The sequence below is a fragment of the Nomascus leucogenys genome, chromosome 7b (genome assembly GCF_006542625.1).
Source record: "Nomascus leucogenys isolate Asia chromosome 7b, Asia_NLE_v1, whole genome shotgun sequence".
In the NCBI taxonomy this organism is placed as follows: Eukaryota; Metazoa; Chordata; class Mammalia; order Primates; family Hylobatidae; genus Nomascus; species Nomascus leucogenys.
In genome coordinates this window covers 97,521,944-97,666,122 of record NC_044387.1, presented here as the reverse complement: position 1 = coordinate 97,666,122, position 144,179 = coordinate 97,521,944, and the positions used below count along the sequence as shown (strand labels likewise).

Below are 144,179 nucleotides of genomic sequence, written 5' to 3'. Positions count from 1 at the left end.
TAATGATAAAATAAGGTTGACAATAAGCCATTAATAGAAGTATAAGCAAATTATCATGAAGGTATATCTGAGGACAGATCATTTTGGTTGGAGAACATATGGGAAGACCTAGAAAGCAGAATTTGAATGGGGCCTTAAAGGAAGGGTAGGACTTCAACAGTTTGAGTATCAGGTTTGAGTAAAGTCTAAGGACAGGTTAGGCAAGGAGAGACTGGTTATACTGGTGGGTAGAGTCAGGAGAAAAGAAGATGGAGCAACAAGCCTTGAAAAAGGGACAGCATCCAACTCTCTGGGGGGACTGTGTAATGTTTTTGCATTTTTTCTTCCTTGGAATCATGGAAGTTTTTTGTATGTTTTTTTACAAGAAAGTTTTACAATCTAAGTACTTTGTACTGAAGAAGTGGCTTTGGTGCTGGAAAAAAATAGCACTTAAATAATTTCTACCCTTCAAAACTGAGAGTTGTCATTGTCTCAAATTCTGGACAAAGGTGGTTTTGTTTTTTCTTGATTGCTCTAATAAGGAGGAAGAATACACACTAGCACTGTAGATTCACTGCATTGTTCAATGCCAACTTGCATGCAAGGTAGGTAGAATGGTGGTATCAATGGGACAATAAGAATCCAGAACATTTTCTCTCTGTCCAATGTAATCTATGACTCTAGAAAATGAAAAATACTTGTCTTGGGGCAAAGAAGCACAACTTCCCATTCTGAGCAGCTGCTCAGACCTTTGAGACTTATTCAAGCGGGCATCCCAATAACGTTGCACGGCAAGTCTCTAGTCTCTTCCTTGCACAGAAAAACAAACCCAGCTACATATGCACATAATTTCCAGAAATACAGTCTGAAGAACTTAGCCTTCATTTCTTGAAAGGCCTTAGTAAATGTCAGTGATCTAAAAAGTACACTCCAATGCCACATCAAGGACCATGCTTGCTAGAAACAGCTCATTTACAATTTGAGGAAAAGAGTCAGAAATGAAATGTAGGAATATAGCTTTTTAGACATCTTAGCAGTTGATTCTTGATAGGATTGATGTTTAAAAGTTCTAGCATTAATGATATTTACAATAGCACAATATGAAAGCATCAAGGTCACTTCCCAAATGTTCTTTCACTATGTTGCTTTCCAGAAGGGTAAATATGACAGTGTCTAGAAGCTGCCTAACAGTGGTTTTATCATAAATTCTGAATGATAAATGACTTTCAGACAGTCCTAAGCATCCCACAATGGGCTCTAATAATACTGAGAGAAAATTTTATGATGAATACAAATCACCCCTAAAGCCCGTAATACATCATGCTGAGTAATATCACAATAAGAATGGGAAAGAAAATGAAACTTTAAATAGGCATATGCTTTTACGTACTTTGACTTGAATTTGTATTCTTTCCACCCACTCCCTCAATCTAACAATAAATATTACTCTGGAAAATAAGAAAACACCTTAAACATTTCTTGGAAAATTTGATTTGTAAAAAAACAACACAAAATCTGTACTATAAGAGATTAACATTATAATTTTTTCTTATTGGTTAAATGGAGAATAATGATAATGTTTTACACATGCTCCCTTTTGAAAAGAGTTTTACATGTATTCTCATTTGAACTTTATAATAACTTTAAGTAATAGACATTCCCATTTTATAGACAAAGGAATCAGTATATTTAAATGACACTTTGGCTAGCTCACAGGTTAATGAATGATAAAACTAGGAGTAGGAACTTGAGTCTCTTAAAAATTGAATATTAGTCTTACCAACTACCTAAGTTCAACATAAAATAATTTTGGGACCACTGTTATAGTAAATATTGCTGTGTGAAAAGTGATCCCTTAACTTGGAGGTGTTTTGTTTGATGTTGCTCAGGAGTGTTAAATAATTTGTGGCTTTTATTTCTTAAGCATCACTATCCCTAATGTCATTTTTCCCCTCTGCGTTCATCTGAGCCAAATATAGTACTTATTAATATATCTGACCTGAGTTTATGATAAATTTCCTAATAAAACTCAAACACCAAACCCAATCCATTCCTTTGGAGGCAAGATAAACTCTGTGATTCCATCTCTAAAAAAATCTGCTTAATTTGCTTTTGTATTCAAAATAAAACAATCTTGATTAAGAAACTGCCATTCTGTGATTAGTTAAGCCCACATAGAATAACAACAGAAGAAAAGTGGTGATTCCAAAGGGAAGAGAAAACAGAATCACCTTGCTTCTCAAGTAAGTGAGCTCAGTGCTTTCTGTGCAAATTTTACTTTCTGTGCAAATGACAAGAAAGATAAAGGTTTAAATGTTTGTGAAGTTTATAAAATAGTTGTTTTTTTCACTTAATGGCAGTTTGGTACCTTTTTAAAAAGCTGCTTGGAAAGAATGTAGATCACCTGTTTGGATTGAAAACATTCCCTCTAACTAATGGTACTACGCAGTGAATTATAATATTGTCTTCTCAGTATGCTCTATGGCCAGAATGGTATGCACACACACATTACTCTGTATCAATTATTTTTTAAATTCAGGTGACCTGCTTATAACTGATAGATGGGAAAAAGTACAATTAAATGTAAGATACTTAATTTGGTCTTATGCAATAGCTTACATTTGTGTTCCATGTGAAAGTTTTTCAAGTGTTTTCCCAGATTTGATTCTTTTGATCCTAACAACACCTTGGGAGGTAGGTAGAATCACTATTTGTAATTCACATTTTGCTGATAACAAATGAGGTTTGTAAAGGCTGAATGGCTTGCCCACCAAGCTCCTAAAAGTAGGCAGAAGGAAAACTAGAATCAAGACCTGCTTTATCCAGTGGCTTCTCTATTTTTTATTTTTTGAAGAGTCTGGCTCTGTCACCCAGGATGGAGTGCAGTGGTGCGATCTTGGCTCACTGCCTCCGAGGCAGTGAGCCTCCTTGACCTCTGCCTCCTGGGTTCCAGCAATTCTCCCACCTCAGCCTCTGGAGTAGCTGGGATTACAGGCATTTGGCACCATGCCTGGCTTATTTTTCTGTATTTTTAGTAGAGATGGGGTTTCGCCTTGATGGCCAGGCAGGCCTTGAACTCCTGACCTCAAGTGATCCACCCGCCTTAGCCTCCCAAAGTGCTGGGATTACAGAGGTCAGCCACCATGCTCAGCCTCCAGTGCTTATTCTGTCAATCTGCAAATGCAGGAAGAGCAACAGGACAGTACAAAAGAGGAATCTTGTAAGTTCAGGTATTTGGCCAGAATAGGCCTGAGCGTATTTAAAAATCCAGGTTATTAGAAGAACCCAAGGTGTTTCAGGAAAGAAAATATGTGGCAGAAAAAAAAGTAGAGGGAAAAAAGCATTAGTTCAGGATTTGAATAGTATGCAATTAACCGGTGGTATGCTTTAAAATCTCCCTTTAGCCTTTATTTGTGTAGCATACAATGACCAGACCAAGCCATTTTTCTATTTTCTTATTTTTCCTCTAGCATTCTCTGGAACTAATTAATAGATATCTTCTGTCAGTTCTTCTCAAGTTCAGCAGGTTATTTGAAGCATTAACCCTCACAGGCTTTGAGAAAGAAAAGAAACAGTCTGCAAGACATAATTGCAAATATGTGAAATTATGCCAATGAAAGGTAATATGTAGAAATGAAATAGCTGAGCTAGGACTATTGGGAGACACTCTGGTTTTTTTAAAGAAGTTGTTAACTTTTGTATTTTCAGTTTTAAAATAACCTGACTGATTCCTCAAAGCCTAGCTTTGAGTAAAATGACGATATAGAGAACATGGAGACAGTGAAGATGTAATAATACCTGCACTGCTGCCTAGAGGATTGTGAATTTTGCTCTACTTTTTGTTTTGTGATCATTTACAAGCTAGTGATGAAAGGAGATTTTACATGGCTCTAAAGTTGATTCTTGTTGAGTATAAGTTTGAATCCACAAACCCCCATATACTAAAAAATGCTGTTTACTTGAGGACAAATTAGTCTCCGAGCCCCCTTCTAACTGCCTAATGGGGAATTCAATCTCTGTCACTGTGAATGCCCTTCTAGTTTAGGGTCCTCCACGTTCTTTGGGCAGGGGGAGACTCACCCAGAGCAGCCTAGATGGGGACAGTCCTTCTATGACCAGCCCACCTATATGCCTTACATGTGTTCATGTTCAGACCCACGTATCCTCTGAGGTTCAGCTTTGTTGCTCCTGTGCCCCTCACAGCCTGGGACAAAGCTGAGACCCTCTAACTGGAGTCCAGTCCACCGAGCTCACACTGCAGCAGTTTCCTTCTAGAGCACTGTGCTCAAAGGCCCTGGTCTCCCTGCCTTCTGCTCTAGTACAGACTCCTAGAGGAGTTCAGGATTCTTGAAAACAAAGGTCACGAGAAAGGGTTCACCACAAACCACACTTCCTCCCCGCCTTCCTTCTGCACAAAGCTTCCCTCGTGCACAGGGGCACAAAGGCCTTGCTACATGCTTGGTCAAGTCAGAGAGAAGCAAGAGGAAAGCAACAATTCAAATCCATATAGCTATAAATTATGCAGCCAGAATAATTTTCATCTCTTAGCCCTCTAAAAAAGCAGATATGAGGTCACCAAAAATGCAAGATCTGGCCATTTCTTTCCCAATATTCCCTTTCTTCATTTTTACAGCTTTAAAAAGGAAATGATCTCTGAAGGCGTTAAGCCTCATCCATTCGCTGGTGTGAATATTCTAGTCAGATGAACATCCTTCTTAATTACCAAATTAGAGATATTTGATTGGGGTAGGTGGAAGGAGGAGAGATGGGATGGAGGTCAGGGCTAAAGGGGGCAACCCACAGGCAGAATGGGAGAATGGGGAAGCATGGGCTAGCAGAGGACAAACAGGAGGGCTGCAAATAGTGGTGGTTTGGAAGGTGGTAAACCTTTGATTTCCCCAACTCACGGCCTCTGTCTTAATCCATACCACCCTAGCCCGGCTTTGTGTTTCCCCGCATCTTTCCTATAAGTGGGGCTCCTGCAGAACTTCTCTGTTCCTCTGATCTCCTAACCTGTGGCTGTCATCTATGGCAGCAGTACTGCCATACTGTTTTTTTGTTTGTTTGTTTGTTTTTGTTTTTGAGGCGGAGTCTTGCTCTGTTGCCCAGGCCAGAGTGCAGTGGCTCCATCTTGGCTCACTGCAACCTCTGCCTGCCATGTTCCAGCAATTCTCCTTCCTCAGCCTCCAGAGTAGCTGGGATTACAGGTGCGTGCCACCATGCCCAGCTAATTTTTTGTATTTTTAGTAGAGCTAGGGATTCACCAGACTGGTCTCGAACTCCTGACCTTGTGATCCGCCTGCCTCAGCCTCCCAAAGTGCTGGGATTACAGGAGTGAGCCACCATGCCCAGCCCATATTTTTCTTATCCAGAGTACAAACGGCTTCTAGATTGTAATGTTTTTGTTATAGTGATAAATATTTAATGCCTGAACATACAGTCTGTGGCATCAATAGATTATAATGACCTGGAAAATAGTCTTATTTTTTTTTTTTTTGAGACAGAGTCTCGCTCTGTCTCCAGGCTACAGTGCAGTGGCACAATCTCAGCTCACTGCAACATCTGCCTCCTGGGATCAAGCGATTCTCCTGCCTCAGCCTCCAAGTAGATGCCATTACAGGCATGCATCACCATGCCCTGCTAATTTTTTGTATTTTTTTAGTAGAGGCGGGGTTTCTCCATGTTGCCAGGCTGGTCCTGAAGTCCTGACCTCAGGTGATCCACTCACCTCGGACTCCCAAAGTGCTGGGATTACAGGCGTGAGCTACTGCGCCTGGCCATGGCCTGGAAAAGATTTGTGTGTTTTCTCAGCTTCTTAAATTACTTTGTTTGGGAATCACTGCACAAGCATACAGTGCATTGTGCTACCTCCTTAACTACCTGAATTCCTTTTTCAGGAGCTTTGCCTACCAACTCAATCCTTTAAAGCAGTTTCTAATTCAGTAAGTGACACTCTCACTTACCCAGTATTTCAAGCCTTAACCTGGAGTTTCTGCTTACTCCTTCTTAACTGACTCCATGAAAATTCTAAGCTGTTTCACCCCCCTCTTCCCTTGAATTCATCTGTCTTTTCTGCCTTTGTTTCAGCAGAGGCCACCAACATTTCCTGTCTGTGATGACTGTCGTAGCTTCCCTCTTTCCCTATTCTTGCTTCCTTCCAGTGTCCCTTCCTCATTGAGGGCAGATTTACCTTACTAAAATGTATATTGGATCAAGGGATTTCTCTTTTCAAAACTTTTCAGTGGCATCTCATTGGCCATAGGGTAAAGCCTTCCCTCCATTAAATATTTTCACAGCCCTCAATGGCGTCCTGATTATTCTCCAACCACACCACTTACTGCTGTCTTGAAAGTCTTTGTTGAGCTGTCATTTCTTCCCCACCAGATTGTGGAGCCACGTCTGCTTTATCGCTCACAGCACCTTCGGCACTAAGAACAGTGAACAGCAGAGGCTCACTCAACATTTGTAGAAACGGATGAATAAATGAATTCACTTTAAAATACATTTCTGAGCATCACATATTAAGCAATTAAGATAATAAGGCCGGCCGTGGTGGCTCATGCCTGTAATCCCAGCACTTTGGGAGGTCGAGGCAGGCGGATCACGAGATCAAGAGATTGAGACCATCCTGGCCAACATGGTGAAACCCCGTCTCTACTAAAAATACAAAAATTAGCCGGGCGTCGTGGCATGCTCGTGTAGTCCAAGCTACTCAGGAGGCTGAGGCAGGAGAATCGCTTGAACCCAGGAGATGGAGGCTGCAGTGAGCCGAGACTGCGCCACTGCATTCCAGCTTGGGCGACAGAGCAAGACTCTGTCTCAAAAAAAAAAAAAAAAAAAAAAGGTAACAAAAACTAGTACTGTGTAAGTAGAATGGACTAGGACTAGTTTAAACTATCAAAGTTGAATTTTGATATGAGGTATGAGTTTGGCATGAGTTGTGAGTTATTTGACATGAGCTATGAGCTATGAGTTTCGATATGAATTAAGAATGCTGACGTTTGAACCAGATGATCTGGTTTCAGATGTTGGCATATCCCTTAGGAAAGTTATTCAACCTCTGTGGTCTTCAGGTTCCTCATCTGGACAATGGCAATAATAAAATAGTTACTTCATAGGGTTATTGTTAGGATAAAAGAAGTAAACATATTAAAATCTTTATAATTATACATAAGTGCAATATAAGTGTTAATGATTATTAACATCCAAATAAGACAGCTCTTAATGTTCAAAGGTAGTGAGGGATAGCCACAAGTTTTTATCTCCCTATTGTATACCATGTGTTTATGTGCAATATTTAAATATAATTTGTTCAATTAAGCGTAGAAGAATAAATGGAAAGAAACAGCAGTTTTAAAAGCAGCTGTAGACTCATGCATGGTTTGGGGATAATCACAATAGTAGCACTCTGTAATGTCCTCATTAGTGTTGGTCAAGATGGTGACAATGGACCCCGGGATATAATTATATTTGCTGCCTACATTTAAATTGACATGAAATGCAAGACAGCAAGCAGGTAGCTATTAACCCCTCTTGCTCAGTGAGGTAGGTATCTGATAATGAGTGACAGGAAGGTATTTTAGAGAAAAAAAATGTTTCTAAGCAAATCTAGTCTTCCAGATACAAACAGCCTAGAAGATAGCTTTTTCTCTTGGAGCTAAGTCTATATCTAAAACCTCTTCTTGTTCCAGGAGCAATAGAGTCATAGGTTTTCACAAAGGTCCTTGTTAGAAATTCAATCATAGGAGGTGTCAACAAGATAATTAGATCTCACGTTTTAACATTAGAAGAAGAAAAGAAAACAAGAACTTTGTCCTAAAGTAATGTGGCAAAAGTAAAGCAGGGTACTGGTTTTGTTTTGAGTTCAATACAAAACATTTAATGGAACTAATGAACTAGCACTAATGACATTTTGAAGTCCCACTGGATAAAACTTATTCTAATTTGCTGTTAATATACAAATCACAAAAAAAGTTACTCAATATACAAATAACACATGTTTTACAAGTGGATCTTGAGTTATAGAATAAAAGCAATACCCATGCCTTAAAACTATCAACTCTTGGATCATATTTAGTTCTTCAGGAGGATGTTAGTATAATGTTTTCTCCATTTCAATTTTACCACAGCTTCAAAATTTAGTATGAGAATGAAGGTGAAAATAAAAAGTGTATTAAAATATTGGGCAACTCCTTCTTATTTCCTTAGAATTATCTCTTCTCAAATTGCTTGGCTTTCCAAATCTAGGCAGGCACCAATTGTATTTGACTTTTCCCTTTGCAGCCTGTCTTATATCTTATTGTTTTTGTTACTATAGTAGTTACGTTAGTGTAGGCTCTTATCATTGCCTCATGTCTGGATTATAGATGCTCCTTGAGTTATAATGGGATTATGTCAGGATAAACCCACAGTAAGTCGAAAATACCATAAGTCTAAGACGCATTTAATACCCTGATAAGCCCATGGAAGAGTCAAGCTACATAAGTTGGGAACCATCTGTACTGCAAATACTCCTGTTTTCTCCCATTCCAATCCATATAGCACACACTGCTCGTGAACCAATCTTCACAAAACACATCTCTACTAAAACTCTACAGAGTTAGATCTAGTTCCTTAAATGATTGGATCCCATCCCAACACCTTAGTTTCATATTCAAGATCCCATATCAATTGACCCTTCACTGTACAATCTGATGTCTCACTGTCCTCAAACTATGGGCTCCATAATTTGAGGTGAGTTTTCCTTCCATCCTCTGCATATAGGCCAGGGGAAATCCCATCTCCACACTTTTGCTTCAGGAGCCTCCTCTGCCTAAAACAACTACCTTACCCGTCCAGAGCTTATATTTCCCTAAGGTCTCACTAGTATCCTTACTGTTGTGTGAAGATTATCTGAAAATTCTAGCTCATACCAATGTCTTCTTTTTCTGAATCCTGACAGCATTTCTGGTAACACATTATATCAATGTTAAATAATTCTTTCCACTGGTTTCTAATTTTTTCATTAAATTAAGATCTTCTATAATACAATATTTGGGTAATCCCTCATAGGCTGTATTTAGACAGTGAAAATGAAAATGATTAGTTCAGGCCAGGCGCAGTGGCTCACGCCTGTAATCCCAGCACTTTGTGAGGCCGAGGTGGGTAGATTACCTGAGGTCAGAAGTTTGAGACCAGCCTGGCCAATATGGTGAAACCCCATCTCTACTAAAAATACAAAAACAAATTAGCTGGGCGTGGTGGCACATGCCTGTGATCTCAGCTACCTGGGAGGCTGAGGCAGGAGAATCGCTTGAACTTGGGAGGCAGAGGTTGCGGTGAGCCAAGATAGCCCCACTGCACTCCAGCCTGGGCAACAGAGCAAGACTTTGTCTCAAAAAAAAAATTGAAGATGATTAGTTCAAATATCTAATGAACTTCAATATGTCCCCACAACCAATCCAAACTTTTTAGAACAAACCATCCAAATAGCTCAGAGGAGTGGCTGGAAAGTACGTGGGAAACAAATTAAAAAGCACATCTTCGTCTCTACCTACCTCCCCCTGACCAAATCCCTGTAGGGAGCTCCTTGTGTGTATGCCTTTGAGATCATTTTGTCTCTCAGAGGTCTTCTGCTCTCACGCCCATTTTCCCTTCTCTATTCTCAACAGTTACAAAAGTTCATCAAAGGTCTGTTTGCTCTGATAGTAGTCAACATAGTTCAGTGACATAATATACAATCAAGATTTATGTTTATTATGTCCTATGATCTCAGACTCAGGAACACAGAAATAGTTTTTGATTACAGAATTTTGTATGGTTATCTCAGAATAATATGGCTAGGCATGGTGGCTCACACCTGTAATCCCAGCACTTTGGGGGGCTAAGGCAGGCAGATCACCTGAGGTCAGGAGTTCGAGACCAGCCTGGCCAACATGGTGAAACCCCAACTCTACTAAAAATACAAAAAACTAGCCAGGCGTGTGGCAGGTGCCTGTAATCCCAGCTACTTGGTAGGCTGAGGCAGGGGAATTACTTGAACCCAGGAGGTGGAGATTGCAGTGAGCTGAGATTGCACCACTGCACTCCACCCTGAGCAACAGAGCAAGCCTCCATCTCAATAATAATAATAATATAGCATGCTTTTTTCCCTGAGATTGATTGAGAGAATCAGATAGAAGCATATACAGTAGTTACTCAGAATTTCAAGGGATATGATGGTAGCGGAGACCTCTAGATGACAATTACAAGGAAGAAAACAGATTTTTTATATAACTTACCTTCTAGCTAATTCTCCCACATTAATTAGGGAGAGACATTCTGAAATACAAATGTATATCATAGGAGAGATTATAGAAATGCAAATGATTAGAACTAAAGTAATGTTGACTGAGGGATATGATTTCCTTGCTGGGTACAAACGTATCAGAACACTATAGGAGAGACCCAGGGAACAGTTACCGTGTGACTAAGGAGCTATTAGTGGCATAGAGAAAGGTACTATGTCATGGAGACACTAATGCTCCATTTTGTTTCATAGACCGAAGAATTCAATCCAAGACTTATGAATAGTATTTCCTTAGACATCATTTAATAAATGTAACCAAAAGAAATGCAACCAAATGTTTCAATGTGTGGATGGCAACAATATTTAGGGACTCTATGTGCTCACTATGCTGGTTAAGGAAGGATGAACTTCACCCTAAACAATATTAAATTTAGCTCCCTCCACCCAAATAAGTTAAATACGGAAAAACAATTTGTAAACTAAAAATTCTGGAAAGCCAATTTTTAAAAAACCTAAGATTTATATTCAGCAACCCAGTTAAAAAGTAACGTAGAAATTTTGTAGACAATTTAAGGAGAATAGGAAGGACTAAATTATTTATTATATCAGTCAATTTTACTGTAGTAGGATCAGGAAGCCAAGTTTGCATAAATGCTTTAAAACAAATATTAAAGCCCCTAATAAAAATAAATGGAAGGGGCTGGGCACGGTGGCTCATGCCTATAATCTCAGCAATTTGGCAGGCCGAGGGGCTGGATCACGTGAGGTCAGGCATTCAAAACCAGCATGGCCAACATAGTAAAACCGTGTCTCTACCAAAAAATACAAAAATTAGCAGGGTGTAGTGGCATGGACCTGTAATCCCAGCTACTCAGGAGGCTGAGGTGGGAGGATTGCTTGCACCTGGGAGGCGGAGGTTGCACTGAGCCAAGATCCCAAGATCACGCTACTGCACTCCAGCCTGGGTGACAGAGTGAGACCCTGTCTCCATAAAAATAAAAATAAAAATAAAGATAAATACATAAATACGTGGAAGTTTGAATAAGAAGCATGGCAGCAAATGAAATAATTTGGAAATAATTTGAATGTCAATGATTGGAAGATCAAAGGGGGCATGGAGCATGCAGATTAGAAAGTCTACAGGAAGAGTCAAAAAGATGGAAGGAGAAACAGCACTGTGCAAAGAAAAACAGATATCATCATGGCATAAAAATCGAACCATGTAAAGTATGTGCTTTGTATTAGTCCATATACTTTTTTCAAAACTGGCAGTGAAATATATTGCAGAGATTTGGCAAGGATAAATTACGTTAAGGTAGAAGGACTGGTAGTGATAAGGAGAAATGCAAACACAAAAATGTAGTAATTGTTTATAATGTAAGACTTTATCCATACTATACTGGCGAAATCTCTCCTTTGGGCTACAATAGTTTGGGGAAGGATAAATGGGTATAGGCTTGGACCTGAGCAGTGAACAGAAATCCTTGCCGGAAGTATCTGTGGGTTAAGTCACAATATAATAGGAATCAATGTCTTCTTGGAGAGGAAACACTTTTTTAAAATCCATCACTTGGTTACTCAACTTTAAAAAACAAACTATGACAAAACGCTGGAATTGTAAAGCAGAGTCAATAATCAGCAGGAAATCTGTATGCTCTTTGAAAACACCCCAGAGCAAACTCAGGAAAAGTGTGTGCTATGAATCAAAAAGAAAGATTGTGTAACTCCTTGCCTTTGCCACCCTCCACGCTCGTCTTTCTTCTGCCCACCTTTCTGCCTTCCTCTACCTCTTTTTTTCTTTTCCCATCACTACCCCCGTCCAACTTCCTACACAGAGAAACTCACAGATAGCACAGTTAACTGGCAAGTAATATAGGCTAGTATTATCAAAAACATCTTTTCAAAGATGGTAAGTTTTTCCAAATGAAAACAAGACAAAGAAAACCCACATATGTTGTGGCAGGTTAGGAACAATCTAGGAATTTAGAAAGCCAGAGATAATTCAAACTGAACCTATCGGCATTCTTTTATTCTTCTCTTCTTTGTTTCCCGTATCTATCTCTCTTTGCAACCGAATTGCCCCAAATCTAAATTGTAAAGACTGCAGCTTCTGGAGCATCTCCTATAAGCCAAAATAAATGTATTTCCTTTGATGCTTGAAGCAACAGGTAAGATAGATATTACAACCCTTTATCTTGAAAATGAAAGCACTAAAGCTCAAAGACCTTCAGTGATTTGCCCAGGGCCACTGAGCTGGCAAGTGGGCGGCAGTGGATCTTACCCCATATTTGTCTGCATTCCTTTCATCACAGCCCACGGTTCCCCCCAGCAGACCTCATTGCCTCTTATCCGTGTTACTGCAAGAGCTTTCCTGCTTTCAGTCTCATATTTTTCTTTCAACCCAGTCTTCACAGTATTTACAATATAATTTGCCCAATCAAAACTTTCCTGTCTGAAATAAGTTGGGACATCTATTTGATCTGTACTTTCGGAAGAATGTGGTGGACGGGAAAAGGGTCATAAGGAGTGCAATTACAGAAATCAAGAGAAAGCAGAGGCAGTGAATGACAATTGACTAACTGAATTAGGACTCTGGAAAGTTGAAGTGGAGAAGAGATGCGACAGAAGCCAAAAATGTTAGAAGAAAGGGAAGGGAGTGAAGAGATTTGGCAGCGAGTTGGGAAAATGCCATGGAGGTGAAAGGGGTGATGAATGAGGGAAACTTTAAAGGTCTAAAAGGAAGAGCAGCTAATAGGATGTATATAAAACTTCTAGAAAAGTCTACCATTTTGAGATAGTAAGTGGAAAAAACATAAATGACTTCAGGTTGGCTTTGGACACATTTATAGATCATAGTCATAAAATACTATTAATGGAAGCCTCTGATATTTGGAATAAACTTTAATTTTGGGGTGAATATCATCAAGGACAGTTATTCTTTCTTTTTTAAAGGACATTTTGCAGCTATAGTCAGAGATAGAGTTACAGGCAGAATGGTTGAGAATCTCACCCTGTGGGGAAAGGCAGCGTAGCTCGATTCTGTCTATGACTCTGCCACTGACTTACGTGGTCAGTTTACATGTTCTTTCTAAGCCTGACGTTTGTTATCTGCAAAATGAGGGGAATGATAATTTCTGCCTCAGAGAATGGTTATGAAAACTAAAAAAATATATATGTGTGGGCTTGGCACAGTGTTTAGGACACGGTAAGTATTTACATGCTTACCATTTGAATGCTTAACAATTGAATAATTGTTAAGTATCTGTGAGCCTTCCCTATGACTTTGAAGTAAGGAAGAAAAGCAAGGAAGCAGGTAAGGAAGACAAAAGAGAGAAAGACAGTAAAGAAGAAAGGGAGGACGGGAGGGAGGGAGGAAGGAAGGAAGGAAGGAAGGAAGGAAGGAAGGAAGGAAGGAAGGAAGGGGGAGGAAGGGAGGGAGGGAGGGGAAGGGAGGGAAGGAAAAGAGATTTAAAAAAAAACTGGAAATAAGGCAGGAGATTTCAAACAAGAAATTTGTAGTGTAAGGAAAGTAAAATAAACTGAACATCAAAATTGCTCGGTAAACATGAAAACTGGATGTGAAAAATTAAATTAACAGAAATGATTGAAACAGAAAGTAACCAAATAATCTGATAAGTTAATGTGTCATTAGGTAACCATTTGCAAGGCAGAAAAGACAATAAAATAAAATAAAAAATGTGCAGATGTAACTTTTTCCCCAAGATATTCCCAAAGTGGCACTAGGCACTGTCACAGATAAAAGCCTAGTGAGCTTGAATTTACACAGCTTAGACATTCCAGCCTAGTGGTCCAATAAGAAAATAGGAAGCCGAGGACTGCAATTAGATATAAAGGTGGTTATGGAAAGAAGCACCATGCTTGGAGAGGCTTAATATTGCCTCACTATTTCATAACATTCTCATGTGTAGTTACTTTAAATAACATATTTGAAACAATGGTAATAAAAAGGAAAGTGAAAATAATATTAATAACTAAAAGAAAAGCAGATATTATGAAGTCAGTTAAACATCAGGCCTGACCTTTTACTATTTGTCCGAAAGCATCCGGAGAGTTCATTTAGCCAATTTTAATGGAAACTTTAACTGCTTCATGGTCAATAAGGCTATGAAGTTGTTCCCTGTGGCAGCTCTGAAAGACAACTGTGGAAAACCAGTTATACCTGAGACATTTATTTCCAGCCATTTCCTTTGCCTGCCTGAAATTCTTCTTCATGTCATCAATCTCTTGATATACTCTTAAAAAATCATTATCCTCTTCTTCTGACCTGGAGGGATTCTCTTTCTCTTTCAGACTCTGAAAGAGAGCAGTCACTCTTTCGTGTTGTATCGACAATTTGATAACAGCTGAGAACTACAATCTCTATGAAGGGAGAAAAATATCTTTTCCCCATCCCCAAATTCTTATCTTAAATTCCATATAGTAAAGTGTTCAAATGATATTTCGTGAATAGTTTTATCACTGGGCATAGATTTCTCAACCAGGCTGGAGGCTAGTGAACTGTGGCCCGTGAACTGGATACAGATTGTTGACACCAGCTCTCTTAGTGTCATTAGTCATCCAACACTCTTGGCCATTTTTATTTCTTTAAGGGAAGAGCTTGCTCAGATGTGAGAGGTTAGCATCAAAAAAATAATAGGTTGTCTTGATAAGCTTTTTAAGTTTTTCATAGGAAAAGATGTTATAAACAGAAAACCTTTTTTTTCTTTTTCTTTTTTTTTGAGACGGAGTCTCACTCTGTTGCCACGCTGCAGTGCAGTGGCACAATCTCAGCTCGCTGCAACCTCTGCCTCCCGGGTTCAAGCGATTCTCCTGCCTCAGCCTGCCGGGAGGCTGTGAGCACAGGTGTGTGCCACCATGCCCAGTTAATTTTTGTATTTTTTGTAGAGATGGGGTTTCACCATGTTGGCCAGGATAGTCTCAATCTCTAGACCTAGTATGATCTGCCCACCTCGGCCTCCCAAAGTGCTGGGATTACAGGCATGAGCCACTGCTCCTGGCCAGGAAACCTTATTTTTATTTATTTATTTATTTATTTTTTTGAGACGGAGTCTCGCTCTGTCGGCCAGGCTGGAGTGCAGTGGCGCAATCTCGGCTCACTGCAAGCTCCGCTTCCCGGGTTCACGCCATTCTCCTGCCTCAGCCTCTCTGAGTAGCTGGGACTACAGGCGCCCGCCACCACACCCGGCTAATTTTTTGTATTTTTAGTAGAGACGGGGTTTCACCGTGGTCTCGATCTCCTGACCTCGTGATCCGTCCGCCTCGGCCTCCCAAAGTGATGGGATTACAAGCGTGAGCCACCGCGCCCGGCCAGGAAACCTTATTTTTATTATACTTACTATTAACCTTTGTTTCATGGTCTAATTTTCATCAGGAAATTCTGCCACTTATATAGAGAGAGCTATTTTGTCATTTATAGAAACAAGCTCAACTCTTTGTCCATATGATGCCAGACTATCCTGCCAAGTAAAATTCAAAATCTAGCAAAGTGCTATGTGGGAGGAGGAATGTAATAAATTGCAATATGATTTTCTGTACCTTCTTATTAGAAAATATAAGAAAAATGTATATTCTTTTCCAACAAGTTCATGTATTAATTAATAATCATTTTAAGACTAGGCACAATGACTCACCCCTGTAATCCCAGCACTTTGGGAGGCCTAGGTGGGCAGATCACTTGAGTCTAGGTGCTTGAGACCAGCCTGGGCAACATGGTGAGATGCTATCTCTAAAAAAATACACACACAAAAAAAATTATTAGCGCCTGGTGGTGCGTGCCTGTAGTCCCAGCTACTCAGGGGCTGAAGTGAGAGGATCACTTGATCCCAGGAGGAGGTTGCAGTGAGCCAAGATGGCATCACTGGCCAGGCATGGTTGCTCACACATGTAATCCTAGCACTTTGGGAGGCTGAGGCAGTTGGATCACCTGAGGTCAGGAGTTCAAGACCAGCCTGGCCAACATGGTGAAACGCTGTTTCTACCAAAAATACAAAAATTAGCTGGGTGCAGTGGTGCGCACCTGTAATCCCAGCTATGCGGGAGGCTGAGGCAGGAGAATTGCTTAAACCCGGGGGCAGAGGTTGCGGAGAGCCGAGGTGGCACCACTGCACTCCAGCCTGGGCGACAGAGCAAGATTCCGTCTCAAAAAAAAAAAAAAAAATCTAGTTTCTCTTACGAATGTCCTTGATCATGAAGCAGAAAAAGTATTAATTTGATTAAATGTCAACCCTTCACTTTGTGTTCTTTAACAAAATGAGAATTATGCATGAATTGCATCTGCTGCATACTAAAGTATGTCTTGAGGAAAAACACTTGTGTGATTGAGTTGTGAGCTAAAATTAGCCAATGTTTTTGTAAACACTCTTTTTACTTGAAAGAATGGCTAACACACAAACTATACAGACTTGGATATTTGGCAGAGATTTTATTGAAAATAAATGATGTAAGCCTGATACCTCAAGGGAATAGCTGTCAGTATATATTATTGTCAGTAGTAAAATTAGAGCTTTCATGTAAAAATTATATTTTGAAATACATCCACAACCATGAGATATAACAGCTTCCCACTACTTAGAGACTTTTCTTATGAGATCAGTAATTATAAGTATTTTTATATTGTGTAATAAAATCATCAACATTTGTAAGAGCTGCATAATCAGTTAGTCAATATTTTCCAAATGCATGGATGTGCAATATTATGCATGAACAAAAGACCCCTATTTGATCACAAGACAGAGCAGTGGAATTTAGTGCAGCACACAAAAACAAGTTCATTGATATGGTTTCAGTTTCTACATTGCATATTGCTTTAAGAAATTATCACTTGTCAAGTTTTGGTGTCATATCAAAGAAGAAAATTCAACATTATCTGAGAAGGCAATTAAAATATTCTTCTCTTTCCCAGTTACATAGCTGTGTGAGGTATGTGCAGAATTTTTCTTTAGAACTTAAACCAAAAGAAGACATTGCAACATGGAATTCAGAAGTAGAAATAAGAATCCAACACTCTTAAGCCAGCCATTAAAGATATTTGCATAAATGTAAAACAATATAACTCTTCTTGCTTTGTTTTTGTTTTGAAAAAAGTTTTTTAATAAAAATATTTTATGTCGACATGTGAAGGGTTTATAAGTAGATATTTTTGTAATGTCTCCATTTTAATTTTTAATATAATGAATAGTGATAGATAGAATTAACACACATCAACATTTTGGTTCTCATTAATTTTTAAAAACATAAAGGAGTTCTGAGGTCAAAACATTTGAGAATTGCTGCTCTAAACCGAAGGGGCAGGTGGCAAAGCCTGGCTAGATGAGTGCTGTAATGCTGTTGAGTAAACAGAAAGAAACCAAGGGAGCGGAAATGGAATTTAATACTGAAGTCCAAAGGAAGCCAGTAAGATTTTGACATAGTCAAGCAGAACTGAAAGACCAAAGAGATGATTTTCACAGTGGAGAAAATTACAGTCATTCAGCTATGAGATAGATGAGTGTGACCTGAACCAGAGATTTGATTCTGATATGCAGAGAGGAAGATGCGAACATTTTGACTGCTCTAGGGAAAAGTGTTCTGATTTTTACAGCAAGGAGTCAGAATTTACTCTGAGATGCTGTCATTGAGTGACTGCTACTGACACATATGTGATGATATCTAAGGGGTTGGGAAGAGGCTAGGTCTTGAGGAGGAATGTGAGAAAGCACATCAGGCTTTGCTCGGTACTGTTATTGTTGATTGCCCAAAAATTCTTTGTGCTAACTTGGCTGACTGCTATCTTTATAGTTGTATCAGGTGATTGTTATGTTTGACACACTGAATGAGGATCTTTTTTTAAAAACAGTTATTTATTTATTTATTTATTTTTTTTTTGAGAAGGAGTCTCACTCTGTCGCCCAGGCTGGAGGGCAGTGGTGCAATCTCGGCTCACTGCAACCTCCACCTCCCGGGTTCAAGCAATTCTCCTGCCTCGGCCTCCTGAGTAGCTGGGATTACAGGTGTGTGCCACCACGCCCAGCTAAGTTTTGTATTTTTAGTAGAAACATGTTGGCCAGGCTCATCTCAAACTCCTGACGTCAGGTGATTCACCTTCCTTGGCCTCCCGAAGTGCTGGGATTACAGGCATGAGCCACCGCGGCCCGCCTGAATGAGGATCTCCTAATATACCTCCTTAGTTCTGTTTATCCTCTTGGTCTTGGGTGTGTTATACAATGTACATTTCCAGGTTTGATACCTGGAAGAGTCGGAGAAACCTGTCGCTGTGGTCTGAATATTGGCATCCCCCCAAAATTCACATGCCGGAACCTGATAGTATTAAGTAACGGGGTCTTTTGTGAAACAAGTCATTTTATAAGGCTCCAACCTCATGAATGGGATTAATACTCTTATAAAAGGGGCTGAACGGAGCTGCCTTATCCTTCTGCCATGTGAGGTTGCAGTGACAAGGTGCTATCTTGGTAGCAGAGATCAGGCTTTCACCAGACACCAAATCTACTGGAACCTTGATCTCAGACTTCTCAGTCTCCAGAACTGTGAGTAAGAAATGTATTGTCTTTATAAATTACACAGCCTGGGGTATTTTTGTTGTAGCAGTAGGACTAAGCCACCTACCATGAATCTCTTAAGTGGAGCTGAAGCCATGAGAGAAGGACTCTCTTCTCCATTTGGGGTCTAAGGAGCATCAAACCATGCTAAGGGAAAGGTAGAGAATTAAGCTTATGAGCTAAAGGTTGTAGAGAACAAGATATTTTCAATCTTTAGGATATGATCTGTTTTTGAGAAAGTTAAGATTGTTACTTTACTCTGTAACACTTAAGTCGGTTTGATATAATACATACAAGGGCTGATTGTGCCATGCTGCTCTTGCTTAAACATGCTTCTTAGGAAGTACCTCTTGAAAGTCAGATCGCCACATTATATTTGCATCGTATGTTATGCCTGGAGTATTGTCCTTTGAAATAGATTGGACAGAGTATGCTATTCACAGAAGAGCAATAAGCAACCAGCTTGATAGAGTTACAGAATTTTAGCTCTCGTGGAGAGAACGCCAAAGTAAGTTATCATAGACTATTCTTTTTTTTTTTTCTTTTTGAGAAGGAGTCTCGCTCTTTCACCCAGGCTGGAGTGCAGTGGCGCGATCTCGGCTCACTGCAGGCTCCGCCCCCCCGGGGTTCACGCCATTCTCCTGCCTCGGCCTCCCGCGTAGCTGGGACTACAAGCGCCCGCCACCTCGCCCGGCTAATTTTTTGTATTTTTAGTAGAGACAGGGTTTCACTGTGTTAGCCAGGATGGTCTCGATCTCCTGACCTCGTGATCCGCCTGCCTCTGCCTCCCAAAGTGCTGGGATTACAGGCGTGAGCCACCACGCCCGGCTCATTGACTATTCTTGAAAAATAAAAGAGCCTGTTGAGACCAAGTAGAGTATGAAAAACAGAAAAACCCTCTCTCCTTGACTAAACACTTATTTATTAAGCAGTAGTTTTTACATTCTCCAGGTACAGCTGAAAAGTTCTTCTATAGTCTCAGAACTAAGGTGACATTTCCCTGACCACCTATTTATAACTTTTCTTCCAATCTTTTGCAGTCATCAGATTCATGCATAGTAGCCATGTATATAGTTGTGGATTGTTGAACTTGTGCAGGTTGTCATTTGCAGCTGCTAGAAAAGGACATGCGCTCTACTTCTTGAGGGATGAATGTAAAAAGTCTTTTTAAAAATGTTACTTAATGTCATAGATTTCCTAATATCAGGTTCATTCTGTGATGCTATTTAAGAAAAAATAATTTCAAATCAGCCTCTGTTATAATGCATCCCTGAAATTATGTTGGAAATATATATCAAGATCAATGAGGTCAAAACAGTCAATGAATCAATTTTCTGAGAAGGGCAATGCTGAAGACAGTATCAGGGACTCACGAGGCGATTGACGACTTCAACTTTGTAATATACTATGATGTTTAAGTAATTTATCAGTGATCTCAAAGATTTAAAATAATAGTACTTGTGGTGGAATAATAAAATTTTATGAGATCATAAAAATATTTGCATTCTTGCCGGGCGCGGTGGCTCACGCTTGTAATCCCAGCACTTTGGGAGGCCGAGGTGGGCGGATCACGAAGTCAGGAGATCGAGACCATGGTGAAACCCCGTCTCTACTAAAAATACAAAAAATTAGCCAGGCGTGGTGGCGGGCGCCTGTAGTCCCAGCTACTCGGAGAAGCTGAGGCAGGAGAATGGCGTGAACCCGGGAGGCGGAGCTTGCAGTGAGCCGAGATCGAGGCACTGCACTCCAGCCTGGGCGACAGAGCGAGACTCCGTCTCAAAAAAAAAAAAAAAAAAAAATTTGCATTCTCAAATTATTTATTGTAAGATTTCTTTCTGATTAATAAAGACTTCTTTACATCATTAAAAGCACTGCCACTGAAGAAGTACTTCTCTGGAGGAGGCACACTAATAAGATTTAACTTGCTCAATGCAGGTGGGTAGATGGTGGCAGAGGAAGCTAATGGAAGTTCTCTTCTGATTGCTTCTGTTTCTTTAGTGACATAGGATATGGATAATTGAAAGGATGTGGAAGGCTTTTAGAGGTTTGATGTTCTAGGACAAAAGAGAATATTTAAAATAAATCTATAATTTTATTTTAATATTTTAAATCTATAGTTTTATCTATAGGTGCAGTGGCTCGTGCCTGTAATCCCAGTGTTTTGGGAGGATGTGGTGGGAGGCTCACTTAAGGCTAGGAGTTTGAGACCAGCCTGGGAAACACAGTAAGACCCTCCCTGTCTCTACACAAAAATAAAATAAATAACTAAATTTAAAATGAGACCAACTATGTGATTGAGAGTGTTTTCTGATCAATTTAGATTCAGATATGCTGATGATGGCAGCGGCAGACCGTCCAGAACAGCCACTGCCATCACACTGGCTGCTGTGAGGAGGACGCAGGAAGGAGGCAGAGATGGGCCTGGGGCAGCGCCATGCTCCACACTGCCGGTGGGAGCCAGGGACAAGTCGGAGACCGCCCAGAGCCTCCTGCCCTGGGGACTGCCACGATGGGGTCAGGCTGAGCCACCTGTTTGCAGGGGAGCAGCCCAGTCAGGCGTGGAAGGGCAGACAGAGAGGGGCCCAATGAGGACCTGGAGCCCTCACCCCAGGCTGTGAGGAGGTGTGGCCGGGGCTGCCTGCATGCGCCATGGAGTGGGCAGGAGCCCCGCCCTCCCAGGCGCAGGACCCAGGCATCTCTGTACTCTGCACCCTCCGGGCCCAGGAAAGCCCTCTCTGTTTCTACTGCCTGGCCTCTCCCCACTCCAAGAGCCCACTCTGATATTAGAGTGCGGTTGGGGCCAAGCCCAGGTGCTGTCACAGCCTGGCCAGGTTTGCGCACGCTCGGGGCAGTGCTAACACACCAGGTCCCTGACAGCACTATGGGCAAATTAAGCTAATATATAAAGAGTACCCTTAAAGCAAAAGAAAATGCCACAAAAAACCCAAATGTAGAAAAAGGATATATAAACTTACCTAAAACAAAATAAAAATTTAAACATATGAGTGATAGGTGACAGGAGGCAGTCAAATGCCTACGCAGATAGGGGCCGGTCCCTGGTGAAATCCCACCTTCAAGCCAAAAACAGCCTGAAGGCTGAAAGACTGGACTGCTGGTTCCGGATGAAAAACGTGACCCAGAGTGAGAACTTCCGTTCCTGTCTGCCTGCCCTTTCCTGATTGGTTCTTTCTGAATAACGATTTTTAACCAATGGAAGGTTATGTTTTCCAATACTACCTTTGGCCCGCCCCTCCCCCATCTATGAGTATAAAAATCCCAGACTCAGCCACACTGGGGGAGATGACCCAACTTCAGGTGAGAGACTACCTTCCTGTCCCCTCTCCACTAAGAGCTGTTTGGTCATTTAATAAAATTCTCTGCCCTCATCACCCTTCAGTTATCAGTGTGACCTCATTCTTCATGAATGTGGGACAAGAACTCAGGACCCAGCAAACATGTGTGCCTAGAAAGGCTGTAACACCGTGGCCCTCTACCTTTGCCAGCGGAGGGCAGCTGCTCCGTGCAATGGAAGCAGTGGCGGGGCCGAGGCAGTCCCGCAGCCGTGGACTAGAGCAGGGCAAGGCTGACTGAGCTGCTAACACACCAGTGTCCGTTGGGCTGTGGGGAGCAGAACTAAAAGAGCTAATTAGCACACTGTGACACCCCCTCTGGGGCTTCGGGGTCACGGGCGTCCCTGCCTGGGTGGGTCACCGCATTCCCCTTGGGGTGACACCTCGTTTGGCCGCGGGCCGCACGTGGAGCCTGCTCCTATGTTGATGCTCCCAGCAGCTGGCCAGACCCTGCACTCGCTCACTCACATGCTGCCTCTCACCGCAGTCACAGTGGCTGTGGGATTCGCGCCAGAGACTTGCCCTCAGGCGCGGCTAGGTGCGCTGAGTAGACGGGGTGGTCTTCTCCCGCAAGCCCAGCAAAGGGGCTGAGAAAAATTCCTGCATCATAAGGAAAAGCAAAGCTAGGAAAGACAGTCAATAAAATAAAAAACAGAAACATCAGGAGATTAATTCACTCCAGAAGAAAGAAAAATAATAGTATGCTGAAAATTACATTAAAATAAGTATGTTTAGGAGTCTCAGTGAAGGATACAAAGAATAAATCATGAAACATAGCAAACACATGTTAAATAGCAATGGTTAGGGAAAAGAAACAGATAATGTTTTTGAAAAGAAAAGCAGACAAAATCTAAATATATGTGATAACCTTGGGACTAGGCAAAATTAAAAAGAGACTAAATAAAATATTAATTTAAAAGGAATTCACCTCCCATGCAGGACATTAAGGATATTAAAAATATAAAATAGAACATTAACTGAAGGAATAAATTAAGTAAGGAAGCTGAATGAAAATAAATCCACATCTTTTCACTGTGCGGGTAAAATTTACAACATAAAAGACAGACAGAAAAATCTTCAAAGTTACTCCAAGCGCTGAGAGATGGTATCTGGAAGGTAATGCAGACCTAGACTCTAGGAAATGACTGTGGGTCCAGGAATATGGCATGACAAACCTAATCCTCTAGGCTCATAGAGTGGGCATCAAACACACATGCATTGCCAGGAAGGTGACATAAATGTGAGGAGTAAAATGGGTGTGAGCTAGAAAGATGTTTAAGGACAATTGATGTTCTTTCAGTGTTGGAGGGACAACAAGGAATAGTTAGGGCTGGGACAAAGTGATCAAGTACCTTACAGAAAGAGGGAGCCCTTGGGGGAATGTGGATCCATCTCTGATTTTTAAAGAGGATCCATAAATCTAGGCTTTTAAAGTGACATCTTCCAATTATAAATATTGACAAATAATTTTAAATATGGCTCCATACAAAACCAGGCAGGCCAAAAAGCATGTGGTGAGGGCTGGATTTCCTACTGTTCACTTCAGAGAAATGTGCACAATTAGTGAAACCTTACAGCCCTGAACAGGCTTGATGTGACTATAACGGTTTCTTTGACCTATTTCTTCCTTTGTCAATAACAAGCAAAAGAAATGTAAAATGCAGTTTGTATTGTGAGACTCTAGCAAGACTTTCGTATAAGAAGGAGGCCATATACAGAGACAGGGTCGTTGCCTTTCCCCCCGTAGTTGAAAACTGTGCCTGATGTTGTTAGATGGGGTACAATTAAATCTACACATTCCAAAACACTTTCATTATAGACTCATGCAAAATTATATTTGGCTTTATTGTTTTCTTTTCAACTAAATAAAATGACCAGGTCAGCTACATCTTGCAATAATCAGTATAAACTATCAATGAATTTTGAAATGGTGTGTGATTTCTGGTGATATAGTACTTTTCCATTAAAGAAAGTTAATTAGAAACCACAAAAATATGAATGCATTGAAAATTACATATAATTTAATAACATCTTTTTGATGAAAAAAGGTCATTTTAAAATGCTCATTTTACTACTTTATTTTGTTCACTTTTTGTTCTTAGGACAATATTCCACACAGGTATCATTTAATGACAAACCTAAGCATCATAACATAACAATTACAATGACACAATGTTACTAAATCTATGTTTCTTCTAATGACTGGAAGTAATTCACTTAGCAATCAGCTCTCATTTTTCCTAGTCTTTTTATGTATAACATTATACAAAGTTGTGTTATTTACATAATGGAATGTGGTAAAAGGTTATTTTGATGATATTTTTGTGACAGAAGGAAGAGGACGAATCCACCTTTCTCAGTTACAAGTGCTCTGGTTTTACTTGGCCTAAAGAGACCTTCTTTTTGTTAAATATTTTACTAGAAATATTTTAGGTTTTCAGCTAATAGAAATGTCTCAAGCATTACGCTGCTGTAATAAATCACTTAAATTGCCAGGTTATATTTTACAGCTCCAGTTGCTTGAATATTTATTGTAAAGCACCAAGTACAATAATTTCCATTTTTATAATTAATGAGGAGATCTGGAAAAATAATTCTAATTGGTAAGGCGGCAGTGATTTCAATCTATTCTTAACATGTTGTCTAAGTCCTTATGTATCCTTCTGTTTCTCATGAACACACTCTAATTAGAAGATCGGAAGAAGTATACTTGTTGAAAACTGAGCCTCAGACACCTTAATGGTGAGGTGAGCCTCCAGGAGTAAGACATCGTTTGGGTTATATTATGCACGCCCTTATTTCCAAAGCACAACTCTCTTTTTGGTGTGTTTTTCTATAATTTTAAAAATATTTCCCAGTCTTGACTCATTGCCTCTTTCATGAGTGCAATTAACCCTGATTTTGGATCTTCCAGTGCCAGTGAATCAATCCCACAGATTCTCACGAGAATATCTAATGATTATATTGGTCTCAAACCTATTTCAAGGTAGATACCTTTTTTAGTTCCTAGTCTGAATCTGTTATCTTCCTAAACTTTGTCAATTTATTCTTCATTTTTTAAAGAATGTCATTTACCTTCCAGTTATGCCTGCTCATGATTTGGTTTTGCTTTTTTTTTCCTTCAGATTTTCTCATTTTATTTTGCTCCCAAGGCCAAAAACAGTCAAGTTATCCTTGACTTGAACTTGCCATTTCCCCCTCTTCATGTCATCCACTCTTGAGCATTTCTAATATATCCCCTACCAGAATCTTGCCTATGCTGAGATTCTTATTTATATCTTAATCATTTTCTATATCAAATCCTACCTCTACCTCATTTATAGCCTTCTTAAATCTTTAATCTGCGAGTTTCAGAAGATCTAGAATTCTGATTCTATACTGTTACCTCTCCATTTTTCAAAGCTCTATATTCCTGACCTTTCTATAATCTTCTATGGCTTCTTCATCCATTTTTTTTTAACTCTCAGTTACCAGGTTACTTGCTTTATTCTTGATACCCTTTAACTTTCTTTTACCCTTCTCTTGAAATAGTTTCATTAAAAATTACAATGTAAAGTACCTAATTTCCATTGTGTGTCTATGAAGCTGATTTTCACAGTATCATTCGACGTGTTGCCAGTTGAACTCAGGGGCATGTGCCAGAACCTGTTAGGAGCTGAATATAAAATGTTAGGCTGCAGATAGGGTACTGGTGTGTTTTCTGAATTGATTCCTCCATGCTGTTACTATAAACATAGATGAGTATTTTATGCTATAATAAAGGGATGACTGTAAATCTGGACAAGATATGACAGTTCTTATATGTTGGATTCTCAGTCTTTGCTTTTTGAAAGTTTCCTGCATTTTTCTGTGTTTTCTAGCTTTTATCAGCATGGGTACCAATAAGCCACCTCTCAACTTACCTCTGATTTCTGCTTTCATTTTCTGAAAGTCTTAAATACCAGACAATCAGTTTTATGAAAATAATGTACAAAGAGCAAATTAGCAGAATCTGATCCTCATCTTTAAGATGGTAGGAGTTCCCCCCAGAATAAGTTATAGAAATGGAGTGCCGGGATTTGGGGATTTCTATTTTATCTTGTCAAAAGCATGTTTTATTTACTGCACAGTGTTCTGCTTACATGAGATTGTCAGATACCTGGGTTCATATTCAAATAATGTTTAGTAGACATTATTAAAGCTGTTATTGAGGATCTCAAAGTATGTGACAATTTTATTCAACCTCTAAAGTGCAGATAACATGGCCACTCATTTAGATAAAGAGAATTTCTTCATGATATGATGTTATATTTCAGAAAGTTATTTTTTTAAATTGAAACATACAGAGGTATTTGTAGTTCTGTTTTTCCATTTCTGGTAAAGTTCTTTAGGTTATGTGTCAAGAAATTATAGTTTTTGGGCTGGGTATGGTGGCTCACATCTGTAATCCCAGCACTTTAAAAGGCTGAGAGGGAGGTTCATGAGGTCAAGAGATTGCGACCAGCCTGGCCAACATGGGAAACCCCACCTCTACTAAAAATACAAAAATTAGCTGGGCGTGGTGGCACGTGCCTGTAGTCCCAGCTACTAGGGAAGCTGAGGCAGGAGAATCGCTTGAACCCAGGGGGCAGAGGTTGCAGCGAGCCAAGATCACGCCATTGCACTCCGGCCTGGGCGACAGAGCAAGATTCCGTCTCAAAAAAAAAAAAAAGAGATAGTTTTTGTAGGTGAAGTGAAACAAAAATATGTCTTGTATACATTTAACTGTGTAAGCTTTCACCTCTCTTTTTTTCTCTTGAAAGCAATTAGATGTAGCCCTGAAGACAGAGGACGGGTTTGCACCTGCTTGTATGAATGGAAGAGATACCAGAAATGCTGGAAGACTAGGACTCCTGAGCCAAAAAATAACAGCATACAAGAGATGTAAGGCTGGTACAATCCATATTCACAGATGAGAAGAATTTCAGGCTGAGTGCAGTGGCTCACACCTGTAATCCCAGCACTTTGGGAGGCTGAGGCAGGCAGATCACAAGGTCAAGAGATCGAGATTATCATGGCTAAGATGGTGAAACACCATCTCCACTAAAAATACAAAAATTTGCTGGGTGTGGTGGCGCACTCCTGTAGTTCCAGCTACTCGGGAGGCTGAAGCAGGAGAATCACTTGAACCGGGAGGCAGAGGTTGCAGTGAGCCGAGATCAACCTACTGCACTCCAGCCTGGCAACAGAGCAAGACTCTGTCTCAAAAAAAAAAAAAAAAAAGAATTTCAATTACTAATTAATATTTACCATGAGATCCTCTGTACGCTCTTGTGTTGTTTGGGAAAAGCAATCTTTTAGGCACTGCCTAGCTATATCACGCTATTTCTGGAGGAGCCATAGGGAAGTCTCTGGCATTTGGTTTCTGTGATTACCAAGAGGAAACTTTTCACCATTCATCCACAAGAGGAGGCTCCGGAAAGTCAAACACACGAACAAACACGACATACCTCATTGCTCTGTTGACCTCCCAAAACAATAAATGTAGTGAGCCTACTGGCATCAACTGTGTCACGATGGAAAGTGAGCCTCTCTCTGTCTCTGAAGGCTCATCGCCATGGCTGGGAAAGCTGGAGTGTGCTGGAAGCCACCACTGACCCCACTTCACTCTGGAAAAGGTGAGCCTGATGCAAGCGGCTGGTTATGAACTGAGCTGTGCGTACGTGCTTTTCTTAACATGGGGCATTGCATAGTCCGAATCTTTTCATTGTTATTATCTTTACAAACGGTGCTTCTGCCTGTTCTGCTCCTCTAATATATTGAAGATGTTGGCATAACTTGGATTCCAGGCCCCTGATGAAAAATTCACACAAAGGTCTCCTACTGTTTGTTAGGGGTTATAAATTAATGAGTCTCTGCCACCACCTCTCTGAGATGAAGGAATAGACGGTAGGAAAGGCCAAGAAAAGCATAGTTGGTGCCCCCCATAAGTTATTTGTCAGGCATGGTTAGTACTGGGGAGGGCAGGAAAGTCACTCCAGGAGTTTTGAGATAAAGTTGCCCTCTGACAATAAAATCAAGAAGAGTCAGAACATAATGGATGAGATTAGTTATCTGTGGAAATGACATACCCCAAGGAATAGACCAAAAGATTATGTGGAGAAATTCAGAACACCCCCGAGGAATTTGACAATAGCAGAAGCTTGATTGTATCCATATATTTCTAGCAACAATCTAATCACAGTAAATGGATGAAGCTGTAACACAATCAAGCAGTAACTTAATCAGTTATAGTGAATAGATTAAGTACTCTAATCACAATCAATTGCATTGTAACCCACCTGAAGAAAAGAGTTCTAACTGAAGGGTGGAGGGTGTCTATAAGGAAAACGGGAACCTGAGAAGCCAAAATTTGTATGTGACTTCAGCTCCCTCCAGCGTAAGATGTGTGGCCACTGTGCTCCACTTAGCAGGCTGGTAGAACCAAGGGCTGTTTCCATAGTAATTTGGATTTCAAAAGCTTTATTCGTGTGTCCATTTGTCTACAGGTAGAGAATGCCTTTACCAGCAGAGCAGCAAAATGCCAAGGATTGCATTTTTAGAAATATAATAACAGGCAAAGAGCAGTTAGGAAAATTAATAAAGGAATAGGATACATACTCACTCGACAATCATTTATGGAATGCCAATTACACTCAAGCCACTGGCCTAGGCACAGGGGATTCAGTGTTGAAGAAGAGAAAATCCATGCTTTTATAGCACATTCATTCAAAAGAGAAAGACAGATATTCAACAACAAGATTTGCATGATTTCGTTACAATCGTGATTATTTCTAGGAAGAACATATACAGGATTTATCTGAACTGAGAAAAATCACAGGAGCTCCTGAACTGACCTGAGGTTTAGAGAAAGCTTTTCTGAGGATACTTTTGTTTGATTTATGCATATCTTATTGAAGGGAAAAGAAAGAATGAGGGAATAAATACAGTTAGTTAAGGGAGTAACATTAGGCTAACATTGTGAATAGAGTGGGTGACAATAAGCTCAAAAACGATCTGTGACAAAGCAATTATTTGCATACAGAGCATTTTGAAAGACTATTGCTCATGTTTCTTTAAGAGTAGCATCAAGAGAGGCTTACATAGTAATCCACGTTCCAGAAATGATGTACTATTTAGAAATGAACTAATTCTGATCTTTTTTGAACCGATAACAGCTTTGAAGATTTTCACCACTGGAGTTGACCGTGGATCAAAATTATCTATGTTCATTCCTGAAACAAAATGAGGGTACTGGAAATGTGCTATGGTTACAGCCCCATTGGAAAGCACTAGACAATCAGCTACAGCAGATAAGACCAATTTGAGGATGCAAGACCATAAGGCATGGAGGTAAAATGATTGCAATGTGATGCTGAAATAGGGCATTCTCTTGTAATTTCCTATCTGAGGCAGAGAAGGGTTATTGAAAAGTTTTAGATCAACCATGCACATGCTCTAAGTGGGCCTCAAGGGCACTCAGGCAGAAGCTGCATTACCCAGGAATGCGTTAGGAGTTGGAGAGCCAGGACATAAAATATGAAGTGCTAAAACACTGCAGTGTGTGAGATACAAGCAAAGCGCCAGCATAAGTCCGCCCCCCAGTCACAGATCCTAACAGAAAGGGAGCAGGAGCCGAGGAAGCAGTGGATAGGTGAAAGAAAAAAATGCACCTCCTTGTGAAAATACAAATAAAATGTTTTGGGAAGAAGCACTCATAGATTGTAAAGAAAGCCAATTAATTGACTGTTGCCAGGATTATAATGCATTATGCATGTGTTCTCTAAGTGTGTTTCCCTTAAGCTTTTATTGAGAAATTATTTGCTTGGGAGGTATTCACTAAATATTATGGGGGTTATTAAATCTTGCCTTTTTGAGGATTATAGTTTACATAAGCAAGATTTGGTGTGAAAGCAATTCAACAGATAGACAATCAGCACCAACAAAACAGATAAAAAAGAAGGAAGAAAGGAAGGAAGTAGGGGAAAAAAGGAAAGGAGGGAGAGAAAAACAGGAAGGATGAGAAAAGGAAATTCAGAGGCCTTGTGCACAAACAGCAGTGTTACATTTTTCCCCTGGATCGCTAGCTTCTCTGATCTTCTCTTCTCTATCTTAACTTCAGTGAAACTTTTTCTTCTTGTTAGTTTCCAGCCCCTGTGAATTGTTCAACTGACCTTCAAGACAGGGTGCCTCACACTCTGAGATGAGCACAATTTGTTTTGTTTTCTTCTAAAAGTCTATGGGGGAGTTTTAATCAAGCAATTTTCATGGGAATTTACATGTATAAAAGTAAGAATACCTCATTTTAAACAATTGTATGGTAAACTAATCACTGACCTAAAAGAGAGAGAGGGCAGAAAGAAAAGCAGATTTAAAAGTGATGGACAGGGGAACACAGCAGAGAGCGGTCTTTTCAGCACTGCTTTGAAAAGACACAAGAAGCTGAAAACAACTGGAGGTAATCTGAAAAGAGATTGGGGATGATTATACTATTTAATTATGCAAATGGCGAATGCAGAAACTTTTTGAGAAATGTATTTTAGATTTGGAAAGGGATTTTAGAGATCTTCTAATACAACCTTCTTGTCTTATGGCTGAAGACTCTGAGATCCAAGAGAAGTTCTGTATCTTGGCAGAGTTTCATATATCTGTTAGCAATCATATTTATTATTATTATTATTAATTATTATTTAGTGGCAGAGCTGAAATGAGAAATCAGGTTGCCTGACTCCCACTGCACTCACTGTTCTTTTTTCAACCTCACATTTCAATTCCATTTTAAATGAATTAACCCACGTATTACAACACATTTCAAAAAAGATGTCTCACATGTCTGTTCTAATAAAGTATATTAAAATGTTGTCTAAAACACGTGCAAATACTTTTTCCTCTAGGACAGGGGTCCTCAAATTTGAGAATGCACAAGGATTACCAGGAGAGCTTGTTGGAGAGCAAACATTCCTGGGCCTGAATCCCGGAGAGTCTAAGCAGCTCTAAGCTGGTGCTGATGCTGCTAGTCCACATTTTATTAGCACTTTTACTTATAAGTGTTGCTCTAGGAAACAGCGGTTATAGTAAGCCCACTCTTGGTAAGTTGGGTGAGAACAGGTAATAATTTGCAATGAATGAACAGCATGCAAATAATTACCATTATTAGAGTGGGTTGATTTTAGCTCCAGTTATCATTCATATTTATAACATGCTAGTTCCTTTCCATGTCAAGCAGCCCTTTATAAATTCTCTGTTTACAGGCTTCTCCTAAACTCTATTTGCTTGAAGTTGGCAACTACCCATCTCTTCAGTGCTGCCTACTTTGTGAAGATTCCTTGTGTCCTCCAGGTTGCAATGGGCGTTCTTTTTCCTGTTTTCTCTTTGCATCCTACCTCTCTCGACTATAGTCCTTGTCACATTGGGCTGTAATTGTTACTTTGCATGCTTAATTCCCCCTGAAGACTTTAAACTCCTTGAGGCACTGTTCTTTATTTATACTTTCACAGTGCCTTGCTGACATCATGCACTTAAACATTTGTTGATTGAACGCTTATAAAAATGAGGATAACCAGGGAGAAAACAAATGTAAAATATATATAGTAGAACTAATTCTCTGTGAAATTTATGGTTTCTAATTTTATCTATCCATTTTATCCTTGGTAGACCTATAAGTAAACTGAAAACTGTCTGTCAAAAAACAATAAACGTGTGCTAAGTGTAATTTCATGATACAAAATCTTTAATGCAAGTATTCAGAAATTGCCCTGCAAAAGTCTAGCACCATTGATAATATATTCATTTATTCTGAGCCATTTTCTTTGGTTTTTTTAATTGGTCAAATTTTTATTTTAATGCATGGTATGAGAAATGAACTTTTAAAGCAACTGAATTGTATGGAAAATGACACAGCAAATACACTAGACCCATGTTAAAAGAGAAGGTCAGCTAAATGTCCAAACTTAAGGATATAATGGGCACAGATAAACATAGATTCCAGTCTTCTTTAAGAGGTGGCATTCCCATCTGCTGCTGATCTCTGCACAAGTGTATAGCAAAGTTGTGTTTGAAGGACTTCAACCTCTTTAGTTATAGTTCCCAGAATATTACAGTGGGAAGGAAACTTTGATAGAATCTGAGATTCCTTTTAACCACATCTACCCCTGTAGGAGGTCGGTCGCTGAATTTCTCTGATGACATTCCTGGTAGGAGCTAAGCATCTCACAGCGTCCTCATTTCATTTTTTAAAATTCTAATTTTTGGAATTTTATTCTTCTTTTTAACAATCAAACTCATGTATCTTAGTTCTGTTTTTCTGGACATGCATGGAATAAATATAATTCTTTCTTTTTATATCAGTCTTTCAGATTTCTACAGATAGTTGTCATCTTCTACCTAGCATGTTTTCTTTTGTAAAAAACGAATAGAAAAAAAAGGAGACTACATTTTTTTAAATTTAGAAAAGAAATACTTACCAAGTATATGTATTAATTCAAATGCAAATATATATTTACCAATGGTGCTGTATTTAGTGTCATTCAGAAGGAATAGATAGGAATGCACAAATCAAATTTGAACTGAAAATACAAATATGAATGACACACACTCATTAAAGGGATTTACTAACCGACTTCTACTTTTTATTGTATTTTGACTTCCAATTTTACAAGTTTCTTAAATCATTGGTGATATCTTTGTTTCCATATTTTTTATTCAAGAATAATATTTATGTGAATGTTAGAAGTATGATCAGAAGACAATGTAAAATGGCAATATGCCATCAAACCTTAGAATCTGTCCCTCATTTCACAGTGGCACTCCCACCCAATTCAAGACATACCTGACAAACCTCCCTTCCACTTGAAGTCTCCATGTCTGACAAAAAATGGAATAGTTGAGTTTATGCAGCTGTTCCTGGGCTAATTATCTGCAATCACTTCTGATTACTTAATAGGCCATGGTAGGATGTGTGTTTGCTGCTATGTTGAATTTACACATTAGGCTTGAATGTGCTGATATGGCTAATTGTTGTGCTCACTGCTGCCTGCTAATAGACCATTCCTGGAATTGAGACCGTATCTCAACGGAATTTGCTTGTTTATTTTAAATAAGTAATAACTACAAACTCAGATCCTAGATCCAGTGTTTACCATTTTAAGAAGGCACTGTTTAATGCTGTATCATTTCTAATGCATTTAAATTATTCAGGTTTGAAAAAATGAGTTATTAAACTAATGAGTCAATAACCAACTCAAGTACATAGATTTAACATTTTTCCTGCTCTATTCAGTTTCCTAAATTGTTTTGTGGTATTGATAGCAAAATAAATTCTTTAAAATGGTGCCAAACAAGCTGAATGTAATAACATAATAATGAGAAAAATAAATGCATATTACAAGCAGACAAACATTTATTAATATGTAAACCAAGATGCTCATGGTAGCGATTCGGAGTGACATAGATATGTTAATACTCAAGGTAGATATGGAATTGTTGTAATGAGACTTTGAATTTGTTTTGCAGTTTTGCATTTTATGATAGCATTTAGTACAAAATGCTAGTATATAGTTTTAAAAATTTAGAAGACTGTTCTTTTGTTGATTACATATATTTGTGTTTCTGATTACCAAAAACAGATGCCAAGTGCCCATGTAGATATAGATACTTTAGGTGTTCTCTTCATCCTTCTCTTTCTGTTTGTAGTCACAGGATCTTTTTTTTTTCTGTCTTCACTTTTTTCTTCATCACTTATTTTTTCTTTTTCTTTTTCTTTTTTTGAGACAGGGTCTCGCTCTGTTGCCCAGGCTGGAGGGCAGTGGCATGATCATAGCTCACTGCAGCCTCGCCCTCCCTGGCTCAAGCCATCCTACCACCTCAGCCTCCCACGTAGCTGGGACTACAGGTGCTCGCCACCACACCAGGCTAATTTTTGTATTTTTAGTAGAGATGGGGTTTTACCATGTTGGCCAGGCTGGTCTCAAACTCCTGACATCAAGTGATCTGCCCGCCTTGGCCTCCCAGCATGCTGGGATTACAGGCATGAGCCACCGCACCCAGCTCTTCGTCTCTTTTTAACTTCCTTTTTCCTCCCTCATTACTCTTTTATTAGAGAAGCCAATAAGATTCAAATAATAAATAGAAAGTAGAACCATAGGTTTCTTCCATTCTCTGCTGCTTCCCAGGCCCTCCTTTGAGTACAGGATTTACCCCTTCTCGAATAGATTTCAATGAATGTGACTCTGGAACTACTTGGATCCAGCACTGTGGGTGAAACCATGTGACCCTACAATCTGCTCCTCTAGAAACACTATATATTCAGTGTTTCCATGCATTTGAAGCCACGATCTCTGCTGCAAAGAAGTAGAGAGAGAAAGAGATTAATTTTGGTAATAACATTCATTGTTCTGATACATGATTTCTATCTAGAATATAATATATGCCTGGGTTAATCTGAGGCTTTGGATCTCAAAATTCGTCATATATGAAGGACTTTTAGGAGTTCTTTCATGTTTTCTATTTCTAAATTTTTGATGTCTCATTGGAACCATAATACTCACCCCAGCATCTCTTCCAAATACTTTTCTTTTTGAACTTCTGGACTCTGTTCCCTAAACAAAAACAGCTTTTGCACTGTTCTTTCGACCCCTAATCCCCTTGCTGTAGGGTGTAGTACAGGTCCTTTTATAAGGTTATCGTCGTTGTTATTTCCTCTCTGAAATATTCCATGAGAATAGTTGTGACACATAACAGTAGCAGGGCTATTAATGATAAAGATAATAAAATTAACTCAAGAGCTTTAGCTGCCAATGCTAAACCCTTCACGTGGATATTTTATTTTATCCTCAAAACAGCCCTGTTAAGAACTGTACTGTTATTGTCACCATATAACAGATCAGGTATCTAAGACTTAGCACACAGTAGCCAAAGCTTAGTAAAACATTGAGATCAAGGTCATATGGTCAAGGTCACGGTCAGGGCCTATGCAGATCTTGGGACCAGCAGTCTGACTCCAGGACTCAATTTTATTCAGAATCTGAGTAACTAACCACCATGCATACCATCTCCCACATCACTGGCAGGATTGATCATTTTTTTCATTTGTTTGAGTTCCTCTGAGTCATTAGTTTAGTGCATATCCCAGTGTACATTGGCTTGCTTATCCGCCCATGGGCTCCTTAAGGAGAGAGTGATTTATTTATTTTTGTATTCTCAGAACTCAGAACTGGCCCATCCCAGGATCCATTTATAGCCATGAAATGGGAATTGATTCTTCTTTTACACATTTATCTCCCCATTTTCCTTCACATACCCTATGATCTAGCCAAACAGGAATATTTCTATTGCTGATACCTTCTTGTGCTGCTGCTCTTAGAGCTCTTTGTATATGCTATGCCTACTGCCCAAAATGCCCTTCTACGTATGCAGATCCTCATCAAGGTGACATGTCAACTCTTTCCTCTTTCCTGAAGCTCTCCTAGCTCCTGAATCAGATGTGAAATTTCCCTCTCTGCAACTTTTAGCACTCTGCTTAAAGTGCTTATTTTCCCTTATCATTTCTTCCTCATTTATGTATCTATAAGATCGCTTTAAAAATACTTGTCCCTGAATCTTTCACATAGTAGGTACTCAACAGAGATTAATTGAATTAAACATTTATTTAAATCAGTTGGCTTTGTTTTCTAAAAAATGAAGAGGTTCAAAGTCATGGGCATTGTAAGATATAATTATATTTACTCATCTCTATATGTCCCTAAATACAGTGCAGACATAAGGCAGCATTATTTGTGTGTCTTCTTTCCCTTTTACTGACTGTATATCCTTTGATTCAATTAATTTTGGCCTGTATATCTGTAAGGAAAGTTCTAGAAAATGCCAAAAAAGGGACTTTCATTTAAATTACTGGAAAGATTTAACAGCTTTTAGATACTGAGGAATTTCTTTCTCTTTCATAATAAACCAGTAACACTCTTTTCAATGACGTTTCACTACCTTCATGTTTGAATAGTGGTAACAAGGTTAAAAATGTTCAATAGACTGACATTATATTAAACCTCCATCTACAAAGTTTAACAAATATTTACCAAATTTCTACTGTGTGCAAAGTACAATACTTGGTAAGATTCTGTGAAGAATAAGGAAGAGTCATATATAATTTCTTAAGGAAGTGAACATTAAGAAATACAAAGATGACAAATACAACACGATGCAGACCATAGTATAGTCCAGAAAAGATATCAGTGCTGTAAAGACATCCACAAAAAGAAGAAGTTTCATCTTTTGGGAACCCCCATTAGAACACTTGCTTTTTCATTTCCTTGCCCAATTTGCTAATACTGATAACCTATAATATATAATGATAAGTACCTTTGGAAAAGTACATGAAAACAATGGATTTTTAAAAATAAAACAATGGAACTAAAATGTATAATGAGAATTTAAACTGAACTTACGGGAATTTTAACATTGTAAATTTAACATAAATGTTAGAAAAGAAAAATGACCATAATCTCATCATACCACAATTATTTTCATTTGTGTATTTTTTCCCTTTATTTTTCCTACATAGATGATTCTTAGATAATTGTACATATTAAAGACACACAATTCTGGGTACAGCTGCTTTTCCTTAATAAATGAAAAGGAGAATAGCTTATTCAGGGTATGGGCATTAGTGCTTCACAAAGTTCATTCAAACCATGGCTTGTGTGACATAGACACACTTCCTACTTAACCTACAGAAGGCCAAGTCTCCTTAACTGAAAAATTAGAAATAGCGACAACACCACAACAGCAACAAAGTCTATTACACAGAGTGGTCAAGAGAATTAAGTGAAGTGATCTGTGGCAAATATTCAGCACAGCGTCTGTTGCAAAGTAAGGTTCAATAAACAGTGGCTCTCGAAATCACTGTCTTCCTCATATTCTGACTCTCAGTTTTTTCTCCCATCATTCAAATATTTTATATTCTTGTGATGCTGGTTTGAAATACCAGGAAATGGGCAGATAAACTCCAAAGAGATGAATACCAGCAGATCACACAGCATCTCCCAAGTTAAGCACAAGGACTAACAGATGCAGGCTCTGAAATCTGACAACCCTGTCGAGGTTCTGCTGCTGTGGGAGTCAATGTAGTTGATGTGGGACAATAGCAACTGCTTCCCTCCACCTAGTGGTGTAAGGAAACACAGGCACAGAGATATCTGCTCTCCCCAACTCCAGAAACAGCAGGCAACCCAGGGGATCACCTGTGCCCGTAGACAGCACCAGTGGGGATTGATAAGGAGCCACAGCAGCACCAGAAGAACAGAACTGCGTTGCAAAGGCTCTGTAAACGACACTGTCACTGATACCAAAGCATACAGTGCAGGCCACAACCTACACACTAAACCTAAACAGGCTGATGGCATGCTAAAATAGAAGATTAAAACAGGATCTAAGCTCTCCTAACATAACCGAAACATCCAGGATATGATGAAAAAAAAATCACCTGTCATGCTCAAAACCAGGAAAACAGCCATCTGAATGAGACTAGATACTCAACTGAGGACGACACTGAGATTCGTCAGATTTGGGGATTATCTCACAAGAATTTTAAAGAAGATGTCACAAAAATGCTTCAAGAATCAATTATACAGGCTCCTGAAACCAAAGGGGAAAAAACTAGAAGTTCTTAGCAAAAAACCCCCAGAAATTATATTTTTGAAAAACCAAGTGGAAGTAATAGAAATGGAAAATATAATAATTGAAATAAAACCTCACTGAATGATCTCAATAGTAGAGTGGAAATGACAGAAAAGATTCAGTGACCTTGAAGACAGAGCAATAAAATTTACTCAATTGGAACAAAAGAGAGAGAAAAATAGACTGGAGAAAATGAAGACAGCCTCAGGGATCTGGGCTATGTTCCTTGGGGACCTCAATAACAATCTAATAATCTAATGTTGTATCACTGGAGTCTCAGAAGAATAGGAAGAGTATGGGATTGAAAAAGTATTGGAGGCCGGGCGTGGTGGCTCACGCCTGTAATCCCAGCACTTTGGGAGGCCGAGTTGGGCAGATCACCTGAGGTCAGGAGTTCGAGACCAGCCTGGCCAACATGGCGACACCCCATCTCTACTAAAAGTACAAAAATTAGCCAGGCATGGGGGCGAGTGCTTGTAATCCCAGCTACTCAGGAGGCTGAGGCAGGAGAATCGATTGAACCCGGGAGGCAGAGGTTGCAGTGAGCCGAGATCATGCCACTGCACTACAGCCTGGGTGACAAGAGCAAGACTCCATCTCAAAATAAAAAGAAAAAGTATTGGAAGAGATAATGGTTGCAAACTTCCCAAATTTGGTAATAGATAATTAAAATACATAATTAACTTTGTACAATTAGAATTAATATGGTAACATTTCACATAAAATATAGAAAACTCATATATAGGTCCTTCAATCTCTCCATCCTTTTGATATAGTTATCACATATATCTACCTGCATTGTAAATTTCACAAGCTAATTTCTTGCTTTAAAAGTCCCATATGTTTTAAAGAAACTAAGAGGAAAAAATATTTTATATTCCTTTAGATATTTGCAATTTCATATTTTCTGTATTGCTTCCTGAATATTTGGATTTCCACCTGGCTTTATTTCCCTTTAGCACTCACTTCAATGAACATAGTTTATAATAGCTGCTTTAAAATCTGTGTTTACTATTCAACATCTGGGCCATCTTAGGGTGGGTCTTGGTTGATTGTCTTTCCTCTAAAACTGGGTCACATCATTCTGATTGTTCATACGCTGTGTAGTTTTGGACTGTATCCTGAATAGTATAGGTATTATATGCTGAAGACTCTGGATTTGGCATGCAGTAAGTTCTCACCTCACATCATCAATAGGTTCATGGAAACTGCGACTTCAAGCAAAATAATGTAAAACAGAACCAATTTTCCCAAAGACTAATTGATATAAACCAGAATGAAGTTCCTACAGCATATTTCTGGTCACAAAAACATCATCAAACTTCTAAATAGATTTCTAATGTTAAACACCAAAATAAACATGAGCTGTACATATATTTAAGAAAGATTAATAAAAATAAGATATTTTCTCAAATTTTGGTGAATGAATTCATTTGCATTCCACGTTGCAGTCAATTTTTTTTCTTTTTCTTCGTCACGCAAATTTTGGAGGGACTGATGGTGGTTGTAGTGGTGATGAGTTAACTCACAGAATAAATGTTTGCAAATATTTCGCACTGTGTTGATGTGCATTTGTATGATTATTGTATACTTGGCAAATTTTTATTTTCTTGTAATTCATATTCATTCATTTTCCAACCCACTTATTCCAGTTCTGGGTTGCAGGTGGTTGGAACCCATCCTAGCAGCTCAGGGCACCAGGTGGGAACTCTCCCTGGCCAGGATGCCCTCCCATGACAGGGCAACTCACACTCACACATACACTCACCCTGGGACCATGAACATGTGCCAGTTCACCTAAAGCACACATCTTTGGGATGTGGGAGGAACCCAGTGTCCAGAGGAAAACTCATGCAGACATGTGGAGAGCATGCCAGCTCCACACAGATAGTGGCCTTGGCTGAAAGTGATTTTTTCTCATGGTTATAACAAAATGACGTTGAATGAAGTGTTATTCAAGGACCTGTTGTAGTCTTCTAAAGAGTGTTGATGTATTTATCTCAGCAGCAGATTAATTTGGTTAGATTCCAATTGCAAAATCTCTTCCTTGCATGGCAGATCATATCTTGGCTCAGCTTTTTTTTTTTTGAGACAGAGTCTCACTCTGTCGCCAGGCTGGAGTGCAATGGCGAGATCTCAGCTCACTGCAACCTCCGCCTTCCAGGTTCAAGCAATTCTACTGCCTCAGCCTCCAGAGTAGCTGGGACTACAGGCGTGTGCCACCATGCCCAGCTAATTTTTGTATTTTTAGTAGAGATGGGGTTTCACCATGTTGGCCAGGATGGTCTCCAACTCTTGACTTCGTGATCTGCCCGCCTCGGCCTCCCACAGTGCTGGGATTACAGGTGTGAGCCACCGTGCCCCGCCGGCTCAGCTCTTTTATCTTTAGCTTGCTCTGTGTTCAGTTTGTCCCACGCATATATGGTTCAGTGGTCAATGACATCAGCAGTTACACAGAATGTGGTGCTCCCCCTCTCCATGTCCTTTCTGCAATTTCCCACTTACTTCCCGGTGGCCGTGGCTGCCAAAATTGCCTGCTGATTCTGTAGATGAGAAATACTTCAGGTTTTCTACTGAAGTTCTGGTTGGCCTGCTTGATTCTGTTTTTATTCTGCCCTCAGGACAAAAGCTGTAAAAAATGGGAAATCACCTCCAGCCTATTCTTTCTTCTAAATTTCACAGCCCTCAAGAATCTGCCTGTTTTAATTCACTCTCCAGCAGTGCTTTTGATTTTGTCCGGAATCTAGTTATCTGTGGGAAGGTTGGGTTCAGCTGGAGCTCACCAGGACACAAGGAGGCAGAAACCCCCACTGAGATTTTTTATGAGAAATTTTGTTATAATAGAATTAAGTCTGAAAGAATGCTGTATTTTAAACAATCTTTCTTTCCAAACAACAACTTGTTTTTGTTCTTGTTTGAACCAGAATGCATCTGGTTCTTTGGGTCTCTCAGATGAAAGTTTTTTCAGGCCGGGCTTGGTGGCTCACGCCTGTAATCCCAGCACTTTGGAAGGCCAAGGTGGGAGGGTCTCTTGAGCCCAGAAGAAACCAGCCTGGGCGGTATGGCAAATCCTGTCTCTACAAAAAATACAAAAATTAGCCTGGCATGCTGGCACACACCCGTATTCCCAGCTACTCGGGAGGCTGAGGCTAGGGAATCGCTGACGGGTTGAGGCTGCAGTGAGCTGAGATCATGCTACTGCACTCCAGCCTGGGGGACAGAGTGAGACCCTGTCTCAAAAAAAAAAGTTTCCTCATATAGATCCTATACATTTCTTGTTAGGATAAGGATCTAAGTTTATCATATAACCTATTGTTTCATTTACCTACATTTCTGTGTAATTAATATGCACATTTTTGGAGACCAGACTTTATGGAAGTCCTTTTTGCAGTGGACCTTTTTTCCTCTTTATTGCACAATTAGCTTGCCGTTTCCTTCTTAATGTACTCTCTATGTACTCCACATCAGGGTAGCTAAGATTGTCAACTGTCCAGTCCAGTTCCTGGTCCGTTCTGTAGTCACTGCCCTGTTGAGCAATTTGGGTGAAGATCACTCATCTTAGGTTGGTCCTGTCTTTTCAGTGTAGAGTCAAAATACTTACAAAACTACAAAATATGTTTTGTTCTTGCCAATAATTTCATATGCTATTAACTTCCATAGCTCTGCATGGAAAAATTAGTGGTAGAATGGGAACGTGGTTCAAGCCACCTTTGTGCTGTCCTTTAAAAAGAATAGATTCAACCAGTTCTGAAAAGACTTTTTTTTACAAGTGTACAGAAACACCTTAAGAGTGACTTTTTATCGAGGAGGAACAATCATAGTGATCTCTGCTAAAATTTAAATAAAAGCAGCGGGGAGAGGGCGTTAGAAAAATGTAAATCAACCTCTCTTTTAAATGCCTACATGCAAGTTCTTTTCTTAAATGTTACTTTTATAGTCTGCATCCCCATCACTTTACATGAGAACACAAATTTGAAGTCATACAAGGTTTGGCGCAGCCCCAGCATCTAACAGGAACTTAATGTTGGTTGCACAGAATTTTAAAAATAGACTTGTTCATAAAGGAAATCTTACCTCTTAAATTTTATTTAATAAAACAAGAAATATCTTTAATCATGTTATAAATAGTGTTAGTACATGAGAAATGTATTCACTACAGACAGAATCTTATTTTATTGTGTTGCATAATCCTTTCCTAAAAAAAAAAACACTGCTTCTCCACAGCTACAAGATACTAAAAGCATACTAAAAACACTTTATTGTCATTACTAAATGCATTAAATACACATCCTAAATGGAATATGCTGTATATCTGATGAAATACATAGAACGTTCATCAAGGCAAAAAGAAAACACGTAGCCAACGATGGAAAGATGGCACACACAAGAAAAAAAAAAAAGAACAGTTCTCAAATATTGCAGTAACTTTTCAATGTATCACAGATATTCTACAACTTTTCTATGAAACAGAGGAGGACCAAACATTATACACAGTTTGAAGAGACTAAATGCCAGAGAATCTACAGATATTAGCATCCAGGAATAATTTTTATTCGTGGCCCATTTTCTGCCCACTGGAAAAAATTGCATTGTTTTTCCTTCCCAAGAGGACACACAAAAAAATTCTTTCCATTGTTAGGTCCAATCTTCAATACTGTTTTCATGATGGAACGTTTGCCATGGTTGCAGAATGGGAAGGACAAATCTGCCCACTGCAAGAAAAAAAGGTAAATTTACAAGTTTATATAAAAGTTTATATAAAAGAATCAAATAAGACTTACCCAGACTGAATTAGACAGATTCTATTATATTATTCTTACTAATTTTGACCGCAAGAGAGATATGAAAAAGGCTATCATATTTTTAGCAATACCATGAATATTGCTAATAATATTGTTATAGCATGATAATGATGTACAGGCAACCCTAGGCACATGTGATTAGTGCCACATAGTCTTCACTGCTGTTATCATTAATTTGACATTGTAAAATAGACAAGTAATTAGTCGTTGCCTTTAAAAAAGCTTATATCCTAAAAGAAGCATCTCTCTTACAAATTTGTTTGAATCATGCAGAAAATGGTCATAATTCTGGGCTTCCCTTTGTCTAAAGGTATATTTACAGAAGTCTCTTCACTTTGTTAAGAATAATTGAAAACTAACAAAATCTTGCTGTAATCACCAACATCCCTGCTATAGGTCGGTTTCAGTTAAACCTGTAAGATCAGGCGAGGCACGGTGGCTCATGCCTTTAATCCCAGCACTTTGGGAGGCTGAGGTTGGAGGATAGCTTGAGCACAAGAGTTTGAAACCAGTCTGGGCAACATAGTGAGACCCTGTCTCTAAAAAACTCAACCAACCAACCAAACAACAACAAAAAAACCCCTGTAAGATCAAAGATTTGTCATGATTTTAATATTAAACTTCCTTAGGAAAAGAAAGAATCAAATACTTACCCAGACTAAATTAGACAGATTCTATTATATTATTCTTACTAATTTTGACCTCAAGAGAGATATGAAAAAGGCTATTATATTTTTAGCAATACCATGAATACTGCTAATATTTTCCCATTACATCTATAAAAGCTTCTTGAGGAGGAAATCTATGAATTTTGTAGGGTAGAGTTACACTGTGTTCAGAAATTGAGGTCTAAAATCACTATCCAATTTTCCCTGCGAAATTCCTTAAGAAGGTATCACATTGAAGACAGATATTTGATCTTTCAAAACGTCCAACCAGAAAATCTTTGCTCCAGCACTGACACATATCAATATTTTCTTTTTTCAGTTCTATTCCAGATGAAGAGTAACTAGAAAAAATATGTATCTCTGAACATTAGAATCACACTCAGCCTGATGAGATGCTCACACTGAGGAATACTGGAAGTGAGACTCACTAAACGGACTGGAGGTTCTTATCTGCTATCTTAGGTTCATCTTTAGGGACACATCCACAGACTGGGAGGGCATGAGGAATCGCCTATAGCTAAATTGCTGTTGTGCCATCACTTTTTTGGGTCAAGTGTGGTTAAGTAGGATTTGATAAGGTTATTGTAAATCCCAGGCATGTAAATGGTTTCTCATAAACCTTTATCCAATGCATAAACCAAAGGTTTTGATGTAGCACTGAAGCAGGAAGAACAAATTCTTACCTTGGATTATTAGGCACATATGTACTACTAGTACTTACTAGTCACTCAGTGTCTTTCTAACTTTACAAGCTAAGGGCAACACTTCTAGACTTGTGATTATAAACATGATACACTCTAACAATGTAATAGCTATTATTTTATTAAATTTCCTTTGGCTGAACATCTGAATTTTAAGTTACTCAACATTCAAGCTTTAGACTGAATGCCAAAATGGCTATTTCAAATTTAAAGGTAAAAGGTAAAACTAGGAGAGTATTGCTATTTGTTATACACTAATAACCAAAGCATTTAATTACATTTCAGTAAGATAGATAAATCTTACACATACTTCAAAAAATCCACATTGTGCTTCTCTAGGTAGAGGACAGGCATAAAACTGCCTGCCCTTGTTTTCCCCATCCTTCCTCACAACTCGGAGAATGCAGAGGTGGTTGTGTTTACTGCAGCGAGGGCTGTCAGGATTTAAGGTACGAGGGCCATCTGTCACATTAATTTGAAGTTCACTGTAATGACAGGTTACAAAATAAGTACAGCATAGGAGTGCTAAGGGACCATTCACACCACTTTACCCCCGCATGTCAGAATTTCACTTGTACAAAGAAATTTTATCAAAAAGTGGACCTCGTTAACATTCGGTCATTATGCAAAATGCTGTCTTTATTCTTTGTTTTCCCAGGTAATTCTAATTTATTTCCAAAGTTACCTATGTACCTAAAACACGTAATTTAAATTCCTAAAGAACAAAAGCAGCCAGACTGTGTATCCAGTAAATCAAATTTTATTTTTCATTTGTGATATTCAGTTGTTTTCTTACCCAATATTACACTGTAGCCACTTCTTTTTCCTCTAAAATATTCTCAAGTCCAGGTTCTCCATTCCCACTGGCCCCAAAGCAGCTAGTCACAATCTTCTCTAATTATTTTCTCATCGGTAGCAAACTCTCATCAATGGCTCCGACAAGGCCATAGAAATCACTCTCTCTGCTGTCCACTTTAAAGACAATTTTCTATGCTTTTCTTTGATCAAGGCTACTATAATAGTCGCAACCATATTCCTGCAAGAAACAGGCTGGCTGGCAGAGAGCAAAAATATGAATTTTGTAAAGCTAGCAGGGAAGCTTTATTCTCCCCCATAATTAGGATCAAGAGTATTTGGAGGTTGTCCTCATACCCAGTGAACACAGGCTGGAAGCTGGCCTTGTACTGTAGCTGTATAAACAGAATTTTCTTTTTGAAAAGAAGCTTATTTAAATTTTCTATGTTGTGCATATTTTAATAATGACTTCATGAGAATTAGTTTTTTAATAAACTGAAGAGAAAGTGTTCACATTCATTAAAACCAGAAGTCCCCCTCTTAATATTCCTATTTTTTTAACTCTTTAATGATAAAATAGTTAATCCATTCTTTTCGGTAAATATCTAAAGAACAAAAATATCATTCTTAAATAATTGTTAAAAATACTTAAAAATCAAAGGTGATTTCCCTTTTTCCTTGCTTCCTAAACTGCATTTTTTACACACTTGTTTCTATGATGCCTCAATGCATCATATCTAATTGAAATGTTCAGAGAATGCAATCTTTTATTTGTGATGAAATGGACTGAAATTCATTTATATAAAGGATGCTTAAATATACTGCTTTGAAAATGTTTGCTGGGATGAACTCAAACATTCTGAGGGCAGTTTTTGAAGGTTTCTTCAATAGCCATTTGTAAAATAAGAGCAGCTGCAGGCATTGTTAAATAAATCGTTATCATTAAATACTTCACCAGCAACTATTTTGATGGTGCCTTTTCCAGGGTAGGGGGGTGGGGTGGTGGTTGTATTTTAGAGTCATGGGTAATATCAGATCAGAAATAGGAAAGCTGAGAGGCAAAGGACTTTTCTTTTCCACAACCTTTCAGTTCAACAACCCCCTTCAAAACTCCATTTCAACAATCTCCTCCAAAACTTTAACTTCAAGAGAAGCCAGATATCTGGACAGTTGTAGAGAAGTCAAGAGATTTCACAATTAAAGCAAGTGGTTCATAAACAATGCTGTCTTAAAATTAAAGGAGAAAATATTAAGAATATTAACAAAATTAATGAAATGATGCATTCTTATTAAAAATTGTGTGGACATAAAAACAGTTTTATGTATTATTTTAGAGGCGGCTGTTTTGGATAACGGTTGAACGTTTTCTAACCTAATTGTTTCAACCTAGAGAGCTCCAGGGTTCCACGTATCCAGGGAGAGGTTTAGGTTCTCTATTAAAATTTTTCTGGAGAGAAGGGCCAAGGTAGAAGGTAGGATTAAAGTAGAAAGGAGAGGCCCAAATGTCATCTCTCTGCCTTCATTTCTGCCTTCCACTCCATTTCTTCCTTTAAAAATTAAATTAAAAACATAGCCACAGGCTGGGCGCAGTGGCTCATGCCTGTAATCCCAGCACTTTGGGAGGCTGAGCCGGGCAGATCACCTGAGGTCGAGAGTTCAAGACCAGCCTGGCCAAATGGTGAAACCCCGTCTCTACTAAAAATACAAAATTAGCTGGGCGTGGTGGCATGTGCCTGTAATCCCAGCTACTTGGGAGGCTGAGTCAGGAGAATCGCTTGAACCCGGGAGGCAGAGGTTGCAGTGAGCTGAGATCACGCCACTGCACTCCAGTCTGGCAACAGAACAAGACTCCGTCTCAAAAAAAAAACCAAAAACCAAAAAACAACAACAAAAAAAACATAGCCAAGTGTGATCTTATTCTTGGTACTCAGTGTGGTCCACTGACCAGAAGCATCAGCATCACCTGGAGCTTGTTAGAAAACACAGACGTATCCACCCCTAGTCCTGATTGCCTGCAGAATCAGAATCTGCATGTTAGCAGGATTCCCAGGTGATTCGTATGCACATTAAGTTATGAAGCACTGAAGTAATGTAACCAAGATACTAATGCCACCTGTGATCACACTGGCTCTAAATATGCACAGCTAATCTTAATTTTATGATAGAAAACATTATCCAGGATAATTAAATGTTCTGATTAACTGAGGACATCTTAGTTCCTCTTTGTTTTATAAAAACTTTCTAAAATGTAGCAGATTTCTTACTTAAATGTAGCATACAGAATTGTTCATTTTAGTGATCATGACCATCATTTTGAATATTAATTCTGGGTTATAAATGATCTATTAATATAATAGATCGGGGATGGCAAACCTTTTCAGATAACATATTTTAGGCTTGCTGGTCTTATGGTCTAAGTTTGTTATCACAAAAAGCAGCCATAGAAAATATATAAACAAATGTAAATAAAGCTTTACACAAACAGGTGGTGGGATGGATTTGGCCCTGCTGGCTATAGTCTGCTCATGTACATGTCATTAGAATCAAGAACAATGCCTGAGGCATAATAGATTCTCAATACTTATTAATAAATAAAACTGAACAGAGACCAGACAAAAACTATCATCAAGAAGGAAGACATTATTAAGCACAGATCTGTAATTTCAAAGTGAATATTATTTTTTCATGGTAAATTTATCACAGTTTAACTGAGGGGTGTCCAACCTTGGCTTCCCTGGGCCACAGTGGAAGAAGAATTGTCTTGGGCCACACATAAAATACAGTAACCCTAATGATAGCTGATGAACTTAAAAAAAAAACAACACGCAAAAATCTCATGTTTTAAGAAAGTTTACAAATTTGCGTTGGGCTGTGTTCAAAGCCGTCCAGCTCACAAGCCTTTGGTTGGACAAGCTTGGTTTAACTCATTTTATAGATAGGGTGATTCATTATAATAAAAATACTGTCTGAATTTTTTGGATTAATCGGTCTCACTGAATGTAGATTTTGTCATACAGGATTATTTCAAGGATTAAAAGAAACAAAAGTGAAGTGACTCATTCTGGATGGTCCCGGGTGGTTCTGAAATCCTTAGACTGAAAATTCCAAGAAGCAACCAAGAGACAAGGACATGGTGTCAGTACTTGCACTGGTGATTAAAGACAGATCTTCAACACCCCTGACGGCAGCAAACGTGAGAAAATATTAATGATTTTGTTATTGTCATTTCACCCTCCTATGTGAGCCTTTGCATCAACTCAGGAAAAATTTCAACCTAAAACGCATGCATTCTTTGAAAATGAATCACTCTGTTTTGCTCTGTGTTTACAATAATTGGATCGAGAACTTAAACTGTTTCTAGTAATTATTCTTAACTGTTTAAAAATGGGTTCAATCATCTAATTTATAAGCCAATAGCTGGATGGAATACACATCTATCTCAAGACCAATCAGAAAATACGCCTCATCAACACTGCATGGATTGTGTGGTAATGAGAACAGTAATTAAGAGAACAAAAGTCAAAGTAATTATCATATAATATTAAAGAAAAAACAAACTGGCTATAAGTTATGAATGGACCACCTGCTTTAATAGTATTATGCTGTGAGCTTCTGCTAGGCATCTTGTCCACAAGATGAACACTATAGCTGCCAGACAAGGAGAAAAATGAAATAAATGACAGTAATTTGCAATTTATTCCTTGTAAAGTAGCTGGGTGCAGAAGGGCTGCTGGGTGAATTTATTTCATCACTTGACATTTATTCTGCTAGTTGATCTTGATTGATTGTGGAGTCTCAGTCCTGGTGTTCTTATATTCAATACATACACAGGCTGCAGCATTTCTAAGTAATGCTGTGCACTGTGATTAATCATATGATCCTGTTACTAATGGCTTATGAAGAAATCATTTAAATTTAAGGTTACATTAATGTTTTTTTAAATCCCTAATTCATTAGTTAAATTGTCTGAGATTTTCTACAAAGCATTAAGGGAATAAAAATACGCCAAGATATTTCATCTAGGTACAACAAATGCCACAATATTTTAAGATGATCACTTCTACTTTTCACTTAAGCCACGGAACAGAAAAGACTGTTCGGAGATGATTTTCTGCTCCAGGACAGCCTCCCAACTCAAACATTCTTAATTAACTCCTTCATGAACTTCCATCATGAGGCATTAATTAGGGTTAAAGTGAAAAGGTGGTGGATTTATCCAGTCAGTTAAAAGTTTAGCCCCCTTAGCTTACTTCAAATGTGAGTATATGAACAAAAGTTAAACCAGTTATCATAAATAATTATGAACAAAACATTTAAAAAACCAGTCAAGGATAAATCATCAGGATTAACTGATGGTAAATTTAGAGTTGGAATAGGCAATTTGGAGTAAATACATCTATTGAGCAAAGACTGTCTCAGAATTTGTTATGAAATAAGCTTAAGGATTCCTACAGGTTGCTCTAGTTTACACCAAATGGTCCCTCATCCCACTGCTGAGAGGAGGCATCTACCCATCAGTAAAGGCATAGTTAATAAGAGGAAAAGCCAGCGAATCTCAGAATTCCACCTGAGATTACTCTAGGTCCCAGCCAAAGTACACCCCTCCATATCCATAGGTTCCCAATCCGTGAATTCAACCAACCTTGGATCGAAAATATTTGGAAACAAAAAATAATAATAATGAAACAATAAAAAATTATACAAAATATACAGTATAACAATTATTTACACAACTTTACATTGAATTCAGTATTATAAGAAGTAATGCAGAGATGAGTTAAATATATGAAAAGGTGTGCATAGGTTACATGCAAGGACTATGCCATTTCATATCAGGGACTTGAGCATCTGCAGATTTTGGTATCCTGGGGGGGGGGGGGTCCTGGAACAAATCCCTTGAGGATACCGAGGGATGACTGTAACTCTTTCTCTGCCTGTCTCCCATTGGCAAGAAAACACATACATGGGAGGACGACCCTCCATTTATGTGATATAAATTCTCCACTTATTTAAAAATGCTGGATGTAAGTCAGCTGCTTTCTGAAGGAAAAAAGAAAGCGGCCGAGAAAAGAAAATAGTGGAGAAATGTGTCCTCTGTTGGAGATATAACATCGGGTTGCCATAGTTAGGAATTCCAGATAAAGGGACTGGGAGGGCCAGATAAAGGGGGAAGGAGGGTCAACAGAAAATTGTTTCAGGAGCTGCCAATAATCATTAAGGAAAAGACAGGATGACATTATGTATTAAAATTTCTGTATTACAGGTGACAAAAATGAGGGTGTTCTCCTGGACATGTAGCTGGAAGTCCTATAAAATATATCTGCTCTGGTAGTATTTATTAGTTAGAATTACAACTTTTGAATTTCAGATACAAAGTAGCAAGCATGCTTTTTAGGACTTTTAGTTAAAGAACAACACCAGGTGTAGTGGCTCACGCCTGTAATCCCAGCATTTTGGGAGGCTGAGGTGGGCAGATCACCTGAGGTCAGGAGTTCAAGACCAGCCTGGCCAACAGGGCGAAACCCGGTCTCTACTAAAAACACACAAAAAAATTAGCTGAGTGTTGTTGCAGTGAGGCGAGATTGCGCCATTGCACTCCAGCTGGGCGACAAGAGCAAAATGCCATCTCAAAGAAAAAAATAAAAATAAACACCATCTCACATGACTGTTTGAGATCCATTCACGTTCTTTAACAGAAAGGTCACTAGAGGCATCTTAGACCCCTCCTTTTAGAACACAGTATACTTACTGAAGTTTTATAAAAAGTAGTTCCCCTTTTGGAAGACTATCTTTCATTGGAAGGAAATATTAAAAAATGCTAACTGGTTATTGATAAGCAATATGATTATGTGTGACAAATATTTTTCTTTATACTTTACAATATTTGCCAAATATTCTGTATTGATCATGTGTATGGTTATTGTCAGAACAAAAAACCCAACTTTTTATACATGTAGGAAATTACGTTTTCCATTTCCTTCCCTTCTCTAACATTATAATCTAGAGAAGGGAAATGAGGCAACTACTGTAACAGTCTTTCAGGGTTTGATTCATTTTACCAAAAGTAATTCAACTTCCTTAGCAACGGACAATTTCCGTCTTAAAACTTAATGCAACCGGCAGGGTGTGGTGGCTCACGCCTGTAATCCCAGCACCTTGAGAGGCCGAGGTGGGCAGATAACTTGAGATCAGGAGATTGAGACCAGCCTGGCCAACATGGTGAAAGCCCGTCTCTACTGAAAATACAAAAATTAGTTGGGCCTGATGGCATGTGTCTGTAATCTCAGCTACTTGGGAGGCTGAGGCAGGAGAATCACTTGAACGCGGGAGGCAGAGGTTGCAGTGAGCTAAGATCACACCACTGCACTGTAGCCTAGGTGACAGAGTGAGACCTCGTCTTTAAAAAAAAAAAAAAAAGCAATTATCTTAAAGACCTTAAAGACCAAGCTTAAAAGCATCATACCTGTTAGAATATGTAGGGTTGCAGCTTTTAAGCTCTGGTGATGAGTAGTGGGCCGTTTTCAGTTTTTTATGTGCTGGGCTAAATAATTGAGATTCTGAACTGATTGTAGGTGATATGTTTACTTTGCTGGATAGTTGAGTTATATTGTTTGTTCTCTTCTTGGAGGGGTGCTGTGTATCATTCAAACAAACATTAGTAGGAGGAGAGTTTTGAAACTCCTCATCTAGTATCTGGTTTTGCTTTGTTTTTCTTTCCAAAGTACTGGATTTATTGCTAAAATCAGTCAAGACAAGAGTTGTAGTTCCAAATGCAGTTTTCCTGTTGATCTTGACTTCTGTATGAGGTTTTCCAAAAGTATTACACGGGTACTTCATTAAGTGGCTAAAGACAGTAGAATTTTCTTCATTCTTGAGCGCTGAATCTGGAAGGAGAGATAAGTAATTCTGCAGTAGTCCCATAAATATAACATACTGATTATGTGAAACATCTTTTTATTTGATTAAAAAATTTACTTCACTTTATTACAGTGAACTAATATATAGAACTAATAACACAAAGTTAGCTCAGACAAGTCAGAATTAATCATCTTCTAGCTAGGAAATGAAATACTACGTAAAATGCAAAATTTCGACTTACAGAAACCCAGACACGGGTTTAACAAAGATTTATATTTGCTTTTTATTATGTTTAAGCATTTAAAGGTCATTCAGGTATCAGTTTTGCTAATATTAGGCAAAGTATTAAAAAGTGGTAATTAAGAGATGATACCCCATAAAGCTTTAGGTCAGCAGTTAGAGACCTGTTTCTAGACTACCAGGAATGACAAGACAAAGTGAAAGGCTTATTTAAAATAAGTAAAGATGAATTACAAAGACTTAACATCTTTTTTTTTTTTTTTGAAACAGAGTCTTGCTCTGTCGCCCAGGCTGGAGTGCAGTGGCGCAATCTCAGCTCACTGCAACCTCCACCTCCCAGGTTCACGCCATTCTCCTGCCTCAGCCTCTCAAGTAGCTGGGATTACGGGCACCCGCCACCATGCCTGGCTAATTTTTTGTATTTTTAGTAGAGATAGGGTTTCACCGTGTTAGCCAAGATGGTCTCGATCTCCTCACCTCATGATCCACCTGCCTCAGCCTCCCAAAGTGCTGGGATTACAAGTGTGAGCCACCGTGACCGGCCAGACTTAACACCTATTAAATACAATGTTTCAACAGAGTATCCTAGGATTTTGGAATCTGTACTATAATAACATTCTATACAATCATTAAGATGTCTTTCTGACTCAGAAACATTAACAAGAAAATAGTTAATGAGACATATAAATGCATTTCAGAATGTTGAAATCAACGTGGCAACCTAAGATTGTGTTTTTCCATGGGTTCCGTCTCTGCTGAAGGATACTGAAGAAGGAGGGATGGAAATAGGAGATGCAGCACAGCAAAGCTGTGTAAGGGGTGATGTCTGCCTTTCTGGCCCAGGGAACAAAACACAATATGACAGTTGACACAATGCGGGGGTGCATAAGTCAGGAATGAACTTTCTCATCTCTAACTGAAGAAAGAAATGACACTTTGAGAATACAATAGAAGCCGCAGCAATGAGATGGCTCTTAATCACAGGTTTCCTCTGAGGTTTTACATGCTCTAAATGCATGAAATCGTGAGCTATAAAGAGTTATTTTGAAGGATTTCAATGAAATCAGTAGAATTGTCTGGATAAAGATTTTAATAACAAGGGGTAGAAGGGATAAAGAAGAGAAAAAATTCATCATTTTTCTATTCCACCTGCAAAGATATTCTTACAGAAATCCTTTCAATTTATGAAACACTTGGACTGAATAACAAACTCGAAAGTTGCTGAAATCTGCATAAAACAAAGCTTTATTGAATAATTCATTAGAAACAGTAGAGAACAGATGTGATCATCTCCATATTTTTGAGATACAAAGGCACATACTGTTAGAGCACAAACATGCTTTCCCTGCCTGTTAAAAAAAATACTCAACAGAATATTAGCATGGTTTACATGTAAAAACTGACAATTCCTTTAAACCTTTGAGAAAAAAATTTTATTTAGTTATGGAATATCAAGATGGAGCAAGATATATTCCTGACTTGGTATAATTAACCCTTTAAGAAATGTAACAAACTCGAAATCAAAATTCAGTCTTACCAATAGGCCTTGAGGTCAAGCAAGCATCACATGCCTTAGAAGAGGGCTTATTGATTAAAGTACACACCACACAGGTCCACTGCTCCTCAGACTTCCGAGCCACAGAGTCCATAACATGATCCACCTTGCTAGATGTCCAACTGATTATAGTATTTCTAGGCGGTAGATTGCTATAAGATAATTTTTAAAATTAATCATTAACATTGTTATTATTGCCTTGTTCTTGTCTAGGTATTTTAGAAATGATTACAGAACCATTAATACCCCAATGCTATCTCTTTATTATTGCTTAGAAGTTAGTACTGTATCTTAGAGTCTTTTTTTTTTTTTTTTTTTGTAGAGATGGGGTCTTGCTCTGCCATCCAGGCTACAGTGCAATGGCACCATTAGAGTTCACTGCAGCCTTGAACTCCTGGACTCAAACAATCCTCCCACCTGAATCTCCTGAGGAGCTAGGACTACAGGTGCACATCAGCATGCTTGGCTAATTTTTAAATTTTTAGTAGAGACAGAATGCTATGTTGCCTAGGCTGGTCTCGAACTCCTGGCCTCAAGTAATCTTCCTGCCTCAGCCTCCCAAAGCTCTGGGATTAAGGCATGAGCCACCTCACCCGGCCAGAGTAAAATGTTTTCACCTGGACCCTTTAACAACTAATTGTTGTTAAAGTGAGAAACATCAAATAAAATTATTTAGAGTCAAATAATTGAGTAGTTTTTTAAAAAACCAACTAAAAATATTTGATATCACATTAGGAAGTATTTCTCAAATAATATTTTAAGTAATTGGTACTTTTTCCCAAACAAAATGAAAATACCTTTATACACTTAAATTATGGGAAAATACACCTATGCAGAAATTAGAGGATTGAAAGACGTGAAAGTTTTATATTTACTTCATGTGCACAGGAAACTCAGGAAACTCTAGAATTTCTCTACAGTATCTGCTGAGCACTATGTAAATTCACTAATTCATAATGATGAAAAAAGATATCTCTTTGTGTTATTTCCCTTCATGTAAGACTGTTTCATGGTGGATAGCCAATTAATAGATTAGCAAGCAAACAATAAAACCCTGATTTTTGGCCACAAATATAAATCATGATTCTCCATCTGAAGTCCTTCATTGACCATGTATTTTTACACAAAATGCCTTTATTTGGCTGTGACATAGTCCTACTCTCTAATGCACAGCTAGCTATAGGTCTGGACATAGAGCATGTCACACGGTTAAGCAACCATGGCAGTATCACGGATTCCCTTCATGATCCCAAACATTAATACTGAAAAAAGCTCTTGCAGGTAAAGGCTATGTATCTTACATTTCAGAACATGAGTTCTTTGACTTTCAAAGGTAACCTTGTCTCCTGTGACATTTTGTTCCTTACATATAATTACACTAGTTTTAAAATTCAGGAGTGTCTGGTAAAATAATAAATAGAATAAGAAAATCTGAAAGTAAGATACATCTCATTAGGATTCTTTTATCTTTACTTCCCTTGACTTTTAATGCCACTCAGTATTTATTATCCCTATGGAATATCAGATCTTCTACAGAATTTGTTTATTTGACCTAATCTCTGTCTTCTACTAACTTACTTTGAAAGGCAGCATGACGCATTTATCTATAATTAAACAAACACAATTTAAATGACTTTTAGATTTTCCATGTGCTCCAACTTTTCCGTATTTTCATTTTCTTCTGTCCTATAAGTTTCCCTGATCATAAGGAGAAGTTTATTGTTACATATGGAGGCTTTGGAAACATTCTTGCCTTTCCTTCCTGCTCCATTTCTTAATCACTCATTAATAAATTCTTCCCAATCTCCACTTGGATGTGTAAGAAGAATCTTAAACTTAATGTGTTGTAGTAAGATGAATAATGGCCTCCCAAAGACATAAGGCACAATTCCAGGAATCTATAAATGTTACTTATAAAGAAGGAGAGTTTTGCAGATGTAATTAAGGATCTTGGCATAGAGAGATTATTTTGGATTAGCTGGTGGTCCCTTAACCCAATCACAAGTGTCTTTGTAAGAGAGAAGCTGGGGGAGATTTGATACATACTGAAGAGAAGGCAAGGAGACCACAGAGGCAGAGGTCGCAGTGATGTAGCCACACATGAAAGAATGCCAGCAGCACCAGAAGCAAGAAGAGGAAAGGAATATGATTCCCCCCAGTGCCTCCAGAGGGAGCACAGTCCTACACACACCTTTTAGCATCCAGCATTTGAGTGAATGCATTTCTGTTGCTTTAAGCTACCAAGGTCATGATAATTTACGATGGCAGCCAGTGGAAGCGAATACAGATAAAATTCATGACCCACCAGCGAATACAGATAAAATTCATGACCCATCAGGCCGGGCATGGTGGCTCACACCTGTAATCCCAGCACTTTGGAAGGCTGAGATGGGCGGATCACGAGATCAAAGATCGAGACCATCCTGGCTAACATGGTGAAACCCTGTCTCTACTAAAAATACAAAAAAAAAAAAAAATTAGCCGGGCGTGGTGGCGGGTGCCTGTAGTCCCAGCTACTCGGGAGGCTGAGGCAGGAGAATGGCATGAACCCAGGAGGCAGAGCTTGCAGTGAGCCGAGATCGTGCCAGTGCACTCCAGCCTGGGTGACAGAGCGAGACTCCAGCTAACAGCAGATCTCTCCGCAGAAACTCTACAAGCCAGAAGAGAGTGGGGGCCAATATTCAACATTCTTAAAGAAAAGAATTTTCAACTCAGAATTTCATATCCAGCCAAACTAAGCTTCATAAGTGAAGGAGAAATAAAATCCTTTATGGACGAGCAAATGCTGAGAGATTTTGTCACCACCAGACCTGCCTTACAACAGCTCCTGAAGGAAGCACTAAACATGGAAAGGAACAACCGGTACCAGCCACTGCAAAAACATGCCAAATTGTAAAAACCATCGATGCTAGGAAGAAACTGCATCAAGTAATGAGCAAAATAACCAGCTAACATCATAATGACAGGATCAAATTCACAGATAACAATATTAACCTTAAATGTAAATGGGCTAAATGCTCCAATTAAAAGACACAGACTGGCAAATTGCATAAAGAGTCAAGACCCATCAGTGTGCTGTATTCAGGAAACCCATCTCACGTGCAGAGACACACATAAGCTCAAAATAAAGGGATGGAGGAAGATCTACCAAGCAAATGGAAAACAAAAAAAAGGCAGGGGTTGCAATCCTAATCTCTGATAAAACAGACTTTAAACCAACAAAGATCAAAAGAGACAAAGAAGGCCATGACATAATGGTAAAGGGATCAATTCAACAAGAAGAGCTAACTATCCTAAATATATATGCACCCAATACAGGAGCACCCAGATTCATAAAGCAAGTCCTTAGAGACCCACAAAGAGACTCAGACTCCCACACAATAATAATGGGAGACTTTAACACCCCACTGTCAACATTAGACAGATCGACGAGACAGAAAGTTAACAAGGGTATCCAGGAATTGAACTCAGCTCTGCACCAAGCGGACCTAATAGACATCTATAGAACTCTCCACCCCAAATCAACAGAATATACATTCTTTTCAGCACCACACCACATCTACTCCAAAACTGACCACATAGTTGGAAGAAAAGCACTCCTCAGCAAATGTAAAACAACAGAAATTATAACAAACTATCTCTCAGACCATAGTGCAATCAAACTAGAACTCGGGATTAAGAAACTCACTCAAAACCGCTCAGCTACATGGAAACTGAACAACCTGCTCCTGAATGACTACTGGGTACATAACGAAATGAAGGCAGAAATAAAGATGTTCTTTGAAACCAACGAGAACAAAGACACAACATACCAGAATCTCTGGGACACATTTAAGGCAGTGTGTAGAGGGAAATTTATACCACTAAATGCCCACAAGAGAAAGCACGAAAGATCTAAAATTGACACCCTAACATCACAATTAAAAGAACTAGAGAAGAAAGAGCAAATACATTCAAAAGCTAGCAGAAGGCAAGAAATAACTAAGATCAGAGCAGAACTGAAGGAGATAGAGACACAAAAAACCCTTCAAAAAATCAATGAATCCAGGAGCTGGTTTTAGGAAAAGATCAACAAAATTGATAGACAGCTAGCAAGACTAATAAAGAAGAAAAGAGAGAAGAATCAAATAGATGCAATAAAAAATGATAAAGGGGATATCACCACCGATGCTACAGAAATACAAACTACCATCAGAGAATACTATAAACATCTCTACGCAAATAAACTAGAAAATCTAGAAGAAATGGATAAATTCCTCGACATATACACCCTCCCAAGACTAAACCTGGAAGAAGTTGAATCTCTGAATAGACCAATAACAGGTTCTGAAATTGAGGCAATAATTAATAGCTTACCAACCAAAAAAAGTCCAGGACCAGATGGATTCACAGCCGAATTCTACCAGAGGTACAAGGAGGAGCTGGTACCATTCCTTCTGAAACTATTCCAATCAATAGAAAAAGAGGGAATCCTCCCTAACTCATTTTATGAGGCCAGCATCAACCTGATACCAAAGCCTGGCAGAGACACAACAAAAAAAAAGGGAATTTTAGAACAATATCCCTGATGAACATCGATGCAAAAATCCTCAATAAAATACTGGCAAACCGAATCCAGCAACACATCAAAAAGCTTATCCACCATGATCAAGTGGGGTTCATCCTGGGATGCAAGGCTGGTTCAACATATGCAAATCAACAAACATAATCCAGCATACAACTAGAACCAAAGACAAAAACCACATGATTATCTCAACAGATGCGGGAAAGGCCTTTGATAAAATTCGACAACTCTTCATGCTAAAAACTCTTAATAAATTAGGTATGATGGGACGTATCTCAAAATAATAAGAGCTATCTATGACAAACCCACAGCCAATATCATACTGAATGGGCAAAAACGGGAAGCATTCCCTTTGAAAACTGGCACAAGACAGGGATGACCTCTCTCACCACTCCTATTCAACATAGTGTTGGAAGTTCTGACCAGGGCAATCAGGCAGGAGAAGGAAATAAAGGGTATTCAATTAGGAAAAGAGGAAGTCAAATTGTCCCTGTTTGCAGATGACATGATTGTATATCTAGAAAACCCCATCATCTCAGCCCAAAATCTCCTTAAGCTGATAGGCAACTTCAGCAAAGTCTCCGGATACAAAATCAATGTGCAAAAATCACAATCATTCTTATACACCAATAATAGACAAACAGAGAGCCAAACCATGAGTGAACTCCCATTCACAATTGCTTCAAAGAGAATAAAATACCTAGGAATCCAACTTACAAGGGATGTGAAGGACCTCTTCAAGGAGAACTACAAACCACTGCTCAATGAAATAAAAGAGGATACAAACAAATGGAAGAACATTCCATGCTCATGGGTAGGAAGAATCAATATCGTGAAAATGGCCATACTGCCCAAGGTAATTTATAGATTCAATGCCATCCCCATCAAGCTACCAAAGACTTTCTTCACAGAATTGGAAAAAACTACTTTAAAGTTCATATGGAACCAAAAAAGAGCCCGCATTGCGAAGTCAATCCTAAGTCAAAAGAACAAAACTGGAGGCATCACACTACCTGACTTCAAACTATACTACAAGGCTACAGTAACCAAAACAGCATGGTACTGGTACCAAAACAGAGATATAGACCAATGGAACAGAACAGAGCCCGCAGAAATAATGCCGCGTATCTACAACTGTCTGATCTTTGACAAACCTGACAAAAACAAGAAATGGGGAAAGGATTCCCTATTTAATAAATGGTGCTGGGAAAACTGGCTAGCCATATGTAGAAAGCTGAAACTGGATCCCTTCCTTACACCTTATACAAAAATTAAGTCAAGATGGATTAAAGACTTACATGTTAGACCTAAAACCATAAAAACCCTAGATGAAAACCTAGGCAATACTATTCAAGACATAGGCGCGGGCAAGGACTTCATGTCTAAAACAACAAAAGCAATGGCAACAAAAGCCAAAATTGACAAATGGGATCTAATTAAACCAAAGAGCTTCTGCTCAGCAAAAGAAATTACCATCAGTGTGAACAGGCAACCTACAGAATGGGAGAAAATTTTTGCAATCTGCTCATCTGACAAAGGGCTAATATCCAGAATCCACAATGAACTCAAACAAATTTACAAGAAAAAAACAACCCCATCAAAAAGTGGGTAAAGGATATGAACAGACACTTCTCAAAAGCAGACATTTATGCAGTCAAAAAACACATGAAACAATGCTCATCATCACTAGCCATCAGAGAAATGCAAATCAAAACCACAATGAGATACCATCTCACACCAGTTAGAATGGTGATCATTAAAGTCAGGAAACAACAGGTGCTGGAGAGGATGTGGAGAAATAGGAACACTTTTGCACTGTTGGTGGGACCGTAAACTAGTTCAACCATTGTGGAAGTCAGTGTGGCAATTCCTCAGAGATCTAGAACTAGAAATACCATTGACCCAGCCATCCCATTACTGGGTATATACCCAAAGGATTATAAAGCATGCTGCTATAAAGACACATGCACACGTATGTTTATTGGGGCACTATTCACAATAGCAAAGACTTGGAACCATCCCAAATGTCCAACAATTATAGACTGGATTAAGAAAATGTGGCACATGTACACCATGGAATACTATGCAGCCATAAAAAATGATGAGTTCATGTCCTTTGTAGGGACATGGATGAAGCTGGAAACCATCATTCTCAGCAAACTATGGCAAGGACAAAAAACCAAACACCGCATGTTCTCACTCATAGGTGGGAATTGAACAGTGAGAACACATGGACACAGGAAGGGGAACATCACACACCAATAACAATAATAAGCGCAATGATAGAAGCGAAAATTAAATGATTTAACACAAATAAAGTGCCAACAATAAAAAAAAAATTCATGATCCACCAATCTGGAATTCTACTATTCTATCTCATGTCAGGAAATGTCATCAACATCACTCAATTCATCAGGCCCAGACCTAGAAGTCATTCTTAACACTTCCTTTCCTCACATCCCACTTCCAGTCCATCAGCAAATCCTGTGGGATCTGCAGATGCAAATTTACATGAAGCAAAAGAAGTTTAACTTTCCATGGCTTGATGTGTCCTCTGCGGACTGGGGTGGGCAGCATGGAGAATGGGAGCCGTAACTCAGCCACATGCTGGGGGCTCAGAGGATTGCAGGCAGCGGTAGTCCTGGGGCCTGGGTGCTGCCAGCATCACCTCACATCTGCTCAGTGCCCAGGGAAAATATTGCCCTGGTGACCCCAAGGAGCAGGAGGACTCTGCCCTGAAGCTTGAGGGGAAGGACCTGAACAAGAGATACTGCATCATTCCGTGCTCACAGGCCACCGTGATCCAGGCTGCCAGGCCACTCTACCCCTATACTACCCACCCTAACTCAGAAACAACCAGGTAGAGGGGGGGAACCTGAGGCACCTGAGGAAGATCAAAGGGCTGGGGTTCTCAAAGTCAAGTCCTCAGGCCAGCAGCATGGGCATCATGTGGGAATGTGTTAGACATGCAGATTCTCAGGCCCCTCCTCAGACCCACTGAATCCCCAGCTCTGGGGGTGGGGCCCGGCAATCTGTGTTTTCACAAGCCCTTCAGAAAATGCTGGTACACACTGAAGTTTGAGAGGCACTGCTCTCAGGGTTTCCTTACAGAGAAGAAGTACTGCTTAAAGAAAAGATAGAGGAAGCTGGAGATGTGTCACTCTCAACAGCCAATTGTGAAGCTAAAAGTTTTCTTATCTAGTCATAATAAAAGATGTAATGATATTGTTGGTGGTCATATGAAAAGGCAATCAAGGAGTTTGCAGCCAAAAGCATGAAGGAACACAATTACACAGCTGTGTCAGGCAGTGAACTAATAATATCTCATTTTTCTGATGTTTGTGGTGTTTAAAAAATATAATTTGTTGTGCTTTCTTATTCTAAATATTCACATTAGGACCTAACGTTGTAGTAATAATTTTTTATTGTTTTTCATAAATAAGGCCCCCTAAATTATATAAATTTCTGGCCTTAACCCTACCTCAACTTCCAAAATTATCCTAAATTCAACCTTTTTTTCCCACCACCTCCTCTCTCTTCCCTGCCACCAGCATTTACCACCTGCATTACTGTTGACAGCCCCCGATGTTGCCGCTTCACTCTGGTTCCATGACAGTCACTATTCCACACAGCAGCCCAAATCATCCTCAGAAAACCCAAGTCAGTTCATGCTGCCCTCCTGCTCAAAATCTCCCAGTGGCTTCCCAGCTCAAAGTAGGGCAACAGTCACCACAGCGATTAAGCTTTTCAAACATTAAGTCAGTTATTTCACGCCCATTCAAAACCCCCCAAAGGCTCCCCATTCTGCTCAGAATCTTTCCTTGGCCAAGCCGACTCTGCACGCTCCTTGGTCCCTCCCAAGCAGAGAGGCTCCCTCTGTCTCTCATTCCCTCTGCTTGGTTCAGTCATACATGCCTTCTTTCTCTTCCTTGAACAACTCAGAGGCTTTATGCTTTTCTGGGCTACCTTCTTTGAAATTTTTCCCCCACCCTCAGATTGTTAGAAGTCATCAGATCTTTTCAACAAAGTCCTCCCCACGGACTTATCTGCCACCCTATCAAAAATGAGCCGTCTCTGTCACTATCCACTACTGTGGCTGATGTTCTTGAGAACACTAATCACCACTTATCATTGCCTCATGTCTTACACATGTATGTATAGATAGGTTTTTTTCTTTTTCTTTTGAGACGGAGTCTCGCTCTGTTGCCCAGGGTGGAGTGCATTGGTGCGATCTCGGCTCACTGCAACCTCCACCTCCCAGGTTCAAGCAATTATCCTGCCTCAGTCTCCCAAGTAGCTGGGACTACTACAGGCACACGCCACCATGCCCAGCTAATTCTTGTATTTTTCGTAGAGATGGGGTTTCCCATGTTGGCCAGGCTGGTCTCAATCTCTTGACCTCGTGAACCTCCCTCTCAGCCTTTTAAAGTGCTGGGATTACAGATGTGAGCCACCATACCTGGCCCAAGAACCGTAATTTCTTGACACATAACCTAAAGAACTTTACCAGAAATGATCTGAGATGATAGCTGAATCTGGTAGTATTTGCGATCACTGGGAATGCGCGGAGGAGAGGCAGAAAGGTCCAATGGTGAGCCTTGCTGTTCCCTTAACTTTGATGATCAAAAGAAAAGGAGCCCATGAAAGAGAGGTAGAAGAAACAGTGCTATAGGAACAAAGATGGGAAGTGATGGAGAGAATTAAATTCAACTGAGTTGGCTGGCACAGTGGCTTACACCTGTAGTTCCAACACTCTGGACAGCTGAGGCAGAAGGATCGCTGGAGGCCAGGAGTTCAAAACCAGCCTGGGCAACATAACAAGACTCCATCTCTAAAAATAAAAAATTAGCCAAGCATGATGGTGCATGCCTGTTGTCCCAGCTACTTGGGAGGCTGAGGCAGGAGGGTCACCTGAGCCCAGGAGTTCGAGATCACAGTGAGCTATAATCACTCCACTGCACTCCTATCTTTAAAAAGATTACAATTTTAAAAATTTAAAAATAATTCAATTGAGTTAGAGAGGGTGAAGCTTGAAGAAGCCTATTTAAGACCTCTGGGAAATAGGTGATTTTCAAGAGAGCAGTTGTAATAGATATGTAGGGGCAAAATTTGTTCATTAAGCCTATATTTATTGAATATTTGTAGATAACTATATTCCAGTGGGAGGAGATCTTTTTAAGAAAAAACTTGGCTGGGTGTGGTGGCTCATGCCTATAATCCCATCACTTTGGGAGGTCAAGGTGGATGGATCACCTGAGGTAAGGAGTTCCAGACCAGCCTGGCCAACATAGTGAAACGCTGTCTCTACTGAAAATACCAAAAATTAGCAGGCGTGGTAGCATGCGCCTGTGATTCCAGCTACCTGGGAGGCTGAGACAGGAGAATCCTTTGAACCTAGGAAGTGGAAGTTGTAGTGAGCCGAGATTGCGCCACTGCACTCCAGCCTGGGTGACAGATTCAGACTCTATCTCAAAAAAAAAAAAAAAAAAGCCGGGCGCGGTGGCTCACACCTGTAATCCCAGCACTTTGGGAGGCCGAGGTGGATGGATCATGAGGTCAAGAGATCGAGACCATCCTGGCCATCATGGGAAACCCCATCTCTATGTATACATAACATCTCATGTATACATATGTAACAAACCTGCACGTTGTGCACATGTACCCTAAAACTTAAAGTATAAAAAAAAAAAAAAAGAGTTGGTTTGCAGACAGCACTAAATTCTCATTGACTGGCAACCAACTACAGCCACATTTCCAAACTAGATGGTTTTTAGCGACCTGAATATGTGCTCCTGAAGGAACAAAATGTCTTCCCTGTGTGCAGCTTTCCAAATGTTCTGCCTGTATACTTTCCCAAGTGTTGTTTTGTCTTTCAGAAAATCCTTTTCCTACCTCTTGTCTTTGATGAATTCCTATTTCTTTCTATACTAAGCTCAAAGACTGCCTCTTTCAGAAAGACTTCCTTGTCCTTCCCAGGTAGACTTAAGGGTTTCTTCTTCCATACTTCCATTTCCATTAGGATAAACACGTCCCTTTACAACACTTCCATTACGGTGCTTTATCTATTTACCATTTACTTCCCACATTAGCCCTTGAGCACCTTGAGAGGCTGTGTACTATTTTGTCTTTGTATTCCAAGTACCTGGCGTATAGTAGACCCTAATAAATAAAGTAAATAACAATTAAAAAAATTTAAAGTCCCTAATGAAAGGTAAAGACTACGTCCTCTGTTTTCTTTAAAGGAAATAATACTCACATACATAAATTATATTAGCTAGCAAATAATTAAGAACCAACAATAAGCCAGACACGGTGGCTCACACCTGTAATCCTAGCACTTTGGGATGCCAAGGCAGGCGGATCACTTGAGCTCAGGAGTTTGAGACCAGCCTGGCCAACATGGCGAAACCCCGTCTCTACTAAAAATACAAAAATTAGCCGGGCATGGTGGTGGGTGCCTGTAATCCCAGCTACTCGGGAGGCTGAAGTAGGAGAATCACTTGAACCCGGGAGACATAAGTTGCAGTGAGCCAAGATCACACCACTGTACTCCAGCCTGGGTGATGAGAGCGAGACTCCAAGACTCCAACTCAAAAAAAAAAAAGAACCAACAATAAATAGTATCAGTATTAAAAGTGTGATGTGATCAGTAGAAACTGGAAAATTGGGGGAGGACTTCATGAATTCAGTAAGCTTTCAGCGAGAGAAGAAACAGGAGGACTTAGATAACTGGTAGTGGCCTTTTCAGACTTTTTCAACTTAACTTGAAATGACTTTTCATTAAAATGAGAAAATTTAATCAACATAAAAAAGGTTCACTCATCCAGAAAATAAATGGGATGTACTTATTCATAGAAAAATCTAAGAACAGGGCAAATCACCCTGGTTTTCAAGCTTTTTAAAATATGTAAACATTTATTTCGCAGTGTATAGTTGGTTTTCCAAACAAAGTCTTAAGCTAACTGCCAGTGTAGAAAACAGAATCAGGTTGGGAGGTAAGAGGGATTACAAGCCCCAGAACATTTTCAGCACAGCCTTCCCTAACTCATAGGTCTCTTTTGGGGAACCGTGGGGTCTTTGAAATCTAGTTTCAAAAAAATCTTTGACATTGACAACTATTTATATGATAAATAACATATTTATTTGATAATTTTTTAATCTCAGAAGATATCAATTCATAGAAAACCAGTATCGAACATTAATCATTTATTTAGTAGACAAATATATATTGAAGGTCTTCTATCTGCCAGCTACTGTGTTCAACACAGTATCTAGTTACTTAGTCAAATAAATGTATACCTATATTATAAAAAAGTTCCTAATCATAAAAAACTATGAAAGTTCTTGTTCATAAAAAAATTACGAATGTTCATAAAAAATTAAAAAACATAAGTGTGTATTTTATATATATGTAATTATCTAAATGTATTTCAGATGTCTATGATAGTAACATGGGGTGAAGCAGCTGAGTGGAAGAAGATATAGAGTGGCGTAGAGAAAAGTACTGGAGAACAAGAGTGATGCAGAAAATGAAACGCACAAAGAAAAAGCATGCAGCTCTCGACATATTTATGAAGACTTAAGCTGGGACTTCCTCTGCATGCCAGCTCCCTCCCCTGCCCCCGAGCTCTACAGACATGACGGCCCTTCCCACCTCCCGGGTTTCCCACAGCCGAGTAGTGCCCTGAGTCTCTTCCTATGTCCAATCCTATGGTTTTGTTTCCTTTGCTTTTTCTTTCCTGCCCACTTTGTAGTTATAGGTATTTGCTGAAGCTCAGACCTTGGCTCATTTCCTTTTTCATTCTTACTGAACTGAGAAGTTGGAATGCTTCAATCAACAGCACTGTGCCGACAGCCCCTCTCATCCTGGATCGCAGCCCCTAAGACGTGTCTTCCTGGATATTCCACGGTTCTTTCACGTATCTAACACATATGGCATCTTCACTGCTGCATCCCAATTTTCCCAGACCCACAATGTGAACATTTTTATTATTTGGTCCTGAAACCTTTTGCATTATCTTACCTATCAAATCTGCCACAGTCCTTGTTGACTTTTAAAAAGTTTTACTAGGGTACCATGTCCAGTGTCTTGACCCCAGGCTGGTAACCATCGCTTGCCCATTACTCTGCACCAGCTTCTTTATAGGCATTTTCAGTCTCTTCGTTTTCCGTGTTAACTATGCTACAATCAACTAAAAGTCCTTAATGTGCTAATTTAGGAAAGACCTTAACCATTCCCCAAACTACTAATGATCCCCACCATTTGATCCCATCCTCCCTTGTAAAACTAGCTTTTACTATTCCACAACATGGAGCCTCTGTTGGGGTTGGCCAGTATTCTCATCATCCCTCCACCATGCCATGTTTATTAATGATTCAAGGTTTGTGGCCATGCTCCTTTTTTCCAATTAAATACTGTTTGCTTTATCATTTAATCAAAATTCTATTTTTTAAAGTAAATTTCAAATGATACTTTTTTTTAAGTCTAGTCAAGTACAGTAGGGAGAAGGGGGGAAAGAGTGGAACAAGGAGCTCCATTCAAATGACGCTTTCTTTGAGATCTTCCCAACCTTCCTGCACATGGAAACCTCTAATATCCCTGAACCCGTGCAGCATTTTATGTGCCTCATGTCATACTGGTACTACTGATTTATAATCACATATACTGCTATGCAGCTGCTTTATACTGCATAATCTTTCTCTTAGATTTCCCCAAAAGGTCCCATGGCCTGTTACCAAGGTAACTGTACATTGGGGAAAAGAAAATAATCAGACTTTTTAAGAATTATTGGACACTGGCTCTGAACTGACACTAATTCCAGGAGACAAAAATATCACTGTGATCCACCACCAGTCAGGTCAGGTGATCAATGGAGTTTTAGCCCAAATACCTCTCACAGTAAGTCCTCAAACCTATCCTGCAGTTATTTCTCCAGTTCTGGAATAATGCATCATTGGAAGAGACATACTCAGCAACTGGCAGAACCACCACACGTGAGTTTAGTAAGTGGTCTATTATTTCACCAACAACACATACAATCTGTAAAAAGATCTTGCTCATGTTTTAGAATATTATTTCTAAGTGAAGCAGAGACTTTTGAAGCTAGCTGCATTTTTTCCAATTATTGACATCTCCTGGTACTCACTTTACAAACTAGGTTAAAGGTAAAGGCTAGATATTATTCCCTGAGCCAGAGATTTTCCACCGAAGTTCAGAACTGGTCCATAAATCACCTTTGGCTCCTTTGGGTTCTTTGGTGACATTATTTACTATTTCCTTCCAAGGACTAGAATACTTTTGAGTTACATTCTCTTCTGAATAGCCTGGCAGTTATTCAGTTATATTCTCTTATTATTAGCCTTTTAGTTAGATGGTTAGGGCAAATGGTATCCCTTTAAATTAGATATCTTACCATACGTCAACATGTTGAGGATTTTCTTTTTGACAGTGAGGACAGAAATATGTCATTCTGTTATTGTCCCCAAAGCGGCACACAGTTACTCTGCAGTGGCACTGACCACAATTAGGACGCTTGTAAACCTTATAGTGTTTAGAGAGAGCAAGTCCTGCTTTACGGCACTAAAAAAAAAAAAAAAAAAAAAAAAATTCTGTTATCCACAAAACAGTGCGGCCAAGGAGCCAAAGACACATTCTTGAAAGTCATCTCTGAAAATCATATGTTAAAAATTTACATATGTTTGTACATATGTCAATATAATCTTTTCTTTCATCAGAGAAAAAGGTATTGATAAGATTTGGTAATATTTGTCAAATAAAATTTGTGTGAAATAAGTCATTATTTAATGACATTAGTATTCAAAATTGCTCTTTGCATAGCTTTATCCTCTTATCTAAATGACATGTAAAAGTTCTATATTTAAAAATGTCTTTTATGCTTTTAAGGTTTAATTAACCATAATTATATAGTTAAAAGAAAAAGGCTAGATTAGCTTGAAATACGATTATTTTTAGAAGACTGAAACTGCTCACTCAGTTTCAACAACCAAAAAACTTACTTCTAGGGGAAAAAATTTAATAAGAGCATTTTCTTTGTTGATCTGAAAAAGGACAATTTTTTTCTTGTTTAACCTTAGAGATTCACAAAAAAAAAAAAAAAGAAAGAAAATAAACATTCAAATACCATCCTAGCAGAGAATATATTCCATTTTGGTATAAATTCTACTTCAAAAGATATTTTGATATATTTTGTCAGTTTTATTCCACTCACAAATATTTAAGGTTCCTACAAAGAAAATATCTTGAGTTTCCACCAGCACTGTGAAAATTTAAAAGCCCAGCAATATGGCTCACCATGTATGAGCTGAAAATTACACAATTTATATTAATTTAATCTGGGTGGAAATGGGCAGTTTTCTATGGTCATCTTTTTCTGGAGGAAGAAGTAAGCAAATGCAATTTAAACACAGCCACAGTTACTCAAGACAGATCTGCAGAGCAAGAGGTTCATTTACATTTTAGGCCAATTAATAAAGAATACTACAATACCTGCCTTCTGAACATAGTAAAAATGAAAATTTTGGATACAGAAAATCGACTGTGAAGAAAGGACATATTTGCATTACTTTGTTTAAAAGATGTGTTTATTGAATTCTATATATGCATATAGTATATAACTGTCCACATTTACGAGTTAGCAAGTACTTCATTCTCAAAACTGTGGTAGACAGAGAAACATTATTATCCCATTTTACAGATGAAGAAACTGAACTTAAATAAAGTTATCCAAATAATCTAAACCACACAGATAGTAGTAAGTGGCAAAGCTTGATTGAACCAAGGTCTATAGTCAGTGGCAAAGCCTGATGGAACTAAGGTTATCTGAAAGTGTTACTGTAGGTCAGCCTCCCTAGACTTTCTATATTTTATTTATCCAAAAATAGAAAAAGAATCTGTGAAATGCCAACATGGCTGCTCCCAACTTGGTATAAAGATAATTGAATATGATTATAGTTAGACGAGTTTGAACTGACCTATGACCTAGAATTTCAAGATGTTAATTACACCCACATAATGTCACTCTCCCTAATGCACCTCCATGCTCTTTCCACTAGATGGCTATGTACAGCTTTCACATTTTTTGGTGCAATCCAAAAGGAAACCACTGACATTTTACATTTTACGTAGTTGAAAAATTGTGCTCTTACCCTGTAAAAGAGAATGCTGAAATCACGTATCATTTTCACAAGGTGATGGGTCTGTTCATCTGTTAATTGAAAAACCTTAAAGTGGAAAAAACAGCAGAGCCTAGTTTCATGACTTGCTCCTTACTGTAAGAAATAATACGCCTTGCCAATTCTGTGAAAGAGAACTGTAAACAGATTTTGAATACAGTTGACCTTTGAACAACATGGGTTTGAATTGGGAGGGTCCACTTACACGCAGATTTTTTTGCACCTCTGCCATCCCTGAGAAAGCAAGACCAACCCCTCCTCTTCCTCCCCAATCTATTCAATGTAATGATGATGAGGAGGAAGAGCTTTATGATGACCGACTTCCACTTAATGAATAGTAAATATAATCCTTATGATATTCTTCTGTTTTTTTAGAGATAGGGTCTCACCTATTGCCCAGGCTGGAGTGCAGCGGCATCATCATAACTCACTGCAGCTTCAAACTCCTGGGCTCAGCCATCCTTCCGCCTCAGCCTCCCAAGTAGCTGGGACTGCAGGCGCAGACCATCACACCTGGCTCTTAGAATATTCTTAATAACAATTTCTTTTCTCAAGCTTACTTTATTGTAATAATACATATGTAACACATAAAACATACAGAATATGTGTGAACTATCTTATCAGTAAGGCTTCTGATCAACAGTAGGCTATTAGTAGTTATGTTTTTGAAGAGTCAAAAATTGCATATAGATTTTAAGTGGGGGGGGTGAGCACCCCAATTCCTGTGTTGTTCAAAAGTCAATCATATATGCATATCTTCTACAGCTCTATTTCTCATGGATCTATTTAGTACCATTAACAGTAGTTTTATTTTGAACTGATATTACTGAAAAATATGATTTCTATTTATAAATTTTAATGGTAAATTCAAGCAATTATTGAATATTTATTCTGTATTAGACATCTTCAAAGTCTCAGCATTGTCTATCAGACACCTTGAGAAGTCTTGCTGGACTTGAAAAAAAAAATTACGAAGAACAATATAAAACAGAAAGGAGGGAAGGGAAAATAGGCACAGGAGTAGATGACCACCAAGGTCACTATCAAGCTTTAAAAAAGATATGCATTTATATACATGCATTAATATCAAAGTACTTATTAACACATGGAAGAGCTCAGACACAGACCTTACTGAAGAATTTTTTTGACACAGCCTAACATAAATCTCAGTGTTACCCTTGCAGAATTATTATTTGGCACAGGTACTGTCAATGGCAATCCCAAAAGAAACCCTCTGATGCCTCATGCTTGTTGCCTGTGTGTGATATCTACATGTATAGCTGACCCTTCAACGACACAGGTTTGAACTGAGCAGGTCCACCTATATGTAGATTTTTTTCAATCAAACATGGATGAAAAATATAATATTTGTGAGATGTGAAGCCTGCATGTGTGTAGGGCTGACTTTTTGTATAGCAGTGTCCCTAGGGCCAACTGCAGGACTTCAGTGTGCATGGATTTGGTATAGGCAGGAGTACTGCAATTGATCCCCTGTGTATACTGAGGGAAGCTGCATATAAACAGACACATACATGTACAAAGAAAATTACTTACCAGTGACTATAAAAGTGAAAATCTAATCAACATAGTCATCCTGAAAGTATTATACATATTCCTCAGTTGTTCACTTAAACTTTAAAACTTGCATACATCCAAAACATTTATTACTTTCCATATCTTACATACTATATTAAGTCACATCTTGAAAGGTTAAACTGTACTTTTTCAGTAATTGTGCACGTGCTTTTAAGAAACTAATAGCTAAACTTCAGAAATTTTTTTTTTTGTGTGTGTGTGAGACAGAGTCTCACTCTGTTGCCAGGCTGGAGTGCAGTGGCGTGATCTCTGCTCACTGCAACCTCCACCTCCCAGGCTCAAGCGATTGTCCTGCCTCAGCTTCTTGAGTAGCTGGTACTACAGGCGTGTGCCACCATGCCCAGCTCATTTTTGTATTTTTAGTAGAGACAGGGTTTCACCTTGTTGGCCAGGATGGTCTCAACCTCTTGACCTCGTGATCTGCCTGCATCAGCCTCCCAAAGTGCTGGGATTACAGGCGTGAACCACCATGCCTGGCCAATGTCATTAATTTTTAAACCCCCAGGCATTATGGGTAAATGATCTTTTCCTAGATGGATGGATGGCTGGATGCAGAGATAAAAAGTAAATTCTCAGTGCATTACAGATAACAACAATACCCTGGGTTCTTTTTTTTTCGAAAACAACTTTCATAGAGGTCTAAGTGATTTTTAAAAAACTCACTCTTGTTAAAGTTCAGTTTCATTATTTCCATACTGAACTCACTTGTTCCAAGTATCAAAAAGCAGAATCTAATCTAGACCTATCATTAACTGGCTTCTTTTAAAGCTTCATTCCTACTGATTTGGGTATTACTAAAACTATCTAGTAATTATCTACACAAAGTGAAAAAATAACCTGGGTTTATGTAAAAGATAATTTAGTTAATAGAGTCAATTATGTAAAAAAATAATTCAGCTAAAAGAGCTAAAAATTAATTTAGTTAGTACCAACAAGTCTTGATAAAAGCCCCAATGTAGAGGTCTTCCCTAGAAACTAAAATGTATGCATTCTACCTGGGTTAGGGTTCTCACCTCTCTCACCCTCTTAGAACATTGCTGTATTCATCCCCATTCCCTTTTCTACAATTTTAACCTCTGGCCTTTAACCACTTTTTTTTTTTTTTGCAATATATAAATAAGTTCAAGTCTCTCCAGTTGTAGAACAAGAAAAAAATAAAATAACAAACTCATGTCTTGTCCTGGAATCCCCGCTAGCAGGCCAATACTTTCCCTTCACTCCGGCCTATGTGAACAAGGGCTCTACATTTTGTTTTCATTTCCTTCCATTGCTATCCTTCCACAACAGCAGCTTCTAATGTCACCAACAGCTGTAATCAGGAATACACGAGCGTGTGCAGAACATGTACTTACTATGCCAGAGAGAGAAAATAAGTTGTGAGTTAGTTCATTCACATATTCCACAAATATTAATATCTAATGCCTACCATACACCACAGGCCATGTTCTAGATGTTGGGATACTTCAGTGAACAAAAGCCTTGTTTTCTTTTGAGACAGTGTTCTAGCGGAAGGAGACAGCTTTTAAACAATCAGTATAATAAGTAAATATGTTATGTGTGAAAGGGATACCTGGATGGAGAGAACAAAAAGCAGGGCAAGTTAAGGAAGACTGATAGAGTGAAATGTGGAGTGGGAGGGTGTGCACAAGGCAACTGGAAGTGCAGTGGTCGGAGCCGGCTGCACCGAGAAATTGACCTGGGTAGAGATGGGAAGCGGGACACCTGAAGTCTGATGAGACTGTGTTACTGCAATGCAGAGTTACGGCTTCCACGTTGGTTCCTTCACAGTACTGAAAAATCAACAGATAATTAAGAAAATACTTAAAACTTACTTTAACAGCTGGGTGGAGACCACTGTCAAAGAGAGCTTCATTTTTGATGATGTTCCCTACTCCAGGCAATACGTTCTGATCCATTAGCACATCACCTAGCATCCGGCCTTTCTGTTTTTTAAGTTCACTTTCTGCTCTCAAGAAACTAAATTCAGGTGAACATACATCTAATTCTTTCATCATTCTTATTCTCTGTTGGCTTTCCACTGAGTTTCTATAGAAAGGAATATAAAACACATTAATCATAAGTCTGGTTATAATTTCACAAAGTGTCATTTAAAATGAGCTTTGCTATAAGCACTTTATGTTAATCAGCGTATAAGAGTTATATATGCAAACAACAAAGACCTTACAAATTATATTATCTGAAGGCTTCTTTAAAATGAGGTTTCATCAATTACAAACTATTTGTTTCTTTAGTCACATATGTGACATCCCAAACCAAGCTCTGCAGTATTGCAGCGTAAGTACTTTTATTTAATTTTTTTTACCTGAGTTCTACTGATGAGTCAAAGAAACAAATCAAATCTTTGGTGAGCTGCACTTCCAAAACAGGAGAAGCTCCATTTTTATATTTATACTCAAGTGGATTAATCATGATGGAGCCTTTCATTCCGAAATGAATCCTGAAACAAGATCAAACCCATTTTTGAGTGGCAGAAAGTATATCATTTATCAAGCTTTTTTCCTGTACTATCATTTTTTTTGGATTATAAGCAAACAAATGTTAGTCAGGATAGACACTTTTAAAGGGCAGAAACCAGTAGGAAGATTATTACATATTTTTCTCTCATGACTTTGTATCCTTATAAAGATAGAAGACATGACAATCAGTTTTTCAACTCAAAAGTAAAATAAATTCTCAAAGAAATAATAAGGTACCAACAATAAGCCCAAGAAAATACACCCCTGCTCCTCTTTTCTTGTCAGATGAAGTATCTTTTATTCATGGAACAGTCTAGCATCTCTTGGCATTTTCTTAGATTCAAAGGCTTGGGATGAGATAAGGCTAAGTTTAAGTTGCCTATAGTTTGTGTTTTCATAAATTCTACAAAGCCACTAATATTCAAATTCCTTATTTCTAACCACAATGGATTGGAAATAATTACCTATTGCAAAATAATATCTATGGTTTAAGACACTCTTTTCCCCCCTTGTTTTGCACTAGGCAATGAAATAGTTTTTTTATTTTTGCAAAATCTTACGTATCAAAAAACGAGATAACAAGTCAAAATGCTATTGTCCTCAATTCTTTTCGTTTTCTTTTACCTTTATATGTATTGGGAAGAGGAGATTTATAAATATTTACGGTTAACTTGAAAGCCACAATGCAGTAATGAAAAATTCATAACCCTTCAGATTTTATAGGATTGATTAGCATGTCCAGTTTTTTAAAAAAGTAGTACTGTAAGACCTCTGATGATGAAGATCAAAAATGATTCTCAAGATGAAATACTGTGTTCCGCCTTTCAAATTCTTTTCCTTATAGCTTTGTTGAGTTAATAAATACGGCTCTTTTGGCAGCAAATGTTACTGCTCTGTGCTTCTAATTGCGGAGCACCATGTTATAGTATTGTACAAGGTTAACCAGTCTAACTTTAAAAATGTGGGTTTTAAACTCTGTGTGCCTTACTATCAATCATAAATGCATTTTACATGCCCCATAGTTCTTGACAGGAAAAATGTGTGCCTGTAAGTACTCCATAATTTAGCTTATGGAGGTTCAACCCCAGTGAAAGGTGTACAACTGTCATGCCCACAAGCCATCATATCTGAAATCTTTTCAGCTGCATGGCTCATAAAGTGGATTCTAAATCACTTTCTATAATGAAACCACATCCACATAAAAAATCTCAAACTCAAATGCAAGAGTAGCCCCAGCAAGAACCTTAGATCAAGTAAGTATGGCTCTGTCTTATAAATCAATTCATTTTTAGGAAAAAAGTGCACAAAATGTTTATTTTAATCTATTTTGTTTTATTAGTTAGATATTATCATTGAGCCCCAATAAACCAACACATCTCGTGGGTTTATTACTAAGTACCTTTGATCTTAAACTACAAAAAATATATCAGTATCATGAAAATATTTGAGGCACAGTAAACATCTATACTGCGACAACAATTGATACTGATTTTTTTTCAAACCAGGACATATGCCCATACTACATAAAGAAAAGACATTTTTAGGGTTTCATTTGCTTTTCAAGATGTCTCATAATTAATTAGTTTAGGAAACTTTTATCAGATCCTTATTTCTATCTCAAGCTCCTTCTACCAACCCAGAAGGTTACCCGAGACAATTCATTCTGCATAATAGAAGTCTACCTGCCAACCACAGTGGCCTGGTCCAAGGGTGGGCATTAGGCTTAACCTGAGCAGGTCTCTGTCATTTTCTCAGATCCTGTGCCCTTGATACAGTTGATTCAGAAATGGACAACTGTCCCAAGCTAGATCCATCAGTATCCAAGCTGGATTCATCAATTTTTCTGATGAATTTAAAGATGTAGGACCCAAGGAGATCCTGTTAGCATTAAGAGATCTAATATGAGAGCTGTCTACGGGAATGATTCCCAGTGTGAGCACCAGCAAAGCAAAGGAAGGTCTCCCTGCAGAGAGGAGGACTACAGAAGATTGCGGTGAGAAGCAGAGTGAAGAAATGAAGAGAATCCTAATAGCTTTTAGTCTTTGCTTGCTTTAGTTCTCCTTCAAGCCTGCCTGTATTCTCTTCAGGTTTTGTAAGATACTCCATATGCTTTTTTAAATTTTAAAAAAGTTTTTGGTGCCAAAGTCAACAAAAGATAATAAATAATTATTGAACTTGCTTGAGTTGGGCTTCTGTCACTTGCAACCAAGTTCTAATATGAAAATGTGCCCAAACTAAAAATTCAATTAATAGTAAGAAAATTCCTCTCATTAGAAATATCTTCCTAAAGAAACTAGTAAATAAGCCCTGATCCTATTTTAAGAATCAGCCGTATTCTCCAAGCTATCACTGTCAGAATAATCTGAACATCCTTAAGCAAGCACAAATAGCATAAACAAAGCAGTATGGTCACAGTTTCACATTAATGACAACTACATTTTGCAAATAAGGCAACTGCCTATAAAAATTTTCAAGTGGTCAGAAGTGTCCTAAGGGTAATAAAGAGTGGAAAATGTAGAATATAATAGTTGTAAAACCTATGCTGGGAATTTAAAAACAGAGAATGTAAAAAGGTACGGTTTTAACAACGCTGAAGGAAAAAAAAGGAGTTCTGCTTCTACTTAGGATACAGAAGGCTGAAAGTGAACATAGCTACCACTCCAACAAGGAGAGAAAAAATCACATTATCTACAAAATCATACATTTTCTTAAGCCCATCAGAGACATGAGATTGCAACGCAACCAGGTAAGCTAAATTCCAAAATGTGACAAGCCCCGCCATGGAAAGTAAAGTCAGAATACACAAATTGTTTCACCTATGGCAGAGCACAAGAGGAAGAGAAGGCTACTATAAAAATGGGAAAGCAGAAAACTGCAAAATTTTCAACAAACTTTTAGATACTGAATGTGGGCTGGTGTGACAGTTTAGAATCCCCGGAGCCCCAGACACAAGGAGAATACACACTCGTGGGCCCATGTGAAAGATGTGAGTGACAGCAAGAGACCTGAAAGAGCTGCTCTTGGTGGCATGACACCTGTCTTCATGAAATTCTGTCTGCTTCCTGAACACTTCTTTCAGATGAAGTCCAAGTCTTAAAAAGTCTTTAAGCTGCTGGGGCCAAGGGAGGGGTAGAAACAAAGGTCGTATCTGTCCTTGAGGGAGGAACAGGAAACTTCCTCTGCACAAACAATATGTCTTATACTGAATAACAGCCATAAGCAGTCTGCCACAGGAGAGCAGCAGAAACCCTTCGGCCACCCAGCCCAGGCAAAGGTACCCTGGCCTGTTGAGGGTGAGGTAGAAGCAAAAGCCGTCTGTCCCTAGAGCTGAAACAGAAAATAGGCTTTGGCACAAAATACTGTGATGATACAAAGAGAAATCTGCTCCCACTAGAAGACAGGTAGGAAGCTCTCTGACCCAAGTACACCCACAGGTGCAAGGCAGAGTTTGGCTGCCATAGGAGGGCAAGGGACAGTAACCCTAAGAAAACTGCAACCTTGGGTTCTACATACACAAAGGCCTGCCCAAGTCTCAGGCTAGTCCAGAAGTAAAAATCCCCACTATCTCCATCATAAGCCTCCCACTGAGTCACAAGTGACAGCAGCCTACATGGTGGAGAGGTAAGAACACGGAGGGACTTTCTCTGTGACATGAATATGCAAGATGTGCTGAAAGCGGAGAGTTGAGCAGCAACATAGAGAAACCATCCACTGCCAAACCCGACCACACACAAGGCATAAAGTAGCAGTAGCAGCTGGGGTTTTGAAGTTGTTGGTGCACTGAAGCCAACCCAAACAAAGCAAAACTCAAACCAAGGTCAACTACTTCACTAGACTCACTCAATCCCTGACACTAATGACTGATAGAAGAGGCATGACTGTTTCTGAGCTTAAATATAATTTAGCTCTTATTTGTCTATACATGGTATCTGGGATTTAGCTTTTTGTCTTCTATAGACAATGTCTAGGATTCAAAAAAATTATAAGACACATATATACACATAAAGATTAAAAAAGTATCAAGAGATAAAGATATCAAGAGATAAAGCAGTCAACAGAGCCAGACCCAAAGATGCACCAGATGTCATATCTATGAGACAGGTGATTTAAAAGTAATGTTAAACTAATTTTAAACTTAAAATATCGATTCTTAATCAAATTTGATAGTATATATTAGTTATTAATATGTTAATGATTTAACATATGTAAGGATCTAGTATAAAGGCACATGAACAGGTGTGATATTTCAGCAGAGAAACAGAAATACATGATAGCAGGGATAAGACATTTCTTCAATGAGCAGACCAGCAGACTGCACAGAGCAGAGGAAAGAATAAGTGAAACTGAATATAGATTAATAGAAATTATCCAAACCTAAGAAAGAGAAAAAAGGATGAAAAAGATAAAACAGAGCATGTTCCTTAAATATGCCTGGAGTTTTCTTTCTTGAGAGGTTTTAAACTATCAACTCAACTTATTTAAAACACATAGAAAATAACTCATATTATTTACTTTTCTAGAGTATGTTTTGATAATTTGTGTCTTTCAAGGAATCTGTGCATTTATTTTAGTTGTTGAATTCATGGACATAAATTTGTTATGTAATATATAGTGTCCTATTTCTATTGAAATAACAACTTGAGGATCTGCAGTAATGTTCCCTTTGTCATTCCTCATAGTGTTTATTTGTGAGCTGTATTGTCCAATATGGTAGCCACTACCCACATGTGGCAAGTGAGCACTGGAAATGTTATTAGTTCAAATTAATGTGTACTCCAATTATAAAATACACAGATTCTGAAGACTTAGTATAAAAAAAGAATGTTACATAGCTTATCAATAATTGTTTATATTGTTCATATTTGAAATATTTTGCATAGGTTAATAAAATACACTATTAAAATCGATTTCTTTTTGCTTTGGTTAATGCGGCTATTGGAAGATTTTAAATTATATATATGTCTCCCATGTTTATATTGGACTGCATTGAGCTAAAAGTTTATCATTTTTATTACACTTTTGAAAGAACCAATTTTTGGTGTCATTCATTTTTATTATGCTTTTCAAAGAACCAATTATTTGCTTCATTGATTTTTTTTCTCTATTGCTTTCATTTTTAAATTCCATTGATTTCTGTTCTTATCTTCATTATTTCCATCCTTCTGTCTGTTTTGGGTTTAATTAGCTCTTACTCTTCAAGTTTTTTATATGCAAGCTTAAATCTTACAGAATTTTATTCATCTATAATAAACATTTAATGCTAGGACATTCCCTCAAGCATTGCTTTAGCTGTGTCCTACAAATTTTGATCTGGCATTTTCATTTTCATTCAATTCAAAATATGTTGTAACTTCCTCTGTGATATATTTGACACATGAGTTTAGAAGCACATTGATTTCCAAATACTTAAAATTTTTCAGCCGGGCGCAGTGGCTCACGCCTATAATCCCAGCACTTTGGGAGGCCAAGGTGGGTGGATGACCTGAGGTCAGGAGTTCGAGACCAGCCTGGCCAACATGGTGAAACGCTGTCTCCACTAAAAATATAAAAATTAGCCAGGCATGGTAGCAGGCGTCTGTAATCCCAGCTACTCAAGAAGCTGAGGCAGGAGAATCACTTGAACCCGGGAGGTGGAGGCTGCAGTGAGCGGAGATCGCTCCACTATACTCCAGTTTGGGTGACAGAGCAAGACTCCATTTGAAAAAGAAAAAAAAAAAAAGATTTTTCTAGGTATCTCAATAATTTCTAGTTTAATTCTGTTGTAGTCAGAGAGGATTCTTCCATGATATCAATATTTTTAAATTTGTTAAGACTCATTTTGCTGTCCATAATCTGGTCAATCTTGCTGAGTGTTCCATGTGCACTTGGAAAGCATGTGTTATTGGGTGGAATGTTCTCTACTTGTCGGTTAGGTCAAGGTGGTTGATAGTGTTGCTCAGGTCTTTTATCCTTGCTGATTTTTGCCCACTTGTTCTATCAGTTACTGACAAGAGAGTGTTGAATTATTCAACGATATTAGTTTCTCTTTGCCCTTTCCATTCTAGCAGTTCTTGCTTTACATCTTTGGAATTTCTATTAGGATTACTGTATTTTCTTGATGAATTAACTCCTTAATCTTTATTTAATGTCCTTCTTTACCCCCAGTAATATTCCTTGATCTGAAATATACTTTGATTTTATTCTAGCTACTCCAGCTTTCTTTTGATAAGTGTTTCCATAGTATTTGTTTCCATCCTTTTATTTTAACCTGCATCATTATATTTCAAGTGGTTTTCTTATAGGCACGTTATAGTTGGGTCTTGTGTTTTTTATTCAATTAATTTCTGCCAAATAATTGGGACGGTTAGATTATTTACATTTAATGTGATTATTTTTATGCTTTGATTTAAATATACTATATTACTATTGTTTTCTATTTGTTCCATCTATTCTTTGTTCATCTTTTAATGCCTTCTTTTGGATTGAGCATTTTTAAAAATTCTATTTTATCTCCATTAGCAGCTTATTACTTTTACCACTTTTTGAATTTTTTTAGTAGTTGCTCTAGGTTTTATAACACACATCTTACACTGTGATACAAGTTATCACTGAGATAACTTGTATCACAGTGTAACTTCAAATGATATGCAAAATGTATATTGCAATAACATTAAAGTAGTGTACCATCATTTTCCTATCTCATTATTTGTACTATTGTTGCAATGCATTTTACTCTGACATATGTTATAAAGTCCACAATAAATTGTTATTATGCTTGCTTTAGATATAGAACATAAGAGAAAAACATCTTTTATATTTACTTCCAAGTTTCCCATTCCCAGTTTTTTCTTTCTGTAGATTCAGATTTCTATCTGTTATTATATCCCTTATGCTGGACAGACTTTAACTTTTCTTGCACTGCAGGTCTCCTGCTACTACATTCTCTTAGCTTCTTTTTTTCAAAAAAGTCTTTATTATACCTTCATTTTTAATAAGACATTTTAGATGGGTTTAGAATACCGAGTTGAGAGGTTTTTCTTTCAGCAAACGTTGCTCTGTTGTCTTCTTATATAATTTCTGTAAATGTATTTCTTAGCTTTGTTCCTTTGTATTAATATGTAATGTTTCTTTTTCTCTGCTTCCAGCACTTTCTCTTCATCTTTGGTTTTTAGCACATTGGCTAGGTGTGTGTGAGGGCATTTGGTTTGGTTTGAGGTTCTTTTAGCTTCTTGGATCTGTGGTCTGTTTAGAAAATTCTTGGCCATTTAAATCCAAAGACGTCTTCTGTTCTGTTGTTTCTTTCTTCTAGGATGACAGTTACAAGAATGTTAGATTATGTCACCTTGTTCCACAGCTTTGTTAATCCTGCACAATTCTTGGCCATTACTTCTTTTAAAAATGTCTTCTGTTTCGTTTTTTTCTCTTTCCTTTCTGGAACTCCAAATACATCAGACCAGTTGATGTTATACCAATAACAAATCTACACAAATGTTTCTGGAATATCAGATAAAACTCACTTGGAGGCCATCATTACCCTAATACCAAAATTAGACAAAGGCAGTAACAGAAAAATAACACTATAGTGCAATATCTCTTATGAAGACACATGCAAAAGTCCTCAATAAAATATTAACAAATCGAATCCAGAAACATATAGAAAGGATAATCCATCATGACAAAGTGGAGTATATTCCAGGAATGCAAGGCTCATTCGAAATTTAAAAATCAATCAATATAGAATTCCACACATAAACAAATGAAGTAAGAAAGGCAATATGATGATCTCAATAGATGCAGAAAAAATACTTGAAAAATTCAATGAATTAGAAATAAAAGGGTAATTTTTTGATTTAATAAAAGAAAATAAAGCTAGTATCACAGACAACAAGGCAAACTTATTTGCTCTCACCACTACTACTCAACATCATGCTGGGGGTCCTGGCCAGTGCAATAGAACAAGAAAAAGAAATAAAAGGCATATAGGGTGTGGGGGACAAGGGGAAGGAGAGCATTAGGACAAACAATGCATGAGAGGCTTAAAACCTACATGACAGGTTGATAGGTGCAGCAAACCACCATGGTACATGTATACCTATGTAACAAACCTGAACGTTCTGCACATGTATCCTAGAACTTGAAGTAAATTTTTTTTTAAAAAAGGCATATAGATTAGAAAGGAAAAAATAAAACTGCTTTAATTCACAGATGATATGATCATCTACATAGAAAATACTAAAAGTATACAAGAAAAAGCGACTAGAACTATAATGAGTTTAGCAAGTGTATTAGTCTGTTTTTACACTGCTGTAAAGAACTTCCCTGAGACTGGATAATTTACAAAGGAAAGAGGCTTAATTGACTCGCAGTTCCACATGGTTTGGGAGGCCTCAGGAAACTTACAATCATGGTAGAAGGTGAAAGGGAAGCAAGGACCTTCTTCAGACGGCAGCAGGAGAGAGAAGAGAAAGAGAAGGGGGAAGAGCCCCGTATAAAACCGTGAGATCTAGTGACAACTCACTCATGATTACAAGAACAGCATGGGTGAAACTGCCCCCATGATCCAATCGCCTCCTTTCCTTGACACATGGGGATTACATGCCCCCCCGCACCTCGATACGTGGGAATTACAATTCAAGATGAAATCTGGGTGGGGACACAGAGCCAGATCATATCAGCAAGGTTGCAGGATACAAGGTCAATATACAAACAAAAATTGTATTTCCATACACTGTGAATGAACAATTAGAAATTCAAATTTTAAAAAGTACCCTTTACAATAGCTCCAAAAAAACCCACTTAGTTACAAATATAAAATATGTCTGGAACTGAAAATTACAAAATACTGATAAAGAAATGAAGGAAGATCTAAATACATATTAATATATATTGTGTTCATGGAGTGGAAGACAATAATGTTAGCATGTGAATTATCACCTAATTGTTCTATAGATCAAACACAAGGCCAATCAAAATGCCAGAAAGAACTCTGTAGAAATCAACAAGCTGGCCGGGCGCGGTGGCTCACGCCTGTAATCCCAGCACTTTGGGAGGCCGAGGTGGGCGGATCACAAGGTCAGGGGTTTGAGACCAGCCTGGCCAACATGGTGAAACCCCATTTCTACTAAAAATACAAAAAAAATTTAGTTGCACGTGGTCGTAGGTGCCTGTAATCCCAGCTACTCAGCAGGCTGAGGCAGGAGAATCGCTTGAACCCGGGAGGCAGAGCTTGCAGTGAGCTGAGATTGTGCCACTGCACTCCAGCCTGGGGGATAGAGCAAGACTCCATCTCAAAAAAAAAAAAAAAAAAGGAAATCAACAAGCTAAGTCTAAAACATAGAAAGATAACTAAAATAACAAAAAACAATTTTGAAAAAAAAGGAATAAAGTCAGAGGACTGACACTACTTAATTTAAACTGACTTTAAAGCTACTTTAATTAAGACAGTGTATTACTGGTGAAAGGACAGACACAAAAAACGATAAAAGAACATCATTTTATCTGATATTCTTCTGAATGGAGAGTTCAGAAATAGACTCACACATATATGGTCAACTAATTTTCAACAAAGTTGCAAAGAAATTCAAGGGAGAAAGGATAATCTTGTCAACAATAGTGCTGAAAAATACACATGCAACAAGACAAATTTCAACTCCTGCCTTGTACCATATACAAAAAAGAACTCAAAATAGAACATAATCCTAAACAGAAGAGCTAAGTCAGTAAAACTTCCAGAAGAAAACAATGAAATGTTGATTAATTTGCATTAGGCAGGTATTTTTTAGACTGGTCACAAAAACTATGAATGAACCATGAAAAAAACTTTGATAAATTAGGTTTCATCAAACTTAAAAGTTTATAATCTTCAAGAGACATGGTTAAGAAAATGAAGAGAAAAGCCACAGATTAGGAGAAAATACTTGCAAAACATGTATCTGATAAATGGCTTACATCTAGAATATGTATAGAATACTATAACTCAATAATACAAAAATATATCCAATAAAAAAGGAAAAAATTAATAGACACATCACCCTATAAAATATACAAACAGGAAATAAGCACATTGCATCAGATATCATTAGTTAGTAGGGAGAAGAAAATTAAAATCATAATGAGATACACTGTACACCTATTAGAATAGCTAAAGTTAAAACGACTGACAATACCAGGTGCCGGCAAAGCTGCTGAGTAACTGAAATTCTCATACTCTGCTGGTAAGAATGTAAAATGGTACCACCACTTTTAAGAACAGTTTGGCAATTCCTCTTAAAGTCAAACATATGCTTACCAAATGACTTAGAAATTCTAATCCAATGTATTTATCCAAGAGAAATGAAAATATATGTCCACACATATATGTCATATGCATGTGAATATGCATAGCAATTTTATTCATAATATTAAAAACTTGAAACAATCCAAATGTCCATCATCTGATGAATGAGTTAACAAAATATGGTACATTCATACAATGGGAGACTACTTAGTAAAAGAAAAGAAAGTACCACTGATACTTCAAACAATATGAATGAATCTTAAAGTATTATACAGAGAAAAAGTACACTTCTATTTCTCCTAACATGTTATATGACAGTACAGAAACTATGTTGAAGCTGTAAAACTCTTTTATAAGTAATATATGATGGATTCAATAAAGACATTTCAGCAAACTAAAAAGAATCATTATATTATCTCTTGCATAACTGTTTTAAGGTTCATACTTAAACCCCAATAAATTATAAAATCAATCATGTATAAGGCATTTCTAAAATGGCAAAGCCTCCAAAATATCTCAGATATAGTTTCTGGTCTCTGAGCACATGTAACTGCAAAAGCCAGAGTCATGTAAATCACACTGAAACAGTAAAGGGTCTTGGAAAAATATATTTCTTTATCTATCTTTTAAATTTTAGTCCAAAATGCAACAGCTATGTCCATTTTGATTAAAATGATAGCTTAAGTGTGAGTGCAGCTGGATGAACATGCATATAAATATCTGCACACACTATACTGGCAATGTGGCAATGTATGCATCCAAAGTTAATGAAGATTATATCTGGTAGTGGGATTGAGAATGTATTACTCTACACTTATTTTCATTATTTTTCAGTTTTCTCTACTGAGTACTTGTTACATTTATAGCAAAAACTTCAAGTGACATTTGTGTTGTTTTAGTTGAAGAGTTACTGGAAAGTGTTCAGAAGTTGTACAGGTATTAATCACACATAACACCATAATAGTGCTCCTAAAATAAATGTATATCAAATTTTTAGTATTCCTTGGCACTATCAGGAGCACTTGAATATATCACTTAGTAGGTAGAGAAGTAATCACTCTCTAATTTGTATCTTTCTGATGTGTGGATTTTTACAGGGCAGATTCCTTTAGAGGGCTATGCTTGTATTCTACTTTCATTAACAAATGAATCCCAGGAGATTCAACAGATGAATCCCAGGAGATTCATGGCCCAACCTGTGAGATGCACATACTTTTATGACTAAACTCTGCGGGCAATTTTGCTTGTGAAAAGTTGGGTATCAAGGGAAAACTGTGAGCAACCTTTAAACATGTTCCCTGTTATATGCTCTATCAAATGCAGACGAGCCAGGTGGGTGGGAGGCAGAAGTCAAAAATGAAGACTACATTTCTATTGCAGGTGCACAGACCTGCAGCCTCACAAAAAGATCACATTTCTTTGAGAGAGTTATCCATTCCTCTAAGAAGCACAAGTTGGAAGTACATTTTTTGAACTCCTGTTACATTGTGAAAGGGGAGCAAATGATTTTAGGTTCAGATTCCAACAGCAGATCTGCCATTGACCTTGAATTGTTATGTCCAATAGTTGTTACGGCTGCAGGAAATTGAAAGGAAGCAAGCCACTGCATTTTTCCCACCCATATACTGACATAGGTACTCTCCAGGGAGGGCACTAGTTCAGTGAGTTTGAAGAAGTGATTGTCCTTGTTTAGAACTTCATGGAACACTTACTGACAGCCCTGTGCTGAGAAATGACTTCCCCCTTATCAGTCTGGTGGAGAGCACTTGATAAAAACCCCCTCTCATCTTACAGAAATAAATCTGTACCTAACACCAGAGAATCAATAACATATCAATGTTTTCAACTATCATGCATAGATCCCATTGTGTACTACTCTATCCAGAGCTACGAGTTTTCAATCACATCAATCTACTACAGCAGCAATGTAACCTGCAATATATCATTACTCCATGAACAACTCGGCATATGCTGATGTTATCAATTCCAGACTAAGAAAAACCATGAAGTGACAATGTTGTCCAAGGACAGCAGCTGCTGACAATGAAAAGAGAACGCCTCAAAGGAAAAGCAATTACATAAACCTTGGATTACTCTAAATATGGGGTAGATGAGATGCAATAAAGAACAATCATATAATATCATCTCTTTGTGACAATTATTCACCTTTGGTTAGCACGGGGTCCAGGAACAGGTCTTTTCTTTTAAGAAAAAGGTGATAACTGTGGTCAGTATCTTTAAACAGCACTAAAACTGATTCGAGGAAGCAGTATCAATTTTTACAGTTGGCAAAAGCTTAGGCTGAACTCAGAAAAGACAGAATGAGATTGGGTAGACATATTAACTCAAAGGCCGCTTTCATTTTCCTGCAAAAATTAAATATGTGATCATGCATCACAATTACATATCTTTTGACTTTTTTATCATTAAGTCAACAAAGGGAGTAGGTTGCTAGTCCTTCTCTGCCAGTATATTAGCCATGAATTTCCATGGGAACTGTGAAACAATGGAGAACCTGCTATTTCTCTGGAAAGTTTTTACATTCTCTAAGTAAATTTCCAAATTCCATTCAAGGCTTCAGAGAAACCAGGAAGCCAGAAAAATATTTAAAAATCAAGTGATACATTTAAACCAAACTAGGGCCTGTCACAAATATAAAGTAACCGATGTCACTGAATACAATAAGCATTTGGTAAAAACAAGGAGAGATTTGTGGTATAGGGAGCTTGGGGACTAGCAAAACAGATGTGCTGCTCTAATACATCTTGGGAAGCCCTGTAAAATGACTGTCTTCCAAGTAATGATGACATCAGAATTTATTCTTCTGCTGTTTATTGATTTCCATGATAGAATCACAACCTCTCATATTGGAGCCCTCTTAAAAACACAGTACTTCCTATATGATGAAATGTGACACCCGGCAAACTCCATCTAGCCTTCTACGCATCTTTAAACATAGAGAGATAAGATGTATTGTACAGGCTTATCTTACCGTAAAGCTTTTGGTCCAAAGTACATAAAGAGCTCCTTCCCCAAAGTTTCCACGCCACTGTAAACATATCCATTAAACAGGCTCAAGACATTCTGGCCGGAATCATTATTATTCAGTGCAGCAGCCTAGTAGAAAATACATGTACACACATAAGCATACACACACAAACTCTAAGCAAAATTATAATTTAATTCTTAAATGTGTTTATATTACTTCATGCCCAGGTGCATTCCAATGAGAAGAATAATCTCCAACAAGTTATGTAATGTAATCGGCTGTTTACATACATTTTGTCAAATTACTATGCAGTCATTTAAAAAGAGAGAGGCCAAAAAAATTAAGTGAAAAAAAGTAATTGGTAGACAATCAAAATAAAGTTTCTTCCAGGACCATATAGCTCTGTGCATATGAAAAGAAAGCACAGGAATACAACACGAATGTTTTAAAACTAAAAACTGGAATATAGGTTCTTCCATTTCCAGAAGTATATAGCCAAGTTCCCTGAAAGAGTGGTCAGATAAAAACAGCTACAAATGACAGATGATAAAATATGAAAACAAAATATTTTTAACTGCACTGATGAACTTTTAAGCTAGTATGAAATAATAAAAGGTCAAAAACTAAAAGTGGGAGAGACCCCTGAGAAGTAGTAGGGAGAGCTATGAAACCAGCATCTATCCTAAGGGCACTGATTGAAACTAAAGAATGAGAGCTTCAATTTTCGCATCTTGTGAGGGTGCAGGAGATCAGAGATAAAAACCTGGGGCCCCCTGAGTGAGGGAATCTAATTTGAGACCTGTCCTGTTCCAAGCACAATGTTAAGAATAAAGAAAAAATAAACTCATATTCTCCTTTCCCCCATCAGCCTTGCAAAACCAAACAATACATTGTTAGAATGACAACGTATAGGCGGAATCCTATAAGATATTCGAGGAAATTATAAACATGAATTAAATAGAAAACAAAAATATAAAATGTAGGTTCTTCTGCGGGAGAAGAAAAGAAAGGGAGTTTGGTTTAGATTTTAGTAATGCCCTTTTTCTTAAACTGAGCATTATGTATACTGGTGTTTCTTATGTCATTATTTTTTATTATTTATATATGTTTTATAAACATTATTTAAACTCAAAATGTAATAAAAAATGTAAAACTTAAGACATGCATAATTATTATACAAGATAAAATAGAGTACACAGAAGTACATCTACGTATTAACTCAGTCTAAGGTAATATCCTCATTTACCTCTAACTTCTTTAGTGTTTTTCTCAAGTGGGCCTAAGGATCCTCAGAAGATTCTGAATGAAACCTTGGTGGGCACTGGGAACGGGGAAATGTCAAGATATAATTATAAAACAGCTTTAGATACAGAGTCTAGAAACAAGTCACAATTTTTCCTCAACTTAGAGTGAACTGATATTGTTCAGTGATTCTCAAACTTTTGGTTTTACAGACATTTGTCATTCTAAATGCTTAAGATGGCATGTCCACTCTATTCTTTATTTCACTAAATTGGTCTTTGTTAAGATACAATCACAGTACTTAGCTCAAAGAGAGATAACAGGGAGATAAAGCAAAAAAAAAAAAAAAAAGAGACAAGACATGATTCTTCCACTAAACCCATTCAAGGTTGAAATAGCTACAGTCAATGCCAGAATTTTCCAACTGCCTAAAGTTCAGGCGACTGGCTTTATATATCCCTCCTTTGTTTAAGAACTAGAGAATCAATCATTGGCTTAGAATGACAGATAAATTAAATGCACAGGACTAATTAAAAATGACAGCAGGCTGGCGCGGTGGCTCACGCCTGTAATCCCAGCACTTTGGGAGGCCAAGGCGGGTGGATCACGAGGTCAGGAGATCGAGACCACGGTGAAACCCCGTCTCTACTAAAAATACAAAAAAATTAGCCGGGCGTGTTGGCGGGCGCCTGTAGTCCCAGCTACTCGGGAGGCTGAGGCAGGAGAATGGCGTGAACCCGGGAGGCAGAGCTTGCAGTGAGCCGAGATGGCGCCGCTGCACTCCAGCCTGGGCGACAGAGCGAGACTCCGTCTCAAAAAAAAAAAGACAGCAGTCACTTCCTGTTCTGCACAAATCACAAAAAAAGAACCTGTTGGAGACTGTAGGTATATGCCACCATGTCCTCAAAGCTCAGTCTTTGGTTGCCCTTTCTGGGATGAACTCTAGTACCTATCAATAATTATCAAGCACTGGGAAGGCAGGCTTGAGTACTCAGTGAGGAAAAAACACATTTGCCTTGTTTTTATATAAGTCAATCATTCAGAGCCCTGAATTGAGAAACACCAAGAATCTTGATGCTTTTCTCCCTAACAAGAGACTTTAAGTCACTTAAATACACTTCAGGCCAAGTATAGATTACAACAGTGGGTTTTAAGGTAGGTTTCCATGACAACCAATCAGTATGTAAAAAGTTCTTATAAACTTGCCAGGACACTTTTAAGATGATGATATATAAAGCAGATATAGATCTTTGTCTCAATATAGATTAGGTTGTACATTTTCAGGATCTCAGATTTAAGTTCTTATTAACATTTTAAACGCTCATTTATAAGTCAATGGTCAGAGCCTTGTTTCCCCACCACTCCAATGTCAACCATCTCTTATCTTTTTCCAATGTTCTTTACTAGCAACTTGTTTTAGCCATACCCTGTGAAATCTTCTAGCTTTTCTTAGAGCTCCCAGCAGAGGCCAGGTGATGAATGTTACCCCATTTTACACACACACACACACACACACACACACACACACACCCTTGTCTCTCTCTCATATATAGTAGCGCTCCCTGCTTCTTCGGTAGGAAAGAATTTGCTACTACTGCCACTCCTGTGCTTTAATCTCCTTTACCCCTTTAAGTTTTATAAGTTACATCTGATGCAAAGGCATGAGAATGATACATTAGACTTTGGGGACTTGGCGGGAGGGACGGAGGGGCGTGAGGGATAGAAGACTACACATTGGGTATAGTGTGCATTGCCCGGGTGATGGGTGCACCAAAATCTCAGAAATCACCACTAAAGAACTTATCCATGTAACCAGACAGCACCTGTTCCCCCAAAAGCCTACTGTAATTAAAAATAAGAAATTTAAAAAAGTTAAAGCTGAAACTCAACATCTATCATTAGATAGACGAAATTCTGCGTCAGCTGCCACATCACTGTTTCTCACTGCACCTGACTGGCTCTCTTCCCTTCTTCCAAGATGGGAAACCATCTGACTGGCCTGCACTCACTACTTGTCTTCTCCCTACCTGGACCTTCGTTCTTCTACTTAGTTCTGACTTTACCAGGTTTTATAATGGCTACTAGCAAAGAGACAGAGAAGCAACCTTGAAACAGACAGTGCTGTCACAACACCTAATAAGATAGTACATGAGTCCCAAATGTCTCATGTGAAGTCTGCTCACATCACCAAGTTAACAGCTTTGACAAGAACTTACACCATTTATTTAAAAACTCCAAAAGCCAACACCTGTAACAGTTCATGTTATTCACTTGGCTTTGTCTACAACAAAAGTGGCACATGACATCTGGAAAGATGATCCTCCTCCCCATTAAAAATGGCTGTTTACCTGGATAAACTCATTTGAGAAAAGCTTCCTGACCCTCCACTACGTGTCAGGCCTTGTTCTAGATGCTCGGGATGCATCCATAAATAAAACAACTAAAACCAGCTGCCCTCATGGAGTTTATGTTCTAGCAAGGAAAAAGAGTAGGCAATAAACACAGTAACACAGTATGTTAGAACATTCGGGAAAGAGATGGAGATGAAAAGGAGAGATCAAGATTGGGGGAGGGTGCAACAGGTTGCAATTTTAAAGGAGCAGTCATAATTTCATCAAGGAATTGAAATTTGGGCAAGTTTTAAATAAGTGAGCCATGATCCAGGCAAAAGGAATGACAAAGCAAAGGCCCTGCTATGCCACGGCCCAGAGAACAAGAGGAAGAGTAGTAGATAGATTTTCTGATTTTACTCTATCAGTTCTGAAAACTCTGCCAATTTCCTGGGGAAGTTTTCTACTCCATGAAGACAACTGCCCCATTATCAAAACGCCCAAATCTAATTCAGCAGTACTGCCCCATTGAGTTTTGTTGTAATTGGCAAACCAAAATACTTACAAAAATAATAAGTGTAAAATTTTTTGTACCATTTAACCTCAAACCACCATATGACATATATTTCAGGTGAGATCAACTGAAAAAACAAACAGGAAAAAACTGACAAAAGTAAGGGTTCTTAATGGAAACCTCAACTTCTTTTTACCCCAATATTAAAATGCTTAGGATTCCTAATAATATTTATTAGGAAGAGACTCAAAACTAGCCATCCTGATTTCTACCAGAGATTTTCCCCCAGGGAACTCCTATGTGGTAAATGAGCCTATAAGATCCTGCCTCAAGATTCTATAGAACCTACACTGTGGGGAATATGGTTCCATGTACAATTTATGAAAAGAACGGCTGAAACATCCTTCATAACCAATGCTGAGGGATAGGCTTTTTTCAAAAAAGTTTTTATTATTTCCAGGATTTACGCCTCAAGGCATCAGAGGTTATCCTGGAACAGACATCTATATCTGCAAATCTACTGTCATCTATCAGAGATTTTAGCAAGTTCTAACCATGGTGGCCAGGCATGGTGGCTCATGCCTGTAATTCCAGCACTTTGGGAGGCCGAGGCAGGCAGATCACCTGAGGTCAGGAGTTTGAGATCAGACTGACCAACATGATGAAAACCCTACTAAAAACACAAAAATTAACCGGGTCTGGTGGTGCATGCCTGTAATCCCAGCTATTTGGGAGGCTGAGGCAGGAGAATCGCTTGAACCCAGGAGGTGGAGGCTGCAGCAGTGAGCTGATCTCTCAACAGCACTGCAGCCTGGGTGACAGAGCAAGACTCCATCTCAAAAAAAAAAAAAAAAAAAAAGAAAGTTCTAACTGTGGAAAATGATGTGGCCATTTAGCAAAACAAAGTTTTGGTGGCTAGTGCTTCAAACCTTATGGTTACTGCGCCACTTATTAACAAGAAAAAAGGTAATATGTTCCCTTGTAAATAAATTCTGTTGTGAAAGGAAAGGGAGTCAAAAATGCAAAGTCCCCAATATACTTAAAATGCATGAGACCATTATATATCTTCACATGGCTGTCAATGGACATTGAAATACATTGTCCTAGCTGACAGAGCCTCAAAGAGAACCTCCAACTAAAGTCTTAAAGGTGTAATACATGTCTTATTTGCTCTACTGGTGTTTTACCCTATTCTCTGCAATTAAAAACAACATACAATATGATCTTTAAAAAATGAAAACTCTGAAATTACCAATGTTGAAAAAAGATGTTTATCGCCTGATGAATGTTAATATTGTAACATACATGTTGACAGAAGAGCAAGTAAAGGAATTCACAGGTAGATATTAACTTATAGAAAAACATTAACCTAAAAATATCATATGACTTCAGTGCAGCAGAAACTCTTCTAGCTACAGATGCTATATGACCTTGGCTTGAATATGTTTAAGAATGCCTTTTTTAATACCCCATGGTACTTGGGTATTAAAATAAAACGTTAGTAAAACCTCTTCCTTGCTCACATATATAGTTTGTAATTCTCTCTGGGCCTAAGGTTTCCCCGCCTGGACAGTAGGATAATCTTGAGGCTTTCTACCTGCCAAATTTCGCATAGTATTTTCTAAACCGCTGTCATAGTACTTACTATACTGACTTATTATTTGTCTGTGACTTGCATTTCTTCCCTGTCTATAAGCTCTCTGGGGACAGTAACAAGTTTAGCTAATATCCTTGATGGCTTTACACAATGCCTGAGGTTCAGTGAACATTTGGGGGATTAAATAGATGCCTCCTCCTTTAGCTCTGAAAACCAAGTGTGGCTTTAAAATATACATTCACTGTGTCCCCTCCCACCATCCCCATCCTGCTTGACTTTTTTTTCCCAAGATATCTTGGCAAAATCTTCTACTCTACCATCTACTTAATCTCCTTTTAAAATTCATTAACATCCCAATATCTTATTTTCTAATTACCTGTCATGGAGTGAGATTTAAACATAGGAGGACCAAATTCTCATGACTACTAAAAGCTACAATGGAAGTAAAATACTCTACTTACCAAAATTTCCCATAAAATTAAATGAACCATATGGGAAGGTTTAGGGAGGAGTTCCTCTGTGTTTAGCAACCAGTCCTAGAATGCCTGGTTTTTATTTGACATATTTACTTAGCATTTAAATTGTTGCTCTAAAAAGATCTAATCCAATACAGTAGTTCTCCCTTATCCAAGGTTTCACTTTCTGTAGTTTCAGTTACTCGTGGTACAGTACCATAAGCTACTTTAAGACAGAGAGGGATATCACATTAACTTTTATTACAGTATAATGTTATAACTGTTCTATTATTAGTTATTGCTATTAATCTCCTACTGTACCTAATTTATAAATTAAACTATCATAGGTTGTATGTATAGGAAAAAAGATAGCATATATAGGGTTTGATACTATCCATGGTTTCTGGCATTCACTGGGTGTCTTCGAATGCACCTTCTGTGGATAGGTGGTACTACTGTGCTTAATTTTGGTTTTGAAATGACACATCAAGATTTTTTTATTCAGTTGTCTATCACGCAGATGGTTTACCCAAGTCAGCGGATTCCTGGTACTCCATCATTTCTAAAATAATCAGCTCTGGATAATATACTTGGGATAAAATAAAATTTTCAACTTACGATTGGCCATTGCAAGCACCTGCACATATCTTTCACTGTTCTTTTAAAACTCCATCTTAAGACAAAATTCTGGTATACCAGTAATTGTTTGCTCTACTTGTTTTAAGAGCTATTGTGTACAAACTGGGCAAGGCTTTTGCAATAAACCTAAGATTTATAAGATATTCACTTGTCCTACCATAGAATCTAGAGTTATCACTTCTCTCTACAAGCTTTTGCTGCCCAAATTCAAAAACTAATTTCCATAAGCCTGTTATCTTTGCTATGACTATACACAATTGTCCAATATACACTTGACTTTCTCATGTTGACCCTTATAATCCATTACTGTATTATTTAAACATTTCATCCTTTTTATTTTTTTCTGAAATAAAGATGAAAATCTCCTTTGACACAATTTTAAGTATGATTGAGAAGGGTTCACCTTCCTATTTTCAAGTGGCTTAATAATGTGAAATCTTCAAAACAACATATATTTTCAGAGACAGCACATGATTTATTCTGCTGATTATCATTTATCCTGCCTATCCATGGATGGACAAGGAAGATAAACTTTTCAGAGCAGAATAAGACTTTTCCATAGATAAATGTTTCAACTCTAGTGCAGTTAAGTATTTTCCCTATAGAGAAGAAAATACCATATTTACTTTCATACTCTCTCCTCTTTTCCTCACACACTTTTCCCCCCAATACAACACTTTTTTTTTTTTGAGACGGAGTCTCGCTCTGTTGCTCAGGCTGGAGTGCAGTGGCACGATCTTGGCTCACTGCAAGCTCCACCTCCTGGGTTCACACCATTCTCCTGCCTCAGTCTCCCGAGTAGCTGGGACTACAGGCGCCCACCACCATGCCCGGCTAATTTTTTGTATTTTTAGTAGATACGGGGTTTCACCGTGTTAGCCAGGATGGTCTCAATCTCCTGACCTCGTGATCCGCCTGCCTGGGCTTCCCAAGGCGTAAGCCTCTGAGCCCAGCCTACAACACTTTTTAATCAGAGATCACTTATATACCAATCGAAGTCATCAAAGAATATAATTCTAAAGTGATTTCTAAACACCGAAATAGAGGTCTTCAGGCCCATTCATCAAAAACATATTCTACAATTTTCTAAGTGCAAGACCTTCAAGCACTTACTCAGAGACTAAAGACTTTGTACCTTATCTGAAGGCACCAAATGATTACAAACCCTTCATAAAAATAGGGTGTTCCTCAGATAAATGGGTCTGGTGAGAAAGCTCTGATCCAGAAGAAAAAGGAACAATTCCCAGGGTGTTTATTTTGCTAGGCACTAAGCTAAGAATTTTATATGCTGCTTAATTTAATCCTGACCAAATAAGCTAAGATGTGACAATAAGCATCTCCAGATGAGGAAGTAACAAAGAAATGGGAATTCAAAATCAAGATGATCAGATGTTCTTTTCTCTACAGCATACCGAATATGTTCATCTTGGATAAAAAGTTACAATGGCCATGGAAAATCACCTCCCCTTTTTCCTCCTTTGTAAGAATGTTTCTGTTCTCTGTTATCCCTTGTTTCACGATTCCATAGGATTCTGGATACCGATAATGATGATCTTGAGTCATTAAGGAGAAATCATTATCAGTATCCATTTAAGAAGGTAAGGAAGTATATAATGCATGTTCTGTAAATTATTTAGAAATCCCCTTCAGATGCTTAAAGAAATGAGCCTCATTTTGCTGGAAAATGAATCTCTGTAGATTAGCTCATTTCTTTAAATAATGGCAATAAAATGAGCCACGATTTTTTTTCCCCACTTTGAAGAAGGAAAATTTACTGCATGGTTTATATTCTAGTAGTAGGAATTTCATATAACATGCATAACAAAATATACACATTCTCATAGTGAAAGATTCCAAATGGAATTTATTTCTAAATCTTTAATCATTTTGCACTATTCAAAACCTTGCTCTTCTCCATCCATTCAACTTTTATTAAATGTCTCCTCAGTTCCTGACACTGTGAAGCATATATAAAGATAAATAGCTGGCATATTAAATACATGTATCAAATTTTAAGGAGTTATGGAAATAATCAGACCATGTTTCAAATAAAATGCTTATAAACTGTTTCATATCCTGTTTTGTGAGATTGAAAACACATGCAGATTAAATATGATTTCACTAAAATATTGTATCCACCCAACAATTAAAATCAAAGGATTGACTCTTCAAAGCTCATTAACCAGATATGTTCATTTATATTCCAATATTGTTTCTTACTATAAGTTTCCACAATCTCCAGCAGAGTTTTATGCAATTTGCTTACACTGTTGCACAATTTTATGCTGACAAGACAGCGGATCACAACTCAGAAAAATAATATAGTACATCCATGACTAGCAGATGCTGGGATCTTCTATGGCTAGGTTTTCTCAAAAATGAGGATCAGTTGTCACAGGGAGACATGCATTCAAGTGTGTTCTCTATAAACTTTATACTGGAACAAAGAGGAATGCTATATGACAGAGCAACAGTTCATTATGGCAATAGCTACTGAAGTAGTGTTTTTTGGTTTGTTTTTTGGTATGATTATCTGAGGTTTAAATATTTTATTTTGAATGCCCATTAAATATTTCTTTAGCTCTCATTAGTAACTTTTTCCATGTTTACTGCACTGTAAAGAATGCAGTATGCAGTTATTAAATTATTTTTAAATGCTGCCTTGTGAAAACTAATCATTTCAAGCCAGTAGCAGAAACATTTAAATAGCTTTAACTCTTTGGCATAAATGCCTAGGAGACATGGGATCATCTGTTACAGTAATGATCTTGCCAGAGGTTTGTGACAACCTACCATGTTTTAATGAAATTTACTATGGATCCCTCTAAAATGCAAAAGACTCTTCATGTTTACAAAAGGTTATTTTTTTTTTTTTCAGATCAAAGGCCCAGAAAGTGAAGCCATAGTAAATTATTTAGAAGTTTACCAACAGCCTCAAAGTATGTATTCCTTCCATATTGATTTTAAAATCCAGTGTCCATAGAACCAGATTCCTGATCATAACCACAAAGACCTATTCCAATTTTTAATGCCTCTTTCTATCAAGGTTATCAAAAATAATACCTTTAAATGCCAGGCTTTTTATGTGTGGGGTATAACTTACTGAATATTGCTGCCAAGTGATGTTAATAATTGCCTAACCATTACTGAAGCATTTGTATTATATTATCAGGCTGCACTCTTTTGTGCAATCCAAACATGGCCATAGAAGCTGTTAGAAGAGAATTATCAGAATAGATATAAGAGAACTGACTCAACTGAACAAAACTAAAAATGGTGGTAGACACAGCCAAAAATCCAAGGTTGCACTTTTCTATTTAATAAATAACCACTACTACATACTGAGCATTATGGTGTTCCTACCACTGTATGCTAAAAAAGCAATAAAGATCCTACCGAATCTTTTATGGCTGAGAGGAGCTATGGCATGGTTAAGATGGTAGGCTTTGGAGTTTTAAAGAAAAATCAAACCCTGGTTTAGCCCCTTACTAGCCATGTGATCTTGGGTAAACTTATTTAAACTCACTCTGAGCCTCATATGCCTCATCTGTAAAATCAGGTTAATCCTTTATCATAGGGTTATCCTTTTTCATGACTGAATGAAATGTAAAAGCATCTCATGCCTTACCATCAGAGATAATCACAACAATACTTAAAAGGAAATGTTTAAGCTATTTTTCCTAAATACCAATGAGGTGATATTTATTTAAAACATTAGGTCAGACTCTCACAGCAGAAAGCACATCCTACTCATCTTTGTATCCGCAGGAGCTAGCATAAAACCTAACACAAAATACGTTGTTGAGTGATGTAAATGATGATATCCCTAAGTATATTCATGTCATATCCATTGCTTAGCCCTCCCATCTTTAGTTCTAAAATAGTGATTCTCTTGTCTTCATCTCCACCACCAACACTTGACCCCAAATTTGTCACCTGGATTTCTGCAGTCGTCTCCTAAATGAGAGGGCAGTGTCTACTCTGGCTTTCTTTCAGTCTTTTCCTTTTCCAATCCCTGAGCTGCATAGCTTCTACTCACCCTGCAAACCTCAACTTTATTTATTTATTTATTTTTTTTTGTGAGACAGGGTTTCGCTCTTGTTGCCCAGGCTGGAGTGCAATAACGCGATCTCAGCTCACTGCAACCTCCACCTCCTGGGTTCAAGCAATTATCCTGACTCAGCCTCCCGAGTAGCTGGGATTACAGGCATGCACCACCATGCCTGGCTAATTTTTTATTTTTGTAGAGATGGAGTTTCTCCTCATTGGTCAGGCTGGTCTTGAACTCCCAACCTCAGGTGATCTGCCCACCTCGGCCTCCCAAAGTGCTGGGATTACAGGCGTGAGCCACCACACCCGGCCCACACCTCAGCTTGGCTACTTCCCTGGGGAAGCCTTCCCTGATCTTCCTACAATTCCTTAAAGAACCATGTTATCTCTCCTTCACAGAACTTATTAATTTATATTTCTTTAGGCGATTATTTAATGAATGTCTTTTTATCTTCCCAACTAAAGTATAGGCTCCAAAACAGGAAGTATTTGTTTTTGCTCCCTAGGTGCCTTAAGTATTCAAAATTTTGTTGAATGAGTAATTTTCATAAATATTAATATTCTTAAGAAACCATCTAAAATCCATCTCTGTGGTACCCTGAAATGATTTTAGAAACACTATAACAATAATAAAAAAATAGGTAGAGTACTTACTAGCATATCAAATCAAAATAAACAAAAGGGCAACTGGAAGGAGATGTAAAACTTATTCTTTTTTCCCAAGTTTGAAAATATATTTTCTTAGACTTAGAACCTCATTTCTTTCAAGTTGTAAGCATATGCTAATTTCATAGCAAGCAACTTTTTCTTCTAGGACCAAAGGCTGTGAGGAAGCTTTGCAGAAGAAATTGAAATACAGTACAATATTGCACGTAGGCATGAAATACAATCATCTACACATCTAAAGGGCTTTTAAAACATGATGCCTTAATCAGAATATTTTTAGTACAAGTTCTGGCCAGATGAATACCACATCGTCTGCAATGAATGCCTGAGTGGCAAGAAGCTGTGCTAGTCTACTTTAAAAAGAAATGAATTCACTTAAGGGAACCAGAACTGGGTTTCATTGCCCCTTAAATAGATGGCAATATGAAGCTGAGTGAGAAGTTAGTGCTAAATTTTCTACGTGTAGTTTTAGAATTATATACTAGTTGTGATATACTTACCAATTGCAGATTAGGCAAGCAAGCAAGTAGAATTTTATGCTAAAAGCTTAAAATGGGACGAAAAAAGCATATCAGAGGTAGCAGAGATTTGATAACATCAACAGTAAAAAATGCAGCTGTAGACATGGGAAACCATGTGGGTATCATAAGGAAGTTAAGTAAGGTGACTCGGATAAAACACCTTCACTGGATTCCCCTAGGGCATCTTGCTCAGGCAGCTAGAGCCCAGAACGCTAGCCCTCCTCTCCTGCGCAGGCGCGCTAGGACCGACTTCTCCCTACAGTAAAGTGACGATAAACTTTGTGAAAGGTAGGACCCCAGGAAACCTGGGCCAGAGCAAAAAGATGACACTTTAAATCCTGGAACCCTGATGGGGTCTTTATTCCATTTCCCCCTGCTGACTGCATGGCCTGTTACAGGAGTAGCTCACCTGCGGGGAGACCACAGCTGTGGAGGCTGCGAGCCGCAAGGCGCGGCCCTGCAGGCTCCGCAGAGCGCTTCCCCGCATGCCGGTCACCGCCTGGCCCGGAAGCACCCGCGCGCGAATCTTCTCTCCATTCAGAGTACAGCCTGGTCCTTCCACCATCTCTGTGGCCGGCACTGTGGCCCACTGGTTGCAGGGCCTGGTGAGAATACCGCCGTGCAACTCAACCTCTGCGTAGGCACTGACTGCACGCAGAGGAAATTCAAATCTCGCGCGCGTCTGGCCCCGCCCAGGCCCCGCCCAAACAGCACCCTAGCTGTTGAGGGCGCTCCCTACGGCGCATGCGCTGTGGCTCACCGCCGCCCTAGGTCTTGCTGTGGGTTTATTAAGAAAACGCAAACGCGCATGGGGCGGGGGCGGGGGATGACTAATTAGGCTGAACTGTAAAAGCAGAAGAAATCGGGACTTGGAAAGCTCTGAATGTTTTCCTTGCGTTAAAGTTTTGCCCTTGTCTTTGAGCTACTTAGTATACACACATTTTGTGTTCTGGTCCTCTTAATCTGTCCTTGTCTGTGACAGGACAGATATGTCACAGACAATCTTTTTGGCTCTGTTTTTGGTATGCTGTATTTGGACGTGGGTGGGATAAGAGAAATGAAGAAGAGGGTTTTTGGAACAAACAGCAGAATATATTCTAGTGTCTATATTTAAAAACTCCGTTATTAGATAGTTAAGTGAGCCCTACCTAAGTCCACGCATCCATTTTGTAAGGGGACGCCCCAAGATGAAAGCTATATAAAATTGCTTTGTTAAAGGTAGAGCTTTATATAAATTTGAGGGTAATGCGTAGCTTTTCAAATTTACCGACAACCCTAACCAAAGATTCACATCTACATATAAATCTATGAAGTTTATGACTCCATATAGTTTTGTAAATTATAAAGTGTATTGTTTTTTGAAAACTGAAATACAACACATTAAAACAGAATGTCAATTTCTAAGTGATTTCATAAGCATAGCACTACACTGCAGTTAAACCAGGAGAGCATATACACAGGTGGTTGCTGACTTAGGATGGCTCAGGGTAACAGTGTTTTGACTGTGTGATGGTTTAAAAGTGACACACACCCAGTACAAACTGTACTTTGAGTACTCATACAGCCATTCTGTTTTTAATTTTCAGTACAGTAATCAATAAATTATTCAACACTTTATTATAAAATATGCTTTGTGTTAGGTGATTTTTCCCAACTATAGGCTAATGTAAGTGTTCTGAGCACATTTATGGAGGGCTTCATGAAGCTGTGATGTTTGGTAGGTTAGGTGTATTAAAGGCATTTTCGACTTACTGTATTTTCAGTTTACAACAGGTTTATCAGGACGTAACCCCATCATAAGTTGAGGAGCATCTGTATACTGAGGAGCATCAAATTCAAGAGACTTGAATTTGAATATACTGAAGACTTGACTTTGAAATTTTGAAAAGTATTAAATCTTTCTCTTTGCAGGGAGAGATTAGTGGTCAAAAGTTGGCTGGATCAATTTCAGGACTATTTGTACTTTACTCCCTTGTTCAATTCAATAATCTCTGTCCTTTGATGGAGAAAAGTCCTATATACCTTCTCCTCTTTCAGCGTTGTAGTAGTTATTTATTGTTACTTCATCAATTATCCCATTTGTTATTTCAAAGTTTCTGTGGGTCAGGAATTTGGCAATAGTCTAACTAGCCAGGGTCATCCTGGCTCAGCGTTTCTCCAGAGGTTACAGTTAAAATATTAGCCAGGGCTAAAGTGCCCTAAACGCTTTTTGTAGCTCAAAGATCCACTTCCGAGATGAGTCACTTGCATGGCTGTTGGCAGGAGGCCTCAGTTTCTCACCTCATGTGTCTCTACAGTGCGGCCCAGCTCTTCTAATGACATGGCAGCTGAGAGTGTGATCCAAGAGAGAAGTCAAGGAGAAAGGTGCAATGCCCTTTATTACTTAGTCGCCCTTTATTACCTAGTTTATTATGGTAACTTACTCCTTATTCCATTCATTAGAAGCCAGTCATTAAATACAGTTCATACACAAGGGGAGAGGAATTAAGCTGTTGATTTGAAGGGAGGGATATCAACAAGCTTGTGGACAAATTTAAAAAATATCAACCTGTTTATTTATCTGATTCACCTCATTTCTCTTTAAGGTGTTGTGTACTGCGCACATTTGGGTCAAATACGATCTTTAATTAGTAAGAGTTGGGGACTGACACTGAAGGCATTAAGAGATTTCACTGGTGTGACTGAAAGGCCGAGTCAGATTTTGTTTTGTTTTATTGGCTGGAGGGCAGTGGCCTGACCTTGGCTCACTGCAACCTCCACCTCCTGGGTTCAAGCAATTCTCTTGCCTCAGCCTCCCAGGTAGCTGGGATTACAGGCACCTACCACTACGCCTGGCTAATTTTTGTATTTTTAGTAAAGACGGGGTTTCACCATGTTGGCCAGACTGGTCTTGAGCTCCTGACTTCAAGGGATCCACCCGCCTTACCTCCCAAAGTGCTGGGATTACAGGCATGAGCCACTGCAACCGGCCCAGATTTTGTTTATATGTGACTAGCCTCTGAGTCCTTTGGTATATCTCTTTGATCTCGCTTCTTACATCCAATCAAAAGCAAACTTGCATACACTGTGTATCTACATTGTCTGTAAAAAGAGCCCACAACATTGCAAGCAAGCCTACCCTAGTGCAGACCCTTGCTATGTTTCAGCTGGACTATGTCACGATCCTGCTAACTGCCATCCTCCTTGCATTTTGTCTTGTGCACTCTTACCAGAGGGACCTTCACAATTTCTTCTTAAGTACAAGTTACTAATTTTAGTAAATTTGCTGAATTTATTAAATCGTGCTATTTGATAACTATATATATATGTCATTTATCTTTTCCAAAACTCACTTTCTTCATATGGACAATAAATAATACTTTTTCTATACACCCACATATGATTGCCTTAATTTCCATACACAACATAGCTTATGTGAAAGCACTTTGAAAACTATGAATACTCTACAAAATTAAGATAAATTGTACTTATTCCCAGAATATATTTTGTACCTTTTGTTTTTTGGCTTATGCTATTATTCTCACCTTGTTTTTTTTCCAAGACAGAGTCTAGCTCTGTCTCCCAGGCTGGAGTGCAGTGGCGTGATCTCAGCTCACTGCAACCCCCGCCCCCTGGGTTCAAGAAATTCTCCTGCCTCAGCCTCCCGAGTAGCTGGGATTACAGGCGCCCAACACCACGCCCAGCTAATTTTTGTATTTTTAGTAGAGACCGGGTTTTGCCATGTTGGCCAGGCTTGTCTCGAACTTTTGACCTTAGGTGATCCGCCCTCCCCAACCTCCAAAAGGGCTGGGATTATAGGCATGAGCCACCATGAGCAGCCTAGTCTCACGTTTCTAATACCTCCTCTTTTTCCCAGTTTACTGAAGTTCTCCCACCTTTTTTTTTTTTTTTTTTTTTGACATAGAGTCTCACTCTGTCACCCAGGCTGGAGTGCAGTGGTGCAATCTCGGCTCACTGCAACCTCCACCTCCAGGTTCAAGCAATTCTCCTGCCTCAGCCTCCTGAGTAGCTGGGACTACAGGCACGCACCAACACGCACTGCAACCTCTGCCTCCTGGGTTCAAGCAATTCTCCTGCCTCAGCCGCCCAAGTAGCTGGGACTACAGGCACACACCACCATGCCCAGCTAATTTTTGTACTTTTAGTAGAGACGGTTTCACCGTATTGGCCACCATGATCTCGATCTCTTGACCTCATGATCCACCCACCTCAGCCTCCCAAAGTGCTGGGATTACAGGTGTGAGCCACCGCACCTGGCCAAGTTCTCCCAACTTTTAAGCCCCAGTTGTATGGATATCCTCTAAAAACCCTTATTAATACAGTCAGAATTAACCTCATATCTTCTGAAGTTAGTTCTTCCAAAGAACTTACCAAACTTACCTTGTGGTAAAGTAATTTGTGTACATTTTGTACATTTTGGTCTTCTAGAGTAGACCCTCATTCCTTAAAGACAGAAGAGATCTCATCTTTATACTTTCCATAGCAGCCAGGATGCTTTTTTCGTATATAATAGATATTCAACAAGTATTTGTTGAATTGAATTATTATTATTAATTTAAGGTTGAAAAATTGGACCATCTGTTCCCAGGGGCCTTTAATATCATTCTTTTGAATTGAGATTTGATGTTTTCAAGGGTCTCTTCTAAAATAAATGTTATGGAAAATTAGTAATACATTAAGTTAACCTGTGACATGCCAGTAATTAGAGCAACAAGCCAGTAATCTTGATGTATTCCCGAGGGAATAAGACCAACCATATGTGCAGTCATTTGTGTACATTACAGTTTTGCGTCACTCAGTGATGGGATGCATTCTGAGAAATTTGTCATTAGGCAGTTTTGACATTGTGTGAACATCATGGAGTGCACTTTTACAAACGTAGATGGGACAGCCTACTGCACAGCTAGGCTACGTGGTATAGACTATTGCTCCTAGGCTACTAAACCTGTACAGCATGTTACTGTACTGAATACTGTAAGCAATTATAACACAATGGTAAGTATTTGTGTTTCTTTTTTTTTTTTTTTTTTGAGATGGAGTCTCACTCTGTTGCCCAGGCTGGAGTGCAGTGGCGTGATCTCAGCTCACTGCAACCTCCACCTCCCGGGTTCACGCCATTCTCCTGCCTCAGCCTCCCAAGTAGCTGGGACTACCGGCGCCCGCCACCATGCCCGGCTAATTTTTTTGTATTATTAGTAGAGACAGGGTTTCCCCCTGTTAGCCAGGATGGTCTCCATCTCCTGACCTCGTGATCTGCCCGCCTCGGCCTCCCAAAGTCCTGGATTACAGGCTTGAGCCACCGTGCCTGGCCGTATTTGTGTTTCTTCACATATCTAAACATAGAAAAGGTACAGTAAAAATACAGTATAAAAGATTTAAAAATGGTACACCTCCATAGGACACTTTTTATGAATGGAGCTTAGAGGACTGGAAGTTGCTCTGGGTGAGTCAGTGAGTGAGTGGTGGGTGAGTGGGGAGGCAGGCGTAGGATATTGCTATACACAACTGTAGACTTTATAAACACAGTACACTTAGGCTACACTACATTTATAAAAAGTATTTTTCTTTCTTCAGTAATAAATTAACCTTAGCTTACTGTAACTTTTTTACTTTATAAACTTTTTAAACTTTTTGACTCTTTTGTAATAACACTTAGCTTAAAACATAAACACATTGTACGGCTGTACAAAACTGTTTTCTTTATATCGTTATTCTATAACTTTTATTCTATTAAAAATTTTTTTTTTTTTTTACTTTTAAACTTTTTGAAAAAATGAAGACACACACACACACATTAGCCTAGGCCTACACAGGGTCAGGATCATCAAATCACTTTCTTCCACCTCCACATCTTGTCCCACTGGAAGGTCTTCAGGGGCAATAACATGCACAGAGCTGTCATCTCTTATAGCAATGCCTTCCGGAATATCTCCTGAAGGGCTTGCCTGAGACTGTTTGATGGTTAACCTTTTTTTCTAAATAAGTACAAGGGGTAAACTCTAAAATAATAATAAAATGCACAGTATAGTATATATAAAAAGCAGCAACATAGTCAATTATTATCAAATATTATGTACTGTACATAAATGTTTATATGACAGCAGTGTAGTAGGTTTGTTTATACCATCACCACAAACATGAGTACACTATGATGTTAGGATATGTACACTATGATGTTAGGATATGTACACTATGATGTTAGGATAGCTATGATGATGTCACTAGGCAATAGCTCCATTACAATCTTATGGGACCACCATAGTATATGCGGTCCATTGTTTATCACAATATTGTCACATAACACATGACTGTATTTTGTATGTATTTGTTTTCACAATAACCCTGTATAGTAGTCAGGGAGGATATTAGCTTTAGTATTTTACAGATGAAGAAACAGTTTCATTTCAAGTTAGTCGTTATTAAGATAACCTACATTTTTTTGCTCGTGGATCAGTACTTTTTTCACTAACAACACAGGTAAGTATTGATGAAATAAAAATTTCCAAAACACTGGGAAAGATAGCTTTCTTCAAGACCTCAAATAGGCAATATAAAGCACATAAATACATAATACTAGTGGAAAAAGCATTGAAAGGGGTAACAATTTGCCAAAAGGAGATGGATGGTAGCTAAAAATAATATAAATTTTACTTCCAATGATTTTATTAATAAAAAAATTTACTTCATGCTTGCTTTGTCTGGGGCACAGAGCCAGGCCCTGAGGTACATCGTGACATAGAGGAGTCTTTGTATACAAAGAAATTACAATATAGTTAGAGATACAGGCATTAAAAAAATGTAATAAAAGGAAAATGCTATGTACAAAAAATGATACAGATACTAGGAGAATTCATTGAACAAACCAATCACTCAGAAGCAACGTAATCTAACAAATATGATCAGAGAAGAGATGGAAACTAAGATGGTTCCCATCAGAAGTGGGGGCCCTAGTGAAGTAGAAAAGTCAATTAAGGGAATTCTAAGCAAGGAGAATATGGAAAAATATGTGATGTACTTTGGGCACAGTGATTACAGCACAAGTGTCAGGTAGGTAAGTAAAGGTAGATGACACTGAAAAGATTCCTAGGAACTATGTTGTCAAGAACACAAATCAAGGAAAATAGAACTCATTTTCCTGGGATAATATGCGGCCACTGAAATTTTTCAACAAGTGTAAGGATCCCAAACTCACAAATTCACAAATCTTCTTACTGAGTTTGAAACCCAGATTTATTACAGAATTATTTAATACATTTACCAACCAAAATCCAGGGCTGCATTTTAGGCTATGAAGAGCTGTGGTTTGGGTCCCTTATTTGCTTATTGTTATTAAGGAATAGATGGATCTCACAGTTGCTGATAGTAGGTGGGTAGAGTTCCCTGAACCATGCTGAGTTCTTAACACTTTGAAAAGTCCTTAGTACAAAATTCCTCTGTTTTCTCTAATAATAATCCCAGATGCTTACTTAGTGCTTTCATGTACCAGTAAAGGTTTGGAGTGTTTTGCAAATATTGACTCTTTTTAATTTATTTTTATTTTTTTAGAGACAGGGTCTCACTTTCCCACCTAGGCTGAAGTGCAGTGACGCAATCATATTTCACTGCAGCCTTGAACTCCTGGGCTCAAGTGATCCTCCTACCTCAGCTTCCTGAGCTGCTGGGACTAAAGGCACTAGCCATCATGCCTTGCTAATTTAAAATACATATATATATTTTAGAGATAGGGTCTTGGTATATTGCCAGGCTGGTCTTGAACTCCTGGACTCAAGTGATCCTCCTGCCTTGGCCTGCCAAAGTCCTGGGATTATAGGCATGAATCATGCCACATGGCACAAATAGTGGCTCTTAGTCCTCACAGTAGCCTTCTGAGGTTGGAACTATTATTGTAATCCTCATTTTACAAATGAAAGCTCTGAGGCATGGAGCAGTGAAACCACTTTCTCAAGGTTACAGAGTTAGGATTCAACCAGGCAAGCTGTAGTCTCAGCCAAATATTTGCAGCAACATCAATTATGTGACACTGGCGCTCAACCAAATATGTTTAGCAACAACCTTAAAAAAAGAGGTTTAAAGGAAAAGAAAACATTTTAGTCAGCCTTATATGGGAACTAACAACAATCCAAAAGTCTTATTTTAGCAAATTATGTTTTCACATATTTTAGGTAGCAAAACTTTGTTTATATCCTTCTTACAGTGTCTGTGGGCAGATTTTTAACTGGAGTGACGAAAGTATAGCATGGGGGAAATGTCTTTAATTTTGGCGCTTTATATAAATTACCTGAATATATTTAAAAGGTACAGAGATAGCATCCATCCTCTCTCAGCACCCTCTTAATTTGAGCTTTGAAGTGAGGAAACCTCACTAGCAAGCATTATATGCAGGTGTTTTCAGTGGTATTTACTAAAGAGGCTCCAGTTTCTAAACATTAAGAGAAACTTTAACATTCAACTATCAGAAGAATAATAAAATGCACAGCAACAGAAACCATTTTGACACTTTTATTGTTTGGAGCATACGCCAAATGTTGGGACTTTGCAAATCAGTTTTTTTGTTACATAGTGAAAGCTGGAAGTGCCCAGGTGACAGTTTCCCGCCTGCAAAGTAAAAACCTAAATTGCAAAATCAACCGTGCCCTCCTGATACAGGAAACTGGTCTGACATACCTAGCCTTTTCATAGTGTTGTGAAATCTATGATTGCAGTGTTTAAGTCTAGCTTTCTTTGCCAAATTCTTGGTGGAAGAGATGTTTTTTTCAATTTTTAAAAACTCAAACATATTAAGAAAAATAGCTTCTGAGCATGAGCCTTAATTTTGGAAAAAATAATAACTAAATAGTGACTAAATACAAAATAATTTCTTTTTGAGGCGTTCTTTCCATGCAAGAGAATGGGATAATTAATTTCTTTTCTATTTTAAAATAGGAAAGCAAGTTATCACCCGTTAATATTTTGGAGCAACATTCTTCCTCAGTTGCAGCCACGAGAGAGTGTATTCAAGTTGAGGCATGAAATCCACCATTTACTCCATCATTCCAAAAACGATTATTGTACAACTAATATGTTCCAGGAAGAGGGTTAAACTCTTCAAAACAGATAATGGTCAGAGATCTAAACAACTCACAGCCTAGTGCAGGCAAAAGAGGAAACCAACACTAGCTCTCTGATTGACGTAACGTGCTCAGAGCGTACATGAGAAAGAGACCTAGATTCTCAGACATCTAAGCTGGCTCCTAAAGAGAAGTAAGTAAAAATTCATCAGATGAAGAATAGAAGGTGTTTTCTAGGTGGATGGAGGAAAAGATATTTACAAAGACAGGAGGTGTGAGGGAACCTCATATTCAGGGGAACTGCAAGAATATATGGAGGACGAGAGTGTGTCTGGAATTGGTGGGTTCTTGGTCTTACTGACTTCAAGAATGAAGCCGCGGACCCTCGCGGTGAGTGTTACAGATCTTAAGGCAGCGCGTCTGGAGTTGTTCGTTCCTCCCGGTGGGTTCGTGGTCTCGCTGGCTTCGGGAGCGAAGCTGTAGACCTTCGCGGTGAGTGTTACAGCTCATAAAAGCAGTGTGGACCCAAAGAGTGAGCCGCAGCGATTTATTGCAAACAGCGAAAGAACAAAGCTTCCATAGTGTGGAAGGGGACCCAAGCAGCTTGCCACTGCTGGCTCGGGCTGTTAGGTAACAGGGGTACCTTAATAGCGCCGGTTCCGGGTTCTTCTCCCCTCCTTGACCGAGCACTGTCCAAACCCGCCAAAGGAGGGCCAATCAGAAAAGCATCTCCCACCTTCCCTTGGGCCCGCCCCACGTAGGCCCAAGGGATGTAAAACCCAGCACACCAGCAGCTCTCTCTCTTCTCTTCTCCTCTCTTCTCTTCCTTCTCTGCTCCATACCTCCAATAAAGATCTCTTGACCGCGACCGGTGTAGTTTCGTCTCCGCCTGGCCCCTTTCACTGGCAGCCTGCTTTTATTCTCTTATCTGGCCCCACTCACATCCTGCTGATTGGTAGAGCCGAGTGGTCTGTTTTGACAGGGCGCTGATTGGTGTATTTACAACCCCTGAGCTAGACATAAAGGTTCTCCACCTCCCCACCAGACTCAGAAGCCCAGCTGGCCTCACCCAACGGATCCTGTACTGGGGCTGCAGGTGGAGCTGCCTGCCAGTCCCACACCCTGCACCCGCACTCCTCAGCCCTTGGGTGGTCGATGGGACTAGGCGCTGTGGAGCAGGAGGCGGCGCTCGTCAGGGAGGCTCGGGCTACACAGGAGCCCACGGAGGCGGGGGAAGGCTCAGGCATGGCGGGCTGCAAGTCCCGAGCCCTGCCCTGAGGGAAGGCAGCTAAGGCCCGGCGAGAAATCTAGCGCAGCGCCAGTGAGCTGGCACTGCTGGGGGACCCAGTACACCCTCCGCAGCCGCTGGCCCGGGTGCTAAGTCCCTCATTGCCCGGGGCCGGCAGGGCCCGCCAAGCCCCCGCCCAACCGGAACTCCAGCTGACCTGCAGGCCCCGCGTGCAGCCGCATTTCCCGCTGGCGCCTCTCCCTCCACACCTCCCTGCAAGCTGAGGGAGCCGGCTCCCGGTTCCCGGCTCCCGCCTTGGCCAACCCAGAAAGGGGCTCCCACAGTGCAGTGGTGGGCTGAAGGGCTCCTCAAGTGCCTCCAAAGTGGGAGCCCAGGCAGAGGAGGCGCCGAGAGCGAGCGAGGGCTGTGAGGACTGCCGACATGCTGTCACCTCTCAAGAGGATGGAAAGAGAGGGCAGCCAGCAAAATCAGCAAGACAGAGAAATAACCAAGAGAAATGAGCAAAGTCCGATTGTGAGTAATCTATTATGATATATTAAGAAATGTGAATATTGTTTTGAAAATAATAGGCAACAAATAATTTTATGCAGGGAAGTGACATGATTGGATTTGCTTTTTAAAAAGATCATTAGAACAGGATAAAGCAGTGGGTCTCAGCCAGAAGCAATATTGCCTGTCAGGTGACATTTGGTCACAACTAGGGGAAGGGGATGTGCTACTGATGTCTAAGGAGCACATGGCAGGGATGCTGCTAAATATCTTACAATGCAGAGGACAAGTCACTGTAACAAGGAATTATCCAGGCAAACATGTCAATTGTGCCAAGGTTGAGAAACTGGGGGATGGTGGACAGAACAATGGCCTCCAAAAATTGTTCAAGTCCTAATTTCTGGAACCTGTAAATATGTTTCCTCATATGACACAAGGACTCTGCCTGTGTGATTAAATTACAGATTTTGAGATGGGGGATTATCCTGCATTGTCCTGGTGAGCTCAATGTAATCACAAGGGTCTTTATGAAAGGCAGGCGGGAGGGTCAAAGACAGAAAAGCTGACAGAAAACAGAAGCAGAGTTAGTGAAGGAGGGTGGTGATGCTATGCTGATGCCTTTGAAGAAGGATGAAGAAGCCATCATCCAAGGAACACTGATGACCTTGGCCAGCCAGAAAGGGCAAGGAAACTGGTTCTCCCCATTGCCTCCAGAGGGAACCAGCCCTACCGATTCTTTGACTCCAGGCCAGTGAGGCTGATGTTGAGCTTTTGACCTCCAGGACAATAAGAGAAAAAATTTGTTGTAACCCACTGAATTTGTGATAATTTGTTACAGCAGCAATAGGAAGCTAATATATCTGGTTTAGAGAGGAATAGATCAGAAGCAAATCCTGAAACAGATACACAGTAATGAGGTTTAACAGTGAGGAGTAACAATATTGCCAGGCACTTATCTTAGCACTGGAACTACAATAGCCATCAATACAGAAAATAATAGTAATAATAATTCCCGCTGTCTTCAAGTATGTAAGCTACTGAATCATATGAGTTTTTGTCTTACTCTAAATAATCTCTTGTATAATGCTAATTTGTTTTCTCCCTCCATCATATATCAGCTATTTTTTTCTATCCTGAACATAAATTTTTACTTTTGATTTATTCAGATTTATCAACATTTTATACTATGATTTGTTCTTTCCCCCCAAATCCAGGTGGCATCAGTTGGTCTGCCTGAACGTAAAAGTCTGAAAAATATCTCAAAAACCAATCAATAGTAATGTTATCTATAGGAGCAGTTGGAGAAGTTACAAACCTAGTGACATCTAGCTACATGATTCCTGAACAGTAAGAAATTATAGAAAAGCAAGCTAGGGAGCAATGGCTGCTTTTTATTTAAATATGTCCACATCTTTACAGAATTCAGGCCCCTCCCATAACCCTAACCCTGTAGCCTTTCAGTTTTCTTCCAAAGGCAGTTTCTGTCCCCAGAGGGGGTCAGTTTGGGGAGGGACTATTATCATCCTTCCTTCAAAGTTAAACTGTAAACTACATTTCTTCCATAGTTACCTTGGCCTACACCCAGAAATGAATGAGAGCAATTAGCTTGTGAGGTTAGAAGCAGGATGGAGTCAGTTAGGTTAGATTTTTCTCACTGTTATAATTTTTGCAAAGGTAGTTTCACTCTTAGCCTCTGCATTATATGGCATGTAAAGTAGATAATTGTAGCTAATAAATAAATAAATAAATATCAGGGTCATAATAGGCTCATAAAATGAGTTGGCTTGCTTTTTAATTTTTTTTCTTTTTGAGACAGTCTTACTCTGTCACCCAGGCTGGAGTGCAGTGGTGTGATCTCAGCTCACTGCAACCTCTGCCTCCCAGATTCAAGTGATTCTCCTTCTTTCATTAGCCTTGGAATAGCTGGGATTACAGGCACTTGCCACCACATCTAGCTAATTTTTGTATTTTTGTAGAAACAGAGTTTTACCATGTTGGCCAGGCTGGTCTTGAAATCCTGACCTCAAGTGATCCACTCAACTTGGCTTCCCAAAATGCTGGGATTACAAGCGTGAGCTACCATGCTCAGGCTGGCTTGCTTTTTAAAAATAAAGATTATATATTTTTCAAAGTTTTATTTTTATTTTATTTTATTATTATTATTATTATTATTATTATTTTTGTAGAGACAGGATCTTGTGATGTTGCCCAGGCTGGTCTCAAACTCCTGGCTTCAAGTGATCTTCCTGCCTCAGTCTCACAAAGCACTAGAATTATAGGTATGAGCCACCACGCCAAGCCTAAAAGTTTTATGCATTAATTTTTAAAGGAACTAATATTTTGAGACTAGTGGTGTGGAAAAATACTATTAATTTTTAAAGTTTATCTTGTATCTAGAAATTTTACTTAACTCTTTTATTAGATACACTAATTTGGTCTTTCTCTTGGATTTTCTATGTAGAGATCATCTTAACATCTACAAACAATGGCAATCTCATCTTTTCCTTTCCAATGCTTTTTTTTTTTTTGGAAGCAGGGTCTCACTCTGTCACCCAGGCTGGAGTGCAATAGCACCATCTCGGCTCACTGCAACCTCCTCCTCCCAGGTTCAAGTGATTCTCCTGCCTCAGCCTCCCTAGTAGCTGAAATTACAAGTGCGCACCAGCACGCCCAGCTAATTTTTGTATTTTTAGTAGAAACAGCATTTCACCATGTTGGCCAGGCTGGTCTTGAACTCCTGACCTCAAGTGTTCCACCCACTTCGGCCTCCCAGAGTGCTGGGATTACAGGCATAAGCCACCGTGCCCAGCCGTCCAATTCTTAAGGCCAGTAATTATTTTCTTTTTCTTACTGTGTTGGCCAGGGCCTTCAGTAGTATGTTGAACAGTAGTTGAGATATACAATATCTTTGTCTTGCTGAGTTCAAAATTTCTTCAGTAAACACAATCTTTTTTTCTTTTTCTTAAAAAATTAAATACTTTTTGTTTACTATAAGTGGTTCTAAGTGACTTAGGATGAGTCCCCTTGGTAGCCTCAGGATGGGGCTGGTCACCAGAAAGACTAAGGTGAGGGTTAGAGGGTTAGAACATTTGGCCTCACCCACTGACCTCTGGAAAGGGGCATGGAAATGAGATTAGGCTCCATGAAAACTCTTGAACAACAGAGATTTGATGAGCTTCTGGATTGAACACATCCAGGCCCTGAGGGAGTGGTGTCAGGAAAGTGTGTGAAGCCTCTCTGCACCCCTCCCCCAATACCGTACTCTGAGTTGTGCCCTTTATAATAAACTGGTAAATGTGAGTTAACTGCCTTCCTGAGTTCTGTGAGCCCTTCCAGAAAGTTATCAAACATTAGGAGGAGGTCACGGGAATTCTTAATGTATAGCCATCAGAAAGTACAAGAGGCCTGGGACTTGCAACTGGCATCTGGAGTTGGGGGCAGTCTTGAGGGACTGAGCCCTTAAACTGTGGGATCTGCTCTAACTCTAGGTGGTTAGTGTCAAAATGGAATTGAATTGTTGAACTCCCAGTTGGTGTCTGGAGAATCACACAGTTGGTTGGTGTGAAGAACAAACCCCACACATTTGGTGCCAAAAGTATTCTGTGGATAGAAACAGACCATAAGACAAGTAAAGAACGTCTCATTTGCTCCCAGTTTTCCTAGTTTTTCTTTTGTTTTGTATTAAATAAGAGTAAAGTTGTATTAAATGCTTTATCTACATCTACTGAGATAATTAATTGTTCTCCTTTAGCCTACTACTATAATGAATTACATTGATAGAGCTTTGATCAGTAAATGTTTCTAGCATTCGTAGAATAAACCCTATCTATTCACACTGTGTTATTCTTAATACATTTTGAATTTATTTGGCTAATATTTTATTTAGTATTTTCCCATCTGTTTAGAAGTGAACTATTTTTCTTTTTCTTTTGTATTGTCCTTACCCAATTTTAATATCAGGGTACTAGTGATATAAAGTGACAGGTACAATCTCTTTCTTTTTTTCTGTTTTTTTTTTTTTTTTTTTTTTTTTTTTTTAGGTGAAGTTTCACTCTTGTTGCCCAGGCCGGAGTGCAATGGCGCAATCTCAGTTCACTGCAACCTCCACCTCCTGGGTTCAAGTGATTCTCCTGCCTCAGCCTCCCGAGTAGCTGGGATTACAGGTGCCTGCCACCATGCCCAGCTAATTTTTTGTATTTTTAATAGAGACGAGGTTTCACCATGTTGGCCAGGCTGGTCTCAAACTCCTGACCTCAGGTGATCCGCCTGCGGCCTCCCAGGGTGCTGGGATTACAGGCGTGAGCCAGCATTCCAGGCCTCTCTTCTTTTTCTGGAAGAGCTTTTTTAAGATGTAGATTATCTACTTTTTAAAGTTTCATTTATCAAACTTTAAAAGGCCCCACTTCAACTAAGTATTAGGTATTTAATTAGAAAGAGTGAATAGGAGGGATACCAAAGCTGTGTTATGGTATTCTCCAGAGGAAGCTGATTTAGTCAGTTAAATATTTTCTGTAATTCATCATAAGACAGTGAACTTTAAAGCTTCACAGCAGAATTTTTAGATTCATAGTATTTGGCTGTTTTGGAAGGGATTAAGAACATTAGCACTTTTGTATATTTGCCTCGTTTGATGTTGTTTTGGTTGCCAACCATTTTGGAAGACAGTTTCCCCCCAAATTCCTGTCAGATTATTAATGCAAAAAATCAAAATAACTGTGTCAACGTAAGCTATGTTTTGATGGGCAAATTGAAAGACAAAAAAGGATGAGGTTCCAGAAGGCGATTACTGTAAAAATTGGATTGCTAATGAGGACTGCATTTGTTCCAGGGAGAAGAAATACCATGCTAATCATTCTTTTCAAAAAAATTTTAAGAAATTAAAAAAATTGTTTTTATTTTTATTTTGAGACAGGGCCTTGCTCTGTCACCAGGCTGGAGTGCAGTGACACAATCGTAGTTCAATACAGCCTCAAACTCTGAGGCTCACCTCACCTCAATCCTGAGTTGGGGGGATTGCTTGAGCCAGAGAGTTTGAAGCTGCATTGAACTATGATCAGCCTCCTGAGTAGCTGACGCTACATGCCACAATGCCTGGCTAATTAAAAAAAAGTTGTGGATGGGGTCTCACTATGTTGCTGAGGCTGATCTCAAACTTCTGGGCTCAAGCAATCCTGTCTCAGCCTCTCAAAGTGCTGGGATTATGAGCCACTGTGCCTGGCCTAATTATTCTTTAAAAATCAGAATTTCTACTTGAGGCAAAGGGGCCACTATTATCTGCATTGATAGAGTCTGAATGTGGAGGAAATATTTAGTAAGGAATTCCTCTCAAGAAACAAAAACTGAGAACAGAAATATTACTAGATTTCATCTCAGGCGGAGACTATTATTTTAGACCAAGGACCAAGAGTTTTGAAATCATTTTACATGCAGATTCATTGTTGCTATTTTTAGTGATCGCCAGTTCACATCACGAATAGCTGGAAAACTCTTAAGAATAAACAACCTGCTTGCCTGTTTTTAGGGACAGCAAGCCATTTGGAGAAATGGAAGCAAGGGACAGAGCAGGAGGTGGCAGCTGAGAAGTAGAGCAGACACTAAGTTTAAAGTCCTGGCTGCTACAAAGCAGAAGCGGGAACAGAAAAGTCTTGTGCCTAAGAGTGGACCTGGAGTTTTAAAAAACAGCAATGCTTGAATGATGTCTTTATGCCACATTATCTACTCTGTGGACATTCCAAGTCAGCTTGATTGTTTTAAGGCATGAGTTGAAGCAAAGTAACACTGAGTTGATAGCTGTGCAATGACAGCAACAGATGGACTTTGCTAGCATGAAGCAATCAAAGGTGCACAAAGTTTAAGCAAAATACTCAATCCTGAGCTTGACAGACCATATAGAAGCAGGTTATATAATTAACTAAAGGTCAGATATAAATATCGTGAGCTTGTTTAAGACAGTTGGGCACACTCTAGCCTTCTCAATCATATTTACACACTTGGGAGATAACTTGTCAGCTATATGTATATTTATCCCTACCTATGTAACAGCACAAGTACAACTTTCAGGGGGTGACTGAATCCAGTCTATTGTATAATGTCTTAATGAGAACACAGTAGTTATAATGCAGTAAAATGTATTTATATTCCTATGGAACAGAAAGTCAGTTTCAGCAGCCAAATAAAAGATCATTCACTTCTTGCCCAAAGTTTTAGTCAACCACCAAAATCAGCAGAAAAACTCAGACGCATAAAATTTGTAGATGTCTTGGAACCCATTTTTTTAAAAAGGTAAGAACGATATTTAGAAATTGTTCATCTTATGCAGATGGGGTTCATAGTTTAATCATTAAGCCTCAACAACGATTCCTTGGCATTTTTGATCTAATTATTATTGGCCTGTAATGAATTTGAACTACTGATTAAGCCACAATAGGTTCTATTTTGAATTTTTTATCTATTAGACTTGAACAGTTTATCAGATCTAAACCTATGCAGCATTTAAAATTCAAGACTTTTTGCTTACTTGCTAAATACTGACACCTAGTTTTTTTTCTGTTCCACTGGTTTCATTTGTGAAGCAATTGGAAAATGCTAAAGGAGGGGTGAGTGTGTGTGTGTGTGTGTGTGTGTGTGCATGCGCGCATGTACATGGACATATTTTATAGTCCTTCAGGGATAAGCACTCACCTTTACAAAATATTCTAATTTAGATTAGCAAAGCTGAAAAATAGCCCATTCTTTTATTTATTCATGCTGCACTAGGGTATCCAGAGCCATATCCTAAATGCCGGCTGGAATTACTGTCTATCTTACATGTGGAAGTTTGCATCAGTAGATATTTATGTGACAGCTTGATTATAAAAGGTTTTGATTAATTCCTCAGCACATGCATGTTAGAACTTGATTCTGAGGTTGCGTGCTAATGTGAAAGGGATTAGCACTGCAAATTTAAAACTGTCCTTAAGAAAAGTGTTAAGCATAACTTTGGCTCAGACAGAAAAGGCCAAGGCAGTTACAGAAAACATATTTGCAGAGATTCCAGATATGAAAATAATTTTGTAGAAATTTCACCTTGGGAATGTCTTTCAAACTATGTAAGAAGTTGAATTGTTTTACAAAAGGGCAGTCAACAATGTTCTTCAGGATAGCCTGGACTTAATGTCTCATTTTAGAAAAAGTAGTGCTATTTCAAAGAAAGGGAAATACTACTCAGATGATTTCTGATTACCAAAATGCTGTGTAATGGGAGAAAGTCCGCACTGAATTCTTTGCATGATAACATAGTAACCTTTAAAGTGTATTCTTCAGAGAAACTATTCTAGAAGAGGGGAAAACGGAAAAATGTAACTCACCCAGAAGTTTGAATTTGGCTTCTGATAGAGTCATGAGTTTCCTTTCTTTTTTGGTATTAGTTAGAGATTATGTTCCGCTGACTATAACAGAGACACAACTTTGTTGGCTTAACCATGTAGGGGTTTCTTTTCCTCACACACAAAGTCTGGATATAGGTCAGTGAGACTGGTATAGTGGCTTCATGAGGTCGTCAATATCCTAGACGTAATTCATCTTTTGCTCCGTCCTCCTCATGATAACTTCATGGTTGCCAGGTATTATTCTCCATCACTAACCTCCTTTCTCTATTCCAGGCAGGAAGAATAAGAAAGTTATGAGGTGGAAGGGCAGGCGCCCATGTCAGGGAGACAAATCAGTAGAGGAATTCCTGGCAGAGTTCAGCTAATTTCATTGACCAAACCATTATGGGTAGCCTTTGCTGAAACAGAGCCGGAGAAATAGGTGTGCGTTATTGTTTTGGTTTTTGTTGCATCGCTAATAAAAATAAAATGAGGGTCCTTTAAAAAAAAAACAGAAATAGGATTCTTTTAGTAAACACAAAGGAGGGAATGGGTATTGAGTGGCCAATCAGCATGTTCCACCACATATTACTTCAAGATATTTGACAGCATCCATTCTGATTTTTTGGCAGATGCCTGTGACATCCTGATTGTTAGTTATTTTTTATACAATACCTTCTCTCCTTATCTTGCTTAATTAAAAGTAGATTTTTGTGCAAAATAGCTTTAGTGCACAGAGTTTATGTTCTCAGGAAATAATGACATCCTGAGAGCTTGTTGATGAAGAGTTTATTCTTTCACAGTGCGTCAGAACAAGAACAAAACCCTAATTATTCATATATGCAGAAAGGCTAAGAAGGTGTGTTAGACTGGCAACACTGGGTAAAAAAACAAAAGTAAGTATGACATCATTCTTCATATGGCTGCCCTGAGAGTTAAACCTAAAGACGTACTATGTTAATACAAAAATATCTAAAGTAAAAGCTGGTGGAACTTATGAGAGATATAGACCAGTCCAATGGACATATGAACACCTTTTATCAAGGCATATTGTACAACCTCCAGGATAAACCATATGTTGGAAAATGAAACATATAAAATTCTTGATATAAACTATGTTAACTGATAACAGACTTAAATTAGAAATTAATAACACAAGGTATTTAGAAAAGCCAAAACTTTCATAAAGTAAAGAACTGCCTTTTAAATATCAGATGGGTCAAAGAAAACAATTACAATTAAATAAAAACTTAATTTGAGGGAAATTATAACAAAAATACAGCCTATGAAAATTCGAGGGATATTGCTAAAGCAGTACTTAAAAGAAAAATTCTAAAATTGAATAAGCAAAATGATTTAAGATCACTCTAAATTTCTACCTTCTTAAGAAGGTAGAAAAAGGCAAGCATTTAAACCCAAATATATAAAAAAGACACAAAAACAATAAAGATAAGGGTGGAAATACGAAATATAAAACAAGCAAGGGGGAAAATTGACAAAGCCAAAAGTTGGTTCTCTGAAAAGATGAATAAAATTGATAAAGCTATAGCTAGATTGGTAAGTTCAAAAAAAAAATCAAAACTACTATTTTCTGAAAAAATAGGAATTTTTGTTCAAATAATATGTATATTAAAAGGATAATAGTGGAATAGTATGAACTTTTTGCCAATATGTATGACAATTTAAGATAAAATAGACAAATTCCTGAAAAACACCAGTTATCAAAACTGATGCAATAGAAAATCTAAATAGCCCCATAATAACTGAGTTGAATTTATCATTACAGTCTTTCCACAAATAAAACCTGAGTCTTTTTTTTTTTTTTTTTTGAGATAGGGTCTTGCTCTGTTGCCCGTGCTGAACTGCAATAGCATGATCTCAGCTCATTGCAGCTTTAACCTCCTGGGCCAAAGTGAAGTGATCCTCTCACCCCAACCTCCCAAGTAGTTGGGACTACAAGAGCATGCCACCGCATCTGGCTAATGTTTTTAAGAGATGAAATCTCACTCTGTTGCCAGGCTGGTCTTAAACTCTGGGGCTCAAGCAATCCTCCTGCCTCAGCCTCCCAAAGTGCTGAGATTACAGGTGTCAGCCACCACACCTGGCCAAAGCTTAAGACTTAAATGGCTTTATGAATTCTGTCAAACATTTAAGAAAGAAAGCTATTCTGTCAAACATTTAAGAAAGAAAGCTGGATTTCCTAGGCCAACTAAGAATCCCTAAGCCTAGCTGGGAAGGTGACCGCATCCACCTTTAAACACGGGGCTTGCAACTTAGCTCACACCCGACCAGTCAGGTAGTAAAGAGAGCTCACTAAAATGCTAATTAGGCAAAAACAGGAGGTAAAGAAATAGCCAAACATCTATCGCCTGAGAGCACAGCGGGAGGGACAATGATCGGGATATAAATCCAGGCATTCGAGCCGGCAATGGCCACCCTCTTTGGGTCCCCTCCCTTTGTATGGGAGCTCTGTTTTCACCCTATTAAATTTTGCAACTTCAAAAAAAAAAAGTAAGAAAGAGTGCAAATCTTACATATAGTTTCACATAAAATAAAAAAGGAGGTAATAATTTCCAACGTTTTTCTATGAGGTCTGTGTCAGGCTTAGGATTTGATTTTACCCTAGTTATAAACTATTATCTAGCATGTTACTGTTTCATAGAGTCTGGCAGAAGACAATGAGACTCAACCACATCAACATATTTGTGTCTATTCACCTTGCTCTCCAGTCCCACAGGGGTGACCCAAAGGGCCCGGATGGATGCCAATACATGCAATGTATTACATGACAGGAGAGTGGTTCTGAGCTTGAAGAATCCACCAACTTGTATCTATCTGGTGATAAAGAAACCTGATTGAGAATTAGGAAACATGGTTTTGGTTTTAGTTTAGCTATTGATGCATTCTCACCTAAGGACAAGCCATCTGTGTTTTGTGGTCTCACGTTCATTATTCATGAAATCAGAAGGTTTGGACAAAGGATTTTTCAGGTCCTCTCATCTCCAACTCTAAGAAGAGTTTAATTCATGTCTGTAAACATGAATTAAAGAGGTTTCATAAATATAGCCTTAAGTTATTTTATGTACTAGAACTCCTTTCATCAGCATTTGGCCTGAAAATACCAATTCTTTCCCACCCTATGATTCATACATAATCCATGAATCTTAAACTTCCTGACATTTTTATTTAGTATTTCAGATTTGTACTTCTCATTCTATAGCTTTCTTTTCACATCCATTTAAAAACTCTCCTGATGATGAGAATAAATCAGATAAATAATTCCAAGTGTTTATATGTGTATGCAAATGTCTAGCGAATATCGAGATATGTGTACACATGAATATGTATATGTATGTGCATATATATGTGTTTATGTGCATGTGTATACACTGATAAATAATGCTAGTACAATAACGTTACTTTTTTTTTTTTTAATTTAATGCGTAGCTTTGGTCTTTAAAAAGCTGACATTTTCTTCCTAGCTACTTTTGCTACTATTAGAACAGTGTCACCAGGTTACAGAGGAACATTTGTCATAGACATCAAACTAACAATCTGTATTTTTTTCTTCTAAAATTCAGATTTTCTAACCATAAATTTTTCTGAACATTGACAATAAAAAGTGATATTTAGCTAACTAGAATCAAATGGAATCAAACACATATTTTTTAGTTAAACCTTAATGTCTAAAGTTTAAGGAAACAAATTTCTCTTGTCAAATTCAGGATTTTGATTACTAGTTACTTTAATCCAGTTCAGACATTATTTATTGAATATACTGTAGAGTTAAGTCTACTGGACTCCAGCTTGAAACCAAAAGATATCTTCCCATCGATTATTTTAAAACTTTGTCCTCATGCACTTTTCAAATTGTGTCCCATGGAATATTTGAAAATAATACAAAAAAAAGTATTTTTATGAAGCATTGGGTTAAAGTTTTAAAAAATAAAGTGGTTTCCTCTATGTGGACTTCTAAGGATCTTTATCCACTGTTGCTCACGGTGGACTTCCAAGGGGCAAAGTATGGAACACTGCTTCCCAAATCTATTCCATCACTGAAATTTATTTCAAGAAACACACTCTGCAAATGCTACTTGAGGCTCTTCAGCATTAAGCCTTGTGATAATTTTACACAGTTCACAGAAAGTCTGCCCAAATTTTAAAAGGCTCTTAATTTGCCCTTTTCCGTATTGATCAGCGAAGGCATTGTGTCGCCTTGACTCCCCTGTAAATTCTTCTCATTCAACTAGATAAGATAGAGAGACATTAAGGCTATGGATAAGAGAACACTGGGCCTACTTAACAGGAGCTTGAAGCCACACAGGGACAGCCAGGTTTAAGTGGCTAAGTGGTTGAGCAGGCAGATATTTAGACAGGCCAAGAAACTGGCATAATCGAGGCTAGTGGTGATAGCCAGCTGTCAATGCAGACTTTTCCAGGAAGAAATTCAAGTCAAGATGAGTAGGTAAGGCAGGGTTGAGGCTTAATCAAGTTAGGACTGGAATTGCAGAACTTGAGTCTCAGCACTCCGCCACTGGGAGGAACGGAGTCTTAATTCCGCTGGATACTTGATACAGATACCTCTTTATTTTCTAACTCTGGTGTCTCAGATTGTCTTTCACTTGTTAGGTTCGGGTAGAATTATTTTGACTTTAAAAGACCGAGGGTCTTGAAGGCAATCTGCCTGAGTGGCCAACACTGTATGTTGTAAGTAGATTTTGGCCTCAGATTGAGTCACCTGTAGAATGAGGAAGGGTGGATTCCTGGGGTCCTTGAACTTTACTTTGTTGTTTTCCTCCTAGGCAGACTCTTTTTACCATAATTTTGACAAAGTAAAAGCTCCTGTTAGGGCTTATCCTAAATTAGGTTACCAAGCCTCTTATATTTTAAACTTCAAAACAATTCCACCAATAACGTATATAGGCATACTTCAGAGATATTGCAGGATCGTTTCTGGACCACTGAAATAAGCCAATATAGTAATGAAGCAAGGCACAAGAATTTTTTTGGTTTTCCAGGGCATATAAAAGTTATGTCTACACTATACTGTCATCTATTAAATGTGTAATCACATCCTGTTTTTTAAAAAATGTACATACCTTAATTTTAAAATACTTTATTGCTAAAAAACTCTAACAATCATCTGACCCTCAAACTTTCTCCAAATCAGCAATAAATCTGTTTTGCTTTCTTATCATTTGTGTGTTCACTAGAGTAGTATTTTTAATTTCCTTCAAGAACTTTTCATTTGCATTCACATGTCTAACCATTTGGTGCAAGAAGCCTAGCTTTTGGCCTATTGCTGTTTTCAACGTGCCTTTCTCACTAAGCTTAATCATTTCTAGCTTTTAAGATGAGAGGCATGTGACTCTTTCACCTGAACACTTAGAGGCCATTGCAGGGTTATTTATTTGCCTAATTTCAATATTGTTGAATATTGCCATTGATGGGGGAATGGCCAATGGGTGGAGCAGTCAGAACACACACAACATTTATTAAGTTTGTTGTCTTATATGTGCACAATTTGTGGAGCCCTGAAAGAATTACAGTAGTGACTTCGAAGATCACTTGTCACAGATCACCATAACAGATATAATAATCACAAAAATGTTTGAAATATTGTTAGAATTACCAAAATGTGACATAAATCGAGCACATGCTGTTGGTAAAATGGCATTGATAGATTTGCTTTAATGCAGGATTGCTACCACCCTTCAATTAGTAAAAAATGCAATATTTATGCAGGCATGGTGGTGCATGTTTGTAGTTTCAGCTAGTCCAGAGGCTGAGTCAGGAGGATCACCTTAGCCCACGAGTTTGAGGCTTCAGTAAGCTATGATTGTACCACTGCAATCCAGCCTGAGTGACAGAGTCAGACCTGGTCTCCAAAAATAGAAGAAAAAGAAGAAGAATGCATTATCTTTGAAGCACAATAAAGCAAAGCACAAAAATGAAATAGGCCTTTACTGGACATAATATTATGTTTGGTTTTGAGCTATAAAAATCCTGATGAACAGTGGCTTAAACACAGAAAGTGTTAATGTTTCTCATGTACACTTCGGGGTAGAGATAAGTAGTCCAGGGCTGTTATCACTGAAGCTCTGCAAAATTATCAAGGATTCAAACTCCTTTTATTTCTCTACTCTGCCCTCCTCAGGGTGTTGCTGCCTTTGTGCTTGTTATGGTTTGAATGTTTGTGTACCCCCCAACATTTTTATGTTTGAATTTAATCTCCAATGCGATAGCATTAACAGGTGAGGCCTTTGGGAGGTGATTAGCTCATGAGGTCTCTGCCCTTATAAATGGGCTTGGTGCCATTATAAAAGAGGCCTGAGGGAGGCTGTTCGCCCTTCTGCCTTGTGAGAACTCGTAGAAGGTGCCATTGTTGAGGAATGGGTCCTCACCACACATGGAATCTGTTGGTGGTTGATATCAGACTTCCCAGCCTCCAGAATTGTGAGCAATACATTTCTGTGGTTTATAAATTGCTCAGTCTTGTGTATTTTGTTATAGCAGTCCTAATGGACTAAGACAGTGCTCATGTTTGCAAGATGGCTGCCACCTCTCCAGGCCTTCTATTCCCATTCCAGGCAGAAAAAGGGATAGGTACATAACCCTTTCCCACAACACTCTGTCTTATCTTGAGAAGGATGCTGGCCCAAGGCATGTCTGTCTGTATCTTATTAGCCAAATCTGGTAACGTAGCTTCCCTTAGCTGCAAAGGCATTTGTGAAAGTGAACGTTGATAATAACCTCCAACAAAATTGGAGTTCTATTATCCAGGAAGAAGGGGAGAAGAGATAGTGACAAGTGACAAGTTTCTGCCATATTCTCACTGTAGAAAAATTACAAAATGCAAAGAAGCACCTCTTGATTCTTTTAGTTCCATTTATTTCTTTACTCAGCCTTTTTCCCACTTTCTTCTGGTCAGTTCCTTGTTTGAAAATAGAGCCTTTCCTGGCCTTCCCTCAGGTAGTTAAAGCAACTTTCAAACTATGTCCTTAAATAAACTATGTTCTAGCTTTCTGATAAAAATAACTTGTAGAAGACACTTTTTCCTAAAATTATTTAGCATCTCTAAGAAAAAAAAAATTATCTTTAAGAAAAAAAATGTAAATAAGGTTTCAGGCCAGAAATTGAAAATGGTTTTATGACAGGCTGTTGACATTTTACTTGGGTCACAAAACAGGCCATTTCCTGTCTTCTCAAAGCCCTACACTTCTCTCATCACTGCCCTGTAACCCAGTGAGTGGAAATATACTCAGTAAATGCCACAAAGGCAGCAGCCTCCCCCTCCTAAGTGCATGGCTTTTTGTTAATGGCTCTAGACACTGATTGCGGGACCTGGTCCTGCTCATCATTGTCATAATCACCATGGATTTTTTTTTGAGTGCCTGCAGGGGCCATGGCACTATACTCTGCATAATGTTTACTGTTCTATTTCTGCTTCCGAATCATTAGATGTTTTGTTCACACTGACCTTATCTCTGATTGCAAGCAATACTGTCCACTGCTGTCAGCTACCTAAAGTTAAAGCCTTTTACACTGTGAACATCCCCTTAGGGAATCTGATGAAAAAATGGTACTACCACTTTTTGGCTCTGTGTTTTCATCATTAATGGATTTACTCAACACGCCTATTTGTAGGTATTCTTTTCTTGATTATATAGCTCAGCGATGACATTGCTGAGTTCAAGCTTTGCCAGAACCATCAAGATTTGTAGGAAAAAGAGAGAGTCACTATGCATCAGTCCTGGGAATAGTACAAAATTGTTTTATATTTAAATCTTAAGGTATCTGTCTGAAGGAATAATTAGTACACTTTGTAGACGAAGCAGCTGATGCTAAAAGAGATTAGATTATTTGCCCAGGCTGGGCGTGGTGGTTTATGCTTGTAATTTCAGCACTTTGGGAGGCCTTAGGTGGGAGAATTGCTGGGCAACATAGCCAGACCCTGTCTCTACAAAAAAAAAAAAAAAAAAAAAGAAGGAAAAGGAAAGAAGCTGGGCCCAGTCCCATGCATCTGTAGTCCTAGCTACTCAGCAGGCTGAAGTGGGAGAATAGCTTGAGCCCGGGAGGTTGACATTACCGTAAGCTATGATTGCAACACTGCACTCCAGCCTGGGTGATAGCGTGAGGCTCACTCTCAAAAAAAAAAAAAAAAAAGAAGAAAAAAAGTTAGTTGTCCAAAGTCACACAGCTGATAAAACATTAAAACTAAACTTGAACCTGGGTCTTAATCTAATTATCCTTCAACTACAGTATACTATCCTTTAATAAATGTTCTAGTATTTCACCAAGAGATCCTAAAACCCAACCCTCATTCGTGAACCTGGCTAAACGTAAAGTGTTCTAAAGAACTCATGCCTTTTATTGCCATCAGTTGTTACTGTGCATGAAAAAGAATAGGTCCTTTCACAAGGTGAATGAAGATACTTAAAAAGTCTAGCAGAATTCACGAATAAGGTATTTTATTTTCTTCAAAGTATATTATATACTATGTTCTTTTAATATAGCAGAAATAAATTACGCTATATTCTTGTTCAACATGGTTTATTTGCCCTGAACACGTTTACAACTTTGTTCTGCTTACTTACTTTGTAAGTTAGTTCTCGATCATAATGATAGTTTTTCTAATAGTTTATTCTTGCTCTTAGCTCTTTGTTTTAGTAGCAATTTCTAGTGTGATGCTTTATTTGATACATGCTTTCTTACTTTTGTTCAAGCGCTTTCATAATTTTCATACTCATTCACATCAGCCTTATTCTCCTCTTGCATTATTTCTGAGTGCTACTAACTGCACATTTCCTGAGTTTGTTTTAGAATCTTCAATCTTCCGTCTGTATTTTACAATTGCAGATGGCTTTTTCTTTTTTTTTGGTAACATGCTTAGTTTCTCAGTCTCTACTTCTTAAAGCTGGATGTTCCCACTCACTTAAATAACAATTCACTAAGAACCTGAAAATTTGCAAATTATGATTGCTATTGAATATAATTGTGACTTCTATTTCATAGGTGCCACAGTTTTCCTTATTTCTAACAATTACATCCATAATCATTTTCAACTTTATTAGAATTTTACAAGGTAATCTAGAATATCATCTGTGTATGTTCTTCTTCTTTATAGAATCTATTGTACAGAAGCTGATCTTTCTTTTAACCAGTCTCAGTCATTGAAAGCATTTATGTTTTATGTTAACTAAAGCCTAAATATGTTGCATTAATCTCTTCTCCTTATCCCATACTCTCTGGCCTTTAATACACATTTCCTACTGAGTAATGTGAAATCCACCTCACATTTGTGTTTTCCAAGCTTTTCTCATTGGCCTCATACCATCTTGACATTCAGGCACTGACTTAGGTAATAACAAATTTTTAGTAATGTAATATTTTGGCACATGTACTTCCCTACAATTATATGGCTAGTAGAAAAAAAAATGACCAGCTGTGTAATTTAATCTGATGGAGACTAAAATTAAGTAGAAAAACATCTAAAAGTGCTTTTGAAATAAATAGATCAAGTAAAGGAAAGCAAACTCACTTTAAAAGACAAGGAAAGAAAACACAGAATGAAATATGTAAAGAAATAGTAAAACAGCAGTAACTGTCTATAAAACACATGGACACTGAACATCAGGTTCTTTGTATATTTTTAAATCACAGAATCATGATATGGTTTTTACCCATCTGAAAGAAAGCCAGCAAGCATTAGAATTATCGTCAATAAAGAGTTGAGTAGCCACTGAAGAAGGTAGCCTCACTCATTCAGCCTGCCTATATCAGAATAATAGGTAGGACAAGGAGCCAGACATACAAGCCTAGTTTGGGCACAGAAAAAGGCAGTACTGTGGGCCAGTCTGGGTAAGGAAAACTGTGGAGTCAAAAAAGGACAAAGAAAAACGAGGGGCTTAGGTTGAGTATAATTATATAAATATGAGCACGTGCTAGGCGTGGTGGCTCATGCCTGTAATCCCAGCACTTTGGGAGGCTGAGGCAGGTGGATCACAAAGTCAAGAGATCAAGACCATCCTGGCCAACATAGCGAAACCCCGCCTCTACTAAAAATACAATAATTAGCTGGGCATGGTGGCATGTGCCTGTAGTCCCAGCTGCTCGGGAGGCTGAGGCAGGAGAATCGTTTGAACCCGAGAGGCGGAGGTTGCAGTGAGCCCAGATTGGCCATTGCGCTCCAGCCTGGTGACAGAGCGAGATTCCATCTCAAAAAGAAAAGAAAAGAAAAAAAAGAATATGAGCATCTGTGTTTAAAGTATTCTGGGGTAAAGCAATCTCATCATTTTTACCACTGATTCTAGTCATAAGACTGTAATTAATAAAGCATATAGTTGAAAACTACATTATATCACAAGCTCTTATTATTAGTCAACATGTATGTAGCTCATACATAATGGGGGGTCTTGCTGAGAAGATAGTTTATACACAGAAATAAGTAAATAAACACAGTTGATCTATTTGGCCAAAACTTTGGAAATCCTTGCCCTCATGTTAGGAAGTGACTGGAAGGGAGAAAGATGCTCAGAGGCTAGCCTGAGTGGGACCACTTCAGAAGTCATTCTGAGAGAAGTCACCTCCATACCCTGCATGCTCCTGGGGACGCCATTACTGCCTTTGAATGGCTTGCTTTGGCCATAGATGTTGGAATGTGTGTCATCGATCCTTTTCATAATCTTTGCCTTACACATTGCCTCCATTCAAGGACTCCCCTCCTCAAACCTCAGGAGCCATCAGCCCATGGTCCACTTGCTCAGCAATAGTTGTTTCTTAAGTTGAAAAGAATATGGTCAACATCCATGGGTTCACTCTGCTATCCGGAAACTTCCTTCAGTTAATAGATATGTCAGGATCAGCCAGGACTCTCACTTTTGGGGATCCAAACCCCTGCCTACACTGAATGGTGTAAACTTGACGACAGATAAGTACTGAAATGATATTTGTGACAGAGTCAGGAAAAGAGGAGGGAAATTTTTGATTCCAATGAAAGGCTTAGGGAGAGAGGACAATTCACAATGAGTAGGTAACATGAAAACACTGGGGATCTGTAAAGGGGGCGTGGGGCACGGGATGCGAGGAAATGAGTCAGCAAGAGGTGAAGGGGTTCGTATTAGTCTGTTTTCATGCTGCTATGAAGGCATACCTAAGACTGGGTAATTTATAAAGAAAAGAGGTTTAACTGAGTCATTTCCACATGGCTACGGAGGCCTCAGGAAACTAACAATCATAGTGGAAGGTGACATAGGCACATCTTACATGGTGGCAGGTAAGAGAAATGAGGAGTGAAATGGGAAAAAGCCCCTTATAAAACCATCTGATATTGTGAGAACTCACTCACTATCACAAGAACAGCATGGGGGAGACGTCTCCGTGATCTAATCACCTCCAACAAGGTCCCTTCCCCAACATGTGGGGATTACGATTCAGATTACAATTCAAGATGACATTTGGGGGAGACACAGAGACAGACCATATTAGGGTTTTAGAGAAAAATGGGAAGTTCAGAAAAACAATTTTTTCGTACCCTTCAATTTTTACCAAAATATTTTGGAGACAAGTGGAGGGACATTGGAAATTACTGTGAAGGTACAGATATTTAGCAGATAACTTTGGAAGACAAATGACATTAAATGAACATTTTTTGGAATTAAAATAGAGGTTAGCAACCATTTTATTATAAAGAGTCAGACAGTAAATATTTAAAGTTTTGTAGGCCATGAGGCAAAGTTGAGGATATTATGTAGGTATTTATATAAGAAGAGAGAAAACAAATGTCTACAAATTTTTTATTGTTGAAATTCAAAATATAATAATGACAAGTTCATTAAAAGAAAATACAGGCTGGTACAGTGGCTCACACCTGTAATCCCAGCACTTTGGGAGGCCAAGGCAGAAGTATCACTTGAGGCCAGGAGTTTAAGGCTGGCTGGACAAAATAGCAAGACCCTGACTTTACAAAAAGCAAAAAATAAAAAAAAGTTAGCCCAGCATGATGGTGCATGCCTGTAGTCCTAGCTATTTGGAGGCTGAGGCAGGAGGACTGCTTAAGCCTGGGAGATCCAGGCTGCAGTTAGCTATGATTGTGCAACTGCACTCCAGCCTGAGTGACAGGGTAAGACCCCGTCTCCGTAAAGAAATAAGTAAACAAACAAACAAATGCTTAAACAATTTAAACATACAAATCTATGAATGATAAGAATGGGGGGAATAATATTTTGCTTAACTGGGGTTCAAAATTAGTTTTTGCTGTCATCAAAATCAATTGTAAAGTCATCTATTAATGTTGATCCATAATGAAATTTCATGTATTTTATCTGTGAAAATATCTTCTCACACAGATAGGTTTTGCCGAATACTGATATCAATATGTGAGCATATGATTTTAACTGAGCACATTCACTAGTTCAAAGGCAAACAGAATTCTATTAGATTTTCCTCTTGATATTTGATTTTGGTGTACCATTCTATTGCATACTAGCAACTTCCACAGGAAAGCTAAGTGAAAGCTCCTCAATTGCACAGTTAAGTGAATTTTGAAATATGGAGGATTTTTGTTTTGTTTTGTTTTTCCTTTAATTAAGATCTGAAAAACGCAGCTGGAACTATAGTTTGAACTTGAAAAACATATTCATTGCAAATTTGTGTGGGAATGGAGATCTTGTGTTTTGTTTTGTCTTTTAACAGTATGTGACATGTACAGCTTGGGCACAGTGGCTCACACCTGTAATTCCAGGACTTTGGGAAGCTGAGGTGTGCAGATCACTTGAGGTCAGTAGTTCAAGACCAGCCTGGTCAGCGGAGTGAAACCTTTTCTTTACTAAAAATACAAAAATTAACTGGGCACAGTGATGTGTGCCTGTAATCCCAGCTACTCAAGAGTCTGAGGCATAAGAATTGCTTGAACCTGGGAGATGGAGATTGCAGTGAGCCAAGATCGTACCACTGCACTCCAGCCTGGGCAACAGAGCGAGACTTGGTATCAAAAAACAAAACCAAAAACCAAAAAACAACAGTATGTAATGTGTATAAAGGAGCTTTACTTTACTGGGTTTGAAACAGTGTTAGTTGTCATAGAAATGATTTTGTTGCAATGTAAGTTTTGCGTAGATGGAGTCTTTTGTCTTATTAAAAAACCCTAATTTTAGGTATTCAGTGCTTAATAAGAGTGGCTGAGGCTGGGGGCCATGGCGCATGCCTGTAATCTCAGCAGTTTGGGAGGCCGAGGTGGGTGGATTACCTGAGGTCAGGAATTTGAGACCAGCCTGGCCAACCCCGTCCTACTAAAAATACAAAATTAGCTGGGTATGGTGGTGCATGCCTGTAATCGCAGCTACTCGGGAGGCTGAGGCAGGAGAATCGCTTGAACCTGGGAGGCAGAGGTTGCGGTGAGCCAAGATTGCGCCATTGCACTTTAGCATGGGCAACAAGAGCAAAACTTCATCTAAAAAAAATTAGAAAATTAGTGGCATGGAAACAAGTAGTGGGCAAGATTTGACAGTGGGCCTTGGTTTGCCAAACACTGAATTAGACTGATATGGCCTTTGGAGTCAGACTCCTTAGTTTGAATTCTGGCCACACTCACTCTTGAATTGTGTAATTTGGGGCAGATTACTCAACCTCTCTAAACCCTCTAAGACAGGACAAGAGTTCTCCCCTCATAGAATAAAGATTAAATAAGGAATATGCATGAAATAATATAAACAATTAGTAAATAGTATTTTAAAATTCTACTATAATGTTATAAATGGATCCAACAGTTTAGCCATGTAAAAAGGGGTTGGTGTTTTTATTGTAAAACTGATGAGTTGAGCTTGGGTAAGCCTGCTGTGGAGGATGTGTGCCAGCCACTGATGCCCTCTATCTGAATTCTTGTTTTTGGGAGATCTCCATGTATTAGAATTACTGTAAGTATTTTATTAATGTTGCCATTGTTATGCTTCTGAGATGGGATAGTTCCTTTGACCCCTTCACAGGATTCATGAAAGGGTGGCTCATTTACTCAGCCTGCAGCTCTGAACCCCTCATAGGAGGGGGAGCATGGAGGTGAGCAGGTGCAGGAACCAGGGCAAATGAACGCTGGAACTGACTAGTCACTCCTCTCTGGCATTAGCAGGCTCTGTGCAGGCCCTGCAGCAGCATCCAGATGTGTTACAATGGTCTTTTAGCTCTGCTGTCTGAGAGGGGTTGTCTATGACTCCTGGAACCCCAGAGAGCATGTGTTACAATCAGTGCTCTTTTAGCATTTGCCGTCCACAGACAGCTAAGTGTTAACCAGCTCAGTGAAGGGTCAGAGTGACATCCTCTTATACCCTGCCCATATAGTACCTGATTTCTTGTCTCATGTCAAGGAAGAATCCGGTCACATGAACAAATTGAAGGGTGGTGTATATGCAGGATTTTAACTGAGCAGTGGAAGTAGCTCTCAGTGGGAAGGGGAGCTGGAAGGGGGATAGATTGAGAAGATAATCTTCCTCTGGAGTTTGGCAGTCCCTAGTTGAACTCTTCTCCAAAGTCCCTCTGTCAAGCCATTCCTCTGAAGTAAAGCTACTTTTCTCCAACATCCAGTTGCTTCTTCTCTTCTGTCCTTTGTTGCCACTCTGCTTTGCTCCTCTGCCAGTGGAGCTTAGGATTTTTATGGTACAGGATGGGGATCATGATGGGCCAGGGTGGTTTTGGAAAAGGCAACATTTGGGTGGGAAAATAGGAATGCATGTTCTCATTTAGGGCCATAGGTCCAGGTTTGAGAGTGGAACTTTTCTACCTAGTATTTCCCTGACTCCTGTCTGTATCACTTCCTTTTTAATTTTTATTTATTTATTTATTTTGAGACAGAGCCTCACTCTGTCACCCAGGTTGGAATGCAGTGGTGTGACCTCAGCTCACTGACACCTCCGCTTCCCGGGTTCAAGCGATTTTTGTGCCTCAGCCTCTTGAGTAGCTGGGACTACAGGCATGTGCCACCACACCTGCTAATTTTTGTATTTTTAGTAGAGACAGGGTTTCACCATGCTATCCAGGCTGGTCTGAACTCCTGGCCTCAAGTGAGCTGCCTGCCTTCCCAAAGTGCTGGGATTACAGGCATGAGCCACTTCTCCTGGCCCCTTTCTTATTCTTTATAACCCCCTAATGAGATAGGCATTATTTCCATGTTATGACAAGTAAATTAATGTTATCATCCTTGAATCTACTCCATTCCTCTTCACCTACTGCCCATGCTAAACTAATCCAGCTTCACCAGCTCTACGCAGAGGCTGCCCAGCTAATCCCAGCTCTTCCTTTCTCCAAAGTATACATTGGTAGCATACAGAGCATGATTCATGGGTTTTGCTATTCCTCTGACTTTGTAATGGTTTCTAAAGGCAATGAAGTACTTATTATCCTTTTTTATACTGTCTGATTTTGTGCTTATCTCTTTCCACGTTGGGTGATCCTAAAAGATCAGTGATGTGCCTTATTTATTTTGGTATGTACAGAGATTAATACTAGTAGTTATTAAAAATAAAAGTATTGGATGACCGAATAGGAACAGCTCCGGTCTACAGCTCCCAGCCTGAGCGACACAGAAGACGGGTGATTTCTGCATTTCTGTTTGAGGTACCGGTTTCATCTCACTAGGGAGTGCCAAACAGTGGGTGCAGGACAGTCGGTGAAGCGCACTGTGCGCGAGCCGAAGCAGGGCGAGGCATTGCCTCACTCGGGAAGCACAAGGGGTCAGGGAGTTCCCTTTCCTTGTCAAAGAAAGGGGTAACAGACCTGGAAAATCGGGTCAGTCCCACCCTAATACTGCGCTTTTCCAACGGGCCTGGAAAACGGCACACTAGGAGATTGTGTCCCGCACCTGGCTCGGAGGGTCCTATGCCCACGGAGTCTCGCTGATTGCTAGCACAGCAGTCTGAGATCAAACTGCAAGGCTGCAGCAAGGCTGGGGGAGGGGTGCCCGCCATTGCCCAGGCTTGCTTAGGTAAACAAAGAAGCCAGGAAGCTCCATCTGGGTGGAGCCCACCACAGCTCAAGGAGGCCTGCCTGCCTCTGTAGGATCCACCTCTGGGGGCAGGGCACAGACAAACAAAAACTCAGCAGGAACCTCTGCAGACTTAAATGTCCCTGTCTGACTGACAGCTTTGAAGAGAGTAGTGGTTCTCCCAGTACTCAGCTGGAGATCTGAGAACAGACAGACTGCCTCCTAAAGTGGGTCCCTCACCCCCGAGCAGCCTAACTGGGAGGCACCCCCCAGTAGGGACAGACTGACACCTCACTCGGCCGGGTACTCCTCTGAGACAAAACTTCCAGAGGAACTATCAGACAGCTGAATTTGTGGTCTCACGAAAATCCGCTGTTCTGCAGCCACCGCTGCTGACACCCAGCCAAACAGGGTCTGGAGTGGACCTCTAGTAAACTCCAACAGACCTGCAGCTGAGGGTCCTGTCTGGTAGAAGGAAAACTAACAAACAGAAAGGACATCCACACCAAAAACCCATCTGTACATCACCATCATCAAAGACCAAAAGTAGATAAAACCACAAAGATGGGGAAAAAACAGAGCAGAAAAACTGGAAACTCTAAAAAGCAGAGCACCTCTCCTCCTCCAAAGGAACGCAGTTCCTCACCAGCAATGGAACAAACCTGGACGGAGGATGACTTTGACAAGTTGAGAGAAGAAGGCTTCAGACGATCAAACTACTCCAAGCTACGGGAGGAAATTCAAAACAATAGCAAAGAAGTTAAAAACTTTGAAAAAAAATTAGACAAGTGGATAACTAGAATAACCAATGGAGGGAAGGGCTTAAAGGAGCTGATGGAGCTGAAAGCCAAGTATCGAGAACTACGCGAAGATTGCAGAAGCCTCAGTAGCAGATGCGATCAACTGGAAGAAAGGGTATTGCTGATGGAAGATGAATGAAATGAAGCGAGAAGGGAAGTTTAGAGAAAAAAGAATAAAAAGAAATGAACAAAGCCTCCAAGAAATTTGGGACTATGTGAAAAGACCAAACCTACGTCTGATTGGTGTACCTGAAAATGACAGGGAGAATGGAACCAAGTTGGAAAACACTCTGCAAGATATTATCCAGGAGAATTTCCCCAATCTAGCAAGGCAGGCCAACATTCAGATTCAGGAAATACAGAGAACGCCACAAAGATACTCCTCGAGAAGAGCAACTCCAAGACACATAATTGTCAGATTCACCAAAGTTGAAATGAAGGAAAAAATGTTAAGGGCAGCCAGAGAGAAAGGTCGGGTTACCCACAAAGGGAAGCCCATCAGACTAACAACTGATCTCTCGGCAGAAACTCTACAAGCCAGAAGAGAGTGGGGGCCGATATTCAACATTCTTAAAGAAAAGAATTTTCAACCCAGAATTTCATATCCAGCCAAACTAAGATTCATAAGTGAAGGAGAAATAAAATATTTTACAGACAAGCAAATGCTGAGTGATTTTGTCACCACCAGGCCTGCCCTAAAAGAGCTCCTGAAGGAAGCACTAAACATGGAAAGGAACAACCGGTACCGGCCCCTGCAAAAACATGCCAAATTGTAAAGACCATTGAGGCTAGGAAGAAACTGCATCAACTAATGAGCAAAATAACCAACTAACATCATAATGACAGGATCAGATTCACACATAACAATATTAACTTTAAATGGAAATGGGCTAAATGCTCCAATTAAAAGACACAGACTGGCAAACTGGATAAGGAGTCAGGACCCATCAGTGTGCTGTATTCAGGAAACCCATCTCACGTGCAGAGACACACATATACTCAAAATAAAGGGATGGAGGAAGATCTGTCAAGCAAATGGAAAACAAAAAAAGGCAGGGGTTGCAATCCTAGTCTCTGATAAAATAAACTTTAAACCAACAAAGCTCAAAAGAGACAAGGCCATTACATAATGGTAAAGGGATCAATTCAACAAGAAGAGCTAACTCTCCTAAATATATATGCACCCAACACAGGAGCACCCAGATTCATAAAGCAAGTCCTGAGTGACCTACAAAGGGACTTAAACTCCCACACAATAATAATGGGAGATTTTAACACCCCACTGTCAACATTAGACAGATCAACAAGACAGAAAGTTAACAAAGATATCCAGGAATTGAACTCAGCTCTACACAAAGTGGACCTAATAGACATCTACAGAACTCTCCACCCCAAATCAACAGAATATGCATTTTTTTCAGCACCACACCACACCTATTCCAAAATTGACCACATAGTTGGAAGTAAAGCTCTCCTCAGCAAATGTAAAAGAACAGAAATTATAACAAACTGTCTCTCAGACCACAGTGCAATCAAACTAGAACTCAGGATTAAGAAACTCACTCAAAACCGCTCAACTACATGGAAACTGAACAAGCTGCTCCTGAATGACTACTGGGTACCTAACGAAATGAAGGCAGAAATAAAGATGTTCTTTGAAACCAACGAGAACAAAGACACAACATACCAGAATCTCTGAGACACATTTAAGGCAGTGTGTAGAGGGAAATTTATACCACTGAATGCCCACAAGAGAAAGCAGGAAAGATCTAAAATTGACACCCTAACATCACAATTAAAAGAACTAGAGAAGAAAGAGCAAATACATTCAAAAGCTAGCAGAAGGCAAGAAATAACTAAGATCAGAGGAGAACTGAAGGAGATAGAGACACAAAAAACCCTTCAAAAAATCAATGAATCCAGGAGCTGGTTTTAGGAAAAGATCAACAGAATTGATAGACAGCTAGCAAGACTAATAAAGAAGAAAAGAGAGAAGAATCAAATAGATGCAATAAAAAATGATAAAGGGGATATCACCACCGATCCCACAGAAATACAATCTACCATTAGAGAATACTACAAACACCTCTATGCAAATAAACTAGAAAATCTAGAAGAAATGGATAAATTCCTCGACAAATACACCCTCCCAAGACTAAACCAGGAAGAAGTTGAATCTCTGAATAGACCAATAACAGGTTCTGAAATTGTGGCAATAATCAATAGCTTACCAACCAAAAAGAGTCCAGGAACTGATGGACTCACAGCCGAATTCTACCAGAGGTACAAGGAGGAACTGGTACCATTCCTTCTGAAACTATTCCAATCGATAGAAAAAGAGGGAATCCTCCCTAACACATTTTATGAAGCCAGCATCGTCCTGATACCAAAGCCTGGCAGAGACATAACCAAAAAAGAGAATTTCAGACCAATATCCTTGATGAACATTGATGCAAAAATCCTCAATAAAATACTGGCGAACCGAATCCAGCAGCACATCAAAAAGCTTATACACCATGATCAAGTGGGCTTCATCCCTGAGATGCAAGGCTGGTTCAACATATGCAAATCAATAAATGTAATCCAGCATATAAACAGAACCAAAGACAAAAACCACATGATTATCTCAATAGATGCAGAAAAGGCCTTTGACAAAATTCAACAACCCTTCATGCTAAAAACTCTCAATAAATTAGGTATTGATGGGATGTATCTCAAAATAATAAGAGCCATCTATGACAAACCCACAGCCAATATCATACTGAATGGGCAAAAACTGGAAGCATTCCTTTTGAAAACTGGCACAAGACAGGGATGCCCTCTCTCACCACTCCTATTCAACATAGTGCTGGAAGTTCTGGCCAGAGCAATTAGGCAGGAGAAGGAAATAAAGGGTATTCAATTAGGAAAAGAGGAAGTCAAATTGTCCCTGTTTGCAGATGACATGATTGTATATCTAGAAAACCCCATCATCTCAGCCCAAAATCTCCTTAAGCTTATAGGCAACTTCAGCAAAGTCTCAGGATACAAAATCAATGTGCAAAAATCACAAGCATTCTTGTACACCAATCACAGACAAACAGAGAGCCAAATCATGAGTGAACTCCCATTCACAATTGCTTCAAAGAGAATAAAATACCTAGGAATCCAAGGGATGTGAAGGACCTCTTCAAGGAGAACTGGCTAGCCATATGTAGAAAGCTGAAACTGGATCCCTTCCTTACACCTTATACAAAAATTAATTCAAGATGGATTAAAGACTTAAATCTTAGACCTAAAACCGTTAAAATCCTACAAGAAAACCTAGGCAATACTATTCAGGACATAGGCGTGGGCAAGGACTTCATGTCTAAAACACCAAAAGCAATGGTAACAAAAGCCAAAATTGACAAATGGGATCTAATTAAACTAAAGAGCTTCTGCACAGCAAAAGAAACTACCATCAGAGTGAACAGGCAACCTACAGAATGGGAGAAAATTTTTGCAACATACTCATCTGACAAAGGGCTAATATCCAGAATCTACAATGAACTCAAACAAATTTACAAGAAAAAAACAACCCCATCAAAAAGTGGTCAAAGGCCATGAACAGACACTTCTCAAAAGAAGACATTTATGCAGCCAAAAAAACACATGAAAAAATGCTCATCATCACTGGCCATCAGAGAAATGCAAATCAAAACCACAGTGAGATACCATCTCACACCAGTTAGAATGGCCATCATTAAAAAAGCAGGAAACAACAGGTGCTGGAGAGGATGTGGAGAAATAGGAACACTTTTACACTGTTGGTGGGACTGTAAACTAGTTCAACCATTGTGGAAGTCAGTGTGGCAATTCCTCAGGGATCTAGAACTAGAAATACCGTTTGACCCAGCCATCCCATTACTGGGTATATACCCAAAGGACTATAAATCATGCTGCTATAAAGACACATGCACACGTATGTTTATTGCGGCACTATTCACAATAGCAAAGACTTGGAACCAACAGAAATGTCCAACAATTATAGACTGGATTATGAAAATGTGGCACATATACACCATGGAATACTATGCAGCCATAAAAAATGATGAGTTCATCTCCTTTGTAGGGACATGGATGAAACTGGAAAACATCATTCTCAGTAAACTATCGTAAGGACAAAAAACCAAACACCGCATGTTCTCATTCATAGGTGGGAACTGATCAATGAGAACTCATGGACACAGGAAGGGGAACATCACACTCTGGGGACTGTTGTGGGGTGGGGTAAGGGGGGAGGGACAGCATTAGGAGATATACCTAATGCTAAATGATGAGTTAATGGGTGCAGCGAAACAACATGGCATATGGATACATATGTAACAAACCTGCACATTGTGCACATGTACCCTAAAACCTAAAGTATAATAATAAAAAAAAATTCCTAGCACTTTGGGAGGCCAAGATGGGTGGATCACCTGAGGTCAGGAGTTCAAGACCAGCCTGGCCAACATGGTGAAACCCCGTCTCTACAAAAATACGAAAATTAGCCAGGCATGATGGTGGGTGCCTGTAATCCCATCTACTTGGGAGGCTGAGGCAGGAGAATCGGTCGAACCTGGGAGGTGGAGGTTGCAGTGAGCTGAGATTGCACCATTGCACTCCAGCCTAGGTGACAGAACGAGACTCCATCTCAAAAAAAAAAAAAAGTTAAGCCTTCCACACTTACCTATTGATTTAGTCCTCACAACAACTCTATGGAACAGGTACCAGTACTATCATTCCCATCTGCAGTCAAAAAGTATGGCATACAAGGACTGTGTGATTTTCCCAGGGTGTCACACATCTAAGAAGTGGCAAAACTGGGATTTGAAACCCAAGTAATGTGTCTCCACAACCTATGTTTTTAACCACAGGGCTACATACTGACTTCAGAAAGGCACTCTATGTTATGTAAATCTAGAAATCAAGAGGGAAAAGCTTGTTACATAAAGCAGTGTCTCTGCAGGGCTTGCCCCTGCTGTGTCCACAGCTAATCTGTGCTGTTTGCTAACATTTCGAATTACTTGTCTAGAACGTTTTTCCCTCCCAAATAAATGCACTTTCATCCTGAAGTTGCCCATGTGAAAAGCATCCTTCTTCCAATAATTTTACACCAATTTTATTGTGTTACTGACATCATGAGAAACTCCAAACCCATGTTTATTCATTTGATGTTATGCAACTAATTTCCTGGATGAAGTTTATTTATTTTTTGAAAATCTACTTAATGTTTATTATGTACCAAGCACTATTCTGAGCAACTGGGAACACAACAAAGCTCCCAACTTCTGGCAGTTTAAATTCTTTTATTTTATTTTGACTCTTAACACCACTCGGTGATTAAATTCTTAGTGAGAGGAAATAGACTGTAATAAAGAATATAGGTTCAGATGCAAAAAAGTGCTTTATAAATCATACAAAGAGTAACTCTATGTGGGGGCAAGGGGTAATGTTACTGTAACGGCAATAGTATGAAATTACCAAATTAAAAATCTTCCTTTTAAACCATAAAAAATAAAATAAATAAAAAATAAAAATAAAAGTATTGAATCAACTAACAGATGAAGTTGTTAACAAATGTTTTGTTTCTGTTATAACAGAAACAAAAAAGTATTTTTATTAATATTCCTTACTAATTTCAAAGCTTTTCAGTAGGTTATTTCATTGCAGTCATGTTTTTAATATTCTTTTTTTATGTTATTTATTTAAAAACCAAAAGAAACCATTTATAGAAGAAATGACTTGGATTATCATGTGATCATGTTCAGACCCCTAGTTTGCCATTAAACAGCTATGTGTGGCCAGGCACAGTGGCTCATGCCTGTAATCTCAGCACTTTTGGAAGCTGAGGCAGGAGGATCACTTGAGGCCAGGAGTTCAAAATCTGCCTTGACAGCATAGTGGGACCCTGTCTCTACAAAATATTTTAAAATTATTCAAGCATAGTGGTGTGCACCTGTAGTCCCAGCTTTTCAGGAGTCTGAGGTGGGAGAATCTATTGAGCCCAGGAGGTTGAGGCTGCAGTGAGCCATGATCATACCACTGCACTCTAGCTTGGATGACAGAAAGAGGCCGTGTCTCAAAAAGAAAAAAAAAAAAAAAAAAGAAAAGAAAGCTAAAAAGCTATGAGTATTTATGCAAAAATTTAACTTTTTTCTTCTTTTATTTCCCTTTCTCTTTTTCTTTTCTAAATTCAATTCTATTACCCTTTCTAAAAAGTGACCTTTAAGGTCAAATTCAATTCTGAAATTCTATGATAGTTTTTAAAGTACAAAGTTTAGTTTTGATAATGGATTCTGTAGTATTTACTTAATGTTTTTTGAAAAATAATCTATACATTTAAATTAGTGTTTAAAAATAACTTCGCTCTTTCTTTGGTAGATGAAAGATGTCCTTAAATTTTTTGGTAGAAACATTTTTTTAATTTGACATATGATTAATAAATATTGGTAAATTGTTTCCTTGAATATACCTCATCAGCAATCTAATTTAATGCTTTATTGAAATGCAGCTTTTTAAGCCATATACAAATTTCACTGCTAGTAAGAGCAGTGTCTTAACTGACTTTTTAGTGATATAGTTGGTAACCAAAACTGGGAAGGAATGATCAGTCTGGCAGGAGAAGCCAAGTTGATTTCTCTATTACCTCTTGGAATTTTACTTTATATGAGAGACCTCATATATTAAAGAAAAACTCTAAACTGGCTTGGATATGCATTTTTCTTTTAATCACTTCATTGTCAAATTGTGATTTTTATTTGTTATTACTAGAAATGGAATTGGTTATTGCTATGCACCTCAAATACATTACATCATTTTTCTTCTTCTTCTTTTTTTTTTTTTTTTTTGAGATGGAGTCTCGCTTTGTCTCCAGGCTGGAGTGCAATGGCATGATCTGGCTCACTGCACTCTCCTCCCGGGTTCAAGCAATTCTCCTGCTCAGCCTCCCAAGAAGCTGGGACTACAGGCATGTGCCACCACACCTGGCTAATTTTTGTATTTTTAGTAGAGACGGGGTTTCACCATGTTGGCCAGGCTGGTCTTAAACTCCTGACCTCATGATTCACCCGCCTCGGTCTCTCAAAGTGCTGGGGTTGTAGGTGTGAGCCACTGTGCCCGGCCCATTACATCATTTTTCTTATCATGGTAACCAGCATGTGTAGATTACAGTTTCCCAGGCACTTCTATTTTCATAAGACTGGCCTATGGCTGTCTACCTATTGTGTATCCCAGAGCTAGTCTTGTTACAGAACGAAACTGGGGTCCTCTTGTCCAGCACAGTAAGACCAGATATCAACACCACGGTTTGCATCAGTAGTAAGGAAGGTGTTTATTTGTAGGGCAGCAAGCAATGAGAACCAGACAGTTCACGCTTAAGTCCCAGCCTCGTTGACGGATTGCAGGTAAGAGTTTTTAAAGGCAGGGGTAAATTTCAGGAAAGCAGAAGTTACAGGCAACATGGTATGTCAATACATTTGCATTGGTTTTGGCCTTAAGAAGACAGATAACTTTAAGGGAGAGAGGGCTTACGTGTCATAAATAGATTCAAAGATTTTCTAATTTGCAATTAGATAAGTAAGATAAACCTTGTGTAAAAATTTGGGGTCAGCAGATTTGAATGTTAGCTTGGCTCCTGGATGTGACTCCCTCCTGGCCCCTCAGAATGAAATGTAAAACAAAGAACAGTGGTCAGAGTTCAGACTTCAGTTCCTCCTTATCTGAGGTCTACATGCCAGCAGGTTCATTTGGTGGGGGTCTGGGTTTCTGAAAAACACCTCAGACACCTATGTTGTTATCTTTAGTTTCTGTAGGAGAATCAAACATCCCATGATTGAAGCTTTCTTGGCTGTTGTTTTGGGCTCCTATTACTTTCTTGCTTTTCAAGTTGCTTATTTATTTCTCAGGGCTAGCTAGGCACCTGGAATTTCCCTTGAAAGAACTCAAGATTTCCCTTTATTTCCATGCTTGGGTATGGAGAGGTGCAGGCCCCTAAGAGGGGGTCTCTGCTCCTTTTCAGTTCAGAGCCTGACACATAATGCCTGATTGAACAAATATTCACTTAATCACAGAATGCATGAAAGTACTATCATATTTGATGCCCACATTATTTCTATTAGACGGATGAGGAAAGAAAGATTAATTAAGGATTATTGTACAAGGTCACAGAGATGATAAGCAACAGCACTTAGATTTAAACCAGATCTTCTGACTGGAGAGCCCTAATCTTTTCAATGACTCCAGCCTGCTGCTTCTGTTAAAGTTGTACATGTTTTTAGAGCCGATCTATCAAATCATGTTTGTTCAGAAGATTTTATGATAAATACTTCATACTTTAGCACTTTTTTGATATTCAGAACCAAAGACAGACTTAAACTTCCTCAGCACAAAAACACCAGAAAGGCCCGTTCAGAAACCTGCTGCAAATTTTAATGTGCATCTGCAGAGGATTAGGGTCCCCATAAACATTCTGGGGCATTCCCCAGGGAGTTTCGTGGAATACTATTTCCCAAAGCTGTTCAGAAGTTCCATGAAGTCAGGAACATTTTTGTGCTGCTTAGGCAAGTATGTTAGCTGCAGACTGTAATTTCTCAAGTCCAAGGAAGGGAAATGTTGGTGACAGAAACTTACTCTGGGGACTTCATCTACAGAAAGAAAGCTCACTTATCACAAACAAACCATTTCTAAGAGAGCAACAATTTTGTTGACTACATTTAAGGACAGAAACACGCAGTTCCCAAGTGCAATTTCAGTTTTCCAAAGGACAGTTTGATTCTTTTTCAGAAATGCCTTGGCGATTATTTTTTGTTGTTTTGTTTTGTTTTGCTTAGAAGGACTGCTTAGTGTGCCTCTTTAGTCAACATGAAAAAGACAAAAAGAACAAGCAACTGAATGATCCCTCTGATGGCCTCAAGGCAGTGGATTGAGAATATCTCTTAAGTACAAGGAGGTATTCTAGGTAAGACTGGTCAAGACTTTTTAAATCAGGCTCAAATACTCCTCAAATACTGACACAGTCAGATTGATTCTGATTAAATGCTTTTTTTTTTTCCTAAAGAATGTCTATTTTCCATACTGATTTTACAAAATCCCTCTAAAAGTGCTGAAATTCCTGTAATCAAATGTTAATCTCTTACATTAAGAATTGGATGAAATTTACTTACAGCAGACAATCTTGGGTTCTATTATGTTTAGTATACAAATTTTTTTCTTTTGACAACTACTGTTTTAAAACTCATGATGTTAGGTTTCAGGATACGTATTTTATAAGATATAATATATACATATATTATGTATTATATATACATATGTATAAATAACACATTTATACATGTAATATATTATATTTATACATAATACATATAATTATATATATATACACACATATATATGTTTGTTATGTGTTTTTTTGACAGAGGAAATAGTACCAGGGCTAGAAATTACATCAATATCGTAGGATATTTTTATTCTGTTTTGGCTACTTTGTATCTTTCATATGTATTCCTTGTAGGTAGGACATACATGCCTCAAATATGTGTAATTTTTTAGAAACTTGTGATTTTCTCAGCTTAATACCTTTACAAGTAACTTTGTACTATTTAAAAAATCTATGTCTGTAAAATTATATACCACACTTGCAGAAAAAACTGTTTAGGATATTTACTGTGTAAAAATGAAAGGTAGGCGTACATTTTGGCTTTTCTTGGGTGTGGAGGCAGGAGATACCACTACATTATGAGCTTTTTCAGGGAATACACCCTATGTTGGTCAGGTCTGTATCCCCAACACTTAGTTTGGTGACTGACCATATTAGACACTTCATAAATTTTTGTTAACTAACTGCATGAAAGGTAATGATTATATCATGTGTCTGTCTAGGTGCTGGCACAGTAGGGTCAAATCTGGTCCATGACCAGTTTTTATATGCCAGGAAAGCTAAGAATGTTTTGCACATTTTTTTAATGTGCTGTAAAAATAACAAAGAAGAATATGTAACAGAGATTACATAGCCTGCAAAGCCTAAAATATTTGCTATCTGGCCCTTTACAGAAAAATGTTTGCAGACCCATCTTTATTCTTAAATACACTCTTGTTTTTACATACACTTCAGTCAGAGCTCAGACCAGTCTTGGAGTGAGACTATCCATGGAGGTGGACTCTGTTAATTGCCTATTCAAAGTCATTCCCTTTCTCTCTTGTTAACAGAATCCCCATTGCGTTTGGTTGACAATAGAACTTCTGTGGATGAAACATGGCAGGTCAAAGCCAGTTTTGGCAATCTCATTTGTCTTTCCTAGTGATTTGTGTAGAGTAGGCATGTGACTCAGTTCTGGAAGATGAAACCCAATGGGAAATGACCAGGTAGATTTCTGAGAAGGATTTTACTCCTCTTTTAAAGGCAAACATATATAAAGGAATATATGTGTTTGCTTCCACTCCATTCTGTTAAATGAAGTTTAGCCTAAAGTTGCCTCTTTACATATTTTAAATTGGGCCTAAAGCTTTCTCTGTACATAGTGAACTATAACCTAAATAGAGGTGTAAATGGACTCAAATCTACTCTTGTGCCAATCACTGAGTTTTGGCCAATCATAGGGGGCCAACTGTTTAAACCATTTTTAAATAAGGCAAATGCTGAGCTGTAACCCACCTGGCTGTTTCTGTACCTCACTTCCATTTTCTGTAGGTCACTTTCATTCTGTCTTATGTCACCACATGCTTGTGCTGGAGTCTCTGAGTCTACTGTGGCT

At 38.7% G+C, this 144,179-nt stretch overlaps 1 protein-coding gene across 1 annotated transcript; it reads right to left on the bottom strand.

Moving 5' to 3' along the window:
• Positions 1–42,233: 42,233 nt before the first annotated feature.
• Positions 42,234–99,164, bottom strand: NEIL3 (nei like DNA glycosylase 3). Its single transcript, XM_003276671.4, has 10 exons — positions 98,934–99,164; positions 86,514–86,638; positions 73,113–73,247; positions 72,622–72,835; positions 69,167–69,241; positions 67,414–67,580; positions 53,419–53,588; positions 51,247–51,667; positions 44,299–44,473; positions 42,234–42,529 (listed from the first exon to the last, which is right to left on the bottom strand). The coding sequence occupies exons 1-10, from the start codon at positions 99,087–99,089 to the stop codon at positions 42,347–42,349; spliced, it is 1,821 nt and encodes a 606-aa protein (XP_003276719.1). The 5' UTR covers positions 99,090–99,164; the 3' UTR covers positions 42,234–42,346.
• Between the last annotated feature and the right edge of the window lie 45,015 nt (positions 99,165–144,179).

What these genes read in the sequence shown, in the direction of transcription:
- NEIL3 (XM_003276671.4), bottom strand. Translation starts at nt 99,089, where the DNA reads ATGGTGGAAGGACCAGGCTGTACTCTGAATGGAGAGAAGATTCGCGCG. An exon ending in TCAGCATTCTCTTTTACAGG is followed by an intron (nt 67,581 to 69,166) that starts GTAAGAGCACAA and finishes TTTTTTTTTTAG; the next exon opens with TGCCGTAAAGCAGGACTTGC. An exon ending in CTTGACCTCAAGGCCTATTG is followed by an intron (nt 51,668 to 53,418) that starts GTAAGACTGAAT and finishes CTCTCCTTCCAG; the next exon opens with ATTCAGCGCTCAAGAATGAA.